At 32.3% G+C, this 116,932-nt stretch overlaps 8 protein-coding genes across 11 annotated transcripts; all 8 read right to left on the reverse strand.

The window, feature by feature from the left end:
• Positions 1–4,374: 4,374 nt before the first annotated feature.
• On the reverse strand, positions 4,375–9,683 carry LOC148611974 (arginine kinase-like). The gene is made up of 6 exons (XM_088593033.1): positions 9,429–9,683; positions 8,720–8,979; positions 7,984–8,132; positions 7,046–7,211; positions 6,356–6,539; positions 4,375–5,179 (listed from the first exon to the last, which is right to left on the reverse strand). Exons 1-6 carry the CDS (start codon positions 9,574–9,576, stop codon positions 5,034–5,036), a joined length of 1,053 nt encoding a protein of 350 aa, XP_088449159.1. The 5' UTR covers positions 9,577–9,683; the 3' UTR covers positions 4,375–5,033.
• Positions 9,684–12,250: 2,567 nt separating this feature from the next.
• On the reverse strand, positions 12,251–25,684 carry LOC148611975 (von Willebrand factor D and EGF domain-containing protein-like). The gene is made up of 15 exons (XM_088595345.1): positions 25,648–25,684; positions 24,718–24,908; positions 23,975–24,048; positions 22,718–22,988; positions 19,835–20,055; positions 19,336–19,448; positions 19,082–19,134; positions 18,308–18,410; positions 17,831–18,006; positions 17,239–17,507; positions 16,701–16,806; positions 15,981–16,089; positions 15,264–15,391; positions 14,262–14,379; positions 12,251–12,517 (listed from the first exon to the last, which is right to left on the reverse strand). The coding sequence occupies exons 1-15, from the start codon at positions 25,682–25,684 to the stop codon at positions 12,333–12,335; spliced, it is 2,154 nt and encodes a 717-aa protein (XP_088451471.1). The 3' UTR covers positions 12,251–12,332.
• Positions 25,685–28,925: 3,241 nt separating this feature from the next.
• LOC148611976 (arginine kinase-like) lies at positions 28,926–42,027 on the reverse strand. Its single transcript, XM_088593034.1, has 6 exons — positions 41,823–42,027; positions 35,686–35,945; positions 34,918–35,066; positions 33,633–33,798; positions 33,067–33,250; positions 28,926–31,428 (listed from the first exon to the last, which is right to left on the reverse strand). The coding sequence occupies exons 1-6, from the start codon at positions 41,971–41,973 to the stop codon at positions 31,283–31,285; spliced, it is 1,056 nt and encodes a 351-aa protein (XP_088449160.1). The 5' UTR covers positions 41,974–42,027; the 3' UTR covers positions 28,926–31,282.
• Positions 42,028–43,799: 1,772 nt separating this feature from the next.
• On the reverse strand, positions 43,800–74,167 carry LOC148611977 (von Willebrand factor D and EGF domain-containing protein-like). Its single transcript, XM_088595346.1, has 14 exons — positions 74,128–74,167; positions 72,988–73,178; positions 72,075–72,085; positions 70,819–71,242; positions 68,091–68,311; positions 67,563–67,704; positions 53,427–53,529; positions 52,343–52,521; positions 50,927–51,195; positions 49,412–49,517; positions 48,433–48,541; positions 46,210–46,337; positions 44,640–44,757; positions 43,800–44,110 (listed from the first exon to the last, which is right to left on the reverse strand). The coding sequence occupies exons 1-14, from the start codon at positions 74,165–74,167 to the stop codon at positions 43,926–43,928; spliced, it is 2,226 nt and encodes a 741-aa protein (XP_088451472.1). The 3' UTR covers positions 43,800–43,925.
• LOC148611978 (arginine kinase-like) lies at positions 54,565–57,849 on the reverse strand. Its single transcript, XM_088593039.1, has 4 exons — positions 57,595–57,849; positions 56,883–57,142; positions 56,150–56,298; positions 54,565–54,703 (listed from the first exon to the last, which is right to left on the reverse strand). Exons 1-4 carry the CDS (start codon positions 57,740–57,742, stop codon positions 54,697–54,699), a joined length of 564 nt encoding a protein of 187 aa, XP_088449165.1. The 5' UTR covers positions 57,743–57,849; the 3' UTR covers positions 54,565–54,696.
• Positions 60,419–67,802, reverse strand: LOC148611979 (von Willebrand factor D and EGF domain-containing protein-like). 3 transcript variants are annotated; one of them, XR_015924291.1, is made up of 10 exons: positions 67,563–67,802; positions 66,530–66,632; positions 66,053–66,228; positions 65,456–65,737; positions 64,900–65,005; positions 64,180–64,288; positions 63,466–63,593; positions 62,424–62,541; positions 61,051–61,226; positions 60,570–60,685 (listed from the first exon to the last, which is right to left on the reverse strand). XR_015924291.1 is itself a non-coding variant. In XM_088593037.1 (9 exons), the coding sequence occupies exons 3-9, from the start codon at positions 66,148–66,150 to the stop codon at positions 60,501–60,503; spliced, it is 1,026 nt and encodes a 341-aa protein (XP_088449163.1). In that variant the 5' UTR covers positions 66,151–66,228; positions 66,530–66,632; positions 67,563–67,716; the 3' UTR covers positions 60,419–60,500. The 3 variants fall into 3 exon arrangements, 2 of the variants coding, with proteins under 2 accessions (XP_088449163.1, XP_088449164.1); XM_088593037.1 differs by lacking the exon at positions 61,051–61,226 and having other exon boundaries at positions 60,419–60,685; positions 67,563–67,716; XM_088593038.1 differs by lacking the exon at positions 61,051–61,226 and having other exon boundaries at positions 60,419–60,685; positions 65,456–65,724; positions 67,563–67,714.
• A 5,007-nt stretch (positions 74,168–79,174) lies between the features above and the next one.
• LOC148611980 (arginine kinase-like) lies at positions 79,175–90,754 on the reverse strand. The gene is made up of 6 exons (XM_088593036.1): positions 90,659–90,754; positions 84,535–84,794; positions 83,767–83,915; positions 82,490–82,655; positions 81,923–82,106; positions 79,175–80,281 (listed from the first exon to the last, which is right to left on the reverse strand). Exons 1-6 carry the CDS (start codon positions 90,714–90,716, stop codon positions 80,136–80,138), a joined length of 963 nt encoding a protein of 320 aa, XP_088449162.1. The 5' UTR covers positions 90,717–90,754; the 3' UTR covers positions 79,175–80,135.
• Positions 90,755–92,301: 1,547 nt separating this feature from the next.
• LOC148611981 (von Willebrand factor D and EGF domain-containing protein-like) lies at positions 92,302–114,782 on the reverse strand. 2 transcript variants are annotated; one of them, XM_088593040.1, is made up of 19 exons: positions 114,693–114,782; positions 113,405–113,782; positions 113,008–113,064; positions 111,389–111,639; positions 110,581–110,670; positions 109,547–109,691; positions 107,858–108,048; positions 107,033–107,106; positions 105,561–105,831; positions 103,294–103,514; positions 102,619–102,760; positions 101,891–101,993; positions 100,807–100,985; positions 99,391–99,659; positions 97,876–97,981; positions 96,897–97,005; positions 94,673–94,800; positions 93,143–93,260; positions 92,302–92,612 (listed from the first exon to the last, which is right to left on the reverse strand). In XM_088593040.1, exons 1-19 carry the CDS (start codon positions 114,754–114,756, stop codon positions 92,428–92,430), a joined length of 3,081 nt encoding a protein of 1,026 aa, XP_088449166.1. In that variant the 5' UTR covers positions 114,757–114,782; the 3' UTR covers positions 92,302–92,427. The 2 variants fall into 2 exon arrangements, 1 of the variants encoding a protein (XP_088449166.1); XR_015924292.1 differs by lacking the exons at positions 92,302–92,612; positions 93,143–93,260 and adding an exon at positions 95,285–96,139.
• Between the last annotated feature and the right edge of the window lie 2,150 nt (positions 114,783–116,932).

Raw genomic sequence — 116,932 nt, forward strand, 5'->3', positions numbered from 1 at the left:
CGTTTTTTCCGTATTACCATACATCTTAGTTACAGCCCTAGATTAATCCTACGAGAAGGAATGACCCGGCCAAGCGGTACGAGTTCGAGTCCCGCGGAGGGGAGAACCAAAAATTTGCATCGCAAATTTTGACAGTTCTAACAGCGTTGTGAATTTTTCAGCGGACCTATATATATATATATATATATATATATATATACACGCTCTCTTCGCAAAAGTAAATTCAAATGTCATGAAATTATTTTTAAAATTTATTCCAATGCAAGCCGTTTCATTGGTTGTTTTTTTTTAAACAGGCTTTTTTGAATATACCGATTTAGTTCCCTGACGCCTTCAAAGTCGACGTGTCCGTTGTCCGAAATTCATATAATTAAAACACTAAATGTATTTTTGACACATATTCTATTTTTAATTTGGACTGAAAATAATTTGAAATGTTAAGTCAATGATTCACATAATTTCTATTTGTAAGGTAAATCACTCACTTGACAGTAACAGCCTGCAAAACAAAGAATATGTTTGAGAAAGATAAAGTAGCATGAAATCTGTCTGAATTAGACCTCTTTAGTTATAATGGGTGAAGGTGGGTATTCAGTTTACATAGTTGAAAAATGTATATAAAATTGTATACTGAATGAGAACGAGAACTCTGGTATAGATAGTCTGCAGTCAAGACAGGTTTCAAGGTGGCAGATACTCCTTGCATTTTATAAGGTTGAATTTGTTAAGTCAGTTTGATTGATCCTTTTTGATGTCAAAAGTTTAGGCGGAATTTTAACGTATCAGGCAAGCATAATTATGATGATCCTAAATATTTTCTCATTTTTTTTATTCGGCTATCGTCAAAAAATATTTGAGAGTCTTATTGCTTTTATACATTCTCATAGTGGCATATTTTCTGACGAATTATTTTATTCTGCAGCCTCATAGCTTTCATGTTTATATTGTCGTAAAACTCCGCTATCATTGCAGCAGTGCAGCTCGTTGTATAATTAAAAAAAAACCTATTTTACTGAACAAGTCATCCCAAAAACAGAAGAGTAATGCAAATATGACGACACATCTGATTTTCAAGTCTTATAGATAAAGAAAGTTTTTAGAATGCTTTGTCTTGAAATAAAGGCAAACATATTTTATGAATGTCGTGTCTTGAAATATAGGTAAACAGCAAATAACGGCATATAATACCTAAGCGTCAGCAGTGGAATGATTCAAATACATAGAAATAGAACAACATGGCCTGAACATATGAAACAGGGACGATTTACATACAAAATGTAGCAAAACAAATGAAAAAGATTAAACATAAAAAAAAAAAAAAAAAAAAAAAAAAAAAAAAAAAATAATAAAAAAAAAAAAATAAAAATAAAAAACTAAGGGAAACAAGACGTCATACGAAAAAAAAGCACTAGCATTATGAACTCCCAGAAAAGACCGGAAGTAGTCGGGTACTTGGAAGGATAGGTATGCCCTGATCTGCCAGCGGCACCCGCCATAATGCAAGTTAGTATAAACCGGTAATTATCTATCAACAATAGTGAATCTCCTCAACACTTGTCAAACACTATTCACACAAAACCGTCCTTTAGTCCTTAGCACAAAATTTCGGAAAAAAAATTCCAGCATTTAAAACAAAATCCTAAAACTAAAAGACTTACCAGGAGACAAAGTGCTACAGCTGCGGACAAAAGTAATAAGCGTGACATTATTACGAACAATTGAAAGTCAATCTGTTTGGATCTAATTATGTTACAGCTTTTATACTGACCATCCTTTTGCCATGAGCTCCTATTCGTATTATGGCGCCTTCATTACAACATAACAACAGTTAATATTCATTGACTCTATTCACTACTTAAATAGAAGTGCAATGCCCTTTCATATTTTTAAGTGTCAGTCTTTATAAGAATCAGGCTGTAGGTGAATCATGGTATAAAAAACATCATCATTTTGACAGTATAATTTGACTATTTGCACCATTAGAAAACAGACAATATTTTCCATATCATTCTGGAAAATTGAGTTACAATTTCATTGAACTGCACTGAAAATGAACATTTCAAGGGCAGATACCTCGGTCAAAAACCTCATTTTCTAAGATTCTATTGAAAAATTTCTGCTCAAAGCCAGTGATGCAGAGACCAAATAGTGGTCTTTTCAAATAAAGAAAGTATTCTTGAGTGATATTACATTGTTAGATTGCCGGGGTTTTGGCATGCATGTTTCTGATTTTTCCCATGTTGCCAGATTATTACAAACACTAACACTTAGTTAATGTTGGCATGACCTTCCTTAGGGATAAAAACAGATGTCCGACAGATTGAACATATACATGATAAATGTGTCTAAATATAACTTTATTTCCAGAAAAATTTGCAATAAACATGGTTGTTTTGATAACATATGTATCTACAAAGTCTTTCAAGTCTGAAGCTCCAGTATTACTACCTGTCCTTAGATTTTTATCAGTGGTGTTAATGAAGATTTATTCGTCAGGAAATAAAAACAACTTGGTATTTTGCCTCCACTGAAAATTATAAATATGTATAATGTTTTGTCCTGTTTGACCATTTTTCGCAATATTCTTTTTTTATTACAATACTCATTCTCGGTACCTATTTACCATCGTTAATACTATGTCTCTATACAAGAGTCGTCTAGAATGTTGGAAAAAAAAAAAAAACTGACCTTAGAATTCCTGCATTACTCCTTTAAATGACCAGACAGCAGTACGTGCACATATACAATATCCTAATATTGATTTTATCTTGTAATTAAAGAAAACAAATTTACAAAAACAAAAGATTTTTTATTAATTATAAATTATCCTTTTCGTGCCCTACCGAATTGATTTTATATTGTTACATCTAATGCATATGACAAACAAATTACCAGTATCACAAATTCATACAAAACTACACGGCTACTAATGTATCGTGCCTTTAACTGATAGCATGGAGTAGACATTGCCTATAAACGAGTACAGCGTTTCTTTTTAGTATTTCTCTCTCATAATGTAAACATTTTAGGTTCTTCCAATCCTTATTTGCTATTTAAATTTGACATTTAGACGTTCAAAGAGTAATCAAGGAAACCAAAATTCTGGCGGAAAACAAAAGAACGCAATCCAGAGACAAAGGTCAGACAAGGAAACATACACATCCGACAAGGAACATAAAATAACCAAAATAATAAGTACAAAGAAACAAAAGTAAACGAGCAACTTGAACTCCATTCAAATGCATGGATCAGGTGCATCGGTAGGGTAATCATTTTAACCGTTTACATTTTTCAAGTAATTATTTGGGACACTTATTGTTTTTTTTTCATCCTCTCAGCGACCTATCACTTCCGGATGACGAATTTATGTTTAAATCATGCAGCGCCCCGCTAACTTGCACATGTATATTGCCGTATAATCTCCGCTTAGCCGCAGCTTTAGCTATGCTAATTAAAAATGCATCCTTATGACACGCTATTTATTTCGCAAGAATACTTATATGTGTATAAGGAAAACAAAACAAACTGATGTAAACATGCAAATATGTGCTGTATCATCGATGGCGCTTTATAGTTGAAAATCTTCATGCTGTAGATGAGTATCACTCGGTCAATGCAATCAATATCTTTATACTGTATTTGGTCGAATGATATTCAACGTTGAATTTGGTGTAGAATGTGTTGCCATATATGATAAGAGCAGATGATAGTCCTTTAGACTTGATATACACATATGTAAATAGGAGATGTGGTATAATTGCCTATGAGCAACAAACAATTAAACTTTTACAGGTCACCACACGTTCTTCAATGATGGGCAAAACCCATACCATAAAGCAAGCTGTAAAATGCCCCAAAATAAATAATGTAAAACTATTCATAAAAGACAAAATTGATCGACCTAATCTAGAGAGAAAAAAAACGTAAAAAGAATAACAATGCATAGAAACAACGACAACCACTTCGTACAGGCGCGGGGTGATATGTTTGTGAGCGTTCAACCCTCCTCCGGGACAGTGGTGGGAATGCACAAGTTTCTATATCTTATACCTAATTTTTATTCTTAATTTAAACCTTTAATGGAATAAAGAAGCATTCAAAATTTAGCATTGAGTTATCACTCGATTAAATAATGGTAACAACAAAAATACCGAACACTAATCCGATCCATCATCAAATAAAGTCAAAAATTTAATCTGGCAAAATAGATATTATACCACCGGAGCAGCTAACCGATTAAGGCAGTTTTATATCATCCTCGTTGTTGTTCAATTAATTAATTAAGAAAAAGTAAGCAAAATTAAGAAATTATAATACAACATGCTTTACGTTGTAATTAAGTAGCAGTCTTTCTGAAAATCAGACATAAGGTGATTCATGTATGTCAGAAACCCACCGAATTCAGTTTTATTTCTTGCTCAGAAACACTATCTGATCACATAACCAGTCTTAGTTTTTCATTTGGTCGTTGTACTTTTGAGATAAAAATCATATAGATTGTACATGAAATTGGAACTTTGCAAGAGTAATCGTCCTTGAATTGGTTTCATTTGGTTGATTTTAGTGGGAAATGAATGAATGATTTTCTAAAAAGTGCCGATCTGAATGCAGAAATGATTATCATGATGTGAAAATACAGTATTTGTAGACTAAAAAAAAAAGCATCAAAATAAACCGTTTGTTTGAAATATGATTGCGGTGATGTTTTCTCACTGATTTGAAAAACTAATAATCTTAATATACTTAAAAAATAGAACATAACATTAAATTCCGAAATAACAGTATTTTTACCATGTCTTTTTTGTAAGATTAATCGTTTGGGTAAAAACTAAACAAACCCAACTACACACACTTAAAAATGTACAGTATGCCTGTGTTACAAAATTACACAAAATGTTTTTTCTGTGTTATTAAATACAAATTTCGATCGAACAACTTGAGATTGTAAACACAATATATCTGCTTTAAAAAAATGAAAAAGTCTGTAAAATGAACATCGATTCTTCGAATTTTAAAAACAAAAACATATTTAGTTATTTTAAACTTTTCTCTGTTTCTATAATCTTGCGCACACCAAAGCACATTTCCTTGACAGCTTCATATTCCGTCAGGCCCAAACGACGCTTATTGCTGACATCATAGATACCATCAGTGCTCACCGTATGTTCTCCATTCACACCTGCGTAAAACAGATTCATTTGAATGTTAGTTAGGAAAAACGAAGAAAATTTAAATTCATTTGTTCGAAAATAATTTGATTCACTGAAATAAATCATTAATTTAATCGAGTAAGAGAGTAAAATTGTCTTAAAAGTTTTTAAGGAGTATTGAAAGAGAAACATCATGCATAAATTGTGTTATAAAAATATTTATAATTCATTTTTTTCTAAGTTGATATTTTCCCTAATTTTCATAATTTCGACCCTAATCTCTGCATCAACACGAGTCAAGGGAATAACCAAAGTGTGAAATGATAATAAAATCCAACGCAAAAATTGTATTCAGTAAGCAATTCAAGGCAGAGTTTTCTTACCGTTTTCAAAAGATCCAGGAATTTAATCATACTTTTATCGCTTTATCATTAAATTGAAACGTCACTCACTCTTGAACCCTAATTAACATGTTTACATTATCATTGGTGTATTGAACGTTTTTGTATTGACACTCTTGTTATATCAATGCTAAAACGTTTAAAGTTCAATATCAAAAAGTTTATAAATTTCATTTATTAAAAAACTTCAGTTTTAATCCTGTTCATATCTATTTCTGATTATGTTTTGAAAAAAAAATATCAACATTAGCTCTCACAATTACAAGACATGACTTTCTGAATCAGCAGAGAGCGTGGTTACCTAATATAGGTATCCATCAAAGGATTATAAAATAAATATATGGCTCACTTAGATTCAAATGGAATTTAGATAGACCGATGGTTGAAAGATCATAACTATAGATGAATATAATCAATGTGATATGGTAAATAAAAAAATGAGTGTTTATAAAAAGAATGCCGTGGAACCCCCAAATTAACCTTAAGCTGTTCCTATTGCAAATCCTATTAAGACCCTTTTCGTCAACGAGTATACACATTCGTGCCAACTGTGGGATAGTCGATAATCATGCATGGGGCATGCTCATAGACCTTGCACAAAAGGGTATATCAAATTTATTCTATGTTTAATTGTTTAGATGAAAATCTGTCGTAATAAAAGTCACCATATCTTCCGGTAAAGCATTTGTTTTGTGTTATAATTCTGAAAAAAAAAGAATGATAAAACAAAATTGCATAATTATAAAAACTACATTTGTCACCTGCATTAGATATGCACTTCCGTATACTATATACAGTATATACCTCGGAGTTGCAGGTTATATTGATCACATATAGTGTCAAGCATTTCTCTGTTTTTGTCAAGCTTGGGTATTTTGATAAGGACACTTGCTCTAATAGAAGTTCCAATATTTGTTGGACAGTTTCCGAGATAACCGTACTCTTCATCATGGCCAAACTTAATCTTTTGTTCTAACTGCATTATGGCCTACAAAATGAAATGTCTTAACTATAACACTGAGATTAACATGAACATTTTATATTTATATTAAAAAATCTCTATTGAACTGCAAGTAAACGATTTCCGAAAAAGTCTAGAATACTGCACAGGGATTTATCGCCTACAAATAGGAAATTTCTAAAAATACAATAATGCGGATAAAAATGTTTATTTTGGGAGAAAAAGTTCACAGTGTCACGCCAATATATCGCACGACTTAAGAAATGAGCCTTAGCCTTAGCCATTAGGCCTTCTCAAACTTACAAAATTAAACGACAATTAACACAAGAAACATGCAAAATATATACAAAGTCAGTAATACAAGGTCCGAAAACTACATTGTTCTGCAATAATCCTTATATTTGTCTAGGTCTACTCAATCTAACGAAAATCAAACGACAATTAACACAAAAGAAACAAATATAATATATACGAAGTCAGTTATACAGAAGTCCAGAAACTATATTATAAAAGTATAGAAAATAAAAACCTACGATTGCCAGTCTTCGATAAACAGTGTCTACGTCACTTCCTTTTTGCATAGAAATGATACGTAAATGATCACCCTCATTTAACCAAACCAGAAAAGTTCTGGCAGTGTTCATATAAATCCCTCTTCCAACTGGCCAGCCCTCATACGCCCCAGCACCACGTGATATACTAACAAACACGCAAAAATAGACATCAACATATATCAACAGGTAAGTTATCCTGTTGATAAATACTACAAAATATATGTGGTCGTCAAAATGCATCAAATCTTTAAAAGCGAGTAGACAATTTGACGTTGAGAGTATAACAACCAAGCAACCAGAAAAAAAATGTTGAAATGTTTGTCTTGGTATATAATTTAATGTAATTTCATTAATTGTCATTTTATTGTACAGTGCTGCAACGATGAAAGCACCATGTCGAAGGGGTGGGGTGGGGTGGGGAAGATAGAGAAAAAACGGCATCGGAAACTAAAAGCAAAAGTCGAATTAAAATCCAAATATTCATCTTAAAAATATGTACTTTGTCGAACACAACATAAAGTGAAAATACTATTAATCAAACATTTAGATATCTTTTGTACAAAACGCCATTCAAAATACGATGAGCATTTTTACTTTTTTTGAATGCATGAAGGCACCATTTTTTCTACGAGAACGTTTGTGAAACGCAATTGCTATTTGAAACACAGACAAGGTGTTGATTGATACATCATTTCGCCTTGAATGATTATATATTACAACAAGTTAACTGGACAAAGAAACTTACTTTAAATATTTATGAATGGATTGAAACTTTCAATGTGTAATGACAAATTAACTACATTGTGCCTAAGTGTTTTTTTTTATCTGGTAACGGTAATTCAGGCAAGGGAAAACCAAATGTATTCCCTATATATAACTTGCAGTTATAGTGTCATTCTGTCAAGTAAAAAACCTACTGGCTATCACTGCGGAACATCAAATGGTCATCAACCAACTGCTGGTACTGCTCCACCGTTAATGTATCTGCTGGAATATAGCAGCCTTTATAATCATCGCCAAGGGTAGCTAAGGCATCTAAGGTTAGGTCTACAATCTTAGTTCTTTGCTGTTTAAATAATTATAATACAATATTTGAAATTGGAACATTTTGTAACCTCTTGATACCAGTACGATAATGAAATAAGATGAAGCAAGGACAACAACAACAAACATCAGAGAAAAAACCGACAAAGTTAAAGAAAACAAACATCAGAGAGAAAACCGACAAAGTTAAAGAAAACAAACATCAGAGAGAAAACCAACAAAATTGAAAAAAAAACAAAACACAACAGATAAAAACCAACAATGTTAAAAAACAACAAACAAAAGAGAGAAAATGAACAAAGTTAAAACAAAACCCAACAAACAAGAGAGAAAAACAACACAGTACATATACACATCATTGTTAAATTTGTTGTGACATGAAGACAAGCAAGTATAGCGTAACAGTTCAATAATTGGAATCTAATTAAAATTAAAATATTTACTTATCCTGCAATTGATTTTACTTCATATTACTGTTAGAATCACCCCATACCATTCACATACGTGGTGGCATGCTTTCCAACAATGAAAATCAAAATATCTCATTGCAAAAGATTTTAAAAAAATGAATAGGATAAAGATTATAAACAAGTAATAAGGAATAGTTACTAAATTTGTTATCAGTGGAGGGAAGGGAAATCCCGCAAAACTCCTTCCAACACGAATCCTTGTGGAAATAATGAATTCACCACTTTCATCTAGAATAGGAAATTTGTCGTCTTCAGTGTTTCCGAAGTGTTTTGGTGGATGGTGCGCTCTGGTTACGTCGTGGTACTCACAAATAATCGGATGGAGTAGGGGCCTAAATACCTTATATGCTTCAGGGTCACACGAGAAGACACCAATGTTACTGTCAGGATTCAGACAACCTAGATAATAATATATTTAGTATAGTGTACATTATATCAGAAAGAAGAGAATATCAACACTGAAGTCAAAAGACTAGTTAAACAAATACAAAAAAAAAACACAATATCAGATTTTTTTTAATTCTCCTCAGACCAGACACAGTTATACTTGTCTGTATCAGACATTTTTTAATTCTCCTCATACCAAATACAGTAATACCTGTCTATATTAGACATTTTTTATTTCTCCTCACATCATTTTGAATTTGAATCTATTTTGATAAACTAAACCGAACTGTTTACAAGAATCTACAGTCCAAAAGCGTTTACGTATAGACAGTTTTTCAGTGTATAAAATTCTGAATAATTGGATATTTATTAAAATGGTAGTCTTTACAACAAAATAGATCCCTTGATAAAAAAAACTCAAATTCTATTATTCTCGAATCATTGAAATCAAGCAGCCTTACCTGAACGAATTACGTCTGCAAGTGTTGCTCCTAATGTTGTCTTCTTATTTTTCAACGCTAAATATAAGTCAGTTGTCAAATATCTCTTGAGTAACGAATTACTTTCATTCTTTTTCAGTTTCTCCCAAAGAGTTTCCAGTTCAGACATTATTACCTGTATGAAATCTATTCACTTTATTTTTTCCGCCTAGTACTGCCTTATTATAACCACTTGCACTGTGGGATTATATAGTGATTTTTACTGAGTGAGGCTCTTAAATTTTTCTGCTTGATCGCTGTTCTGTGGATGCCTTATTCACTTTATTACCCTCATTATCATATGAGTGACATAAATACTTTAAACATTTGTACACATGTACACAAACAATAAATTTACATAAATATTTTTTTAAATACATTTTCAGTATTATTTCTCTGTGATTCTTCTCAAATTAAAATATGCACGAATCCGAATGATTGTTAAAGATCACAAATAAAATGATCACGTATCATGGACGCGCATGTTAAAGTAGCAAACTTCAGAAAAAATATAACGAAAATAGGTATGATGAATATGTCAAAGAGACAAAAACACCACCTGGATGAAAATGTCAGCCCAAGGCTACCCATTGGACGTCAATGAACACCCTCACACCACTGGACAGGCTGCAGGTGGCCTCAAAACTCTCAAACACAGGTACAGTGAAAGAGTTGCCCTATTAACTCAAGTTACTAAAAATAATTTAAAAGTGAAAACGAAACAAGACATGCAGAGGCCAGAAATTCCTGACTTGGGATAGGCGCAAAAAATGCGGGGGGGGGGAGGTTAAAATACGTTGGCGTGATCACACCCCTTAAAAATCTGGCCAATGTGGAAAAAAATATTATACAATTTAACACACCTAAATCAGTTCCTAAACAGTCCCTTTATACAATGGGAATAAAGAAACTGAATATAAATTATACATATCTACAAACTAAGGACTACTAGCATTTAACTGACATGCCAGTTCCAGACCAGTTTAAACCTACAAAAAGTTATGTCCTTATTGTATCTAAAATCATCCCAATTCTTCCCAAGCGAGGTTGAGAACAATGGTAAATACAATAAAGACACAATCCATGTCATGCAAAAAATATGCTTTTAAATATAATGTTTTAATTTCTATGTAAAGACCCTATGAGAGGATTAATGATAATACAGTCGAACCTCGATGTGTCGAACTCGGATTAGTCGAAATCTCGGATAACTCGAACTAATTACAAAGTCCCAACGAAACTCCCCTTACTCCAATACAATTTTACCTCGGATGACTCGAACTCGGATGAATCGAAACCTCGGATAACTCGAGGTAATCAATCAATCCCCTCGATACGACTTCGAGGTTAATTAACCCTGATGTCTCGAAGTCAACTAATTAGTCAGAAAACTGATTGTTTTATTACAAACCATGATCGAAGTGTGTTTTAACAACAATTAGCGTGGCCATTAGAATTAATTTGTCGACACTCTTTATGGTTTGATTTGTTTATTTAATTAATTTAAAATGGCGCGTGTTGTTAAAAGAAACCAATTTTATTAATAACACGTCGGAATTTTCACTAACAGTGATATCGGATATTTTGATATATTGATTTTTTTAAATACAGATGAATCGTAATGGTATCTGACCATTTAATGAAACATCAAATAGACGATATAAGAGTATTTCAACGACTACATTCGTTTCACTAGTGAATCTGAAATTTTATCGTAATATTGTAGAGCACATGGTTTGACGTTAAAATTATCTAAAAGAACAAATATATTCACATCCAGATTTTTTAAATGCCAATTTGATAAGATATGTGCAAGTGTAATGTATAAAGTTGAAAAATCCAAAATTTGAACAGATTTGTGAGATTGCATATGGGCATGCAATTTATCAAGCACTTCAAGCGAGTTGTTAACACTCTAAAAATAGTTAATGCGACTATTTCATAAGCTTTGTTACACAAATTTATTTTTTATGGTATTGAATGCTCTAGTAGGTAAAAAAGAAAGTCTAGTTGTAGAGCAATGACTTGAAGAGGAGTTTGGGCAGCCGGTAAATAGTAAGAACTTCAATGCTACTAGGCTCAGCTTGTATAGAGGTAGCGACGAGTTTGTGTTTGTTCACAATTTCACTTTCTGAAATTTCAGTCAGTTGGAATATTGGTGAATTCGTAATTTCATTTTGTAGAATTTCAATATAAATTTTACGTCAAATAACGATAATATTATTTGCAGCTTTATCAGCGAGAACAAAAACAAATTCCTTGCTGAGTTCTTTCAATTTGTGTTTTTTTTTCGGGAAATACATTTTGGATGTTGTTATTAGGTAGAAAGTGTTCCTTAAAATGTTTTATTCGGATGTCAACTATTTTAATTTGATTATGTCACATTTAACCATACTGGGAACTTTGTTTTTTAGTCATAATTTATAACGTGCTAATTTCTTTCTGAATTCTTTTTCGCGTAGCCACAGGAAGTTGTTGTATTTATTTCACAGTTTTTTCTAGCAGCAATATTTGAACTGTTGAGGTAAAGGTTTAGTTACAAACAAACAATATCATCTAGTGTTAGAGCATTGATCCTCAGACATATACTGGCCTCCTTGTCATCTGATTTCTAATGAATCTTTACATAATCAATATATTTAAAACTTAAAAGTCTTTCAAATAGCCACGCGTTCAAGAGCACACTGATCGCTTATATATGATTTTTACGCTGTCTTATGTGATTGGCCGTGATTATACTCCAGATTGAAATCTCAGTGTTCCAGTTATTCTCTTGCATGTTTATTAAACACAATAACAAAAAGTGACCAGAACAGAATTTAATGTTACAAATAAAGTCCGGTATTACTTAAGGAAGAATTCCGGATACGGTGATTTGATGACCTATTAAGATGGAGGGGGAAATAACTCTGGAATAGTGCCGCAGGATTCCGGTTCCCGGCAGTGAGTACATTGGTTCGGTTGGAGGGCACCACACTGACATCCACCATTCTGGCAACAGGCACATGTGAAGGAGGAAGGTTTATATCCACATTTACATCCACTGAACGTAGCGGTGTAATAGTCTATCTCTATAAAAATAATGATAAAAATCATGATTATATTTAAATGACTACATACATGAAAAGTAAAAGCGAGAAGATTACGATTACACAAATAACGGTAAATTGATAATCTAGGAAATAAGACTAAACGGGAAGCAGACAAAATCCCATGATAACACAATTAAGCCTAAGGAAAACACATACAAAGTAATCAATGAGCAACCCAAACTATATTATAGAAAACAAAGTTTTTCATCTAAGGATGTTCGCTGCTCATGTTCAGATATTCCTCATTCAGATTTTCGGACTCCTCTGGTTTTACCCATTTCATAGCATTGATAATTTTTGCCCAGTGACCCCCAGTTTTCCTTTCATATTTTCATAAGACATACCTTAGAATTTTATTTGTTGAAATCCATATTATTACTTCCAGGTTTTAATAGGTAACACCTACTATGGAAAATGTAGGGAAATCCCTTTCCCGCCAAAATGTCAAATGTTTATACCTCAAAAACGAGCACACTGACCCATCTGTTTTTTCTTCTTATATTGTTCTAGCATGAAAGATCTGGAAAGATTTCACAACCTTTTGAAAACCTTTTTATTCTTGAATAGAACAGCGAAAATCTTAACCTTGTTTTTCCTAAATATGATCTATATCTGTGTTATCTTATCTAATTATTCACTTTCTTAACATTTGAGTTTTAATCATAGTATTCGCATTTTTCTCTTATTTTATTAGATTACTTAATTAGAACTTACAAATAGAAAAGTCTAATTTTTTTAAACGCTTAAATTAGTTGTTTCGCTAAATGTATTTTCCTCCATCTGTTTTCAAGATTTTCATTAATAAAACTTTGAACTACTAGTGTACCGTATTGAAAGTCTATTCTTTTGTGGTGTTGAAAAGAATACTGCATTTAAATAGGACAGAACGATATAGTAAATATCAAAATTCAAAGGCATGACTAAAACTTGCAAACAGAGAAGAGAGACATACCGCATTAAACTACTGCTAAAAGAATGAAAGAATCATATATCAAAACGGAGATGAAAATTAAACGTCAGCTGACAAAAAAACAAAAGCATCTGCAATATGGACTCCCACAAAAAAGGAAAAAAAAGACGTAAAATTGTTTTTTTAACGTTAGACACAGAGGTTATATGGTGCATTATATAATTTCTATCCACTGATACACGTGGAGTACCCACTGATAACGTAATGACACTTTCGCTGTTATTTTTGTTTTGAAAGAACAAATGATTATTATTATATGTATAAAATTCAAGTGTGAATTAAAGTATAAGTAATTCACATAAATTTATCATAACAATATTTGTGTGTTTATCTGGGAATGGCTTTTTACCTTAAATGTAAAGACTTCCTCCTATTTCCAACGTATTTTGATTTAGTTAGTGTGAACCACGTTATTGAGGTTATATCTTCATTCCTTACAATATATTTTTTTGTATCAAAATTCAATTTGTAAATTGTTCTTAAAGTTTGACGTCACAGTCATATTAACAAATAGTCTATGAGATGATGGACAATTTTTTTAACCAAACAAAAAGTGTGTTACTTCTGAAATTAATTTATTGTCGACCAACGGAACTACTGTTTATATTCTGTACGTCAAAAATTGCTTCAACCCCCGTGTTTACCTTATTTGCTTTACCTGGATAAACACATTAACATCCTGTGGATTCAAAACCCATCATTATTTTTGCTTGTGTTACAAATTTCCCTGACTGTATCTTTGATTTAACATACCTGACACGACAGGAACTTTAGCCCATTCGGTAGTACTTTTAGTTGGTTCACACACTTCATGTGCAGAATTTTGTTCCCCTTTCATAAAACATATACCGTTTATAAGGCAAGTACCGTGCTGAAATGTAACATGCACCATTTATAAAGCAAATTCAAACCTGAAATGTAACACAATCCATTTATAAAGCAAGTTGCGTTCTGAAATGTTTACCATACCAGTTAAGCTGAAATGCAAAATACACCATTTATAAAGCAATTTCAATTCTGAAATGCACAATGCATTATTTGTAAAGCGACTTCCGTTCTGAAATGCAGCATATACTAGTATTTCATTAACAAAGCAAGTTCAACTCTAACAAATACATTATTTAGTAAGAGCAACATGCATATAGTAAGTAAAATAACTGTTTTGAAGAGTCTAAAAATCAAGGAAATCACTAAGGAAAACGTGCTGAAAATTTCATTTTACCAAAAAAAGGAGATAATATCTTCCCTTTCAGTTTTTCCTTGTAAATGTTTTGCTTTAAATCAAAATCAGAAAGACCGTGATAAGACAATGAAACTTCTTGAGAAATAATTTTAGCTTAGGTAATGTGATATTAAGAATGCTGCTTTGAATAAGTTTATGATTATTTTATAGTAACATGGAAATTGATACGGAGTAATAAGGACGTTTTGTAACTCTCCACCTCTAATTTTGCACTTTGACATTAATAAATTTGGGATTTTCACTAGTCTTAAATTGACTTTGACATTTAGTCTGTAAGGAGTTGACTTTCACATCTTAGAAGATATGTGTATTTTTCATAATGCCAGAATATGATTTATAAACCTATGAGGTTTTAATTTAAACACCTTGAATTCTATATAATGTATATTTGAATTGCAGAATAAATATTGAATATAAGATAAAGAATTGTTCGTATTATTACAATGGAAAATTCAAAGAGAACAGATATTACGACGAAAAAACACTAGGTTAACATTTATGTGATGAAGTACCTTTTGCGTACAGACACCGTGGCTATTGCAAGTTTTACACTTTGAATCATATACGGTTAAGTCTTTCTCTGAACTCCATCTCTGACCGTCAGTCGTTACAGAAACTTTGTACATCTTCACTGATGAATCTGTAATTCAGAAACAGACGTACAGACGTCATACATTTACGTATGTCAATGATCCCTGAATACAAAGATATCTCTTATCAATAAGACACATTCTGGTATGCATATGTTTTAAGGAGAAACGTCTTATCAGCAGCATTACAACCTGATACTCAGAAAGTACGATAATAAAAAAAAAATCATATATATATATATGCAACAGGAACTCAAAACCAAACATACCGAAGAAGGACGCAAAAAAAAAAAAAACCAGTACCGAACTATGTTAACTAGATGAAATATATTTTGCTTGAGTTCTTGATCTGGAAAATATACCAACGGAAGTACTTATCTGATTTAAATAGTGTGAATTTTTCTATGAGGTTTCCGCTAATAAAATACCTTATTAGTGCATGTCTTTTGTATTTTTTTATTTTGTATATTGTTATAATGTATCTCTTCAAATATAATCTTTAAATTGTCGAACTTCAGTGACATGCAGTCCTTGGTAGCTATCTTTTCAGGTTTTTAAATTTAAATTAATTATTTCGAGCAAAGAGCAGTGGAATTTGAAGAATATAAAAACTAAAATGGTACTTAAATAGTTACTAACTCAGTCCAATAGTTGACGCTGGGACAGCACGCTCAACCTCCAAGAAAGTCTTAAACACAGCTTGAGTCACAGTGTATTGGCCGGTAGGAACAAGTTTACCATTTTGCTTCTAAAATGGAAATTAATGAAAAAAAAGTTCGAAATATACACAACTTATTCTAATTCCTAATCCACAACACATTTGTTTTTTTTTCATATTTTTCTTTTATCTTATGCAAACATAACAGAAATAAACACTGTAGAAATAATTCTGACAGGGAAGATTAATCATATCCTTACCTGGATTTTATATGCTTAAGTACCGTTAGACACTCTCTTGAACATTAAACAATCCCTTTTAATCGTAAGTAAGGACGTCATAATAATACTAACTTTTTATATCAGTACTTACGATTTTTAGTGAATTCCTCACATGCGTATTTAGAAATTCCTTCTTTATTACAATGAACGAGTGAAAATACAATAAGCAATAAACACCTCTCACGGATGTATCGCCATTTTCAGAATTTCATTAGGTACGAATAAATGTATGACTTTCTTCCGTACAGCAAGGCATGTCATAGTCAAATCTACTAAAAATTTACTATCAATGCTAAAGAGACTACTTCCATCATTTTCCTTTGACGAGGCCAATGCGCCTGTTTTGATAAAATTATTATCTAACTGAAAAACGCTACACTTAGATATTATACATTAAATTTTAATTTCTAAAATACATACATTGACCTTCTGGTAACGACATTTGAGGTTTTGTGACATGTGCAAATTATCGACGATGATGTTAGTTTTCTCACAGCCTCCGGTGTGTATGTCACAAGTGCCTCCTCTAGAAAAGAACGAAACAAATTTAACTATTTAACATCGAAAAGGAATTAAAACAATAGATAAACAAAGTACATAATGTACATAAGGCAAATAAAACAACAACAACCCGCCAAAGAAACAAAAAAACAAAAACAAAACACACAAAAAAAATAAAAACAAAAAAAACAAAACAAAACAAACAAAACAAAAGCAAATAAAATAAAATAAACAGCGTATTTCACAAAACCTCTCGGTTCATGTTATTTCGTTGTTGCCATCAAATATTCAAAATTGTAGAGCGAGATACACATTTTGCTATAGAATAATACATAATTATAAGAATTAAACGCGCAGTTTGGGTAAAAATCGGTTTCCCCTTAGCCTATGTCATTATTAGAGAAAAAAGAAAAGTCTCGTATAACCTCGTCTCTTCCGCATTATATTGTTATCTTACCCCTTTATATAATGTACAGTGGGGGGTACATTGGCCTTGACAGAACAATCCACCGATATAAAACCAGGATTACAGATACACTTCCCTCTGACACATCTACCTTTTCTATCACAGTTGTTGGGACAAGATAATTCATCAACGTTCAAGGCAATAACCAAGTCACCGTAACTGTTTAGGTTATAGTTACTAATGTTTCTATATAATGTGTCTAGACATGCATTGTCATATGAATTCATTTGAGAAATCATAAAGTCATCTCCACCAGAATACTGAAACACAATACTGTTATAGAAGTAATAAGTAAAAGCTCAATATGTAATCATTCTTATTAAAGAAAAGAGACGGTTTAAAAATGATTGTCGTTTTCATTGAAAAAAAAAAAAAAAAAAATACAAGTATTATTGAAACTAAACATACATGCATTATTAATAATATTTTAAAAGATTAGTAGTTTTGACTTGTTTTTACCCAACTCCTTGTGTTCGATTACTTCATTACATGAATCAAACTGGATAGTAAATGATATTGAAGGAAAATGAGTTTCAATAAGTTTTATCTGTACTTAGAAATATTATCTGAATGATTCCCTCACCAATATATCATCCATGCAGTTGGCCAAAAAGGCACTAAATGGGATGTTTTCATGACTTGCACCACAATACGTGTATGTGCTAGACTGCTGAAGCGCATGTTCACACATTGTTCTGGCCTGGGATTGAGTAATTCCAGTCGTTGTTGGCCACGTAGGAGTTGAACTTCTTGCTATCGCTTAAATATCGATAACAACGTTAAGATTACTTTTTAAATCATATCTTTAAACGGAGTACAGCAACATATGTGTGTTTCAATCAGCCCGTCTAATAGAATCAAAGAATTAATGGTTTGAGAATTCAACAACTAAATATGCTCTCTTATGAATAGGATTATTGATAGTAAAGAGTTAATTTAATACGAGTTGGAAAGAATCTCATATCTCAAAGAATAATTGAATTTTTTTGAAGGTCAAAGTATCAGCTCTCATCTTGTCAAGATACGTTGTGGAGTAATTATAACATAAAAGTATTCGTACCGTTCCGAATCTGTTTTTCTCTTACTGCATCTGCTTCTGAATCAATTGACCGACGAGGATGTAGTTTGTTATTGAGGTTAACACAATGACCACCGGGGCATTTCTATGTAAAAACGACAAAAAAAAAAAAAAAAAAACAAAAAAAACAAAACAAAAAAAAAAACAACAAAAAAACAAAACAAAACAAAACAAACAAACAAATAAACAGGTTCAATTCTAAAACCAGGTGTGTTATTAATTGAAGTGGTCTATGTTTTTATTTTTTTCTGTATTTTTTTGTCTTCATTTCTATTTGCACAGTACCTGTCTTTTTAATTATCTGTCTTATCCTTCCCTTTAATCATGGTTAATTGCTTGTACTTTTACTTGTTCGCAAGCAAATGAATAGAAATCGGAGCTGCATATTTGAATTAGACTGTTTCAAATAAAAACGGAAAACAATAAAATAAAAAGTCTTGAGCATCGTATTTTCATCTGTTTATTTATTTGACTTTATTAATTTCGGGTCATTGATGTATTCAAATCAATACTTGTCTTTGAATTGAATAAAAGGTTAGTTTAAATAGTGGAAGTCAAAACTGAAAAACAAGATACCACGGTAGAGCCAATAAACCAAAGTTTTTAAACAGCATACAACACAATGCATTAAAAAACCCAACAAAATATCTACAGTTAGATAGCACAGGTCATAAACTTTCAAATATCGATATAGTGGAAAATAAATATTTGCAATCGGTTATTGTTGATTTAACGTCAATATCGTGTCGATCTTGCAGAAAAAATATCCCGAGAATATCTCATCGTATTAGACATATCATTATATCTACCTAAATGTTAAAGCATATAGTGAATCTATCTATCTATCTATTACATATAGGCATCGTATTTGGTTATTTTCTATATATCTTTGCACTTGTGTCTAATTGCTTTTGTATCATATAAACAAAATATGCTTAAAACGTGTACTGCTCTAAATATAAGTAAATATAAGTTAATTACTCCATTTTGCGGATTGTTAGCTCATTTGCCTTTTGTACAGTCGATGTTTCCATTCCCACCACATTTGCAGTAATGAGGCTGTCGTGATAGCTTAGGGTCATATGGAGGTTGAACAGAGAAAAGACTTTGTTCTATTGGTACTCTAAATTATGATAAAAACCAATTGCACTTGTAACAAAAACGAAAACGATGGAATAAATTGAAAAAATGTAAAAATGTTGTACCTATCGCAGTCACATTCGACTCAAGGTGTCAACCCATGCACGAAATGGGCATGTAGCTTTACAAAAGACAAGCAGAAGAAATTTATATTACATTTTACAATGTAAGTGTTCTGTGTGGATTCGTTGTTGTTGGTTCTCTTATCAGCAGTTTCGAATAATCTTTTAAACGCAAAATAGCAATCATAAAAATGCTTCAAATTTCGGTATGGTGCAACCGTTTTTTAAACAATAAATACTAGAAGTTCCTAACATTAAGCGATATTTTTCAAACTTTCACTTGATCTTTTTTCAATCAAGTATGTACCCCCAGCTGTGCGAGAATTTTTTTTCGTCTGGATATAAGTTTCCATTGGGTCCTTTGAAATCGTCGGTCTTCTTCCCTGTCCATGTTCCACACAGGCCCTCTATACAGCCATTATCGTCACTGGGAGCTTGTATATAAACATCTAACCAACCGACCATTAAGTTATTTTTCTTTCTTACACTGGCATCAACTTTCACTCTTGTCCCAGATGCGAAATTTAGCTGCATGAATAGAAGTGAGAAGAAATAAATAAAGAAGTATAATAAATCTAGGCGATCGGAGAGCAATGCTGACTAATAAAAGGAGGTAGACCTAGGGTAAGGGACATAACTCAGGAAATCAGTGATATGTTTATATTATATTCAATTTCACCAAAGCCTCTCAAGCTTTCGTTTGAAGCAGAAAAAAAAAGAATCCAAGTTAATTAGATGCTTACATAAGATTGATGTAAAATGCTGAATACACACGTTTCAATGATTTTTAAGGGTTCTGTCCCTTACCCTAGCTCTACCTCCTTCATACCAATCTATTATTCGATGGATGGTCCTATTGACCGCTAAAATTGATTTAGATCAAAATTTGAAAGGAATATCCGCAATAGTAAATAAATAATACGTAATACAGATTCTGTGAAAGTTTCATTTTAATCCATTCTGCTGTGACGAATTAATTACGGATAAGAGATTGGCAAACAGAAGCAAGGAAGAACAAACAACCATTTCACTTTATAACCACCACTTGTAAGTGGGATATAATTAACCATAAAATACAACATTGGTGAATTAAAACTTAATGCGACAGCATTAAAAATAATTCAGACAAAAAATAATGTTTCAGATGTTCATCGAATTATTCGTGCTATTTTTTTGTCTATAGTTCTGGCATTTAATATACAGATCTATGCGATCAACTTCCTTGTATCTTTCAGTTTACTGTTTTTTTTTATCAAATATGCACATGTTATTTATGTTTAAATAGTTTAAATATGCAGTTCATACTAATCATCAGCTTTGGAGCTCATCAAAATTGTTGAAGGGCGTACAAACAAAGAAAAGAAAATACGAAGGATATTGGTCACTTTCATTTATAATTATTTTTCCCTAACTATGGGAAACATATGAAGAATTTTATCTAAACAAAGTCCCATGACCGTGTTCCCCAATAGAAAATGTATTGCTGTGTTATCCAAAAGGAAAATTATGAATACATTGTTTTAACACGTTTCATTACTCTTCTTTTTCTGACTAACCTACAATTGCCCGCGAGTTTTCTCATAAATGACAATATCGAATGCAACTTAACTTTTCAATAAAATGCCACAATATGAAGGTATGCATCATTTTCAAAAATTCAAAATGACGCCCGTTCAAAGACTGAAAAATTGTAAAATATAAGAAAACTATCATTGAGAATTGGGTTCAAAACAATTCAATCAGTTATTTAGAAAATTCCAAAGATGGTCACCTTTCGAAAAGTAAAGAAAAGTCATGGATGCACAGAAAATGATTTTATATGCTCTTGTGACAATTGAAGGGGGTGTAGGTAAACACATGTTACGTTGGCGGTTTTTTTTTCTCCTTTTTTTTTGAAACGGTTTTATTAATGCCCTAACGAAGTTTGGTACCATATTGTTTCAACTTCTTTTGTTAGTCCTCTTTTGCCTAAGTCATAAATGTCCGCGTGTTTTATAAAAATGATTAAATGAAATGAAACCATAAATTTGAATAGGTTAGACATCTACCAGCTTTAAGGGGTAGACCTAGGGTAAGGGACATACTTCTTAAAATCAGTGATATGCTGGTATCATATTTATTTTCACCAAAGCCTATCAAGCTTTCATTTGAAAAAGAATGAAATCAGTCCAAGTTACTTTGATGTTCACATGAGATAGGTGTAAAATGCTGAATACAAACGTTTCAATAATTTGTAAGAGTTGTGTGCCTTACCCTAGGTCTACCTCCATAAGATTTGACAGAATTTCGACATTCTTATATCACAGAATGTTATTTTTGTACAAGTATCAGAAGATTAAATTACAAAGAAGAAGAGATTTAAAACAAGGTTCATTGCCAGTTTCTGTAAGCATCAAGCAGTAGGTGAAACATAGAATAAAAAAAACCCATCATTTTGATATTGACTATTTTCTCCACCAGAATCAAGGAAAAAAAACAATATTTGCTCTATCATATTGGTGCATTGCATTATAATTTCTTTGAAATGCACTAAAATGAACATTTCAGGAGCTGATAACTAACTCTGTCTGAAACCTCATTTTTCTAACATTCTATTGAAAAATTCCTGAACAAAGCAAGTGATGCAGAGATCAAATAATGGTCTTTTCAAATATAGAAAGTATCCTTCTGTGATATTACATAGTCAAATCTGTGGGGTGTTTGACATGCATGTTTATGTTTTTTTTTATCCCATTTTGCCTTACAAACACTTTCAATAAAGTCAGTATTTATTCGGATTTTTACTTCTGTACGTATATGTATTTTAAGCACTTCTCTGTCTAAGAATCAGGCAAAATGAAAGTGTTTGTAAAGTTTGCCTTTCATAAGATTTTGAAAGGTGAAATTTAGTTGAAATGCACTATGAAAAATGCTAGTAAATTCTCCTGCATTTGTTCCCAATATTACCAGTAAAAAATGTCTACGTCACAGACCCTTCAGGATTAATTTAAATAGCTTTTCGGTTGTAGTAGATGGATTGAATATATTTGAGACCCCACCCCCCCAACCCCCCAAAAAAGAAAAAAAAAGACCAATTTAAGTCTAATTTGAGCCGCCCATTACCTACACTTGTACTCAAGAATGTTTGTATTAAATATTTGAAATAAATCATTTTCTGATAAGCATGGTAAAACATATGATGAAAACATACGTTAAAATGCTTTCCACTGCTGTCCATATCTACGGTAGTAACTTCCAGAGGATGCAGACCAAGTGATACAACTTCAGGATGTGCCACTGCGTTTTGTTTGCGTTCACACATATCAATTTTAACTTCGTCATTATCTTCTCTGGCAACAACACCACAAATGCAAGGATGATATGCACCACATGCCCAAGTCCTTACCTGAACCTCAAAGTTTCTATCAGGGCATGTGCTTCTATACATAACAAAATCACCTACTTCGTAAGTGTTGTACCGACTGAAACAAAAAAAATGTGATCAGTTCGAATCGATAATTAATTTTGCATCTTTTTTTTTTGGATAATTACCCCGTATAACACCAATTAATAATCTACAAAATATGGATTTCAAAAACATACAAAAATCGAAAATATTTATTCTATGACGTTAACCTTAAAAATGTAATTGTAGGATGATTAAAACGCAAACATGAAAAAAAACAAACAAACAAAAACAAAACAAACAAAACAAAAAAACCCCCAAAAAACAAAAACAAAAACAAACAACCAAACATTGTGTTTTACTTAATTGTAAACAGATTGGCAGTATGGTTTTAATTTTTTTCTGTACATGTTTTGATCTTTTCTTCAAATTTTTTTTTGTTATGTGACGTCTTCTTTGTATGGCGAACTTTACAAAGATTTTACTCCCAGTAGCGGGTCCTGTGGTTCTGGGAGTAAGAACCCTCCATTTGTTGAAAAATTAGGAAGTTCGTAGTAACATTGAACGACTAGTAGTTTGAAACTCCCATCAAATCTCCCTTTTGAAAATCTTTGGATCCGCCTTTATTCCCTCATAGGGTTTCATATGAAAATATGCCAAGGCACCTTTAAAGTTTGCTACAATAGCATGACATCAATCAAAATGTAAGTTAATTTTAAATGTGTTTTCATTAAAGTTCTTAAAGTTTCAAAAATCTGTCAAAATTTGTCAAGTAATGCATCTGTCGTCATATGAAAAATGATTAAACACTTTTTATGCAGACTTTAGGTGGTTAAGATCATAGTAATTTTTTGATACATATGCATTTAAAGTGAAACATTGTACCGATTTGATTTTAACATTTTACAAAGCTCCAATCTTTTAAAATTATGTCAGATTGAGATACAAAAAAGTATTGTACCAGTTTATGAGACAGAGCTATTCAAATTAAGACAATTTATGTTTTAGCCTATGTTAATTAATGTCGGCTTGATACTTATACACTTTATTGTAATTGCTTACTTTTTATCAATTCCAATCCAATGGGGGTCCGAGTTTCCCTGGCATGACCCACTTTTTACATCAATGGTGTGGATCTAAATCCGCGAAAGTAATAATTGATACTGTTAACAACTAAACGAAAATTTGAATTTTGTAATTTTCATTTTAAGTACAAAATATTCGTTCCAGCGAAGTGTCCAGTGCTTTGATCACATAAATGTTCATGCCACGTTGGGATATATCGAAAGAGAAAACTAGAACTTCGAACCATTATTTAAATATCATATTTCATAAGTGGACAAAACGCAGACATGCGCCTGTCCACAGTCAGAATATGTTGGTTATTGATGTGTCTTTCTGTCGTTATTTAACTTTTTAGTTTGTTTTGAAGGAGTGTAAATGTTCTGTTACCGTGTATTTTATTACTTAAAGAGTAATCAAGGGAACCAAGGTTTTAGCGGTAATCAAAAGAATGTTAAAAATTAAAAGTAATTAAAAGTGTGTTTACACTTGTCGAAGACTTGTTTATGAAATCTTAATGTATTACCTATTTCGTATCTAGGTTACACTCTGTTACATTGGTTTCGTTTCTGCATATCCGTTATTTTTTCTGTATTTAAGATCAACGCTTATGTTTGTATCAATGTAACACAATTGGGTAAATCAACACCTAATGTATGTGTACATATACATAAAATCGAATTCGTGAGATTTGTGAAGGAATTATTATGAAGAAAAATGATCATTTTACCATAATGGTTTACCTGCACTGGTGAAATTTTATAATTTCGCCACATCTCATGTTCGATACTAAATATTGGCTTGAACACTAATTCATGGTGTCTATTCTTATCATCAATGAAGTCACGAGTTGCCTTCACTTTAACTGTGCCTCTGTATGTCTTAGTGTTAGGATCATATGCAAGTTCATACCTACATTTACTTGTTAATATGTCTGAAAAAAGAGAACCCTTCAATAATGTAAAGATTTTAGTGGTAATATAAATCAGAAATAAACTATCAAAAATGTTGAAATGTTGCTGTTGGACTTTCAAGATTCTATGAAACAAAATTCATAATAATCGTTGTTGTATATTAAAATACCATTTTAGTCAGTTTGAGTTTTATAAATTTTTCCTTAGAATAGTTTTCAAAAGAATTCATATTCTCTACTGCATTTGGTTTTCTAATGCATGAGAAATATTTTCGGAATTTTATCTCCACAGATTGACAAAAGAAATTCTCATTAGGGAGTTTTAATGTTACATATTTCTACTGAATTTTGTCTGCTTGCGTGTAAGAAAAGCTTTGAATACTTGAATTTAATATTAACAGTAATCCTTTTTGTCAGGCTACATAACAAAACTATATCTTAAAATAATTTGAATATCAATGGATGTCAATACCACCGTGTCTTGCGCCTTATGCAGATCTAGGTTATTTTTTTGAGAACAGGCATGGTGCATTAGGTAAATTACTTTGAAACGAATGAAAATGTTACTAAATCAACATTACAGTGAGATCATTCGTTGCTAAAATGATCAAACTTTCAGCATTTTTAAAGATGTACAATATCAGCAATTTCCTAAACATTCGTGGCAAGCGAATGTGAACAAAGCAAAATTTGTCCTGTTTTTGCTCTGAAGACGGTCGGTCAGAAACCTCTAATGCGTATCAGTCATCCCTTTAGTTACCATTTAGGCTGTAGAGTTCTGATAAATTTGATCTCATTTTTGCAAAATAACTATTCCAACTGACATTGCCAGAAAGTATTATAGTTAAGATTTAATTATCTTGCAATGTCGGATGGAACGGTATCATTTGAAAGAAAATTTTGTGAACTAGATTAATTTGATATGTGAAAAAATTGATTTGCCCATTAATAATGCGTGCTTCGTACAATAGACTTACAAGCAACGCTCTGGACATAAGAGGGTTTGGTCTTCACCATTCAAGATTTTATTTCGTATCTTGTTATTTAAAAGAACAAAATCTCTGTTACGCTTCAATTTTTATTAAAGGATTTCATGTAAAACTTTAAGAGATTTGGGAAACAGTACGTAGAGATAATACAGGGAAAAAATAATATTTTGTATGATTTTATTTTTTGGTAGATTTTGTTAAAATTTCACACGTCTCTTCGATTAGGCGATTTTATTTTCTTAATTTGTTTTAGAAAAAAATCAGATTTAGTGGACTGTCGAAAAATATGAATGGGGATATTTAATTATTTTATTAAGGTGATCTGTTACATGCAGCGGTTGGCGTGTATGATAACAGTCTTCGTCATAACTGCTATGTTAATGTTTTGCCAATGGACTCTTTGTTATTTAGATAGTACCTCACACAATAAATTTTATTGTAAACATCCTTATGTAGTATCACTCAGTTCTTTCTACTGATCGAATGACTCTCTTAAAATGTTTCATTTCGTCTATATATCATATGAAGATGAAGACATCCTACCAAAAAGATATAAAATATGTCTAATACATGTATGCAACAATCCAATAAAGTTTCAATATTGTAAAAGTCTTAATAATTTAGAATATAATTTTATATGTTCATACCAGATAGTTATACGCACCTGTGTGGCACACAGTGTGTCACTGTCGTTTATATGAGGGTTATGGAGGAAGTTCCACTACGTAATTTCTCCCAAGGTTTTGGCTGAGTACACAAATTTACCGTATTCTGTTATTGTAACCCGGAAATATCCCCGCATAAAACATGTCCCTTAGTACCAAAATTTGTGTTGAGGAGAAAATTTGTTAGTGTTTAATCATCAGTTCTCATACAAAACAAATTTTATATCCTTATTAAGTACTATGAGGTTTTAGATAGGTCATCTTCAGGAGAAAGAGTAAGAATAAGACAAATTTTGCTTGGTTAACATTTGTTTTTGCCGAATGATTAAGGTATTTATGGTGCTCAGGAGACAGACAAACGCTGAAGGTTTGATCCTTTTAGTCTTGAATGCTCATACTGTAATATTTACCCGACAGTGAAATAACATGGATACAGGAAATAAATAAATTTAAAATAGAAGGAATTTTGCTTCAACAATCAATGATTTAATAAAATTTCATTCATTTTAAAACAGTTTACTTACTTTGATTAAGTAAAATTTCATTCATTTAGGAAGTTATCTTACTGCATCAATGACTTTTCATTGTCTGGAAAATAACTATGACTGCGGCGTTGAGACTAGCACTTGCGTTAGGGGTAAGACACGATACATACATGATTAGATAACATGATTTGAAATAATTTATTGGTATTTTAGATATTCAAATGACTTTTATGTCACATGACTTAGCTGGGTACTTGAATATTTTAACCCTCTTCAAATAGTCAAGCAGTAAGAAGATATATATAGAAATAAATAAAATTGAAATTACGTTATGACCAGTAATCACCAATTGGCAAATTAGCAATTCACATGTACATATGTAGTCAGAGAAACATACAGTACCTTCCAGAAGAAATGTTACTTCGAAATACATTACCCCTTACAGCACACACTTGTATGCTATGCAATGATTATCATATATAACGTCACACGCTGTGATACAAACGCAAACAACTTCGGAAACTCTAATTACGGAGTAAAATATGATTGTATTTTTATATATAGAACGAAAGCCTTAGGGAGATGAAATAGTTAAACTAAAAATTTGGGTAAAATAATTATATAAGGGTTTAGATCAATGTTATCAAAATTATATTTCTAAAAACATTCAAAGCTTTTCTATGTGTTTAAAAAATAAACCCTAACTTTCTCGAGAATAGCAGAAAATACTTACCCACATGATGAAATGTTAAATGTTAAATGGGTTTAAATATAGATTTATTTACAGAATTAATTTTAATAAACATGACTGTTTTAATAACAAAATTATCTAAAAATTCCCTCGAGTGTAAGGATGCACTCTACAGTTACATTAAGGCGCAGTGTTTCGCACACCAAGTTACCCCCGTCAAGTTTTGTAAAACTTAAAATTCAATAGTTGAAATTTGGTGGATATGAAAACTGATTCAACAGGTCATAATTTTCCTTTCCATGTTTGTCTATCCCGGACTTGACTTTTTATGAGCAACTCGGCGGGTGTTTCTAGAAAAGCAGAGGACGCTTACCCTACCGGTGCACCTGGTCCATGCTCCCAGTTTTTAGAGGAGTCCGAGTTGCTCATTTACTTTTGTTACTTTGTATATATGATTTTAGTTACTTTATGTTCTTTGTTGTGTATGTCTGTTTTCCATGTCTGGTCTTTGTCCCTGGATTACATTTTTTTGATTACCGCTATAACCTTGGTTCCCTTTATTACTCTTTTGAACCTCCACACACCAAGGATTTCAAAAATATGCACTTTTTTATGACAAAACTCTAGAAATTTCTGTGCGGACTGCCTGAAAACAACTTTATTTCAACAAAATAAGACACAATTTCCAGAAATGAACTGTACTACCTCAAGTCTCGGTATTACCACTACATGTAATTCATAAATTTGAAAAATCTTCGTGCTTAAATAAAATTCGTTTTTGAATTACATGATGAAAACAATAATGATATTGTGTATTTATTCGGACTGCAGTCTGGTCAATGAACGGAGAAATACATACGACTCATCTATGGCGATTTAGTATTAACGATGGTAAATAATTACCGGTAATGGGTATTGTACCAAAAAAGAAGATTATAATATCAGGTCCAACAGGATAAAAAAAAACTACATATGTTTTACTGTTAGAGAACGAAAAATATCAAGTTGTTTTTCATTAATCTAAAGCAGCACCACTGATAATAAAATCTAAGGACAATCAATATTGTGCACCACTGTTTGATTTCATATTGTAACATCGAATGCGCGGGCAACCCTGTTTCACAGTAATCTTAAATAATGATGGATGGATGTGACCTTATCATACAGTTAATAATGTACATGTACACAAATACAACAAAGCTGTATTCGACACCTTTAATTTGTATATGATGACAATGATGGCAGCATACTGTCCATTTTTAACTTTTGTTAACAAGTGTACTATTTTATCTGTAATATGTTTGTGATATATCATAATTAAGACCTTTAAAAGCACTGGTTCACTTAAAAAACCAATATACGAGAAAAAAAGAAACAAAGAAAGAAGAAAAGAAACTTTTGGTTGTTCCATTGGAGTACATATTTCAAGAATTGATTTCTATGAATTTCTTTTTGACCTACTTATAATTATTTTAATTTTTTTATTGAGTTTTATCAATGCACCATTCGGTTTTCCAAGTAACGCTATTGAAAAGCCACTTTTGGTTTGGATAGACCGCAGATGTATTAAAAATGTAACCTTCATGATACTTGTTGATAAAATTACAATATCACAGAAAATTTATTTCACCAACCAAATATAGTATTCTTTAATTCTAGAACGTAATATACGTCAACATGGAGGTAGCAAGTTAATATTTCATTAATATATACTGAATATTTCATGTCAAAATCTGTATCACATGTTATATCACAAGTAAGCCAAACACTTACTGAAACGCTCAAAATGATCAGAACATACACAGAATTAAATGAAAAAAATATGTTCAGTGTTATTCATTGCAAATTCAGTGTGTATTTCTCAAGTCGTGTTCAGTGTTTTCGGTGAAGCGTTCAGTAAGTTCAGTAGTCCACTTGAAAGTCAGTTCAGTAACCGATCAGTGAATTTCATTGAATTAAATTATTTGTGTTAAGTTGTAAACAAGAGTTTGTTCAGTATGGTTCAGTATACAGAAATATTAATTATCTCCCTTTAACCTCCAAAATAATTTTACATGCACTATTTCAAAGCAATATCTTTATAGCTTATTTGACCGAATAATCTAGAACGTTGGGCTTAGTGAAGGAGGTGTAGCCATATATGTCAGAGCAGAGGATGGCCCCTTAACTTTAAGTAGATATAGACATGTATATGTATATTTATTCTTGCATCATGTTATGTTGATCCTCCCTGTACATGATAACTATCGTTATGTCCTCTTCTCGTACACGAATGTTTCTTTCGAATAATTACGAATATAAACAAGTACTATCTTTAAAAATAAAATTTGTCAGGGCAGTAAAATTTGTTATGTTTACTTATAATTTTCTACATTTCATGCAGGAAATGACACATGGCACACGATTTTAATTTTCGATACAGTTTTTTTCGAACCGCAACTGAGTTATCAGTAGTTGGCCAATCGGTAAACCAAACTGCGATCAGGTGACTTCCGTTTCCATAGAAGAGCGTCTTTAAGGTCAAAGGGTGAAAAACGAAACTATACCGACTGCATCAGAAATATTCAAAAGATTCGTAAAACTAACACGAATCCTTGCGAAAGCCATTTTACAATGATTTGTGATTTCTTCACGATTGGTTATGAGAATGAACAATACCCATTTACTGTTTATTAAATATGAACGCATTCCGTTTATAATAACAATTCACGGCTGATTCATTGCGGGTATGTACGAGCAATTAACGAATGCATACGATGGATTAACCAATAAACACGAAACCTGATTGATTGCTTTATTTTCTAAAACTTCTTCCAATAAAGTATTGAACGCGTTTTGTAAGGGATGTTGCGCAGAGGTAGTATAATTACCGTTGTAATTTAATTGAGGATTTTTTGTACTGATTGCATGCCACTATTTCAATTACCTTTCGTAATGGTCAATAATGCTTAGGTAATGTGTTGTCGCTGATTTGCAGTAGTAATGATAATAATATACTAAAACATCCTTAATAAAAATAAAAACAAAATTGTACTGCATTGAATTCCATATTAACAGTATTTTAACCACGATTTCTTCGCTAAATTAAAAATTATTAAACGTTTGAGTAAAAACTAAACAAATCAATCTACACAATGATACTTAAAAAACGAATAGTATGCCTTTTTGTTTAAGAAATAAATCACTCCATTTTATCATTGTTTTACCACGGGCTGGCCATTTATGCTGCTTTAAATTACGACATAAATGGCTTGCCCGTAGTAAAACAATGATAAAATGGAGTCTCCGTGATTTATTTGGATTCTTACAGGAATAGTTTCTTCATATATGTGTTGCACGAAATGTTGGTCATGTGTTTATCACTTTTTTACCTAGGCTGTGGTCTAAAAAGCTTTGCAGCATGTCATATTAGAATATAAAATGACACCAAAATGTTTTTTTTTTTTAAATTATTGAATAAAAATTCAAATAGAAAAACCTGGAGATTACAAACAAAATAAAACTGAATTAAAAAATGGAAATGATTGTTATTCCTGGTTTTTCTCGAGTTGTAAAACAAAAAAAGTTATTTCAGACTTTTCTCTATTTCTATAATCTTGCGCACACCAAAAAACATTTCCTTTACGACTTCATACTCCGTCAGGCCTAAACGACGCTTATTGCTGACGTCATAGATACCATCAATGCTCTCCGTGTGTTCTCCATTCACACCTGCGTAAAATAGAATAATTTAAATGTTATTAGGAAAACTTTAGATATTATAGAGTGGGTAAAAAATCTACCAAATTTGTACTCTGGGCCTAAGTACCAAGTTCAACACTTAGCTTCCGCAAAAATTAGAAATACCGAAATATTTCGTATACCTTTTTACCTCAAAGTAACACACAAAAAAAACCGCTGTACGGTATAAATATATACAGTGTATATGTTTAAATATAATTTCGATTCGCTGAGAAACAAAATGTTAATCGAGTAAGATAATAAAACTTTCTATCATTTAAAGGTCACTCGCTCTTGAACCCTGAGTTACATGTCTACATGATCATGGTGTATTTAACGTTGTTGTACGAACTCTCGTCTTATTTGAATGACAAATACATACCAATTATTTCATACTCCTATACTTCACCCATTGCATCCAAAATTTTCAATTATAAAGGCTATTGCAGAACCTCGAGATTGAGGACTTCAAGGCTAAACCACCTGATTTTTCTTGCAAAAACTCTCCATTCAAACATGGTCCTTCTGGTAACTTCGTTTCGGGCAATTTAACCATCATCGAAAACGAATCTCTGCGTAATATCCTTTCTAAAGGTCCCAAGTACCGTGAACCACGTTCCATAAATTGGAATTATAACTTTAATGTTCTTATGGATGCCGTGGAGGACTATGCAAGAAAATGGATAAAACGAGAACAAGAAGACATTGATTCTCTGTCAGAGTGGTTAAATGCCGTGAGGTCTTTAATTTTGAAACGAATGAAAGTTTTAAGTAGGTCAATGAGTGCCAAAGCTACAATTTTCAAAGACCCCGAAGTAGCAAAAACAATGTCTACTATACATTACAAATATGTTGTCGTACCAGCAGACAAAGCCCAAAACAACATTGTTTTTGCCTGCAAAACGTTTTACACCCAATGTTTATTATCAGTGGTAGACGTAGAAAATAATAGCAGTGATAAGATATATACTTCTACCACACTCTCCATAGAAGAGATTGTGGAAAACCGTAAATCTGTGCTATCCTCTTTTGGTCTCTGCCAAGGACGATAATTGTGAACTGGATTCCTAAACTCCACAAGAATCCACACAAACAACGTTTCATAGCTGGATCTGCAAAATGTACCAACAAACCTCTTTCAAAACAGTAATACTCACAACTGTCAAAGAGGGTCTGCAGTCCTACCACAACACTTGTTATTCCCGTAGTGGTATTAATTCAATGTGGATCCTAAAAAATTCCAAAGACCTTTTGGAGACCATCAGTTCAAGACTATTATCTGAATATAATAGCATTAAAACCTATGATTTTTCAACACTGCATACTTCTATTTCCCATATTCAGTTAAAATCCCGACTTAAAATATTATACATCGTTGTTGTCCAAAAAAAGATGGTACACCTAGAAACAAATATATAGTTTTTGGTAGAGATTCCTCATACTTTGTAAGAAATAATTCCAAATCATCTTCCAAATATACAGAGGAAGATGTTTACAAAATGCTGGAATTTTTAATCGACATCATATTTGTCCAGTGTAGTGGACGTGTTTTTTCAATAAACGGTCGGCATTCCAATGGGATCAAATTGTTCTCAAATTTAAGATTTATATACTATATACAGTATATACCTCGAAGTTGTAGGTTATATTGCTGACAGATAGTGTTAAGCATTTCTCTTTTTTTGTCAAGCATGGGTATTTTGATAAGGACACTTGCTCTCATACAAGTTCCAATATTTGTTGGACAGTTTCCGAGATAACCGTAGTCTTCATCATGGCCAAACTTAATCTTTTGTTCCAACTGTATTATGGCCTATAAAATGAAATGTTTTAACTATAACGCTGAGGATTTACATGTACATTTTATATATAGATAACAAAATTCTCTATTGAACTGCAAGTTAGGATTTCCGAAAAAGTTTATAATATTGCACTGGAATTTATCACCTACAAATCAGAATGTTCTGAAAAAAATATAATGCAGGGAATAAATATGTATATTTTGGAAAAAAAACTCCCATTGTCATGCCAATATTTTACACGACTTTAGAAATCATACTTATATATTGTTCAGGTCTACTCAATCTTACGAAAATCAAACGACAATTAACACAAAAGAAATATATAATATATACGAAGTCAGTTATACAAAGTCCGGAAACTGTATTATAAATGTACAGAAAATAAAAACCTACGATTGCCAGTCTTCGATGGACAGCATCTACGTCACTTCCTTTTTGCATAGAAATGATACGTAAATGATCACCTTCATTTAACCAAACTAGAAAAGTTCTGGAAGGGTTCATATAAATCCCTCTTCCAACTGGCCATCCCTCATACGCACCAGCATCACGTGCAGTACTAACAAAGAAGCAAAGATTTTAAAAACGCGAGTAAGACAATTTGACGTCGATTTTCGTTCGAAAGTAGGATTAGAGACTAAAATAAAGTTAGTATTGCAATTATAATACATATATGAAAAACAAAACTTCAATGATATTTCAGACCTTATGTTGCTGAGAAATATTATACATCAACAATAAAAAATTAACAAACACACAAACAAAAACATCACCGCCCCAAAACCTCAAAAACCAATCCAAAATGCACAAAAACACTAAAATAACCCCCCCCCAAAAAAAAAACCAAAAAAAAAAACCGAATCATATGTATTGGAACGGGGCAAAATACAAGGGAACATATAAAATAAGAAAGGAGACTAAAAATTTAAAATGGAACCAAAACAAATTGTCACAATATGCACGGCGCAAAAAAAATCGTCGTATGCCGGAACAATGAAAGTACCATGTCCGGAAAGAAAAATAATGACTGCATCGGAAACTTAAAGCTAACATTCAGCTCATGTATATGTATTTCATCGAACCAAAAAATGGTGAAATACTATCAAGTCAAAATTTTAGTTTAAATATTTAAACATATTTTTACAAAACGCCTTTAAGAACATGCTGAGCATTTTTTTCCGGAATTGTATTTACACATGTAATTGAATTCTATTGAATAGATTTAAGTACAACTAGTGATATAGTTATCTGGAAAATAGAAAAAAAGTTGTTTGAACTCTCTATGAAACTTAGATTAAATACTTATGAAAGGATGGAAACTTTCAATTTTAATTTTTGACCAATTAAATAGCACTCCAGATAAGAATCTTGCAAAAATGTGATTAATGGTTGGAAAGCCAACATAATTTGATGTTCGATATTTTGGCTAAAATGTTATAGTAAACAGAAATTTTGTGGCTTTTCATATAACCCTAGGTCTTAGGAGATATGTATTCTAGAATTCAAAATGAAGGGAAACGACTCTAAAATACAATAGAAACTGTTGGATTTTCAAAGAAGATTATCCCCTAAGAGCAGACAGTTTTGAATGAATAATTATTCTTTTTCATCATATAGACCTATAATGCAAGTCTTTTTTGTGTGCATCACCTATTACAGAATTACAAAATTAACCTACTGATTATCATTGCGGTACATCAAATGGTCATCAACCAACTGTTGGTACTGCTCCGGCGTTAATGAATCTATTGGAATATAGCGGCCTTTATAATCATCGTCAAGGGTAGCTAAGGCGTCTAAGGTAAGGTCTACAATCTTAGTTCTCTGCTGAAATATAAATATATAAAAAAAATGAATTGTTATGTTATTACATCTTAATGTATAGTACCACAGAAAAAATGATAAACTATTATAATTCAATGAAATAAAATTTAGCAAGGTCAAATAATAATATTGAAAAAAAAAAACCGAACAACATACAGAAAACCAAAGGCTAAACAAAAATAAAACAACAAACAACAGAGAGAAAGCAACACAGTACAGATACCAATCACTGTTAAATTAGATGTGACATGCAGACAAACTAGTGCGTATAAAGTAACACTTCAATACAAATTTATTAATCATAAACTTTAGAAAAGGGTTCGGTATATACTGGTTTCACTGTAAAAGTACATGTTGGTTATTAATGATGCATGATGGGAATTCCTCTCGATTTTAGCCAGAACTATATTTAAATATATAATTGGAATGTAAATAAAATTGAAACGATGTCTTATACTGCAATCGATTTTACTTCAAATGTTTGTTCTTTAGAATCACCGATACAATTTACCTTAAAAGCAGTGGCATGTTTTCAAACACTGAAAATCAAATACCTCATTGCCACTGATTCATTTAAAATGAATAAAATAAAGATTATAAACATATAAAAACGTATAGTTACTTCATTCGTTATCAGCGGAGGGAATGGAAATCCCTCAAAACTCCTTGCAACACGAATTCTTGTGGAAATGATGAATTTGCCACTTTCATCTATAATAGGAAAGTTGTTGTTTTTTTCGATTCCAAAGTGTTTTGGTGGATGGTGCGCACTGGTTACATTGTGGTAATCACACACAATTGGATGGAGTAGAGGCCTAAATACCTTATATGCTTCAGGGTCACATGAGTAGACACCAACCTTACTGTCAGGATTCAGACAACCTAGATAATAATATATTTAGTATAGTGTACATGATAGCTGAAAGATAAAAACATCAACACTGAAGTCATAGGATTTGGTAATTAAATACACAAACACCATTCTTATAAATATTGCTAAATTCGATATACTGTATTTATGTTTCAAGGAGTATTTTCTCATCTGATAACAAAATATAACTTGGACAGATTTTCAACTAAACAGTCCAACCAAGTAAGGACAAATTATTCCAGAGTAAAATTTCATGAATTTAATGCATTTTATTTGTGGATATCAATTGAAATTATACAGGAGAAGTACAATTTAGTAGAAATAATTCAAAGTCAAGGCATATTTCAACAGAAACAAAATTTTACGAAGATGACAGCTAATGCAGCTTTACGAATTGTGAAGGGTAATTTCAGTAAATTCAGTTGCTTCATTCAACACTAGTTCAGTAGTGTTAAGAGTGCATTAAGAGTGTTCGGTATTTTCTGACATGGGAAAACAAGTATATGTCTAGTATTGTAAATAGTAGACAAATGTTTAACAGTCTCATATTATATTCATAATAGATATTAAATGAGATTGAGTTACCTCCCTTAAATTAGATTTATTTTAAAGTGCAAATATAAAGTAAAGGTTTTTTTTAATGTCGTTGACTTCCCATTTCTGGTTTCGCAGTTACGGCCCAATATGTTTGGCTTTAAATTATCATTTATATTATTTTTATAATATTTTAAGATAAATGTAAGATATATAAATGAAGAAATGAAAACTTATTATTATTCATGAGTAATAAAATGAAGAAAATTGTAATTAAGATAAAAATACAGAATAATTCTGAAAATAACAATTGAGATAAATGAAAAATAAGAAAATGCCAACTGTTCCGTAAGCTGGTGGAAGCCTATGATAACAAAATCTATATCCTAACAACAGACAATAGTTCAGATGTTGCTTTTTCTTAAGACAGCGATAACCTGAAAAAAAAGACGAGAAATAAAAAAAACATAAAGTCATTTCAAAACATAACACCAGATAATTATTATTTCAAATGAAAGGGGCATATGTCAATATATATGAAATATATTATCATGTAAATTTGCATTTTTATATTTTAATAGAAAATTATAAGAACACTAAGTTTGCATTTAAATTGAAAACGTTTATACACTTGCTCTATTTTTAACTTGTTATCTTGATTTTTAAAGAAAAAAAGATTGGTTCTTATCGACCTTCGTGCCGAAATATAAGTTCAAATTTGTCCATTAGTTCTCTAAAATCTATGTCTTTTGTTACTAAAATAATGCGTAGGGTATTAATTTGATATGTGAGAAACTTTGTCATTCATTACAATGTTAGGGAAAATGTGTTCTCTTTTCAAAACGCGAGGCGCTACATGTAAAATCATTACTGTAGAGCACGTACTGGGGATACACTCGCGTATATTGGGGAAAGGCAATACAATGAATGAACGTGTTAACTTGACTTAAATTAACATCACGAGTCTGTTTATTAGTCTGACAATGACATTAAGTATATTGAAGCACCTTCCTATATCAAAATTAAAAAAAAAACCTGATTAGGTACATGTACAATATAAACTAAGATAAAACGCTGGGTTACTTCATCTACTAAAAAATCGCGTTCAAATGAAGGTGTGAAGGAATCCGTATATTTAACCTAATACTTGTTTTCCTCAGTCAAGGTCAAATTAGAAATGACTGAATTATAAAGATACAAGGATTTCTTTTGTGTTTTGGGAAAAATGAAAGTAATCAAGATCAGCAATTATGGTAATGTTCTTACAGTCAACGTAGGTCTGAATAAGACCGTAACTGTATAATGTAGTTAATTTATCTTACAGTGATAACAAAAGGTGTGACACTTGACATTCAAGTTAAACGATTGTGGAATCTCATTTGTCTGTTCAAATATAGCCGAGGGAGTGAGTAATCAAGGGAACCAAAGTTATAGCGGTAATCAAAAGAATGTAATCCAGGGATAAAGACCAGACATGGAAAACAGACATACACAACAAAGAAAATAAAGTAACTAAAATCATGCATACAAAATAACAAAAGCAAATGAGCAACTCGGACTCCGCTAAAAACTGGGAGCATGGACAAGGCGTACCGGTAGAGTAAGCGTACTCTGCTTTTCTAGAAACACCCGCCGAGTTGTTCATAAAAATTCAAGTCCGGGGTAGACAAACGAGGAAATGAAAACTATGACCCGTTGAATAAATCAGTTTTATGGTGCAGATGGATACACCATAATGATCCACGAGTTCATGATGACGACCAAGATGACTTCAATCTTGTAGCAACATAATCCTGTTCCAGAGGCCTATTTGTTAGGGTTCTAGCGCGAACATATAACTGATTTCAAACAGAAACCCACAATGTTTCCATTCTTAATATACAGAAATTAAAATCGAGACATCTATTGATAGCAGACATAATTGCGGTGAAATCGAATAAACGGCCGAAGGAAGGAAGGACAGAGGGCGTTTTAAGTAAATCTTTCATTTGTCGAGTGGGGTATGATAAAATTTACTATGCTAATAGGTCTTTGCTGCGGCTTTTAATATCCATGGAGCGTTTAACAGCATTAACAATACAGTGTGGTTGTTTTTTGTTTACTAAAAGTGAATTAAATGGTCCGAGTGTGAGTTGTGTTTCGTTTTTCAAACCTAAATGTACTCTCAAATTGTTAATACTTCCATTAAATAGAACGCATCATTAATTCATTATTATTTTCGATTTTTAACTATGCGGTGGGTCGCTGTCCTGGATTTCAAGGTAGCGAATAAGCATTAAGTTCTTGAAAGAGAGAGGTGACTAGTGTATCATTTCTCGCTAGTTTAGTTCTCTCGCATATAATTTGTTTGATACCCTTTTATTGCTTCCTTAGGCAGAGAATCAATGTTTCCTGTGGACCACATTTCCTCAGGGAACGTTTAAGTCAGCTAATTTCGTGTTAACATTTGGACAAAACTGCAGATAATATCTTGAAACCCCTGTCCTGAAATCCTCTGAACCCCCCTTCTTTTAATATCCCGGTTTTAAATTGGTGCGTTTAAACACCGCTCAGGATTCCACAGTGCACACAGGACCAGATGAAAAGATACATGTATATGACGTAACGATTCATCTTTATACTACAAAAAAAAAAAAAAAAAAAAAAAAAACCAAAAAAACAAACGAGTATATATGCTATTTGGACAGTATACAATGTACGGTTCAACCAGCTCGGCATTTGGCTGAGTTAATGATTCGTGAATTCACAGTACACCTATTACTTTACCAGTAAGTGATTAATTGTGATTAATTAACACGGTGACGTAAAATATGATAACTTTGTATCATAGACTTTTATTTTTTGCAAATCAGTGAATATGACATCACTAATGAGATTGGCGAACTCTCCTATTACAGGTTTATGATGATATACTATGTTCCTATGATAGGTTAATTAAAAAAAATAGTTTTCTTCTTTTCACTTTTTAGTGTTGGGTTTTAATGTTGTGTGTTTTTTTTTAATTATAAAATAATAAATAATATAAAAATAGATATATAGTCTGATAAGAGAAGAAAATGGGTTTAAATAATACCTGTCCACTTTATCACTATTTTTAAAGATGTAATTAATATGGCAAGCCAAAGTGGACAAAAATAAGTGTTTTCTAATATTAAAAATGATTTTTTAGATATTACAAATTCATTTTTAATATAACAAATTTGATTTCTAATACTACAAAACCTGTTTTTAATATTAAAAAATATTTTTTTATATTAAAAATTCAATTGAATTTCTAATATTAAAACGTGTTAAAAAATTATTGAATTTACATTTTTTTAATATTATAAAATCATTTAGTAATATTAAAAAATGTGACTGATTTTGCAAAATGTTTTTTTTTAATATTACAAATTCATTTTCTAATATTATAAATTCATTTTCTAATATTACAAATTCAATTGGTAATATTACTTAATCAGGATTTTCTAATATCAAAAAAGTATGTTTTCTTAATATCACAAATTTGTTTTCTAATATTACAAATAGGATTTCTGATATCACAAAACCATTTTTTAATATTTAAAATTCAATTGAATTTCGAATATTAAAAGTGATGATTTAATATTAGAAATCGATTTTCGTACTATTAGACTAAGTAAGTGTTTAGTTTGGGCACATACAGAGTATATACATTTATACACTCAATAAACTTTGAATTGTCTGACTGTGCCATAGACCTGCAAAGTTTCCCATCATTGCGTTGCACCTGTAATACAATTAGCACGTTTTTGAATGTATGTCTTTGTTTGGTACAGAAATTTCCATTTTTGATCATTTAAAGCTAGCTTTCTATATTTTATTTCACTATCATTGTGTTCAGACATGTAGTCTCTTCATCACAAAATAAACATATAAAATCTATGCTATCCTGCAAAATAATGTATGGACATACGTTTAGTACCATATCGACTTAGAGCAAACAATAATATGCACCTATAATTCATCTATGCAAATCATAGTAAAAAAATATTGCCGTTCATGGGTCTTTCTTGTTTTTGACTTTTTACAGCAATTTATGTCGTAAAATGTTAAAATAAACAGCATTTTAGAAAACATTTTTGCTCTCATCTGAAAAAAAAAAACAAAACATCACAGTTTAAGCCAAATTATTTCTTGTGTGACTGAGAAGAATCCAGAATTGAAAGAAGCAATAGCGAAGGTAGCAACGGAGGAAATACAAAAAAACCCAAAAAAAACCCACTGATTTTCATCAAAAATTGTACTCGTGAAAAATATTGCAGAAAGTGACATTAAGGTATATGAAAAGCTATTTTAGATAACGTCAATCGTGAAATTTTGGCGGCAATTTTTTTTTTGCAATTTTCGCGGTAAATACCGATACAGTGATACCTGTCATCCCGGTTCCCGGGTCTACGTTCCAGGTATCAGCTTTTAGCTATACACTCTGACGATGTTCCGGTACATTTATTTATGTGTAACATACTGAATATTGCGACCGAAAACCAGAATAATATGTCTGAACCAAATATTTTTTTAAGTCTCCTTGAACCTGTTTGAATGTATTTCGATAAACTGAACATATGTCTGCAAGGACAGAAACTACAGTCCAAAAGGGTTTCGGTATAGACAGTTTTCAACAAGTGGCAACATCCCATCAGCATATGGAGTGTTCATATCACAACTCATACGTTATGCCAGAGCTTGCCGAAACTACGCAGACATTTTGTATCACGCTAGAACTCTAACAAATAGGCTTCTGGAACAGGGTTATGCAGCTACAAGATTGAAGTCATCACCATAGAAGCTTTATGGTCGTCATCATGAACTCGTGGATCGTTATGGTGTATCCATCTGCACCATGAAAACTGATTTGTTCAATGGGTCATAGTTTTTCATTTCCTCGTTTGTCTACCCCGGGTAGTCCGAGTTGCTCATTTGCTTTTTTTACCTTGTACGTATGATTTTAGTTATTTTATGTTCTTTGTTGTGTATATCTGTTTTCCATGTCTGGTCTTTGTCCCTGGATTGCATTCTTTTGATTACCGCTATAACTTTGGTTCCCTTGATTACTCTGTCACTACATTTGAATGGTAGACGAGGACCCATTCTCATGAAACCACGAAGTCTCGTGAAGAGACTGACATACCCTATTTTGAACCTTGATAAACTTAAAACATGTCTGAAATGAACAGAATCTAAAGTCTAGAAGGGTTTTGGTTTAGACACTGCATAAACTTCTGAATAATTGGATATTCTTAAAATGTACGTCTTTAACACAAAATTCATGTAGATCCACTGAAAAAAAAATCAAATTATATAATGTTCTAATCTTTTAAATCATACAATCTTACCAGAACGAATTACATCTGCGAGTGTTGTTCCTAATTGTGTCGTTTTATTTTTCAGCATTTGATATAAGTCAAATGTCAAATATTTCTTGAGTAACGAATTACTTTCAATCTTTTCAAGTTTCTCCCAGAGATCTTCCAGTTCAGACATCATTACCTGTATGATATCTACTTACTTTACTTTATCCATTTATTTTGGTACTGACTATGGTTCTTTTAAATTGATCTGCTTGGTCGCTGTTCTGTGGCCGACTTATTCATTTTATTATCCTCATTATCATCAACTGTGACAAATAAATATTTTAAACATTTGTACACAAAAAAATATATATTAACAAAATCATTCATTGGAAATATTTTTTACATTGACAGCCTACTTTCATAATTCATTAAAAATTAAAATATGCATGAATCCGAATAATTGCAAAAGATAGAAAATAAAGTGAACCATTGTCAAGGAAGCGCAAGTTTTAGAGTAATCAGGGGAACCGAGATTCTAGCGAAAATAAAAATAATGTAATCCAGGGACAGAGATCGGACTTTGAAAACAGACACACACAACAATGAACATATATAAAACAAAAATAATACGTACAAAGCAACAAAAGTAAATGAGCAATTCGGAATCCTATAAAAACTGGGAGGAAAAGTCAATTACAAAATGACATACTATACTCGACGTCACCTTGATCTCGGAAACAATTTAATCACCAATGTTATCAAAAATTTCATTTTCCAGCAAATACATCCTTCACAATACAATTTCGGACAGAAAATCCCATAGTGATTCTCAATTCGTTTTTTCTTCTCTGTTAATATATTGGTAATTCACGTACGAATTAAATAAGCTATGGGTAGTAAAAATAACCTGAGGAATGGTTACAAACTCGAAGTTGAGTGGTTTTAGTCAGATCACTTATTATCTACTATCTCATGGTTTCCGAATGATGACTGACTGGACAATGTAAACAACATGGCGTTTGAAAATGTGCGATTTATACAGAATATCTAAAACTGTCTGTATTGTTTGTTATTTACAACAATATAATTTTATACAAACTATTTCTTTTAGCCTGGTTATAAAAAAGGAATTATCAGTTGTTCATGACAGTATCTTCTGCTATACTTATTATCATTTATTATAAATATGAGACAGGCTTAAACTGTAAAATGACGAAGTTTCAAGCTAGAGTTGCCGTATTAGTGGGAGGTCTTATGGTAGACCAAGGAAGACTTGTTGTCTGATCAAATAACTTCCGTATAATAATAGTTTAAGCTATTATAGAGGGCTACTTCTATGGAACATCATAAAGAAAAAGATTTCTAAAGTTTGACATAGATATAAGGGTCCATAAAAACAATTTTGGCGAAGAAGATACGAAACTAGTTTTCTCTGCATTCATTTTTTTCTCATTCGGAACTATTCAGTCATTTCGGTTACAAGAAATCAAGATTTTCCGAAGTAATACATCAAATTTGTATTTATTACCGCCATAGATACGTCCTTGTTATCTATTTTCTTTTATATACACTGAAGATTGCACTGACAAATGTATAAACAAAATCATTAAAATGGTAACAAAATATGTTTCTTTAAATATGTATACTAAATGACTGCAATTTTGAATTATGCAATACCATTTTAATTACTCTTTTCATATAGTGAAAATGTGATATTTTTTTCCCCATTTCACAAAATTAAATACCGTGGAACCGAAAAATTCAAGACTCATAAATCGCCGTCATATTCTAACTTAAAGCTTATTTAATTTGATGCATCAGATAAATGAAGGCTGATGAAGAAGATTTATTTCACATTTAAGAATATTGGGAACTTACAGTTACAATTTATAGAGTGATAATTTCTTTCTGATTTTTTTTGGATTGCCCCATATTACCATTTCGTTTTTCCAGCTATTCTCTCTCATGTTTATTAAACACAATAACTTGAAACGAACAATAATCAACATGTTTTTTTATTCTTTATCAACGGTAGATGTCAAGTAATAACAATAACAAAAGAATGACCAGAACAGAATTTTATCTTAAAAATAAAGTCCGGTATGACTAAAAGAAGAATTCCGGATGCGGTGATGTGATAACATGTTAAGCTGGAGGGGGAAATAACTCTGGAATAGTGCCACAGGATTCCGGTTCCCGGCAGTGTGTACATTGGTTCGGTTGCACGGCACCACACTGGCATCCACCGTTCTGACAACAGGCACATGTAAATGAGGAAGGTTTATATCCACATTTACATCCACTGAACGTAGCGGTGTAATAGTCTATCTCTAAAAAAATAATGATAAGAATCATGGGCACATATGGTTATATCTAAACGACTGCACACATAGAAAGTAAAAGCAAGAAGATTACGATTAAACAAATTACAGTATAATGAAAGTCCAGGGATAAAGACTAAACAAGAAGCAGACTAAAAAAAAGAAAAAAAAGACAATAAACTAAAGGAAAACACATAAAAATGAATAACCCAGACTTCATTATAGAAAACAATCACTAATTGTCGCTGTTTTCATGGTGGATAGAACAGCGTGAAAAGTAGTACCCGGGAAATTATTTTTTAAAACCATGTTTCACTTATTAGTTTTTCAAACCGCGAATATGGTTACTTGACAGAATCCGCGAAAATTAATACGTTTACAGTACATGATTTAATTGAGTATTAGGGAGTGATGATGTCACTAATGGCAATGTGTATACTGACCGCGACAAACATACAAACATACTCTATATATTTAATTCCATCATTATTTCTGCTTGTTTGTCAAATTTCACCAACTTTATCTTTAATGAACATACCTGACACGACAGGAAGTTTAGACCATCCAGTAGTATTTTTTGTTGGTTCACAAACCTCATGCGCAGAGTTTTGTTCCCCTTTCATATAACATACGCCATTTATAAGGCAAGTTCCGTGCTGAAATGTAACATACATCATTTCTAAAACAATTTCAATTCTGAAATGTAACATGCACCATATATAAAACAAGTCCAATTCTGAAATGTAACATGCACCATATATAAAACAATTCCAATTCTGAAATGTAACATGCACCATATATAAAACAAGTTCAAAATCGAAATGTAGCATACCTTATTTATAAAGCGAATTACGGTCTGAAAGATGCACCATTTGATATGCGAAACATGCATATACTGAATGAAATAACCGTTTTGTATAACCTTACCAATAATAAAAATACAAAAGATGCTGTCATTTTCATTTACAAAAAAAGGAAAGTTTGAATATTTCCATCTTCATTTTGTCCTTGTAAATGTTTGGCTAAAACCAAAATCAGGAACACTATTATTAGAACAAGTAATATGATACTCATGATACGACGACAAAGACTTAACGACAACAACAGAAAAAGAAACAACAAAAATTTTAAAAAAACTAAAGAATAGATCAGCAACCAGTAATTGTTATGTTTTGTATCAGAATAGCCATTCTATTTGACTATCGACGAATATCGCCCTCTTGATGGCCGTTCTTGCGTTCATCCTTCACACTTTTGCATTAATACTCCCTAAAATGCTTGGTAGATTTTAAAGAAATTGCTCAAAGACAATTATCAGTTTCCATTGTGCATCTATTTTAAAATGTTTTTTTTATCATTAGCATTATATATACTTTGCATTTGGTAGGGAGTTGGGTTGCAACACTTCTTGCAAACGCGCTTGGAGATTTTCATAAACATTTCAGGAAAACCTAGTCAGGTAAAGCGAGTGTGCTATTGGTATTAGCATTTCTGATCTAAATAGTAATTGAGTCATCATTAAAGGGTTGACATAAATTTTGGCATAACTCAGAAATAGGGTAATGTTATGTCCTTGGCTTTTTTTACTCTATTGGTGAATTTAAATATAAATTTCTACAAAATAAATGCCTGTTATATCATTGTGTTATTCAGAATGTTGCTTTGGACATATTTATGATTATTTTATTGTAGCATGGAAATTATTACGGGGTATAAGAAGGTAATGTCATTCCCCGTCTCTTGTGTTGCTTTATGGTCTGAATGGATTTTTAGAGGATTTCCACTAACCTTAAATTCACTCTGCAATTATCCACGTAAAGGGATCACTTTTACCTCTTAGATGATATGTATTTTATTCATAACGCTATTCAGAATTATGAATTATAAACATGAGGTTTTAATTCAAACTTCTTATTATAATTGTCTGCATAGGTGAGTGGGGGATCTCGTTTTGTGAACTATGTTCGTTGCAGTTCTAGAGAAGGGACTATAAATACTTTTATTTAAATTGCAGATTAAAAAATAGGTTAAGAATTGGTTGTTTTGTTACAATGGGAAATGCAAAAGAAATAACAAATATCATGACGTAAATATTATGCAAAAAGTACCTTTTGTGTACAGACACCCTGACTATTGCAAGTTTTACATTTCGAGTCAAATACGATAAAGACTTTCTCTGGACTCCATTTCTGGCCATCAGTTGTTACTGAAACTTTGTACATTTCAACTGACGATTCTGTAATTCAGAAATAGACTTACATACGGCGTTTATATGTGGCATTGATCTCTGAAAAAATACCAACTATAAAAAAGAGCAAATTTTGGTATGCTGTACACGTGATTCAAGTAGAAACATTTCCACAGGTATTCATATTTTGTATATTGTTCGAACGTTCCTCGTAAGGTAACACGGAGGATTCCATTCGTTCCAAGTCAAATTCGTTCAATGCCAATTTGTCCCAGAATTGGTCAATTCGTTCCAACAAATTTTCACCAATTTTCAGGTATTTCATTTCATTTTATTTATATATATTATCATTATATATATTTCAATCCTTTTTATTTGATTCTATGACCCTGGATTTTTTACAATTTTTATTCCATACAGGTTGAACATGAAATTCGTTTCAATATGTTACTGTCATGTATTTTTGTATGTATATTCTCTTTTTAAGTTTGCTATTGATTTTATAATGAGTTTTCTGATATTTTCAACTACCTCTTCTCTGCTAAGGCTGCTGAAATCATGCTTCGAATGGTGCCGGGCCCACTTGCATGAAAATCTCCACATTATGGTGTTTTTGACGTTTGATAATCACCGTTCTAAATACCCCACCTAAGGCCTCGCGCTTGTCCTTTACATCAACCTCGTTTTCGACATCCTCCAGACTCTTCTCCTCCCGCTCGACCAATTGATTATTCCCTAGTCGCAAGTAACTTTTGATGCCCACGTGCCTCGCCATTGCTTTGAGCTGTTTCTTGCTGAGCACCTTCCGGCGAGCAAATCGACGATTGGTTGTCAACTCAATGAGCTCCACCATCCCTTTCTTACTCTTCCTACGGTACCCCTTCAACACCTCCCCTTAGCAATTTTCAACAGGCCCGTAATGGTTTCAACCATCGGAGCTTGCCCCCGATCAATTGGTCCTCATCGTCTTTTCCGGAGTGTTTCCATCAAAGTCTTGCCAGGCTTGGTTTGTACGAAACAGGTCAGCAAGTCTTCGGCTGGTCCTCCCTTAAGCGGTTGGCACCCCTTCTCGCCCCCATCTCCAAGTATCTTGACGTGGTTATACTGCAACTCCCGCAGACTGTTTGCGGATGGTTGATCAACATCGAAGGCATATTGCTTGTACCCTAATCTCACCTTCCCTTTATGGGGATTCCAACCCTCCGAGCTTTAGTCTTCCGTGGTTCCCAGAAATGTCCGACAGTGTGTGTTTCAGAGTTCATGATTTATTCAGGAGGATGAAGGTGAGGCATGGTCCATTTGTATCAAAATTCGGAATCCAAAAGGGCCCCAAGCTAAATTTCTGTTTGATTGAAAGGTTGCGGCATAATTGTCAGTTTTACACTACTTTTAAGATATTGAAAATGAGTAAAATTTAATCATAAAAACTTGAAATTAATAAATACAAAATATGAAATAAGTTAAACATACCTGATGTAAACAGAGAGAAAGTACTATATAATATTGTATAACTTATAACGAATCAATCAACATCGAATCTTTCATTTATAAAACAAAATAAAAAATTGGAACGAATCGACCATATTATCTGGTATGAATATGTTGGTACGAATTGGAGCCATCCAGATACCAAATGAACGGTCTATAATTATTCAAAAAGATATCTTGGTATAAACGTATACATGGTAAAATCACACATATTAATTTTATAAACCCACTTTCAGTGAGAGAATTAGTGGGAAACTGTTCTATAGAATTGTAATGAAAATATATTTTTATATTAGTGTAAAATTACTGTAAAAAGTGGTGACACAAAATTTTCATTTTGAAACATGAAATAATGTAAGATAGGTACAAAACTGTAATTATGATAAATTTTCTAAAGAAACTTTATTTACCAATTTTTAATAGTAAAAGCGAAACTATGAATATGCCCATATTTTGGCTCAATTATCTCGAAATAAAATTCTGTGACCTATTATATTTTATATCGTAAAATATTTTCAGTATCCCAGTCGTCCAAGGTCATCTTTAGGAAAAGATGAAAAATCTATTTACTAAAAGTATGGGGTATGATCTACCTTAAAACTTTATCTAAAATGACGAAACATCGTGACATTCTACAATTTTAATAGTTACTTACCTAGCCCAATAGTTGAAACTGGCGCAACACATTCAACTTCCAAGAAAGTTTTAAACATAGCTGGAGTCACTAAGTATTGACCGGTGGGAACATGTTTACCATTATGCAACTACATGTGAAATAATTGAAAACAAAGCAATTATAACACAACTCATAAACCACAACATATTTGACATGTTTGCTTTTTATTTTAAACAAAACAACAGAAATAATCACTGTAGAAATTATTATGCAAAATACTCGTACCTGGATTTTATATGCACAATTCCGTTATACAGTTCTAAAGTGAATAAAATAACAGTATCTTGTGCGAGTGTTTCGAAATTTCGTCTCCATAACGAGTGCCTGATGCGCAACAGAACGAGTGAAAAGAACATGAATTTCTCTCACGAGTGTAAACAATTTGAGAAGTTTGAATAAAAGTATTTTTTCCGTAATACGCTGTTTTTAAAATTTCATAATCAGATCTATCTTAAGTCTAGAAGAATAACATGGTTTTAGGCTATGCTAATGAGGAACGAAGCAACTTGTACTTAAATGAAATTTAAGTTTGTTGAAAATGCATCGCTATGATGGTATGTCGCTGATGTCTCGACCAAAGGGAATACGTGCAACTTTATATAACACACGCTGTGCGTTTGCGTTCAATCATTTCCTAACTGCCTACACCATTTCCGAAATACATAATTCTGACAGAACAATTTTGATCCATTCCTGTTTCTCTGTTTCAAAGCATATACATATATAGGATGTCGTTGACACTCCGTTCCTCCTATCTTTTCCCTGAATAATTGTCTATTTTACGTTTCGTTGCAATATCACAAATCCCATTTGACGTCGCAAAAAGCGCCTTTAATTTGATTTAACAAGTAAAGAGGAGAGTGTATGATCTCATCTTACACAAGATGCTTTAACTCATAAACTCCCTTTTACAGAAGAATTAAATGTTCAATTAAACTATAACTTCTGACATACATACATTGACCTTCTGGTAACGACATTTGAGATCTTGTGACATGTATAAATTCTCGGCAATGATATTCGTCTTATGACAGCTTCCTTTTCGGATATCACAAGTTCCTTCCCTTGAAAATAACAAAAGTATAAAAAGCAGACTTCAGAGAAGTCAGATAGGAGGGGAAACATGCATGTGAACAGCCCACGATATTCACTTTTACTTCTAATTCTTAAATAGCTACAGATCACATAACCAGTCTTAGGAAGACCTGGGGTACAGGGACATCACTTTGAAATCAGTGATATGTTTGAATCATATTCAATTTCACTAAAGCCCATCAAGCTTTCATTTGAAACAGAATGAAATAAATCCAAGTTACTTTGATGCTTACATGAGATTGATGTAAAATGCTGAATACAAACGTTCCAATGATTTGTGAGAGTTGTGTTCCTTATCCTAAGTCTACTTCCTTAAATCAATCTTTGTTTTCTCAACTATACATATCAAAAACTGTAACGTACAAATATTGCGTATATATAATGAAGTAGCTTTGTTAGTTCAGTGGGTTACCTCCATTGTTGACAGTGTATAAATTTTATATGGAATGATACTCAGATAATTAAAATATATAGTGTTCTCGTAAATCCTCATATTTGATGTCCAGTATGGTCGTTGTCATCGAAAGAGTTATCAAGGGAACCACGATTTTAGTAGAAATCAAAAGAATGTAATCCAAGGACAAAGAGATAGGGTATACATCCTCTGCTTTTCTAGAAACACCCGCCGCGTTGCTTATAAAAAGTCAAGTCCGAGGTAGATGAAAGAGGAAAGGAAAACTATGACACGTTGAACATATCAGTATTCATAGTGGAGATGAATACACCATAACGATCCACGAGTTCATGTTGACGACCATTAACTTTTGTAGTGATGGCCTACATTTTGTTAGATAACCCTGTTCCTGCCTAATTGTAAGAAGTCTAGCGCGATACAAAAAGTCTGCATAGTTACGGCAAGCTCTGGCATAAAAATTTTGTATACATTTGGCAATAGAATACGAAAGATTCGTATTAGATGCGTGTTTTTGTGTTGAAACTTGATCATTTACAATAGCAATCCCAGGTGATTATTTCCATCTTTTGAAATAAGTAATTAGTAGTTACTGCTTTTACTGCGCGTTAATGAATGTCATAAATACATAATCGATATATTATTTATACTTTGAACAAGATTTAGCACCGACCAACTACAATGTAAACAAAACACGTTAAGAAAATATCCTTTAAGCACGGCACGTAATTGTCAGTATAATGACGGAGTGCGGAGATATATAGGTAGAGATAGGCTACACTTGAAGTGTTTTATAATGGGAACATTTTGCTCAAGATCTTAGTCATCATGAGAAAAAAACCCGAGACATTGTGTTAACTCTTTTCTATCACATCCCGCCATACTGTGAATCAAAGTATTTTTGCGATTTTTTTCTTACTCCTGAAATAAGCAAAAACAAATTGGTGATAGTTACAGTAATCTTACCCTTTGATATAATGTACAGTGGGGGCTACATTGGCCTGGACAGAACAATCCACCGATATGAAACCAGGATTACAGATACACTTTCCTCTGACACATCTACCATTTCTATCACAGTTATTAGGACAAGATAATTCATCAACATTCAGGGCAATAACCAAGTCGCCGTTATGGTTCAGGTTATAGTTACTAATGTTTCTATATAATGTGTCTAGACATGCATTGTCATATGAATTCATTTGAGAAATCGTAAAGTCATCTCCACCAGAATACTGCAACATAACGAAGTAAAAGACTTAGTAAGGTACATATAATGATATTTTTTGTGAGCAAAAGTCGATATATATATAGAAGGGTCTGAAAAATTCTGGCCGCTGGCCGAGTGGTCTAGGGCGCTTGATTTAGTGCAGGCGGTGTTGCCATAGATGTCACAGCAGTTCGAGTCCCGCGGAGGGAACGACCAAAAATTTGCATCGCAAATTTGACAGTTCTGACATCGTTGGGAATTTTTCAGACCCTACTATAAGTTTAAGTTATCTTCCCTGTATCAATTTGATCCGATGGAGCAGTGTAGTGAATAGAGTCGTCACATTCTGAGACGTTGTATATATATATACTTTAATCAATACACCAGTTCATATCAGTAGTACTTTGTATCATATTTTATTACAGGAAATGTACTCTGAGCTTTAGTGATTATTTTTTAATGAACTTTAAAATATCAAATATGTTAACTTGTTTTCATGTTTCTTAATCTCTATACAATGAAATGATAAAAATCAGAGACATAACTTTTTCCTTAAAAATATAAGATGTTGCAGGGAACGTTGTGCTAAGTATACCCCAACTCAATAATTTCAATGAAACTTGGGAAAGGGACAGTAAACGTCATCATGTAAAAACAATGTATCAAACATTCACTCCAATAGAAGGTGATAAATCTGTTACAAACATTAACTAAGCCGTTCAGTAAACAGGGAGTAGATGAGCCACGAACCTGATAAGGGGAAATATGGTACAAGTCACCATGAGAAAGCCAATAATATACCAAATATCACGGTAAAGGTGAATGTCATCGCGAGAACAAAATGTACCAAATATCTTAGCATTCCCTCCAATAGAAGAGTAAACAAGGGAACCAAGGTTATAGCGGTAATCAAAAGAATATAATCCAGGGATAGAGACCAGGCATGGAAAACAGACATATACAACAAAGAACACTAAGTAACTAAAATCATACATACAAAGTAACAAAGCTGGGAAATCCGATACAAAAATGTGTTACATACGGACGAACTGACAGACTGGCGGATGGACAGACAAATGATTGCAATAAATTGCCCCACTCTAATTATTTGGGGTATAATTTAATCTTATACATTAGGAAGCTTATAAATGTTCCCTGTATGATACCCTTACCAATATATCATCCATGCAGCTTTGAACAAATGCGCTGAATGGTATGTTTTCATGACTTGCACCACAATGTGTGTAGGTACTGGATTGCTGAAGTGCATGTTCACACATTATCCTGGCTTGAGATTTGGTTATTCCAGTCGATGTTGGCCAGGTGGGTTGTGTTGTTCTTCTAGCAATGGCTTAAACATTCATTACAATATATTTAGAAGAATTATTTCCTTATTTTCAAAACATGATAACGATGTTTGATGACAATGTTAGACAAGACAGGTATACAATGTCACACTCAAAGATACATTAACAATTTCCCCTCCGTTTGAAAGTATGCTAGCATGTAATTTTACATTTTGAAGTGTATTTTCGGGAACTAAAATTAGCATTCCTGGTGGTAAGACGCTGTGCCGAACTGATTTTTTTATGTGAAATAAAAGCATCTCCGATCAATCATTTAGTATTTACATGATAATGCAATGTTCCTGTAAAATTATTCATTTATAAAGGGTACTACCAAATTACATAACTGATAAAAACCTAGACATTAATCAAAAGGAAAAGTCAAAAGAAAAGTTCGTATAACAAATGACAATAGCAGGATAAAACCTGGAAAGTTTGAAATCACCGTAATGGTCCTGACAAAGTATAGGCTTATCCAAATTGAAAACCGGGTAAAACAAGCTTTTATAGCGCACTAAACCTACTGCTACCATTATATTTTTCTAATACGACGTCTTCATATCATCAAACAGTATATGTCGGTACAACCCCACCTTTAGCACATGCGCACTGTCTCTTTTCTTTCGCTGTCGCTTCGAGACAAAACACTTATTTAAAAACGTTTACGCGATGTTTTAACGGCTGAGGGGTTATCTAATTGAAATCAATTATATAAACACACACATTTAACAAATACGATGATGTTTATGTATTATATATTTATGTATATATTATATATTACATAAATTGATAGAGAACACGCCACGCAAACGATTTACTGAATTGATACATGAATAAGACAACTTAACACACCCACAAAGCTGGTTATATACACATTGGTTTAAACAGAACGATATATACTTATTCTTACTATTTCGAATTTGGATTTCTCTTAAAGCATCGGCTACGACGTCAATTGACCGACGTGGGTGAAGTTTGTTGTTTAGATTTACACAAGTACCACCTGTACATTTCTGTAATAGAATTCAATGTAAGTTATAAGCTTTCGCTTTCTGCATTTATTAGAAAATCAGGTCAATTAATTGCTAGAAATATATTGCTATATATAAGTATATCTTTCAATAATGCTGGTCTAATATGTGAGTGAATGGACAGCTCGAGCGATAAAACCAATAAGACTAAAGCACAAAATAAGACGCATGCAGAAGACAGCGATACACTACCAAGTAATAGTAATAAGATAATTAATTGGAAAGAGTGAATAACCAAAATATTATCACGATTGCCGAAGAGTGATCATATTCTGGTTATTCAAGATAACCAATTGATCATCCTATTTATTATATAGATTTTCGTCATTATTTATCGATATTTTCATCATGCATTTTTAATATTCTGTGATTGAGATAAAAGTTGTGAAGTTTTGGCGCGAGAGGTCCGAGAGTAAAATTACCGAATTCATTTAACAGTGTGAATAAACAAAATGTAATACACTGGGAACATTCGGTAAATCTCTGCTGTCTATATAATAAATAGTATAGATCAATAAGCAATATGACGGAAAATTGGATTCACAAACAAGAACAGGTCAATACGATAGTAAGAAGTCTGATATGTGATATGGTAAATAAAAAAAATGTGTGTTTATAAAAAGAATGCCGTGGAACCCCCAAATTAACCTTAAGCTGTTCCTATTGCAAATCCTATTAAGACCCTTTTCGTCAACGAGTATACACATTCGTGCTAACTGTGGGATAGTCGATAATCATGCATGGGGCATGCTCATAGACCTTGCACAAAAGGGTATATCAAATTTATTCTATGTTTAATTGTTTAGATGAAAATCTGTCGTAATAAAAGTCACCATATCTTCCGGTCAAGCATTTGTTTTGTGTTATAATTCGGAAAAAAAAAGAATGATAAAACAAAATTGCATAATTATAAAAACTACATTTGTCACCTGCATTAGATATGCACTTCCGTATACTATATACAGTATATACCTCGGAGTTGCAGGTTATATTGATCACATATAGTGTCAAGCATTTCTCTGTTTTTGTCAAGCTTGGGTATTTTGATAAGGACACTTGCTCTAATAGAAGTTCCAATATTTGTTGGACAGTTTCCGAGATAACCGTACTCTTCATCATGGCCAAACTTAATCTTTTGTTCTAACTGCATTATGGCCTACAAAATGAAATGTCTTAACTATAACACTGAGATTAACATGAACATTTTATATTTATATTAAAAAATCTCTATTGAACTGCAAGTAAACGATTTCCGAAAAAGCCTAGAATACTGCACAGGGATTTATCGCCTACAAATAGGAAATTTCTAAAAATACAATAATGCGGATAAAAATGTTTATTTTGGGAGAAAAAGTTCACAGTGTCACGCCAATATATCGCACGACTTAAGAAATGAGCCTTAGCCTTAGCCATTAGGCCTTCTCAAACTTACAAAATTAAACGACAATTAACACAAGAAACATGCAAAATATATACAAAGTCAGTAATACAAGGTCCGAAAACTACATTGTTCTGCAATAATCCTTATATTTGTCTAGGTCTACTCAATCTAACGAAAATCAAACGACAATTAACACAAAAGAAACAAATATAATATATACGAAGTCAGTTATACAGAAGTCCAGAAACTATATTATAAAAGTATAGAAAATAAAAACCTACGATTGCCAGTCTTCGATAAACAGTGTCTACGTCACTTCCTTTTTGCATAGAAATGATACGTAAATGATCACCCTCATTTAACCAAACCAGAAAAGTTCTGGCAGTGTTCATATAAATCCCTCTTCCAACTGGCCAGCCCTCATACGCCCCAGCACCACGTGATATACTAACAAACACGCAAAAATAGACATCAACATATATCAACAGGTAAGTTATCCTGTTGATAAATACTACAAAATATATGTGGTCGTCAAAATGCATCAAATCTTTAAAAGCGAGTAGACAATTTGACGTTGAGAGTATAACAACCAAGCAACCAGAAAAAAAAATGTTGAAATGTTTGTCTTGGTATATAATTTAATGTAATTTCATTAATTGTCATTTTATTGTACAGTGCTGCAACGATGAAAGCACCATGTCGAAGGGGTGGGGTGGGGTGGGGAAGATAGAGAAAAAACGGCATCGGAAACTAAAAGCAAAAGTCGAATTAAAATCCAAATATTCATCTTAAAAATATGTACTTTGTCGAACACAACATAAAGTGAAAATACTATTAATCAAACATTTAGATATCTTTTGTACAAAACGCCATTCAAAATACGATGAGCATTTTTACTTTTTTTGAATGCATGAAGGCACCATTTTTTCTACGAGAACGTTTGTGAAACGCAATTGCTATTTGAAACACAGACAAGGTGTTGATTGATACATCATTTCGCCTTGAATGATTATATATTACAACAAGTTAACTGGACAAAGAAACTTACTTTAAATATTTATGAATGGATTGAAACTTTCAATGTGTAATGACAAATTAACTACATTGTGCCTAAGTGTTTTTTTTTATCTGGTAACGGTAATTCAGGCAAGGGAAAACCAAATGTATTCCCTATATATAACTTGCAGTTATAGTGTCATTCTGTCAAGTAAAAAAACCTACTGGCTATCACTGCGGAACATCAAATGGTCATCAACCAACTGCTGGTACTGCTCCACCGTTAATGTATCTGCTGGAATATAGCAGCCTTTATAATCATCGCCAAGGGTAGCTAAGGCATCTAAGGTTAGGTCTACAATCTTAGTTCTTTGCTGTTTAAATAATTATAATACAATATTTGAAATTGGAACATTTTGTAACCTCTTGATACCAGTACGATAAAGAAATAAGATGAAGCAAGGACAACAACAAACATCAGAGAAAAAACCGACAAAGTTAAAGAAAACAAACATCAGAGAGAAAACCGACAAAGTTAAAGAAAACAAACATCAGAGAGAAAACCAACAAAATTGAAAAAAAAACAAAACACAACAGATAAAAACCAACAATGTTAAAAAACAACAAACAAAAGAGAGAAAATGAACAAAGTTAAAACAAAACCCAACAAACAAGAGAGAAAAACAACACAGTACATATACACATCATTGTTAAATTTGTTGTGACATGAAGACAAACAAGTATAGCGTAACAGTTCAATAATTGGAATCTAATTAAAATTAAAATATTTACTTACCCTGCAATTGATTTTACTTCATATTACTGTTAGAATCACCCCATACCATTCACATACGTGGTGGCATGCTTTCCAACAATGAAAATCAAAATATCTCATTGCAAAAGATTTTAAAAAAATGAATAGGATAAAGATTATAAACAAGTAATAAGGAATAGTTACTAAATTTGTTATCAGTGGAGGGAAGGGAAATCCCGCAAAACTCCTTCCAACACGAATCCTTGTGGAAATAATGAATTCACCACTTTCATCTAGAATAGGAAATTTGTCGTCTTCAGTGTTTCCGAAGTGTTTTGGTGGATGGTGCGCTCTGGTTACTTCGTGGTACTCACAAATAATCGGATGGAGTAGGGGCCTAAATACCTTATATGCTTCAGGGTCACACGAGAAGACACCAATGTTACTGTCAGGATTCAGACAACCTAGATAATAATATATTTAGTATAGTGTACATTATATCAGAAAGAAGAGAATATCAACACTGAAGTCAAAAGACTAGTTAAACAAATACAAAAAAAAAAACACAATATCAGATTTTTTTTAATTCTCCTCAGACCAGACACAGTTATACTTGTCTGTATCAGACATTTTTTAATTCTCCTCATACCAAATACAGTAATACCTGTCTATATTAGACATTTTTTATTTCTCCTCACATCATTTTGAATTTGAATCTATTTTGATAAACTAAACCGAACTGTTTACAAGAATCTACAGTCCAAAAGCGTTTACGTATAGACAGTTTTTCAGTGTATAAAATTCTGAATAATTGGATATTTATTAAAATGGTAGTCTTTACAACAAAATAGATCCCTTGATAAAAAAAAAACTCAAATTCTATTATTCTCGAATCATTGAAATCAAGCAGCCTTACCTGAACGAATTACGTCTGCAAGTGTTGCTCCTAATGTTGTCTTCTTATTTTTCAACGCTAAATATAAGTCAGTTGTCAAATATCTCTTGAGTAACGAATTACTTTCATTCTTTTTCAGTTTCTCCCAAAGAGTTTCCAGTTCAGACATTATTACCTGTATGAAATCTATTCACTTTATTTTTTCCGCCTAGTACTGCCTTATTATAACCACTTGCACTGTGGGATTATATAGTGATTTTTACTGAGTGAGGCTCTTAAATTTTTCTGCCTGATCGCTGTTCTGTGGATGCCTTATTCACTTTATTACCCTCATTATCATATGAGTGACATAAATACTTTAAACATTTGTACACATGTACAAAAACAATAAATTTACATAAATATTTTTTTAAATACATTTTCAGTATTATTTCTCTGTGATTCTTCTCAAATTAAAATATGCACGAATCCGAATGATTGTTAAAGATCACAAATAAAGTGATCACGTATCATGGACGCGCATGTTAAAGTAGCAAACTTCAGAAAAAATATAACGAAAATAGGTATGATGAATATGTCAAAGAGACAAAAACACCACCTGGATGAACATGTCAGCCCAAGGCTACCCATCGGACGTCAATGAACACCCTCACACCACTGGACAGGCTGCAGGTGGCCTCAAAACTCTCAAACACAGGTACAGTGAAAGAGTTGCCCTATTAACTCAAGTTACTAAAAATAATTTAAAAGTGAAAACGAAACAAGACATGCAGAGGCCAGAAATTTCTGACTTGGGATAGGCGCAAAAAATGCGGGGGGGGGGGGAGGTTAAAATACGTTGGCGTGATCACACCCCTTAAAAATCTGGCCAATGTGGAAAAAAATATTATACAATTTAACACACCTAAATCAGTTCCTAAACAGTCCCTTTATACAATGGGAATAAAGAAACTAAATATAAATTATACATATCTACAAACTAAGGACTACTAGCATTTAACTGACATGCCAGTTCCAGACCAGTTTAAACCTACAAAAAGTTATGTCCTTATTGTATCTAAAATCATCCCAATTCTTCCCAAGCGAGGTTGAGAACAATGGTAAATACAATAAAGACACAATCCATGTCATGCAAAAAATATGCTTTTAAATATAATGTTTTAATTTCTATGTAAAGACCCTATGAGAGGATTAATGATAATACAGTCGAACCTCGATGTGTCGAACTCGGATTAGTCGAAATCTCGGATAACTCGAACTAATTACAAAGTCCCAACGAAACTCCCCTTACTCCAATACAATTTTACCTCGGATGACTCGAACTCGGATGAATCGAAACCTCGGATAACTCGAGGTAATCAATCAATCCCCTCGATACGACTTCGAGGTTAATTAACCCTGATGTCTCGAAGTCAACTAATTAGTCAGAAAACTGATTGTTTTATTACAAACCATGATCGAAGTGTGTTTTAACAACAATTAGCGTGGCCATTAGAATTAATTTGTCGACACTCTTTATGGTTTGATTTGTTTATTTAATTAATTTAAAATGGCGCGTGTTGTTAAAAGAAACCAATTTTATTAATAACACGTCGGAATTTACACTAACAGTGATATCGGATATTTTGATATATTGATTTTTTTAAATACAGATGAATCGTAATGGTATCTGACCATTTAATGAAACATCAAATAGACGATATAAGAGTATTTCAACGACTACATTCGTTTCACTAGTGAATCTGAAATTTTATCGTAATATTGTAGAGCACATGGTTTGACGTTAAAATTATCTAAAAGAACAAATATATTCACATCCAGATTTTTTAAATGCCAATTTGATAAGATATGTGCAAGTGTAATGTATAAAGTTGAAAAATCCAAAATTTGAACAGATTTGTGATATTGCATATGGGCATGCAATTTATCAAGCACTTCAAGCGAGTTGTTAACACTCTAAAAATAGTTAATGCGACTATTTCATAAGCTTTGTTACACAAATTTATTTTTTATGGTATTGAATGCTCTAGTAGGTAAAATAGAAAGTCTAGTTGTAGAGCAGTGACTTGAAGAGGAGTTTGGGCAGCCGGTAAATAGTAAGAACTTCAATGCTACTAGGCTCAGCTTGTATAGAGGTAGCGACGAGTTTGTGTTTGTTCACAATTTCACTTTCTGAAATTTCAGTCAGTTGGAATATTGGTGAATTCGTAATTTCATATTGTAGAATTTCAATATAAATTTTACGTCAAATAACGATAATATTATTTGCAGCTTTATCAGCGAGAACAAAAACAAATTCCTTGCTGAGTTCTTTCAATTTGTGTTTTTTTTCGGGAAATACATTTTGGATGTTGTTATTAGGTAGAAAGTGTTCCTTAAAAGGTTTTATTCGGATGTCAACTATTTTAATTTGATTATGTCACATTTAACCATACTGGGAACTTTGTTTTTTAGTCATAATTTATAACGTGCTAATTTCTTTCTGAATTCTTTTTCGCGTAGCCACGGGAAGTTGTTGTATTTATTTCACAGTTTTTTCTAGCAGCAATATTTGAACTGTTGAGGTAAAGGTTTAGTTACAAACAAACAATATCATCTAGTGTTAGAGCATTGATCCTCAGACATATACTGGCCTCCTTGTCATCTGATTTCTAATGAATCTTTACATAATCAATACATTTAAAACTTAAAAGTCTTTCAAATAGCCACGCGTTCATGAGCACACTGATTGCTTATATATGATTTTTACGCTGTCTTATGTGATTGGCCGTGATTATACTCCAGATTGAAATCTCAGTGTTCCAGTTATTCTCTTGCATGTTTATTAAACACAATAACAAAAGAGTGACCAGAACAGAATTTAATGTTACAAATAAAGTCCGGTATTACTTAAGGAAGAATTCCGGATACGGTGATTTGATGACCTATTAAGATGGAGGGGGAAATAACTCTGGAATAGTGCCGCAGGATTCCGGTTCCCGGCAGTGAGTACATTGGTTCGGTTGGAGGGCACCACACTGACATCCACCATTCTGGCAACAGGCACATGTGAAGGAGGAAGGTTTATATCCACATTTACATCCACTGAACGTAGCGGTGTAATAGTCTATCTCTATAAAAATAATGATAAAAATCATGATTATATTTAAATGACTACATACATGAAAAGTAAAAGCGAGAAGATTACGATTACACAAATAACGGTAAATTGATAATCTAGGAAATAAGACTAAACGGGAAGCAGACAAAATCCCATAATAACACAATTAAGCCTAAGGAAAACACATACAAAGTAATCAATGAGCAACCCAAACTATATTATAGAAAACAAAGTTTTTCATCTAAGGATGTTCGCTGCTCATGTTCAGATATTCCTCATTCAGATTTTCGGACTCCTCTGGTTTTACCCATTTCATAGCATTGATAATTTTTGCCCAGTGACCCCCAGTTTTCCTTTCATATTTTCATAAGACATACCTTAGAATTTTATTTGTTGAAATCCATATTATTACTTCCAGGTTTTAATAGGTAACACCTACTATGGAAAATGTAGGGAAATCCCTTTCCCGCCAAAATGTCAAATGTTTATACCTCAAAAACGAGCACACTGACCCATCTGTTTTTTCTTCTTATATTGTTCTAGCATGAAAGATCTGGAAAGATTTCACAACCTTTTGAAAACCTTTTTATTCTTGAATAGAACAGCGAAAATCTTAACCTTGTTTTTCCTAAATATGATCTATATCTGTGTTATCTTATCTAATTATTCACTTTCTTAACATTTGAGTTTTAATCATAGTATTCGCATTTTTCTCTTATTTTATTAGATTACTTAATTAGAACTTACAAATAGAAAAGTCTAATTTTTAAATGCTTAAATTAGTTGTTTCGCTAAATGTATTTTCCTCCATCTGTTTTCAAGATTTTCATTAATAAAACTTTGAACTAATAGTGTACCGTATTGAAAGTCTATTCTTTTGTGGTGTTGAAAAGAATACTGCATTTAAATAGGACAGAACGATATAGTAAATATCAAAATTCAAAGGCATGACTAAAACTTGCAAACAGAGAAGAGAGACATACCGCATTAAACTACTGCTAAAAGAATGAAAGAATCATATATCAAAACGGAGATGAAAATTAAACGTCAGCTGACAAAAAAAACAAAAGCATCTGCAATATGGACTCCCACCAAAAAAGGAAAAAAAAGACGTAAAATTGTTTTTTTAACGTTAGACACAGAGGTTATATGGTGCATTATATAATTTCTATCCACCGATACACGTGGAGTACCCACTGATAACGTAATGACACTTTCGCTGTTATTTTTGTTTTGAAAGAACAAATGATTATTATTATATGTATAAAATTCAAGTGTGAATTAAAGTATAAGTAATTCACATAAATTTATCATAACAATATTTGTGTGTTTATCTGGGAATGGCTTTTTACCTTAAATGTAAAGACTTCCTCCTATTTCCAACGTATTTTGATTTAGTTAGTGTGAACCACGTTATTGAGGTTATATCTTCATTCCTTACAATATATTTTTTTGTATCAAAATTCAATTTGTAAATTGTTCTTAAAGTTTGACGTCACAGTCATATTAAAAAATAGTCTATGAGATGATGGACAATTTTTTTAACCAAACAAAAAGTGTGTTACTTCTGAAATTAATTTATTGTCGACCAACGGAACTACTGTTTATATTCTGTACGTCAAAAATTGCTTCAACCCCCGTGTTTACCTTATTTGCTTTTCCTGGATAAACACATTAACATCCTGTGGATTCAAAACCCATCATTATTTTTGCTTGTGTTACAAATGACTGTATCTTTGATTTAACATACCTGACACGACAGGAACTTTAGCCCATTCGGTAGTACTTTTAGTTGGTTCACACACTTCATGTGCAGAATTTTGTTCCCCTTTCATAAAACATATACCGTTTATAAGGCAAGTACCGTGCTGAAATGTAACATGCACCATTTATAAAGCAAGTTCAAATCTGAAATGTAACATAAACCATTTAGAAAGCCAATTCAAACCTGAAATGTAACACAATCCATTTATAAAGCAAGTTGCGTTCTGAAATGTTTACCATACCAGTTAAGCTGAAATGCAAAATACACCATTTATAAAGCAATTTCAATTCTGAAATGCACAATGCATTATTTGTAAAGCGACTTCCGTTCTGAAATGTAGCATATACTAGTATTTCATTAACAAAGCAAGTTCAACTCTAACAAATACACTATTTAGTAAGAGCAACATGCATATAGTAAGTAAAATAACTGTTTTGAAGAGTCTAAAAATCAAGGAAATCACTAAGGAAAACATGCTGAAAATTTCATTTTACCAAAAAAAGGAGATAATATCTTCCCTTTCAGTTTTTCCTTGTAAATGTTTTGCTTTAAATCAAAATCAGAAAGACCGTGATAAGACAATGAAACTTCTTGAGAAATAATTTTAGCTTAGGTAATGTGATATTAAGAATGCTGCTTTGAATAAGTTTATGATTATTTTATAGTAATATGGAAATTGATACGGAGTAATAAGGACGTTTTGTAACTCTCCACCTCTAATTTTGCACTTTGACATTAATAAATTTGGGATTTTCACTAGTCTTAAATTGACTTTGACATTTAGTCTGTAAGGAGTTGACTTTCACATCTTAGAAGATATGTGTATTTTTCATAATGCCAGAATATGATTTATAAACCTATGAGGTTTTAATTTAAACACCTTGAATTCTATATAATGTATATTTGAATTGCAGAATAAATATTGAATATAAGATAAAGAATTGTTCGTATTATTACAATGGAAAATTCAAAGAGAACAGATATTACGACGAAAAAACAATAGGTTAACATTTATGTGATGAAGTACCTTTTGCGTACAGACACCGTGGCTATTGCAAGTTTTACACTTTGAATCATATACGGTTAAGTCTTTCTCTGAACTCCATCTCTGACCGTCAGTCGTTACAGAAACTTTGTACATCTTCACTGATGAATCTGTAATTCAGAAACAGACGTACAGACGTCATACATTTACGTATGTCAATGATCCCTGAATACAAAGATATCTCTTATCAATAAGACACATTCTGGTATGCATATGTTTTAAGGAGAAACGTCTTATCAGCAGCATTACAACCTGATACTCAGAAAGTACGATAATAAAAAAAATCATATATATATATATGCAACAGGAACTCAAAACCAAACATACCGAAGAAGGGCGCAAAAAAAAAAAAACCAGTACCGAACTATGTTAACTAGATGAAATATATTTTGCTTGAGTTCTTGATCTGGAAAATATACCAACGGAAGTACTTATCTGATTTAAATAGTGTGAATTTTTCTATGAGGTTTCCGCTAATAAAATACCTTATTAGTGCATGTCTTTTGTATTTTTTTATTTTGTATATTGTTATAATGTATCTCTTCAAATATAATCTTTAAATTGTCGAACTTCAGTGACATGCAGTCCTTGGTAGCTATCTTTTCAGGTTTTTAAATTTAAATTAATTATTTCGAGCAAAGAGCAGTGGAATTTGAAGAATATAAAAACTAAAATGGTACTTAAATAGTTACTAACTCAGTCCAATAGTTGACGCTGGGACAGCACGCTCAACCTCCAAGAAAGTCTTAAACACAGCTTGAGTCACAGTGTATTGGCCGGTAGGAACAAGTTTACCATTTTGCATCTAAAATGGAAATTAATGAAAAAAAAGTTCGAAATATACACAACTTATTCTAATTCCTAATCCACAACACATTTGTTTTTTTTTCATATTTTTCTTTTATCTTATGCAAACATAACAGAAATAAACACTGTAGAAATAATTCTGACAGGGAAGATTAATCATATCCTTACCTGGATTTTATCTGCTTAAGTACCGTTAGACACTCTCTTGAACATTAAACAATCCCTTTTAATCGTAAGTAAGGACGTCATAATAATACTAACTTTTTATATCATTACTTACGATTTTTAGTGAATTCCTCACATGCGTATTTAGAAATTCCTTCTTTATTACAATGAACGAGTGAAAATACAATAAGCAATAAACACCTCTCACGGATGTATCGCCATTTTCAGAATTTCATTAGGTACGAATAAATGTATGACTTTCTTCCGTACAGCAAGGCATGTCATAGTCAAATCTACTAAAAATTTACTATCAATGCTAAAGAGACTACTTCCATCATTTTCCTTTGACGAGGCCAATGCGCCTGTTTTGATAAAATTATTATCTAACTGAAAAACGCTACACTTAGATATTATACATTAAATTTTAATTTCTAAAATACATACATTGACCTTCTGGTAACGACATTTGAGGTTTTGTGACATGTGCAAATTATCGACGATGATGTTAGTTTTCTCACAGCCTCCGGTGTGTATGTCACAAGTGCCTCCTCTAGAAAAGAACGAAACAAATTTAACTATTTAACATCGAAAAGGAATTAAAACAATAGATAAACAAAGTACATAATGTACATAAGGCAAATAAAACAACAACAACCCGCCAAAGAAACAAAAAACAAAAACAAAACACACACAAAAAAATAAAAACAAAAAAAAAAACAAAACAAAACAAACAAAACAAAATCCATAACAAAACAAAAGCAAATAAAATAAGATAAACAGCGTATTTCACAAAACCTCTCGGTTCATTATTTCGTTGTTGCCATCAAATATTCAAAATTGTAGAGCGAGATACAAATTTTGCTATAGAATAATACATAATTATAAGAATTAAACGCGCAGTTTGGGTAAAAATCGGTTTCCCCTTAGCCTATGTCATTATTAGAGAAAAAAGAAAAGTCTCGTATAACCTCGTCTCTTCCGCATTATATTGTTATCTTACCCCTTTATATAATGTACAGTGGGGGGTACATTGGCCTTGACAGAACAATCCACCGATATAAAACCAGGATTACAGATACACTTCCCTCTGACACATCTACCTTTTCTATCACAGTTGTTAGGACAAGATAATTCATCAACGTTCAAGGCAATAACCAAGTCACCGTTACTGTTTAGGTTATAGTTACTAATGTTTCTATATAATGTGTCTAGACATGCATTGTCATATGAATTCATTTGAGAAATCATACAGTCATCTCCACCAGAATACTGAAACACAATACTGTTATAGAAGTAATAAGTAAAAGCTCAATATGTAATCATTCTTATTAAAGAAAAGAGACGGTTTAAAAATGATTGTCGTTTTCATTGAAAAAAAAAAAAAAAAAAAAAAACTACAAGTATTATTGAAACTAAACATACATGCATTATTAATAATATTTTAAAAGATTAGTAGTTTTGACTTGTTTTTACCCAACTCCTTGTGTTCGATTACTTCATTACATGAATCAAACTGGATAGTAAATGATATTGAAGGAAAATGAGTTTCAATAAGTTTTATCTGTACTTAGAAATATTATCTGAATGATTCCCTCACCAATATATCATCCATGCAGTTGGCCACAAAGGCACTAAATGGGATGTTTTCATGACTTGCACCACAATACGTGTATGTGCTAGACTGCTGAAGCGCATGTTCACACATTGTTCTGGCCTGGGATTGAGTAATTCCAGTCGTTGTTGGCCACGTAGGAGTTGAACTTCTTGCTATCGCTTAAATATCGATAACAACGTTAAGATTACTTTTTAAATCATATCTTTAAACGGAGTACAGCAACATACGTGTGTTTCAATCAGCCCGTCTAATAGAATCAAAGAATTAATGGTTTGAGAATTCAACAACTAAATATGCTCTCTTATGAATAGGATTATTGATAGTAAAGAGTTAATTTAATACGAGTTGGAAAGAATCTCATATCTCAAAGAATAATTGAATTTTTTTGAAGGTCAAAGTATCAGCTCTCATTTTGTCAAGATACGTTGTGGAGTAATTATAACATAAAAGTATTCGTACCGTTCCGAATCTGTTTTTCTCTTACTGCATCTGCTTCTGAATCAATTGACCGACGAGGATGTAGTTTGTTATTGAGGTTAACACAAGGACCACCGGGGCATTTCTATGTAAAAACGACAAAAAAAAACAAAAAAAAAACAAAAAAACAAAAAAAAAAAAAAAAAAAAAAACAAACAAACAAACAAAAAAAAAAACAACAAAAAAACAAAACAAAACAAACAAACAAACAAACACATAAACAGGTTCAATTCTAAAACCAGGTGTGTTATTAATTGAAGTGGTCTATGTTTTTATTTTTTTCTGTATTTTTTTGTCTTCATTTCTATTTGCACAGTACCTGTCTTTTTAATTATCTGTCTTATCCTTCCCTTTAATCATGGTTAATTGCTTGTACTTTTACTTGTTCGCAAGCAAATGAATAGAAATCGGAGCTGCATATTTGAATTAGACTGTTTCAAATAAAAACGGAAAACAATAAAATAAAAAGTCTTGAGCATCGTATTTTCATCTGTTTATTTATTTGACTTTATTAATTTCGGGTCATTGATGTATTCAAATCAATACTTGTCTTTGAATTGAATAAAAGGTTAGTTTAAATAGTGGAAGTCAAAACTGAAAAACAAGATACCACGGTAGAGCCAATAAACCAAAGTTTTTAAACAGCATACAACACAATGCAATAAAAAACCCAACAAAATATCTACAGTTAGATAGCACAGGTCATAAACTTTCAAATATCGATATAGTGGAAAATAAATATTTGTAATCGGTTATTGTTGATTTAACGTCAATATCGTGTCGATCTTGCAGAAAAAATATCCCGAGAATATCTCATCGTATTAGACATATCATTATATCTACCTAAATGTTAAAGCATATAGTGAATCTATCTATCTATCTATTACATATAGGCATCGTATTTGGTTATTTTCTATATATCTTTGCACTTGTGTCTAATTGCTTTTGTATCATATAAACAAAATATGCTTAAAACGTGTACTGCTCTAAATATAAGTAAATATAAGTTAATTACTCCATTTTGCGGATTGTTAGCTCCTTTGCCTTTTGTACAGTCGATGTTTCCATTCCCACCACATTTGCAGTAATGAGGCTGTCGTGATAGCTTAGGGTCATATGGAGGTTGAACAGAGAAAAGACTTTGTTCTATTGGTACTCTAAATTATGATAAAAACCAATTGCACTTGTAACAAAAACGAAAACGATGGAATAAATTGAAAAAATGTAAAAATGTTGTACCTATCGCAGTCACATTCGACTCAAGGTGTCAACCCATGCACGAAATGGGCATGTAGCTTTACAAAAGACAAGCAGAAGAAATTTATATTACATTTTACATTGTAAGTGTTCTGTGTGGATTCGTTGTTGTTGGTTCTCTTATCAGCAGTTTCGAATAATCTTTTAAACGCAAAATAGCAATCATAAAAATGCTTCAAATTTCGGTATGGTGCAACCGTTTTTTAAACAATAAATACTAGAAGTTCCTAACATTAAGCGATATTTTTCAAACTTTCACTTGATCTTTTTTCAATCAAGTATGTACCTCCAGCTGTGCGAGAATTTTTTTTCGTCTGGATATAAGTTTCCATTGGGTCCTTTGAAATCGTCGGTCTTCTTCCCTGTCCATGTTCCACACAGGCCCTCTATACAGCCATTATCGTCACTGGGAGCTTGTATATAAACATCTAACCAACCGACCATTAAGTTATTTTTCTTTCTTACACTGGCATCAACTTTCACTCTTGTCCCAGATGCGAAATTTAGCTGCATGAATAGAAGTGAGAAGAAATAAATAAAGAAGTATAATAAATCTAGGCGATCGGAGAGCAATGCTGACTAATAAAAGGAGGTAGACCTAGGGTAAGGGACATGACTCAGGAAATCAGTGATATGTTTATATTATATTCAATTTCACCAAAGCCTCTCAAGCTTTCGTTTGAAGCAGAAAAAAAAGAATCCAAGTTAATTAGATGCTTACATAAGATTGATGTAAAATGCTGAATACACACGTTTCAATGATTTTTAAGGGTTCTGTCCCTTACCCTAGCTCTACCTCCTTCATACCAATCTATTATTCGATGGATGGTCCTATTGACCGCCAAAATTGATTTAGATCAAAATTTGAAAGGAATATCCGCAATAGTAAATAAATAATACGTAATACAGATTCTGTGAAAGTTTCATTTTAATCCATTCTGCTGTGACGAATTAATTACGGATAAGAGATTGGCAAACAGAAGCAAGGAAGAACAAACAACCATTTCACTTTATAACCACCACTTGTAAGTGGGATATAATTAACCATAAAATACAACATTGGTGAATTAAAACTTAATGCGACAGCATTAAAAATAATTCAGACAAAAAATAATGTTTCAGATGTTCATCGAATTATTCGTGCTATTTTTTTGTCTATAGTTCTGGCATTTAACATACAGATCTATGCGATCAACTTCCTTGTATCTTTCAGTTTACTGTTTTTTTTAATCAAATATGCACATGTTATTTATGTTTAAATAGTTTAAATATGCAGTTCATACTAATCATCAGCTTTGGAGCTCATCAAAATTGTTGAAGGGCGTACAAACAAAGAAAAAAAATACGAAGGATATTGGTCACTTTCATTTATAATTATTTTTCCCTAACTATGGGAAACATATGAAGAATTTTATCTAAACAAAGTCCCATGACCGTGTTCCCCAATAGAAAATGTATTGCTGTGTTATCCAAAAGGAAAATTATGAATATATTGTTTTAACACGTTTCATTACTCTTCTTTTTCTGACTAACCTACAATTGCCCGCGAGTTTTCTCATAAATGACAATATCGAATGCAACTTAACTTTTCAATAAAATGCCACAATATGAAGGTATGCATCATTTTCAAAAATTCAAAATGACGCCCGTTCAAAGACTGAAAAATTGTAAAATATAAGAAAACTATCATTGAGAATTGGGTTCAAAACAATTCAATCAGTTATTTAGAAAATTCCAAAGATGGTCACCTTTCGAAAAGTAAAGAAAAGTCATGGATGCACAGAAAATGATTTTATATGCTCTTGTGACAATTGAAGGGGGTGTAGGTAAACACATGTTACGTTGGCGGTTTGTTTTCTCCTTTTTTTTGAAACGGTTTTATTAATGCCCTAACGAAGTTTGGTACCATACTGTTTCAACTTCTTTTGTTAGTCCTCTTTTGCCTAGGTCATAAATGTCCGCGTGTTTTATAAAAATGATTAAATGAAATGAAACCATAAATTTGAATAGGTTAGACATCTACCAGCTTTAAGGGGTAGACCTAGGGTAAGGGACATACTTCTTAAAATCAGTGATATGCTGGTATCATATTTATTTTCACCAAAGCCTATCAAGCTTTCATTTGAAAAAGAATGAAATCAGTCCAAGTTACTTTGATGTTCACATGAGATAGGTGTAAAATGCTGAATACAAACGTTTCAATAATTTGTAAGAGTTGTGTGCCTTACCCTAGGTCTACCTCCATAAGATTTGACAGAATTTCGACATTCTTATATCACAGAATGTTATTTTTTTACAAGTATCAGAAGATTAAATTACAAAGAAGAAGAGATTTAAAACAAGGTTCATTGCCAGTTTCTGTAAGCATCAAGCAGTAGGTGAAACATAGAATAAAAAAAACCCATCATTTTGATATTGACTATTTTCTCCACCAGAATCAAGGAAAAAAAACAATATTTTCTCTATCATATTGGTGCATTGCATTATAATTTCTTTGAAATGCACTAAAATGAACATTTCAGGAGCTGATAACTAACTCTGTCTGAAACCTCATTTTTCTAACATTCTATTGAAAAATTCCTGAACAAAGCAAGTGATGCAGAGATCAAATAATGGTCTTTTCAAATATAGAAAGTATCCTTCTGTGATATTACATAGTCAAATCAGTGGGGTGTTTGACATGCATGTTTATGTTTTTTTTTTTATCCCATTTTGCCTTACAAACACTTTCAATAAAGTCAGTATTTATTCGGATTTTTACTTCTGTACGTATATGTATTTTAAGCACTTCTCTGTCTAAGAATCAGGCAAAATGAAAGTGTTTGCAAAGTTTGCCTTTCTAAGATTTTGAAAGGTGAAATTTAGTTGAAATGCACTATGAAAAATGCTAGTAAATTCTCCTGCATTTGTTCCCAATATTACCAGTAAAAAATGTCTACGTCACAAACCCTTCAGGATTAATTTAAATAGCTTTTCGGTTGTAGTAGATGGATTGAATATATTTGAGACCCCACCCCCCCCAACCCCCCAAAAAAGAAAAAAAAAGACCAATTTAAGTCTAATTTGAGCCGCCCATTACCTACACTTGTACTCAAGAATGTTTGTATTAAATATTTGAAATAAATCATTTTCTGATAAGCATGGTAAAACATATGATGAAAACATACGTTAAAATGCTTTCCACTGCTGTCCATATCTACGGTAGTAACTTCCAGAGGATGCAAACCAAGTGATACAACTTCAGGATGTGCCACTGCGTTTTGTTTGCGTTCACACATATCAATTTTAACTTCGTCATTATCTTCTCTGGCAACAACACCACAAATGCAAGGATGATATGCACCACATGCCCAAGTCCTTACCTGAACCTCAAAGTTTCTATCAGGGCATGTGCTTCTATACATAACAAAATCACCTACTTCGTAAGTGTTGTACCGACTGAAACAAAAAAAAATGTGATCAGTTCGAATCGATAATTAATTTTGCATCTTTTTTTTTGGATAATTACCCCGTATAACACCAATTAATAATCTACAAAATATGGATTTCAAAAACATACAAAAATCGAAAATATTTATTCTATGACGTTAACCTTAAAAATGTAATTGTAGGATGATTAAAACGCAAACATGAAAAAAAAAACAAACAAACAAAAACAAAACAAACAAAACAAAAAAACCCCCAAAAAACAAAAACAAAAACAAACAACCAAACATTGTGTTTTACTTAATTGTAAACAGATTGGCAGTATGGTTTTAATTTTTTTCTGTACATGTTTTGATCTTTTCTTCAAATTTTTTTTGTTATGTGACGTCTTCTTTGTATGGCGAACTTTACAAAGATTTTACTCCCAGTAGCGGGTCCTGTGGTTCTGGGAGTAAGAACCCTCCATTTGTTGAAAAATTAGGAAGTTCGTAGTAACATTGAACGACTAGTAGTTTGAAACTCCCATCAAATCTCCCTTTTGAAAATCTTTGGATCCGCCTTTATTCCCTCATAGGGTTTCATATGAAAATATGCCAAGGCACCTTTAAAGTTTGCTACAATAGCATGACATCAATCAAAATGTAAGTTCATTTTAAATGTGTTTTCATTAAAGTTCTTAAAGTTTCAAAAATCTGTCAAAATTTGTCGAGTAAAGCATCTGTCGTCATATGAAAAATGATTAAACACTTTTTATGCAGACTTCAGGTGGTTAAGATCATAGTAATTTTTTGATACATATGCATTTAAAGTGAAACATTGTACCGATTTGATTTTAACATTTTACAAAGCTCCAATCTTTTAAAATTACGTAAGATTGAGATACAAAAAAGTATTGTACCAGTTTATGAGACAGAGCTATTCAAATTAAGACAATTTATGTTTTAGCCTATGTTAATTAATGTCGGCTTGATACTTATACACTTTATTGTAATTGCTTACTTTTTATCAATTCCAATCCAATGGGGGTCCGAGTTTCCCTGGCATGACCCACTTTTTACATCAATAGTGTGGATCTAAATCCGCGAAAGTAATAATTGATACTGTTAACAACTAAACGAAAATTTGAAATTTGTAATTTTCATTTTAAGTACAAAATATTCGTTCCAGCGAAGTGTCCAGTGCTTTGATCACATAAATGTTCATGCCACGTTGGGATATATCGAAAGAGAAAACTAGAACTTCGAACCATTATTTAAATAACATATTTCATAAGTGGACAAAACGCAGACATGCGCCTGTCCACAGTCAGAATATGTTGGTCATTAATGTGTCTTTGTGTCGTTATTTAACTTTTTAGTTTGTTTTGAAGGAGTGTAAATGTTCTGTTACCGTGTATTTTATTACTTTTTAAGATCTTACTTAAAGAGTAATCAAGGGAACCAAGGTTTTAGCGGTAATCAAAAAATGTTAAAAATTAAAAGTAATTAAAAGTGTGTTTACACTTGTCGAAGACTTGTTTAGGAAATCTTAATGTATTACCTATTTCGTATCTAGGTTACACTCTATTACATTGGTTTCGTTTCTGCATATCCGTTATTTTTTTCTGTATTTAAGATCAACGCTTATGTTTGTATCAATGTAACACAATTGGGTAAATCAACACCTAATGTATGTGTACATATACATAAAATCGATATCGTGAGATTTATGAAGGAATTATTATGAAGAAAAATGATCATTTTACCATAATGTTTTACCTGCACTGGTGAAATTTGATAATTTCGCCACATCTCATGTTCGATACTAAATATTGGCTTGAACACTAATTCATGGTTTCTATTCTTATCATCAATGAAGTCACGAGTTGCCTTCACTTTAACTGTGCCTCTGTATGTCTTAGTGTTAGGATCATATGCAAGTTCATACCTACATTTACTTGTTAATATGTCTGAAAAAAGAGAACCCTTCAATAATGTAAAGATTTTAGTGGTAATATAAATCAGAAATAAACTATCAAAAATGTTGAAATGTTGATGTTGGACTTTCAAGATTCTATGAAATAATATTCATAATAATTGTCGTTGTATATTAAAATACCATTTTAGTCAGTTTGAGTTTTATAAATTTTTCCTTAGAATAGTTTTCAAAAGAATTCATATTCTCTACTGCATTTGGTTTTCTAGTGCATGAGAAATATTTTCGGAATTTTATCTCCACATATTGACAAAAGAAATTCTCATTAGGGAGTTTTAATGTTACATATTTCTACTGAATTTTGTCTGCTTGCGTGTAAGAAAAGCTTTGAATACTTGAATTTAATATTAACAGTAATCCTTTTTGTCAGGCTACATAACAAAACTATATCTTAAAATAATTTGAATATCAATGGATGTCAATACCATCGTGTCTTGCGCCTTATGCAGATCTAGGTTATTTTTGTGAGAACAGGCATGGTGCATTAGGTAAATTACTTTGAAACGAATGAAAATGTTACTAAATCAACATTACAGTGAGATCATTCGTTGCTAAAATGATCAAACTTTCAGCATTTTTAAAGATGTACAATATCAGCAATTTCCTAATCATTCGTGGCAAGCGAATGTGAACAAAGCAAAATTTGTCCTGTTTTTGCTCTGAAGACGGTCGGTCAGAAACCTCTAATGCGTATCAGTCATCCCTTTAGTTACCATTTAGACTGTAGAGTTCTGATAAATTTGATCTCATTTTTTGCAAAATAACTATTCCAACTGACATTGCCAGAAAGTATTATAGTGAAGATTTAATTATCTTGCAATGTCGGATGGAATGGTATCATTTGAAAGAAGACTAGATTAATTTGATATGTGCAAAAATTAATTTTGCCCATTAATAATGCGTGTTTCGTACAATAGACTTACAAGCAACGTTCTGGATATAAGAGGGTTTGGTCTTCACCATTCAAGATTTTATTTCGTATCTTGTTATTTAAAAGAACAAGATCTCTGTTACGCTTCCATTTTTATTAAAGGATTTCATGTAAAACTTTAAGAGATTTGGGAAACAGTACGTAGAGAGAATACAGGGAAAAAATAATATTTTGTATGATTTTATTTTTTGGTAGATTTTGTTCAAATTTCACACGTCTCTTTGATTGGCGATTTTATTTTCTTAATTTGTTTTAGAAAAAAATCAGATTTAGTGGACTGTCGAAAAATATGAATGGGGATATTTAATTATTTTATTAAGGTGATCTGTTACATGCAGCGGTTGGCGTGTATGATAACAGTCTTCGTCATAACTGCTATGTTAATGTTTTGCTAATGGACTCTTTGTCATTTAGATAGTACCTCACACAATAAATTTTATTGTAAACATCCTTATGTAGTATCACTCAGTTCTTTCTACTGATCGAATGACTCTCTTAAAATGTTTCATTTCGTCTATATGTCATATGAAGATGAAGAATCCTACCAAAAAGATATATAAAATATGCCTAATACATGTATGCAACAATCCAATAAAGTTTCAATATTGTAAAAGTTTTAATAATTTAGAATATAATTTTATATGTTCATACCAGATAGTTATACGCACCTGTGTGGCACACAGTTTGTCACTGTCGTTTATATGAGGGTTATGGAGGAAGTTCCACTACGTAATTTCTCCCAAGGTTTTGGCTGAGTACACAAATTTACCGTATTCTGTTATTGTAACCCGGAAATTTCCCCGCATAAAACATGTCCCTTAGTACCAAAATTTGTGTTGAGGGGAAAATTTGTTAGTGTTTAATCATCAGTTCTCATACAAAAGAAATTTTATATCCTTATTAAGTACTATGAGGTTTTAGATAGGTCATCTTCAGGAGAAAGAGTAAGAATAAGACAAATTTTGCTTGGTTAACATTCGTTTTTGCCGAATGATTAAGGTATTTATGGTGCTCAGGAGACAGACAAACGCTGAAGGTTTGATCCTTTTAGTCTTGAATGCTCATACTGCTATATTTACCCGACAGTGAAATAACATGGATACAGGAAATAAATAAATTTAAAATAGAAGGAAGTTTGCTTCAACAATCAATGATTTAATAAAATTTCATTCATTTTAAAACAGTTTACTTACTTTGATTAAGTAAAATTTCATTCATTTAGGAAGTTATCTTACTGCATCAATGACTTTTCATTGTCTGGAAAATAACTATGACTGCGGCGTTGAGACTAGCACTTGCTTTAGGGGTAAGACACGATACATACATGATTAGATAACATAATTTGAAATAATTTATTGGTATTTTAGATATTCAAATGACTTTTATGTCACATGACTTACCTGGGTACTTGAATATTTTAACACTCTTCAAATAGTCAAGCAGTAAGAAGATATATATAGAAATAAATAAAATTGAAATTACGTTATGACCAGTAATCACCAATTGGCAAATTAGCAATTCACATGTGTATATGTAGTCAGAGAAACATACAGTACCTTCCAGCAGAAATGTTACTTCGAAATACATTACCCCTTACAGCACACACTTGTATGCTATGCAATGATTATCATATATAACGTCACACGCTGTGATACAAACGCAAACAACTTCGGAAACTCTAATTACGGATTAAAATATGATTGTATTTTTATATATAAAACGAAAGCCTTAGGGAGATGAAATAGTTAAACTAAAAATTTGGGTAAAATAATTATATAAGGGTTTAGATCAATGTTATCAAAATTATATTTCTAAAAACTTTCAAAGCTTTTCTATGTGTTTAAAAAATAAACCCTAACTTTCTCGAGAATAGCAGAAAATACTTACCCACATGATTAAAGTTTCATTTTCTATGTTGCTTTTCTAATTGTGAAATTATGCGTATGAATAATATTATTTTTGCTATGTGACATATTATTTTTGTAGTAGTTGTGCTTAATTATGTTTATTTGCCACATCATACACTAGTATTGTACATTTTTAATGTTTATGTCTCTTGTAGTACCGACATGTCCCTGCAATTTGCAATGAAATGTTCAGTTCTATTTCTTGTTCTCTTTTGTTTTCTCAGCTTCGGGTTCATGACCTTCGAACTTTTATCTGATAATTATGATTTTTAAACTTGTCCGAGGAATGATGGCAGTAAAATGAAATTTGTTTTTTACTAACTGTAGTCGACTAAATCATGCCATGACCAGTAAAATACGGATTATTTAGAGGATTGAAACATATGTGATTTTGTATTGATGGCTAAACTGGTTAAACCAAAGACATTATGACGCCTTTATTTCCAATTGTTAACGTTTATTACATTTTACATTAATGACTCCTAATGTTTAGTATTTACTTTGAATTGCAAAGCCTTTTGTTTATTTAATTAACACTGGCATGACCTTCCGTTGGGGTAAAAACAGATGTCCGTCAGATTGAATGTTAAATGGGTTTAAATATAGATTTATTTACAGAATTAATTTTAATAAATATGACTGTTTTAATGACAAAATTATCTAAAAATTCCCTCGAGTGTAAGGATTCACTCTACAGTTACATTAAGGCGCACTGTATTGCACACCAAGTTACCCCCGTCAAGTTTTGTAAAACTTAAAATTCAAAAGTTGAAATTTGGTGGATAGGAAAACTGATTCAACAGGTCATAATTTTCCTTTCCATGTTTGTCTATCCCGGACTTGACTTTTTATGAGCAATTCGGCGGGTGTTTCTAGAAAAGCAGAGGACGCTTACCCTACCGGTGCACCTGGTCCATGCTCCCAGTTTTTAGTGGAGTTGGAGTTGCTCATTTACTTTTGTTACTTTGTATATATGATTTTAGTTACTTTATGTTCTTTGTTGTGTATGTCTGTTTTCCATGTCTGGTCTTTGTCCCTGGATTACATTCTTTTGATTACCGCTATAACCTTGGTTCCCTTTATTACTCTTTTGAACCTCCACACACCAAGGATTTCAAAAATATGCACTTTTTTTTTATGACAAAACACTAGAAATTTCTGTGCGGACTGCCTGAAAACAACTTTATTTCAACAAAATGAGACACAATTTCCAGAAATGAACTGTACTACCTCAAGTCTCGGTATTACCACTACATGTAATTCATAAATTTTAAAAATCTTCGTGTTTAAATAAAATTCGTTTTTGAATTACATGATGAAAACAATAATGATATTGTGTATGTATTCGGACTGCAGTCTGGTCAATGAACGGAGAAATACATACGACTCATCTATGGCGATTTAGTATTAACGATGGTAAATGGTTACCGGTAATGGGTATTGTAACAAAAAAGAAGATTATAATATCAGGTCCAACAGGATAAAAAAACTACATATGTTTTACTGTTAGAGAACGAAAAATATCAAGTTGTTTTTCATTAATCTAAAGCAGCACCACTGATAATAAAATCTAAGGACAATCAATATTGTGCACCACTGTTTGATTTCATATTGTAACATCGAATGCGCGGGCAACCCTGTTTCACAGTAATCTTAAATAATGATGGATGTGACCTTATCATACAGTTAATAATGTACATGTACACAAATACAACAAAGCTGTATTCGACACCTTTAATTTGTATATGATGCCAATGGTGGCAGCATACTGTCCATTTTTAACTTTTGTTAACAAGTGTACTATTTTATCTGTAATATGTTTGTGATATATCATAATTAAGACCTTTAAAAGCACTGGTTCACTTAAAAAACCAATATACGAGAAAAAAAGAAACAAAGAAAGAAGAAAAGTAACTTTTGGTTGTTCCATTGGAGTACATATTTCAAGAATTGATTTCTATGAATTTCTTTTTGACCTATTTATAATTATTTTAATTTTTTTTATTGAGTTTTATCAATGCATCATTCGGTTTTCCAAGTAACGCTATTGAAAAGCCACTTTTGGTTTGGATAGACCGCAGACGTATTAAAAATGTAACCTTCATGATACTTTTTGATAAAATTACAATATCACAGAAAATTGACTTTATTTCACCAACCAAATATAGTATTCTTTAATTCTAGAACGTAATATACGTCAACATGGAGGTAGCAAGTTAATATTTCATTAATATATACTGAATATTTCATGTCAAAATCTGTATCACATGTTATATCACAAGTAAGCCAAACACTTACTGAAACGCTCAAAATGATCAGAACATACACAGAATTAAATGAAAAAAATATGTTCAGTGTTATTCATTGCAAATTCAGTGTGTATTTCTCAAGTCGTGTTCAGTGTTTTCGGTGAAGCGTTCAGTAAGTTCAGTAGTCCACTTGAAAGTCAGTTCAGTAACCGATCAGTGAATTTCATTGAATTAAATTATTTGTGTTAAGTTGTAAACAAGAGTTTGTTCAGTATGGTTCAGTATACAGAAATATTAATTATCTCCCTTTAACCTCCAAAATAATTTACATGCACTATTTCAAAGCAATATCTTTATAGCTTATTTGACCGAATAATCTAGAACGTTGGGCTTAGTGAAGGAGGTGTAGCCATATATGTCAGAGCAGAGGATGGCCCCTTAACTTTAAGTAGATATAGACATGTATATGTATATTTATTCTTGCATCATGTTATGTTGATCCTCCCTGTACATGATAACTATCGTTATGTCCTCTTCTCGTACACGAATGTTTCTTTCGAATAATTACGAATATAAACAAGTACTATCTTTAAAAATAAAATTTGTCAGGGCAGTAAAATTTGTTATGTTTACTTATAATTTTCTACATTTCATGCAGGAAATGACACATGGCACACGATTTTAATTTTCGATACAGTTTTTTTCGAACCGCAACTGAGTTATCAGTAGTTGGCCAATCGGTAAACCAAACTGTGATCAGGTGACTTGCGTTTCCATAGAAGAGCGTCTTTAAGGTCAAAGGGTGAAAAACGAAACTATACCGACTGCATCAGAAATATTCAAAAGATTCGTAAAACTAACACGAATCCTTGTGAAAGCCATTTTACAATGATTTGTGATTTCTTCACGATTGGTTATGAGAATGAACAATACCCATTTACTGTTTATTAAATATGAACGCATTCCGTTTATAATAACAATTCACGGCTGATTCATTGCGGGTATGTACGAGCAATTAACGAATGCATACGATGGATTAACCAATAAACACGAAACCTGATTGATTGCTTTATTTTCTAAAACTTCTTCCAATAAAGTATTGAACGCGTTTTGTAAGGGATGTTGCGCAGAGGTAGTATAATTACCGTTGTAATTTAATTGAGGATTTTTTGTACTGATTGCATGCCACTATTTCAATTACCTTTCGTAATGGTCAATAATGCTTAGGTAATGTGTTGTCGCTGATTTGCAGTAGTAATGATAATAATATACTAAAACATCCTTAATAAAAATAAAAACAAAATTGTACTGCATTGAATTCCATATTAACAGTATTTTAACCACGATTTCTTCGCTAAATTAAAAATTATTAAACGTTTGAGTAAAAACTAAACAAATCAATCTACACAATGATACTTAAAAAACGAATAGTATGCCTTTTTGTTTAAGAAATAAATCACTCCATTTTATCATTGTTTTACCACGGGCTGGCCATTTATGCTGCTTTAAATTACGACATAAATGGCTTGCCCGTAGTAAAACAATGATAAAATGGAGTCTCCGTGATTTATTTGGATTCTTACAGGAATAGTTTCTTCATATATGTGTTGCACGAAATGTTGGTCATGTGTTTATCACTTTTTTACCTAGGCTGTGGTCTAAAAAGCTTTGCAGCATGTCATATTAGAATATAAAATGACACCAAAATGTTTTTTTTTTTTTTTTAAATTATTGAATAAAAATTCAAATAGAAAAACCTGGAGATTACAAACAAAATAAAACTGAATTAAAAAATGGAAATGATTGTTATTCCTGGTTTTTCTCGAGTTGTAAAACAAAAAAAGTTATTTCAGACTTTTCTCTATTTCTATAATCTTGCGCACACCAAAAAACATTTCCTTTACGACTTCATACTCCGTCAGGCCTAAACGACGCTTATTGCTGACGTCATAGATACCATCAATGCTCTCCGTGTGTTCTCCATTCACACCTGCGTAAAATAGAATAATTTAAATGTTATTAGGAAAACTTTAGATATTATAGAGTGGGTAAAAAATCTACCAAATTTGTACTCTGGGCCTAAGTACCAAGTTTAACACTTAGCTTCCGCAAAAATTAGAAATACCGAAATATTTCGTTTACCTTTTTACCTCAAAGTAACACACAAAAAAAAAAACCGCTGTACGGTATAAATATATACAGTGTATATGTTTAAATATAATTTCGATTCGCTGAGAAACAAAATGTTAATCGAGTAAGATAATAAAACTTTCTATCATTTAAAGGTCACTCGCTCTTGAACCCTGAGTTACATGTCTACATGATCATGGTGTATTTAACGTTGTTGTACGAACTCTCGTCTTATTTGAATGACAAATACATACCAATTATTTCATACTCCTATACTTCACCCATTGCATCCAAAATTTTCAATTATAAAGGCTATTGCAGAACCTCGAGATTGAGGACTTCAAGGCTAAACCACCTGATTTTTCTTGCAAAAACTCTCCATTCAAACATGGTCCTTCTGGTAACTTCGTTTCGGGCAATTTAACCATCATCGAAAACGAATCTCTGCGTAATATTCTTTCTAAAGGTCCCAAGTACCGTGAACCACGCTCCATAAATTGGAATTATAACTTTAATGTTCTTATGGATGCCGTGGAGGACTATGCAAGAAAATGGATAAAACGAGAACAAGAAGACATTGATTCTCTGTCAGAGTGGTTAAATGCCGTGAGGTCTTTAATTTTGAAACGAATGAAAGTTTTAAGTAGGTCAATGAGTGCCAAAGCTACAATTTTCAAAGACCCCGAAGTAGCAAAAACAATGTCTACTATACATTACAAATATGTTGTCGTACCAGCAGACAAAGCCCAAAACAACATTGTTTTTGCCTGCAAAACGTTTTACACCCAATGTTTATTATCAGTGGTAGACGTAGAAAATAATAGCAGTGATAAGATATATACTTCTACCACACTCTCCATAGAAGAGATTGTGGAAAACCGTAAATCTGTGCTATCCTCTTTTGGTCTCTGCCAAGGACGATAATTGTGAACTGGATTCCTAAACTCCACAAGAATCCACACAAACAACGTTTCATAGCTGGATCTGCAAAATGTACCAACAAACCTCTTTCAAAACAGTAATACTCACAACTGTCAAAGAGGGTCTGCAGTCCTACCACAACACTTGTTATTCCCGTAGTGGTATTAATTCAATGTGGATCCTAAAAAATTCCAAAGACCTTTTGGAGACCATCAGTTCAAGACTATTATCTGAATATAATAGCATTAAAACCTATGATTTTTCAACACTGCATACTTCTATTTCCCATATTCAGTTAAAATCCCGACTTAAAATATTATACATCGTTGTTGTCCAAAAAAAGATGGTACACCTAGAAACAAATATATAGTTTTTGGTAGAGATTCCTCATACTTTGTAAGAAATAATTCCAAATCATCTTCCAAATATACAGAGGAAGATGTTTACAAAATGCTGGAATTTTTAATCGACATCATATTTGTCCAGTGTAGTGGACGTGTTTTTTCAATAAACGGTCGGCATTCCAGTGGGATCAAATTGTGCTCAAATTTAAGATTTATATACTATATACAGTATATACCTCGAAGTTGTAGGTTATATTGCTGACAGATAGTGTTAAGCATTTCTCTTTTTTTGTCAAGCATGGGTATTTTGATAAGGACACTTGCTCTCATACAAGTTCCAATATTTGTTGGACAGTTTCCGAGATAACCGTAGTCTTCATCATGGCCAAACTTAATCTTTTGTTCCAACTGTATTATGGCCTATAAAATGAAATGTTTTAACTATAACGCTGAGGATTTACATGTACATTTTATATATAGATAACAAAATTCTCTATTGAACTGCAAGTTAGGATTTCCGAAAAAGTTTATAATATTGCACTGGTATTTATCACCTACAAATCAGAATGTTCTGAAAAAAATATAATGCAGGGAATAAATATGTTTATTTTGGAAAAAAAAACTCCCATTGTCATGCCAATATTTTACACGACTTTAGAAATCATACTTATATATTGTTCAGGTCTACTCAATCTTACGAAAATCAAACGACAATTAACACAAAAGAAATATATAATATATACGAAGCCAGTTATACAAAGTCCGGAAACTGTATTATAAATGTACAGAAAATAAAAACCTACGATTGCCAGTGTTCGATGGACAGCATCTACGTCACTTCCTTTTTGCATAGAAATGATACGTAAATGATCACCTTCATTTAACCAAACTAGAAAAGTTCTGGAAGGGTTCATATAAATCCCTCTTCCAACTGGCCATCCCTCATACGCACCAGCATCACGTGCAGTACTAACAAAGAAGCAAAGATTTTAAAAACGCGAGTAAGACAATTTGACGTCGATTTTCGTTCGAAAGTAGGATTAGAGACTAAAATAAAGTTAGTATTGCAATTATAATACATATATGAAAAACAAAACTTCAATGATATTTCAGTCCTTATGTTGCTGAGAAATATTATACATCAACAATAAAAAATTAACAAACACACAAACAAAAACATCACCGCCCCAAAACCTCAAAAACCAATCCAAAATGCACAAAAACACTAAAATAACCCCCCCCTCCAAAAAAAAAAAAACCGAATCATATGTATTGGAACGGGGCAAAATACAAGGGAACATATAAAATAAGAAAGGAGACTAAAAATTTAAAATGGAACCAAAACAAATTGTCACAATATGCACGGCGCAAAAAAAATCGTCGTATGCCGGAACAATGAAAGTACCATATCCGGAAAGAAAAATAATGACTGCATCGGAAACTTAAAGCTAACATTCAGCTCATGTATATGTATTTCATCGAACCCAAAAAATGGTGAAATACTATCAAGTCAAAATTTTAGTTTAAACATTTAAACATCTTTTTACAAAACGCCTTTAAGAACATGCTGAGCATTTTTTTCCGGAATTGTATTTACACATGTAATTGAATTCTATTGAATAGATTTAAGTACAACTAGTGATATAGTTATCTGGAAAATAGAAAAAAGGTGTTTGAACTCTCTATGAAACTTAGATTAAATACTTATGAAAGGATGGAAACTTTCAATTTTAATTTTTGACCAATTAAAAAGCACTCCAGATAAGAATCTTGCAAAAATGTGATTAATGGTTGGAAAGCCAACATAATTTGATGTTCGATATTTTGGCTAAAATGTTATAGTAAACAGAAATTTTGTGGCTTTTCATATAACCCTAGGTCTTAGGAGATATGTATTCTAGAATTCAAAATGAAGGGAGACGACTCTAAAATACAATAGAAACTGTTGGATTTTCAAAGAAGATTATCCCCTAAGAGCAGACAGTTTTGAATGAATAATTATTCTTTTTCATCATATAGACCTATAATGCAAGTCTTTTTTGTGTGCATCACCTATTACAGAATTACAAAATTAACCTACTGATTATCATTGCGGTACATCAAATGGTCATCAACCAACTGTTGGTACTGCTCCGGCGTTAATGAATCTACTGGAATATAGCGGCCTTTATAATCATCGTCAAGGGTAGCTAAGGCGTCTAAGGTAAGGTCTACAATCTTAGTTCTCTGCTGAAATATAAATATATATAAAAAAATGAATTGTTATGTTATTACATCTTAATGTATAGTACCACAGAAAAAATGATAAACTATTATAATTCAATGAAATAAAATTTAGCAAGGTCAAATAATAATATTGAAAAAAAAAACCGAACAACATACAGAAAACCAAAGGCTAAACAAAAATAAAACAACAAACAACAGAGAGAAAGCAACACAGTACAGATACCAATCACTGTTAAATTAGATGTGACATGCAGACAAACTAGTGCGTATAAAGTAACACTTCAATACAAATTTATTAATCATATACTTTAGAAAAGGGTTCGGTATATACTGGTTTCACTGTAAAAGTACATGTTGGTTATTAATGATGCATGATGGGAATTCCTCTCGATTTTAGCCAGAACTATATTTAAATATATAATTGGAATGTAAATAAAATTGAAACGATGTCTTATACTGCAATCGATTTTACTTCAAATGTTTGTTCTTTAGAATCACCGATACAATTTACCTTAAAAGCAGTGGCATGTTTTCAAACACTGAAAATCAAATACCTCATTGCCACTGATTCATTAAAAATGAATAAAATAAAGATTATAAACATATAAAAACGTATAGTTACTTCATTCGTTATCAGCGGAGGGAATGGAAATCCCTCAAAACTCCTTGCAACACGAATTCTTGTGGAAATGATGAATTTGCCACTTTCATCTATAATAGGAAAGTTGTTGTTTTTTTCGATTCCAAAGTGTTTTGGTGGATGGTGCGCACTGGTTACATTGTGGTAATCACACACAATTGGATGGAGTAGAGGCCTAAATACCTTATATGCTTCAGGGTCACATGAGTAGACACCAACCTTACTGTCAGGATTCAGACAACCTAGATAATAATATATTTAGTATAGTGTACATGATAGCTGAAAGATAAAAACATCAACACCGAAGTCATAGGATTTGGTAATTAAATACACAAACACCATTCTTATAAATATTGCTAAATTCGATATACTGTATTTATGTTTCAAGGAGTATTTTCTCATCTGATAACAAAATATAACTTGGACAGATTTTCAACTAAACAGTCCAACCAAGTAAGGACAAATTATTCCAGAGTAAAATTTCATGAATTTAATGCATTTTATTTGTGGATATCAATTGAAATTATACAGGAGAAGTACAATTTAGTAGAAATAATTCAAAGTCAAGGCATATTTCAACAGAAACAAAATTTTACGAAGATCGAGCTAATGCAGCTTTACGAATTGTGAAGGGTAATTTCAGTAAATTCAGTTGCTTCATTCAACACTAGTTCAGTAGTGTTAAGAGTGCATTAAGAGTGTTCGGTATTTTCTGACATGGGAAAACAAGTATATGTCTAGTATTGTAAATAGTAGACAAATGTTTAACAGTCTCATATTATATTCATAATAGATATTAAATGAGATTGAGTTACCTCCCTTAAATTAGATTTATTTTAAAGTGCAAATATAAAGTAAAGGTTTTTTTTAATGTCGTTGACTTCCCATTTCTGGTTTCGCAGTTACGGCCCAATATGTTTGGCTTTAAATTATCATTTATATTATTTTTATAATATTTTAAGATAAATGTAAGATATATAAATGAAGAAATGAAAACTTATTATTATTCATGAGTAATAAAATGAAGAAAATTGTAATTAAGATAAAAATACAGAATAATTCTGAAAATAACAATTGAGATAAATGAAAAATAAGAAAATGCCAACTGTTCCGTAAGCTGGTGGAAGCCTATGATAACAAAATCTATATCCTAACAACAGACAATAGTTCAGATGTTGCTTTTTCTTAAGACAGCGATAACCTGAAAAAAAAAGACGAGAAATAAAAAAAACATAAAGTCATTTCAAAACATAACACCAGATAATTATTATTTCAAATGAAAGGGGCATATGTCAATATATATGAAATATATTATCATGTAAATTTGCATTTTTATATTTTAATAGAAAATTATAAGAACACTAAGTTTGCATTTAAATTGGAAACGTTTATACACTTGCTCTATTTTTAACTTGTTATCTTGATTTTTAAAGAAAAAAAGATTGGTTCTTATCGACCTTCGTGCCGAAATATAAGTTCAAATTTGTCCATTAGTTCTCTAAAATCTATGTCTTTTGTTACTAAAATAATGCGTAGGGTATTAATTTGATATGTGAGAAACTTTGTCATTCATTACAATGTTAGGGAAAATGTGTTCTCTTTTCAAAACGCGAGGCGCTACATGTAAAATCATTACTGTGGAGCACGTACTGGGGATACACTCGCGTATATTGGGGAAAGGCAATACAATGAATGAACGTGTTAACTTGACTTAAATTAACATCACGAGTCTGTTTATTAGTCCGACAATGACATTAAGTATATTGAAGCACCTTCCTATATCAAAATTAAAAAAAAACTGATTAGGTACATGTACAATATAAACTAAGATAAAACGCTGGGTTACTTCATCTACTAAAAAATCGCGTTCAAATGAAGGTGTGAAGGAATCCGTGTATTTAACCTAATACTTGTTTTCCTCAGTCAAGGTCAAATTAGAAATGACTGAATTATAAAGATACAAGGATTTCTTTTGTGTTTTGGGAAAAATGAAAGTAATCAAGATCAGCAATTATGGTAATGTTCTTACAGTCAACGTAGGTCTGAATAAGACCGTAACTGTATAATGTAGTTAATTTATCTTACAGTGATAACAAAAGGTGTGACACTTGACATTCAAGTTAAACGATTGTGGAATCTCATTTGTCTGTTCAAATATAGCCGAGGGAGTGAGTAATCAAGGGAACCAAAGTTATAGCGGTAATCAAAAGAATGTAATCCAGGGATAAAGACCAGACATGGAAAACAGACAATCACAACAAAGAACATAAAGTAACTAAAATCATGCATACAAAATAACAAAAGCAAATGAGCAACTCGGACTCCGCTAAAAACTGGGAGCGTACTCTGCTTTTCTAGAAACACCCGCCGAGTTGTTCATAAAAATTCAAGTCCGGGGTAGACAAACGAGGAAATGAAAACTATGACCCGTTGAATAAATCAGTTTTATGGTGCAGATGGATACACCATAATGATCCACGAGTTCATGATGACGACCAAGATGACTTCAATCTTGTAGCAACATAATCCTGTTCCAGAGGCCTATTTGTTAGGGTTCTAGCGCGAACATATAACTGCTTTCAAACAGAAACCCACAATGTTTCCATTCTTAATATACAGAAATTAAAATCGAGACATCTATTGATAGCAGACATAATTGCGGTGAAATCGAATAAACGGCCGAAGGAACAGACGAACGGAAGGACAGAGGGCGTTTTAAGTAAATCTTTCATTTGTCGAGTGGGGTATGATAAAATTTACTATGCTAATAGGTCTTTGCTGCGGCTTTTAATATCCATGGAGCGTTTAACAGCATTAACAATACAGTGTGGTTGTTTTTTGTTTACTAAAAGTGAATTAAATGGTCCGAGTGTGAGTTGTGTTTCGTTTTTCAAACCAAAATGTACTCTCAAATTGTTAATACTTCCATTAAATAGAACGCATCATTAATTCATTATTATTTTCGATTTTTAACTATGCGGTGGGTCGCTGTCCTGGATTTCAAGGTAGCGAGTAAGCATTAAGTTCTTAAAAAGAGAGAGGTGACTAGTGTATCATTTCTCGCTAGTTTAGTTCTCTCGCATATAATCTGTTTTATACCCTTTTATTGCTTCCTTAGGCAGAGAATCAATGTTTCCTGTGGACCACATTTCCTCAGGGAACGTTTAAGTCAGCTAATTTCGTGTTAACATTTGGACAAAACTGCAGATAATATTTTGAAACCCCTGTCCTGAAATCCTCTGAACCCCCCTTCTTTTAATATCCCGGTTTTAAATTGGTGCGTTTAAACACCGCTCAGGATTCCACAGTGCACACAGGACCAGATGAAAAGATACATGTATATGACGTAACGATTCATCTTTATACTACAAAAAAAAAAAAAAAAAAAAAAAAAAAAAAAAAAACGAGTATATATGCTATTTGGACAATATACAATGTACGGTTCAACCAGCTCGGCATTTGGCTGAGTTAATGATTCGTGAATTCACAGTACACCTATTACTTTACCAATAAGTGATTAATTGTGATTAATTAACACGGTGACGTAAAATATGATAACTTTGTATCATAGACTTTTATTTTTTGCAAATTAGTGAATATGACATCACTAATGAGATTGGCGAACTCTCCTATTACAGGTTTATGATGATATACTATGTTCCTATGATAGGTTAATTAAAAAAAATAGTTTTCTTCTTTTCACTTTTTAGTGTTGGGTTTTAATGTTGTGGTTTTTTTTTAATTATAAAATAATAATTAATATAAAAATAGATATATAGTCTGATAAGAGAAGAAAATGGGTTTAAATAATACCTGTCCACTTTATCACTATTTTTAAAGATGTAATTAATATGGCAAGCCAAAGTGGACAAAAATAAGTGTTTTCTAATATTAAAAATGATTTTTTAGATATTACAAATTCATTTTTAATATAACAAATTTGATTTCTAATACTACAAAACCTGTTTTTAATATTAAAAAATATTTTTTTATATTAAAAATTCAATTGAATTTCTAATATTAAAACGTGTTAAAAAATTATTGAATTTACATTTTTTTAATATTATAAAATCATTTAGTAATATTAAAAAATGTGACTGATTTTGCAAAATGTTTTTTTTAATATTACAAATTCATTTTCTAATATTATAAATTCATTTTCTAATATTACAAATTCAATTGGTAATATTACTTAATCAGGATTTTCTAATATCAAAAAAGTATGTTTTCTTAATATCACAAATTTGTTTTCTAATATTACAAATAGGATTTCTGATATCACAAAACCATTTTTTAATATTTAAAATTCAATTGAATTTCGAATATTAAAATTGATGATTTAATATTAGAAATCGATTTTCGTACTATTAGACTAAGTAAGTGTTTAGTTTGGGCACATACAGAGTATATACATTTATACACTCAATAAACTTTGAATTTTCTGACTGTGCCATAGACCTGCAAAGTTTCCCATCATTGCGTTGCACCTGTAATACAATTAGCACGTTTTTGAATGTATGTCTTTGTTTGGTACAGAAATTTCCATTTTTGATCATTTAAAGCTAGCTTTCTATATTTTATTTCACTATCATTGTGTTCAGACATGTAGTCTCTTCATCACAAAATAAACATATAAAATCTATGTCTATCCTGCAAAATAATGTATGGACATACGTTTAGTACCATATCGACTTAGAGCAAACAATAATATGCACCTATAATTCATCTATGCAAATCATAGTAAAAAAATATTGCCGTTCATGGGTCTTTCTTGTTTTTGACTTTTTACAGCAATTTATGTCGTAAAATGATAAAATAAACAGCATTTTAGAAAACATTTTTGCTCTCATCTGAAAAAAAAAAAAAAAACAAAACATCACAGTTTAAGCCAAATTATTTCTTGTGTGACTGAGAAGAATCCAGAATTGAAAGAAGCAATAGCGAAGGTAGCAACGGAGGAAATGCAAAAAAAAAACCAAAAAAAAAAAAAACCACTGATTTTCATCAAAAATTGTACTCGTGAAAAATATTGCAGAAAGTGACATTAAGGTATCTGAAAAGCTATTTTAGATAACGTCAATCGTGAAATTTTGGCGGCAATTTTTTTTTGCAATTTTCGCGGTAAATACCGATACAGTGATACCTGTCATCCCGGTTCTCGGGTCTACGTTCCAGGTATCAGCTTTTAGCTATACACTCTGACGATGTTCCGGTACATTTATTTATGTGTAACATACTGAATATTGCGACCGAAAACCAGAATAATATGTCTGAACCAAATATTCTTTTAAGTCTCCTTGAACCTGTTTGAATGTATTTCGATAAACTGAACATATGTCTGCAAGGACAGAAACTACAGTCCAAAAGGGTTTCGGTATAGACAGTTTTCAACAAGTGGCAACATCCCATCAGCATATGGAGTGTTCATATCACAACTCATACGTTATGCCAGAGCTTGCCGAAACTACGCAGACATTTTGTATCACGCTAGAACTCTAACAAATAGGCTTCTGGAACAGGGTTATGCAGCTACAAGATTGAAGTCATCACCATAGAAGCTTTATGGTCGTCATCATGAACTCGTGGATCGTTATGGTGTATCCATCTGCACCATGAAAACTGATTTGTTCAATGGGTCATAGTTTTTCATTTCCTCGTTTGTCTACCCCGGGTAGTCCGAGTTGCTCATTTGCTTTTTTTACCTTGTACGTATGATTTTAGTTATTTTATGTTCTTTGTTGTGTATATCTGTTTTCCATGTCTGGTCTTTGTCCCTGGATTGCATTCTTTTGATTACCGCTATAACTTTGGTTCCCTTGATTACTCTGTCACTACATTTGAATGGTAGACGAGGACCCATTCTCATGAAACCACGAAGTCACGTGAAGAGACTGACATACCCTATTTTGAACCTTGATAAACTTAAAACATGTCTGAAATGAACAGAATCTAAAGTCCAGAAGGGTTTTGGTTTAGACACTGCATAAACTTCTGAATAATTGGATATTCTTAAAATGTACGTCTTTAACACAAAATTCATGTAGATCCACTGAAAAAAAAAATCAAATTATATAATGTTCTAATCTTTTAAATCATACAATCTTACCAGAACGAATTACATCTGCGAGTGTTGTTCCTAATTGTGTCGTTTTATTTTTCAGCATTTGATATAAGTCAAATGTCAAATATTTCTTGAGTAACGAATTAAAAAGATAGAAAATAAAGTGAACCATTGTCAAGGAAGCGCAAGTTTTAGAGTAATCAGGGGAACCGAGATTCTAGCGAAAATAAAAATAATGTAATCCAGGGACAGAGATCGGACTTTGAAAACAGACACACACAACAATGAACATATATAAAACAAAAATAATACGTACAAAGCAACAAAAGTAAATGAGCAATTCGGAATCTTATAAAAACTGGGAGGAAAAATGACATACTATACTCGACGTCACCTTGATCTCGGAAACAATTTAATCACCAATGTTATCAAAAATTTCATTTTCCAGCAAATTCATCCTTCACAATACAATTTCGGACAGAAAATCCCATAGTGATTCTCAATTCGTTTTTTCTTCTCTGTTAATATATTGGTAATTCACGTACGAATTAAATAAGCTATGGGTAGTAAAAATAACCTGAGGAATGGTTACAAACTCGAAGTTGAGTGGTTTTAGTCAGATCACTTATTATCTACTATCTCATGGTTTCCGAATGATGACTGACTGGACAATGTAAACAACATGGCGTTTGAAAATGTGCGATTTATACAGAATATCTAAAACTGTCTGTATTGTTTGTTATTTACAACAATATGATTTTATACAAACTATTTCTTTTAGCCTGGTTATAAAAAAGGAATTATCAGTTGTTCATGACAGTATCTTCTGCTATATTTATTATCATTTATTATAAATATGAGACAGGCTTAAACTGTAAAATGACGAAGTTTCAAGCTAGAGTTGCCGTATTAGTGGGAGGTCTTATGGTAGACCAAGGAAGACTTGTTGTCTGACCAAATAACTTCCGTATAATAATAGTTTAAGCTATTATAGAGGGCTACTTCTATGGAACATCATAAAGAAAAAGATTTCTAAAGTTTGACATAGATATTAGGGTCCATAAAAACAATTTTGGCGAAGAAGATACGAAACTAGTTTTCTCTGCATTCATTTTTTTCTCATTCGGAACTATTCAGTCATTTCGGTTACAAGAAATCAAGATTTTCCGAAGTAATACATCAAATTTGTATTTATTACCGCCATAGATACGTCCTTGTTATCTATTTTCTTTTATATACACTGAAGATTGCACTGACAAATGTATAAACAAAATCATTAAAATGGTAACAAAATATGTTTCTTTAAATATGTATACTAAATGACTGCAATTTTGAATTATGCAATACCATTTTAATTACTCTTTTCATATAGTGAAAATGTGATATTTTTTTCCCCATTTCACAAAATTAAATACCGTGGGACCGAAAAATTCAAGACTCATAAATCGCCGTCATATTCTAACTTAAAGCTTATTTAATTTGATGCATCAGATAAATGAAGGCTGATGAAGAAGATTTATTTCATATTTAAGAATTTTGGGAACTTACAGTTACAATTTATAGAGTGATAATTTCTTTCTGATTTTTTTTGGATTGCCCCATATTACCATTTCGTTTTTCCAGCTATTCTCTCTCATGTTTATTAAACACAATAACTTGAAACGAACAATAATCAGCATGTTTTTTATTCTTTATCAACGGTAGATGTCAAGTAAAAACAATAACAAAAGAATGACCAGAACAGAATTTTATCTTAAAAATAAAGTCCGGTATGACTAAAAGAAGAATTCCGGATGTGGTGATGTGATAACATGTTAAGCTGGAGGGGGAAATAACTCTGGAATAGTGCCACAGGATTCCGGTTCCCGGCAGTGTGTACATTGGTTCGGTTGCACGGCACCACATTGGCATCCACCGTTCTGACAACAGGCACATGTAAATGAGGAAGGTTTATATCCACATTTACATCCACTGAACGTAGCGGTGTAATAGTCTATCTCTAAAAAAATAATGATAAGAATCATGGGCACATATGGTTATATCTAAACGACTGCACACATAGAAAGTAAAAGCAAGAAGATTACGATTAAACAAATTACAGTATAATGAAAGTCCAGGGATAAAGACTAAACAAGAAGCAGACTAAAAAAAAGAAAAAAAAAAGACAATAAACTAAAGGAAAACACATAAAAATGAATAACCCAGACTTCATTATAGAAAACAATCACTAATTGTCGCTGTTTTCATGGTGGATAGAACAGCGTGAAAAGTAGTACCCGGGAAATTATTTTTTAAAACCATGTTTCACTTATTAGTTTTTCAAACCTCGAATATGGTTACTTGACAGAATCCGCGAAAATTAATACGTTTACAGTACATGATTTAATTGAGTATTAGGGAGTGATGATGTCACTAATGGCAATGTGTATACTGACCGCGACAAACATACAAACATACTCTATATATTTAATTCCATCATTATTTCTGCTTTTTGTCAAATTTCACCAACTTTATCTTTAATGAACATACCTGACACGACAGGAAGTTTAGACCATCCAGTAGTATTTTTTGTTGGTTCACAAACCTCATGCGCAGAGTTTTGTTCCCCTTTCATATAACATACGCCATTTATAAGGCAAGTTCCGTGCTGAAATGTAACATACATCATTTCTAAAACAATTTCAATTCTGAAATGTAACATGCACCATATATAAAACAAGTCCAATTCTGAAATGTAACATGCACCATATATAAAACAAGTTCAAAATCGAAATGTAGCATACCTTATTTATAAAGCGAATTACGGTCTGAAAGATGCACCATTTGATATGCGAAACATGCATATACTGAATGAAATAACCGTTTTGTATAACCTTACCAATAATAAAAATACAAAAGATGCTGTCATTTTCATTTACAAAAAAAGGAAAGTTTGAATATTTCCATCTTCATTTTGTCCTTGTAAATGTTTGGCTAAACCCAAAATCAGGAACACTATTATTAGAACAAGTAATATGATACTCATGATACGACGACAAAGACTTAACGACAACAACAGAAAAAGAAACAACAAAAATTTAAAAAAAACTAAAGAATAGATCAGCAACCAGTAATTGTTATGTTTTGTATCAGAATAGTCATTCTATTTGACTATCGACGAATATCGCCCTCTTGATGGCCGTTCTTGCGTTCATCCTTCACACTTTTGCATTAATACTCCCTAAAATGCTTGGTAGATTTTAAAGAAATTGCTCAAAGACAATTATCAGTTTCCATTGTGCATCTATTTTAAAATGTTTTTTTTATCATTAGCATTATATATACTTTGCATTTGGTAGGGAGTTGGGTTGCAACACTTCTTGCAAACGCGCTTGGAGATTTTCATAAACATTTCAGGAAAACCTAGTCAGGTAAAGCGAGTGTGCTATTGGTATTAGCATTTCTGATCTAAATAGTAATTGAGTCATCATTAAAGGGTTGACATAAATTTTGGCATAACTCAGAAATAGTGTAATGTTATGTCCTTGGCTTTTTTTACTCTATTGATGAATTTAAATATAAATTTCTACAAAATAAATGCCTGTTATATCATTGTGTTATTCAGAATGTTGCTTTGGACATATTTATGATTATTTTATTGTAGCATGGAAATTATTACGGGGTATAAGAAGGTAATGTCATTCTCCGTCTCTTGTGTTGCTTTATGGTCTGAATGGATTTTTAGAGGATTTCCACTAACCTTAAATTCACTCTGCAATTATCCACGTAAAGGGATCACTTTTACCTCTTAGATGATATGTATTTTATTCATAACGCTATTCAGAATTATGAATTATAAACATGAGGTTTTAATTCAAACTTCTTATTATTATTGTCTGCATAGGTGAGTGGGGGATCTCGTTTTGTGAACTATGTTCGTTGCAGTTCTAGAGAAGGGACTATAAATACTTTTATTTAAATTGCAGATTAAAAAATAGGTTAAGAATTGGTTGTTTTGTTACAATGGGAAATGCAAAAGAAATAACAAATATCATGACGTAAATATTATGCAAAAAGTACCTTTTGTGTACAGACACCCTGACTATTGCAAGTTTTACATTTCGAGTCAAATACGATAAAGTCTTTCTCTGGACTCCATTTCTGGCCATCAGTTGTTACTGAAACTTTGTACATTTCAACTGACGATTCTGTAATTCAGAAATAGACTTACATACGGCGTTTATATGTGGCATTGATCTCTGAAAAAATACCAACTATAAAAAAGAGCAAATTTTGGTATGCTGTACACGTGATTCAAGTAGAAACATTTCCACAGGTATTCATATTTTGTATATTGTTCAAACGTTCCTCGAAAGGTAACACGGAGCATTCCATTCGTTCCAAGTCAAATTCGTTCAATGCCAATTTGTCCCAGAATTGGTCAATTCGTTCCAACAAATTTTCACCAATTTTCAGGTATTTCATTTCATTTTATTTATATATATTATCATTATATATATTTCAATCCTTTTTATTTGATTCTATGACCCTGGATTTTTTTACAATTTTTATTCCATACAGGTTGAACATGAAATTCGTTTCAATATGTTACTGTCATGTATTTTTGTATGTATATTCTCTTTTTAAGTTTGCTATTGATTTTATAATGAGTTTTCTGATATTTTCAACTACCTCTTCTCTGCTAAGGCTGCTGAAATCATGCTTCGAATGGTGCCGGGCCCACTTGCATGAAAATCTCCACATTATGGTGTTTTTGACGTTTGATAATCACCGTTCTAAATACCCCACCTAAGGCCTCGCGCTTGTCCTTTACATCAACCTCGTTTTCGACATCCTCCAGACTCTTCTCCTCCCGCTCGACCAATTGATTATTCCCTAGTCGCAAGTAACTTTTGATGCCCACGTGCCTCGCCATTGCTTTGAGCGGTTTCTTGTTGAGCACCTTCCGGCGAGCAAATCGACGATTGGTTGTCAACTCAATGAGCTCCACCATCCCTTTCTTACTCTTCCTACGGTACCCCTTCAACACCTCCCCTTAGCAATTTTCAACAGGTCCGTAATGGTTTCAACCATCGGAGCTTGCCCCCGATCAATTGGTCCTCATCGTCTTTTCCGGAGTGTTTCCATCAAAGTCTTGCCAGGCTTGGTTTGTACGAGACAGGTCAGCAAGTCTTCGGCTGGTCCTCCCTTAAGCGGTTGGCACCCCTTCTCGCCCCCATCTCCAAGTATCTTGACGTGGTTATACTGCAACTCCTGCAGACTGTTTGCGGATGGTTGATCACCATCGAAGGCATATTGCTTGTACCCTAATCTCACCTTCCCTTTATGGGTATTCCAACCCTCCGAGCTTTAGTCTTCCGTGGTTCCCAGAAATGTCCGACAGTGTGTGTTTCAGAGTTCATGATTTATTCAGGAGGATGAAGGTGAGGCATGGTCCATTTGTATCAAAATTCGGAATCCAAAAGGGCCCCAAGCTAAATTTCTGTTTGATTGGAAGGTTGCGGCATAATTGTCAGTTTTACACTACTTTTAAGATATTGAAAATGAGTAAAATTTAATCATAAAAACTTGAAATTAATAAATACAAAATATGAAATAAGTTAAACATACCTGATGTAAACAGAGAGAAAGTACTATATAATATTGTATAACTTATAACGAATCAATCAACATCGAATCTTTCATTTATAAAATAAAATAAAAAATTGGAACGAATCGACCATATTATCTGGTATGAATATGTTGGTACGAATTGGAGCCATCCAGATACCAAATGAACGGTCTATAATTATTCAAAAAGATATCTTGGTATAAACGTATACATGGTAAAATCACACATATTAATTTTATAAACCCACTTTCAGTGAGAGAATTAGTGGGAAACTGTTCTATAGAATTGTAATGAAAATATATTTTTATATTAGTGTAAAATTACTGTAAAAAGTGGTGACACAAAATTTTCATTTTGAAACATGAAATAATGTAAGACAGGTACAAAACTGTAATTATGATAAATTTTCTAAAGAAATTTTATTTACCAATTTTTAATAGTAAAAGCGAAACTATGAATATGCCCATATTTTGGCTCAATTATCTCGAAATAAAATTCTGTGACCTATTATATTTTATATCGTAAAATATTTTCAGTATCCCAGTCGTTCAAGGTCATCTTTAGGAAAAGATGAAAAATCTATTTACTAAAAGTATGGGGTATGATCTACCTTAAAACTTTATCTAAAATGACGAAACATCGTGACATTCTACAATTTTAATAGTTACTTACTTAGCCCAATAGTTGAAACTGGCGCAACACATTCAACTTCCAAGAAAGTTTTAAACATAGCTGGAGTCACTAAGTATTGACCGGTGGGAATATGTTTACCATTATGCAACTACATGTGAAATAATTGAAAACAAAGCAATTATAACACAACTCATAAACCACAACATATTTGACATGTTTGCTTTTTATTTTAAACAAAACAACAGAAATAATCACTGTAGAAATTATTATGCAAAATACTCGTACCTGGATTTTATATGCACAATTCCGTTATACAGTTCTAAAGTGAATAAAATAACAGTATCTTGTGCGAGTGTTTCGAAATTTCGTCTCCATAACGAGTGCCTGATGCGCAACAGAACGAGTGAAAAGAACATGAATTTCTCTCACGAGTGTAAACAATTTGAGAAGTTTGAATAAAAGTATTTTTTCCGTAATACGCTGTTTTTAAAATTTCATAATCAGATCTATCTTAAGTCTAGAAGAATAACATGGTTTTAGGCTATGCTAATGAGGAACGAAGCAACTTGTACTTAAATGAAATTTAAGTTTGTTGAAAATGCATCGCTATGATGGTATGTCACTGATGTCTCGACCAAAGGGAATACGTGCAACTTTATATAACACACGCTGTGCGTCTGCGTTCAATCATTTCCTAACTGCCTACACCATTTCCGAAATACATAATTCTGACAGAACAATTTTGATCCATTCCTGTTTCTCTGTTTCAAAGCATATACATATATAGGATGTCGTTGACACTCCGTTCCTCCTATCTTTTCCCTGAATAATTGTCTATTTTACGTTTCGTTGCAATATCACAAATCCCATTTGACGTCGCAAAAAGCGCCTTTAATTTGATTTAACAAGTAAAGAGGAGAGTGTATGATCTCATCTTACACAAGATGCTTTAACTCATAAACTCCCTTTTACAGAAGAATTAAATGTTCAATTAAACTATAACTTCTGACATACATACATTGACCTTCTGGTAACGACATTTGAGATCTTGTGACATGTATAAATTCTCGGCAATGATATTCGTCTTATGACAGCTTCCTTTTCGAATATCACAAGTTCCTTCCCTTGAAAATAACAAAAGTATAAAAAGCAGACTTCAGAGAAGTCAGATAGGAGGGGAAACATGCATGTGAACAGCCCACGATATTCACTTTTACTTCTAATTCTTAAACAGCTACAGATCACATAACCAGTCTTAGGAAGACCTGGGGTACAGGGACATCACTTTGAAATCAGTGATATGTTTGAATCATATTCAATTTCACTAAAGCCCATCAAGCTTTCATTTGAAACAGAATGAAATAAATCCAAGTTACTTTGATGCTTACATGAGATTGATGTAAAATGCTGAATACAAACGTTCCAATGATTTGTGAGAGTTGTGTTCCTTATCCTAAGTCTACTTCCTTAAATCAATCTTTGTTTTCTCAACTATACATATCAAAAACTGTAACGTACAAATATTGCGTATATATAATGAAGTAGCTTTGTTAGTTCAGTGGGTTACCTCCATTGTTGACAGTGTATAAATTTTATATGGAATGATACACAGATAATTAAAATATATAGTGTTCTCGTAAATCCTCATATTTGATGTCAAGTATGGTCGTTGTCATCGAAAGAGTTATCAAGGGAACCACGATTTTAGTAGAAATCAAAAGAATGTAATCCAAGGACAAAGAGATAGGGTATACATCCTCTGCTTTTCTAGAAACACCCGCCGCGTTGCTTATAAAAAGTCAAGTCAGAGGTAGATGAAAGAGGAAAGGAAAACTATGACACGTTGAACATATCAGTATTCATAGTGGAGATGAATACACCATAACGATCCACGAGTTCATGTTGACGACCATTAACTTTTGTAGTGATGGCCTACATTTTGTTAGATAACCCTGTTCCTGCCTAATTGTAAGAAGTCTAGCGCGATACAAAAAGTCTGCATAGTTACGGCAAGCTCTGGCATAAAAATTTTGTATACATTTGGCAACAGAATACGAAAGATTCGTATTAGATGCGTGTTTTTGTGTTGAAACTTGATCATTTACAATAGCAATCCCAGGTGATTATTTCCATCTTTTGAAATAAGTAATTAGTAGTTACTGCTTTTACTGCGCGTTAATGAATGTCATAAATACATAATCGATATATTATTTATACTTTGAACAAGATTTAGCACCGACCAACTACAATGTAAACAAAACACGTTAAGAAAATATCCTTTAAGCACGGCACGTAATTGTCAGTATAATGACGGAGTGCGGAGATATATAGGTAGAGATAGGCTACACTTGAAGTGTTTTATAATGGGAACATTTTGCTCAAGATCTTAGTCATCATGAGAAAAAAACCCGAGACATTGTGTTAACTCTTTTCTATCACATCCCGCCATACTGTGAATCAAAGTATTTTTGCGATTTTTTTCTTACTCCTGAAATAAGCAAAAACAAATTGGTGATAGTTACAGTAATCTTACCCTTTGATATAATGTACAGTGGGGGCTACATTGGCCTGGACAGAACAATCCACCGATATGAAACCAGGATTACAGATACACTTTCCTCTGACACATCTACCATTTCTATCACAGTTATTAGGACAAGATAATTCATCAACATTCAGGGCAATAACCAAGTCGCCGTTATGGTTCAGGTTATAGTTACTAATGTTTCTATATAATGTGTCTAGACATGCATTGTCATATGAATTCATTTGAGAAATCGTAAAGTCATCTCCACCAGAATACTGCAACATAACGAAGTAAAAGACTTAGTAAGGTACATATAATGATATTTTTTGTGAGCAAAAGTCGATATATATATAGAAGGGTCTGAAAAATTCTGGCCGCTGGCCGAGTGGTCTAGGGCGCTTGATTTAGTGCAGGCGGTGTTGCCATAGATGTCACAGCAGTTCGAGTCCCGCGGAGGGAACGACCAAAAATTTGCATCGCAAATTTGACAGTTCTGACATCGTTGGGAATTTTTCATACCCTCCTATAAGTTTAAGTTATCTTCCCTGTATCAATTTGATCCGATGGAGCAGTGTAGTGAATAGAGTCGTCACATTCTGAGACGTTGTATATATATATACTTTAATCAATACACCAGTTCATATCAGTAGTACTTTGTATCATATTTTATTACAGGAAATGTACTCTGAGCTTTAGTGATTATTTTTTAATGAACTTTAAAATATCAAATATGTTAACTTGTTTTCATGTTTCTTAATCTCTATACAATGAAATGATAAAAATCAGAGACATAACTTTTTCCTTAAAAATATAAGATGTTGCAGGGTACGTTGTGCTAAGTATACCCCAACTCAATAATTTCAATGAAACTTGGGAAAGGGACAGTAAACGTCATCATGTAAAAACAATGTATCAAACATTCACTCCAATAGAAGGTGATAAATCTGTTACAAACATTAACTAAGCCGTTCAGTAAACAGGGAGTAGATGAGCCACGAACCTGATAAGGGGAAATATGGTACAAGTCACCATGAGAAAGCCAATAATATACCAAATATCACGGTAAAGGTGAATGTCATCGCGAGAACAAAATGTACCAAATATCTTAGCATTCCCTCCAATAGAAGAGTAAACAAGGGAACCAAGGTTATAGCGGTAATCAAAAGAATATAATCCAGGGATAGAGACCAGACATGGAAAACAGACATATACAACAAAGAACACTAAGTAACTAAAATCATACATACAAAGTAACAAAGCTGGGAAATCCGATACAAAAATGTGTTACATACGGACGAACTGACAGACTGGCGGATGGACAGACAAATGATTGCAATAAATTGCCCCACTCTAATTATTTGGGGTATAATTTAATCTTATACATTAGAAAGCTTATAAATGTTCCCTGTATGATACCCTTACCAATATATCATCCATGCAGCTTTGAACAAATGCGCTGAATGGTATGTTTTCATGACTTGCACCACAATGTGTGTAGGTACTGGATTGCTGAAGTGCATGTTCACACATTATCCTGGCTTGAGATTTGGTTATTCCAGTCGATGTTGGCCAGGTGGGTTGTGTTGTTCTTCTAGCAATGGCTTAAACATTCATTACAATATATTTAGAAGAATTATTTCCTTATTTTCAAAACATGATAACGATGTTTGATGACAATGTTAGACAAGACAGGTATACAATGTCACACTCAAAGATACATTAACAATTTCCCCTCCGTTTGAAAGTATGCTAGCATGTAATTTTACATTTTGAAGTGTATTTTCGGGAACTAAAATTAGCATTCCTGGTGGTAAGACGCTGTGCCGAACTGATTTTTTAATGTGAAATAAAAGCATCTCCGATCAATCATTTAGTATTTACATGATAATGCAATGTTCCTGTAAAATTATTCATTTATAAAGGGTACTACCAAATTACATAACTGATAAAAACCTAGACATTAATCAAAAGGAAAAGTCAAAAGAAAAGTTCGTATAACAAATGACAATAGCAGGATAAAACCTGGAAAGTTTGAAATCACCGTAATGGTCCTGACAAAGTATAGGCTTATCCAAATTGAAAACCGGGTAAAACAAGCTTTTATAGCGCACTAAACCTACTGCTACCATTATATTTTTCTAATACGACGTCTTCATATCATCAAACAGTATATGTCGGTACAACCCCACCTTTAGCACATGCGCACTGTCTCTTTTCTTTCGCTGTCGCTTCGAGACAAAACACTTATTTAAAAACGTTTACGCGATGTTTTAACGGCTGAGGGGTTATCTAATTGAAATCAATTATATAAACACACACATTTAACAAATACGATGATGTTTATGTATTATATATTTATGTATATATTATATATTACATAAATTGATAGAGAACACGCCACGCAAACGATTTACTGAATTGATACATGAATAAGACAACTTAACACACCCACAAAGCTGGTTATATACACATTGGTTTAAACAGAACGATATATACTTATTCTTACTATTTCGAATTTGGATTTCTCTTAAAGCATCGGCTACGACGTCAATTGACCGACGTGGGTGAAGTTTGTTGTTTAGATTTACACAAGTACCACCTGTACATTTCTGTAATAGAATTCAATGTAAGTTATAAGCTTTCGCTTTCTGCATTTATTAGAAAATCAGGTCAATTAATTGCTAGAAATATATTGCTATATATAAGTATATCTTTCAATAATGCTGGTCTAATATGTGAGTGAATGGACAGCTCGAGCGATAAAACCAATAAGACTAAAGCACAAAATAAGACGCATGCAGAAGACAGCGATACACTACCAAGTAATAGTAATAAGATAATTAATTGGAAAGAGTGAATAACCAAAATATTATCACGATTGCCGAAGAGTGATCATATTCTGGTTATTCAAGATAACCAATTGATCATCCTATTTATTATATAGATTTTCGTCATTATTTATCGATATTTTCATCATGCATTTTTAATATTCTGTGATTGAGATAAAAGTTGTGAAGTTTTGGCGCGAGAGGTCCGAGAGTAAAATTACCGAATTCATTTAACAGTGTGAATAAACAAAATGTAATACACTGGGAACATTCGGTAAATCTCTGCTGTCTATATAATAAATAGTATAGATCAATAAGCAATATGACGGAAAATTGGATTCACAAACAAGAACAGGTCAATACGATAGTAAGAAGTCTGCATTTGGAAAAAAATGTTAATTTTTACATTTTTTTGCGGATTATTAGCTCCTTTGCCTATTGTGCAATCGACGTCGCCATTCCCTCCACATTTGCAGTAATGAGGCTGTCGCGCCAGCTTCGGGTCATAAGGAGGTTGAACAGAGAAAAGACTTTGTTCTATTGGTACTCTAAAAGAGTCAATTTATTATTTACTGCAACAAAAAAAGCAAAAAAAAAAATACGTTTAGCTATTGAAAAGAAAAACAACAAACACACAATGAAAAATACTATGTATAAAATGGGAACAAGTATTTCAAGGGGTTGTGAAATCTTTTAAGGTCTTTCTTGCTAACATAAGATAAGAACATAATAGATGGGTCAGCGTGTTTGTTTTTCAGATAATATCATTTACAATTTTGGCGGAAAAAAGATTTCTCTAGATTTTTCATAATTTTGTTTTATTAGATTTTGTATATTAAAACACTGAGGAAACAACAATGATTTCATAAAAGTGACCACAAAAAAAATATTTATGTTACGAAATGGGTAAAACCAAAGGAGTCCTAAAATTTGACAAACATATCTGATCATGACCATCGAACATCTTCTCACAAAAGCTATTCTCCTGTATCAAGGTTACTTGAAACATTCCCCCTCCTTTTATCTTTATTTTCGTCATCATTTTTTCTTTCTTAAAAAGATACCAAAATAACTAATGTACCTCCAGCTGTGCGAGAAAGTCTTTTCATCAGGATACATATGTCCGTTAGGACCTTTGAAATCGTCGGTCTTTTTTCCCGTCCATGTGCCACACAGACCTTCTATACATCCATTATCATCACTGGGAGCTTGTATAAAAACGTTCATATATCCAATCAATTCTTTATTTTTCTTAACAACATTGGCGTCTACTTTCACCCTGGTTCCAGATGCAAAATTAAGCTGCAAGTTGCGTCAAAAGTTAATTATAATGATTTTTAAATAATATTTAACTAAATTGAGCATGGCTCTCCTGAATGATTTTAAGCATAATTTATATCTTCATAGAAAATATTTTTCAATAATAGTTATGACAGACATTTTCATGAACAAATCATTTCGAGCGTGGTTCGTCAAAAGTTCGTATGAAAAAAACCAACAAAATAACAACATAAAAAAAAGCCCAAAAACAAAAACATAAAAACAAAAAAAAAAAAAAAACAAAAAAAAAAAAAACAAAACAAAACAAAACAAACAAAAACAAACACTCAACTAACAAAAAACAAACAAACATAACCAAAAAAAAAAAAAAAACAACCGCTATGACTAATGTGTACAAGCTTATGATTAAAAAAAATGTGAGCAATGTCCCCTTAATTGACACTTTCTGTTTTTCGTCCGCATTTGATAACATGTTCTTTTTTTACCATATAACCTTGAAAACCTATATTGCTCAAGATATTCATAGAACTACCTTTATCCAAATTTGAAAAGTGTTGATTCAACGGAGTATATGGAGTCTAATTGATCATTTCATCAATTTACACAATGAAAATATGTGTTCAGATTTTGTAAAAAGTTACAATTTCATTCAGTGGTGTAACAGGGTTTGCATATATGAGACGGGCAATCTTTATTCGGCAAGTTTTAAAATAGAAAAACAACTAAATGTCAGAACAAAATCTGAAGTAACATGTCAGTATTTATATAAACATGATTGCTGATAGTTTCTTTAATTTCCAGTCAGTGATATGTCACGTACCGGGGGTATGGGATCAAAGCGCTCTTGGGTTCGTACTAGAGTTATGTCTCTGGATACAGCGACGGCGTTATTATGTAGCGTGTGATAAAATTGAAATTACCGTTGCATAATAACAGTCCTTAGTTTAATGCCTTAGACCAGTGCACAGGATTTTATGAAATGGGCCACGGACACAATAGATGCCTGATCTGGTCATATACTGTGCAGTTATCATATGTATTTCCTTGACTAGCACAGTTCGCAAAACAAATACGTGATTTTTCAGCTAAACAGAGGTAGCTGACTTGAAAAGCAACGTTTTAATGTCAATTACTGGTGTGTAGTCGATTCTATAGCCACTGCAAACAGAGATCACTCTTAATTACAGCTGCACTGATAAAGGTACATTTTATGCCACGGCTTAGACGTGCCCAAAGGTATAAAGAGTTGTCTAATTTATTGTTCCTTACACAGAAACACTTCAATAATTCTTATTCAGAATTATATACTGTAATTCTTTTTCAGAATTACCCTGCAACTCTAAGCTTAATTACGTGCCTCAAATATCTGGCTTCTTTATCATCCGAATACAGACTGACTAACTGATAATCTAAAATTCACTGCTTATATACCCAAAATAATCTCAAACCAAAAGCAATTTTAATCTCTAAACCAATACTATAATTTGTCCCGATTTATGTCGGAACCTACTAACTGCCGTACAAGGAGAATAATGTACAGGAAGTGCATACTTTACGGAATGTAACATTTAATAGGTTTGATTTCCGGAATTGCCTAGCAACAGATAAACAGGTGTATTTGAAAAGGTAATGAGTTGAAAGTTTGCTGAATTTATAATTTTTAAGGCAAATGCATCATAGAAGCAGGAGGAGTTATAGATAACGGAAGGGAGGACCTTATTTTTGGAAGTCAACGCGTTGCTATTGACGATCCACCAAATACATTGAGACCAAAAGAATAAGAAGAACACCTTCCTTATTAAATAAATAATCTATGAAAGTATATCTCATTCCATCAAGTGTTGAATTTCAGCAGGATCAACGGATTTTATAAAGAAAACCCTCTTCGGAACGGAAGTACAGACAGAAGAATGGACAGACATACGGACGGAAGAACAGTCACCATTACCACCACACAACTTTGCATGCGGTGAGTATGAAAACCAAATATAAAAATCTAGCATATAAAAACTAAGCAGAAAAGAATAACAATATAAAGAAATGTAAACTGGAAAAATAACAACATACAAAAAAATGTTTTCCACTTTTGCCCATATCAACGGTGGTTTCTTCTAGTGCGTGTGATCCAAGAGAAACCACTTCAGGATTCGCCACTACGTTTCTCTTCCTTTCACACATATCAAGCTTTACTATATCATTGCCTTCTCTTACAACTATACCACAAATACACGGATGATATGCACCGCATGCCCAAGTTCTTACTTGGACCTCAAAGCTTCTATCAGGACATGTGCTTTTATACATAACGAAATCTCCAACCTCATAAGTGTTGTATTTACTGAAATGAGGGAAACATTAATTATTTGTGTAGTATCCGTTAATTATGTTTTATCATTATATTTTAAAGTAAAAATCAAGGAACCTTTTAGAACGTTAATAAAAAAAGGACATTAACCAAAGAAAACTACTAAACAAGAAAAATAGGAACACACAATAAAGAACATTAAATATACCAGAAAACACATACAAAGAAGCAAAAAATAGGTAAATACGCAACCATGAAATTACTGAAGACTGGGAACATGGACCAGGTGCCCCGGTTGGTAAGGTATCTAAGGGAGATCCTACATAGCGTTTTGGGCTATAGAATTTCTAATTACTTTGTAAAAGAAATTATAATCAGTTGATTTAATTGATTCTTAATTATGAACCTAAAATTATACAGGGATTTACCAAATTTTTTTATACAATTTTAAGCAAGTTTTTAAAGGCCTTATTCTTATAGTTCAAGAAATCTGAAATTGCGAAGTGCAATAAACAAAATATGCACATGGAAAATTTGTTATTTTTCAATAGACAAAATTTTTCTCATTGCCAATTCTTATAAATTAATTTAAAAATATATTTTTATCTTTAAACATGAGAAAAGTAGCTCTGAATTTAACTGAATAGAGGCGTGTCAATATTTTTTTATCCATTGAGATATAACAATATTACTTTAACCAATCAGATTACAGTATTTATCTCAAATTAATTTATTGGTCGATGGTTATTTTTTTTAAATATTAAGGTAATCATCTTGATAAAATAAGATACACATTAAATGGTACACTGTTAGGCATGATTGAACTGAAAGTATAATCTTCGGTCATCGCACTTTTTGAGTTGTAAAAAACGTTCCATCGGTATGGAAAGTTTTCATGCCAATCCTTGAAAAGGGTTTTAAGGATTTTGAAAATTGGTTGTGTAGATTTTCCAATTGTGCATTTTGTCAAATATTCTATAAAATAATTCAAAGCCATTTTTCTATGATTTCAAACACTATTTTCTGGTTGAATATTTCTACTTTTGTATAACGTGATACAAGAAAAAAATTATCCACAGAAAAAAAAAGGTTACTATAAATTATATCAAAGTTACTTTATTTATACTTTTTCATGCGTTTGTATCAGAGTTTAAGACCTCTAAGTTTTAATCGATGTTGAGTAAAATATACCAACATATCATAAAGACTGTAAATTTTTTTTACGATATCTTACTTCTTATCAATGCCAATCCAGTGAGGGTCTCCTGTTCCCTGGCATGTCCCACTTTTCACGTCAATGGTGTGGACCTTCACAATTAAAGAAACCATTCAACTATAATCACCTTTTTGGAAGATCGTTAAACTTTTTCTTACATTGTAATTTTTTTTGTAGATTACACAGACTTATATCGAACCATGTACTAACTATTTACATGTAAAAATGCAATAAATTTCTGAAGAGTTACATTATAAAATAATCGTAAGAAATTTTTAATATTTTGTAGTGTATTTCTGAATTAAGCGTTGGTAATTTAATCCAGAGAACCACGTCAAATGATACTTTTGTGTATATTTTTCATTTATTAATACTATATGTTTTTTTTTTATCTTCACAGCGGATAACTCTTGTCAAGATAAAAAATCAAATTGCAGTCTCACTAATAACTTTATGGTGGTCATTATGAACTCGGGATCGTTACGGTGTATCCATCTGCACCATGAAAACTGATTGGTTCAACGTGTCATAGTTTTCCTTTCCTCTTTCGTCTACCTTGGTCTTTTTATGAGCGACTCGGTGGTTGTATCTTGAAAAGCAGAGGACGCTTACCCTCCGGTGCACCTGGTCCATGCTCCCAGTTTTTAGTGGAGTCCGAGTTGATCATTTACTTTCGTTACTGTGTATGTATTATTTTGGTTATTTCATGTTCTTTGTTTTGTGTGTCTGTTTTGTGTGTCTGGTCTTTGTCCCTGGATTACATTCTTTTTATTTTTTGCTAGTAACCTGGTTCCCTTGATTACTTTATGCATACTTCAGTCCTGAGAATATTGTTACATATACCTGAACTGGAGAAATTTGATATCCACGCCACATCGGATGATCTATACTAAATATAGGCTTGAACGCTAATTCATGGTTTCTATTTTTATCATCAATGAAGTCGCGGGTTGCTTTCACTTTGACGGTTCCTCTATAGGTCTTGGTGTTGGGGTCATACACAAGTTCATACACACATTTATTAGTGGACACATCTGAAATTAAAGGATCAGACTATACTGTACCAGTCGAAAGAGGGAAAGTAGGAGAGATTGGACAATCGATGAAAACAAAACACAAAAAAAAAAACGCAAAAAAAACCAAAAAAAAACAAAAAAACAAAACAAAAAAAAAACCAAACAAACAAACAAACAAAATAAAACTCAGAAAGAAAGACCAATTCACTAAGCAGAGTATGAATATGAAGCCAATCTGAAGTTTTGTACTAAATTTGAAATCATTCTAATGAAGGGGTTTTAAATAAGGTTAACAGATCTAGAAGGGATAGGATGTACAGCCAATCTGAAAGTACAACAATTAAAGAAATTGTGCACTTCATTATAAATCGTTTAAGTTTAGGGGGTTTAGAATAAGGTTACGGTAAACACATTTCGTACAAAGTTATGGTCCATCAAATATCTGCTCTGGAATAAATATTAGCCTGTAATTTCCACACAAGTCAACAAGGAGCTTGTTTTAACACTTTCGATTGTAAGTTAACCTAAGAATCATACAGAAAGAGAGAAAAAAAGATGGGAGTCAAAACAATTTTAACTTTCTCAACTGCCCAAAAACTTGAAATAAGCCACATTTATATGGACGGAGCGTCAGTAACGTCCTATTCATGGAGAATGTAAGACCAAAACTTTGAAGTGGTATAAACATTCTGACGAACGTGAAGGAATTCGTCGACACGGAGGTACACAATTGCGTAAGTCTAAAATACGCCATTGAGCTCCGTTTATCAAAGGCATGGCCTAAAATCATAGTTATACAAATACCGTTTTTAGCTAAGGTAGGGAAAGGAATAAATTTTGTAGAAAAAGTTGAATACTATGAAAAAAATCATTCAAATACTTGCATTATTGATCAGTATACAACTAGTCAATTCTACTTTTGAAGTTAATATGAGTGATTTAGTAATCATTAATGGGACGATTTGAGTGGTTTCGTAATCAAATATGGGACGTATGGGATGTTTTCGCTTTGATATGATTTAAGACTCAGGGGCTATTGCTACAAACGACGGTTTTATAATGGGTAATGTCTCGAACAACGGGAATATTTGGAACTTTCTTTGACACATGCTGTTCGTTTGTGCTAAAGATTCAAGCGATCACCTAATTACATGCGACATTTCCGGATTACGTCACTTCCGACAAAACGATTTTGATCTACTCGTATTTCAATGCATCTACATATCTAGGACGTTACTCACGTTCCGCCCAAAGAACAAGGCTGACAAAATACTGACCTTCTGTATGATTCTAATTTGTACAATCAATACATCATTGTTACTTTGCTTTGCTGTCAATTCAGTGTGTACTCAATCGCTAACGAAGAAAGTTAAGGGGGAAAATTTTACTTTGCAAGAAATATGTATTTGCCATGCTTGTGCAAAAAAAAAAAAAAAATCAAATCATCTTAATGTTCTTACCGACTTGCGTCTTGGTAAAATGACTATAGCTTTAGTCAAAATTATGTAAGACTTACCGAAAGGATTGTTGCTTGCTTTCAGTTCGACTTTAATGCTACAATCCTGTGGCAGAGCACTAGTACATGGAACTGGTAATGTGGATTCTATTGTAAGTTCTTGTTCCGTTTGTTTTTCAGTAGCAGTCAAGGAGGTTTTAGAAACCTAATCAAATAAATTAATAATTAAGAATCTATGTCAACAAATTTAATAAGTAAACTGAACAGGCGTACATTATCAAGAGCTCGGAATTACAGATCCTATACTAGGGGCAAAGAGCAGAGTCTTTGAAACATGTATTTGTGAGTATTTGGCGGATTTTCCACAAAGAATGGAATTTAAAAGCCTTAATACCTTCTTTGTCGTATATGGGTCATCTCATATTAATCCAAAGGATCTCTAAATTGGACAACCCCACAAAACATACCAAAAAGAGGCTACAAATTTGGTCGCTCGCTCAGCGGGATAAGAACCCCTTCTCTGCTCTGACATCTATGGTAAACACCGCCTACACGTAGTCTAACGCTCTGCCATCTAGGCTATACACAAATATAGCTTTCATTAACCGAGTGATACTTCCTGGTAAGTAAACTACACAACTATTACTGCTGACATTTGTATCATACGTCACTTTAATTGAAGTATGCTTATTTCATGTTTGTCTACTTCAATAATAGTTTTCACATTGGTGTTATTAAGGATTGTTTTTTTTATCCAGTTATGCATATGCATGCAAGAAATTTAAGGACAGTTGACGCTTCATGAACAACGAATACTGTCTCTAAGTTGGTTATGCACACACAATTTGGTCAAAAATTTCTAAAAAAAAGTCTTTTAATTTCATTTTTGATTCCAGCCATAATGATTTGATCCTAAACAATAAGGTCATTTAGTTTGGGATTATTTCAATTGCACATTTCGGACTATTCGATGTTAATGAAGTCACGGTACACATGCATATAGTAAGTTGATACAAAATAACCCATGATCCCCAAAAAGAACCTACCGATCAAGAGGCTAATCATAAATCAAAATAATCATAGCAAAAACGTACCTTTATACCAATCCAATAAGAATTACTACCGAGCTGCTCACTTTTCAACATAGGAGACTTTTGAAAGTGTGACGTCACATTGCAGTGTAACTATAAAAAAGACGAACATTAAAAACTACTGGGTCGATGCCACTGCTGGTGGACCAAAGGTCACTGAAAGTATTCACCAACCTTCTGTGATCAGACTAGTCTGACCCCTAATTATATCACATTTGCAGTAGTAGCAGTTTTTGTATAAATCAGACAGGAGATGATTCATGTATGTCAAAACCCACTTAATTCACTTTTATTTCTTGTTCAGAAACAGCTATAAACCACATAACCAGTCTTAGTTTTTTTTCATTTGGGTGCTGCGCTTTTGAGATAAAATAGATTGTACACTTTGCAAGAGTTAGTGTTCCTGATTTGGTATGATTTGGTTGATTTTAGTGGGAGATTAAAGTGTATTTTTTTTCAAAAGAACAGATCTAAATACAGAGGACTATTGTCACTGAAAAAAATACAGCATCAGTAGAACGAAAAAAACATCGTGTGTGTGTGTGTTTTTTTTCTACAGCATGAATCACCTTACCATACGCAGTGTCTGAATTTCATTTGGATGTAATTAATATTTTAATTAGGATACATGTAATTGTGTTTAATTGAGTTGATTAATCATGAGTGTTTAGTCGGTTAATATGCCATACCGTTTTGTTGGTTCCTTTTAAACACACTATACGGATCAAGAACCATGACATTTAATATTAAGTTATGCTAAGGTTGTAGAAAAAATAGTGACTACACGATTTAATATTTACAAAAAGCTCACATTTTTACCGAGGTGGCCTTTCAGATATATGGTATCTAAGAACGCAAGTCGTTGATCCCCTGTAAGTGTTGTTACGACCGGTCTGTTCGTTTTTGTATCTTTTATGACTTCCCCATCCACATTCCAGTTTACTGTAAAGGCCACACCGGGTTCTCCTGTAGGGTAATTAACCTTACATGGAAATCGTATATTGTTTCCTGTCACTACTGGAGGTTGAAGTTCCGGTAACTGTTTCATTTTCGGATACGTAACTGGAACACAAAATTTTAATACGTCATTGGATAAATATACATGTATATTTCTACCTGTTTATTGATTAAATAAACAATATGTAATACAATAAAAACGATCAAATTTCCGCAGTCTACATGGATAAAAAATATGATATTGTTGAACACGATTGTTGTAGAATAAATGATGGATTGATTGGTTATAACTTAACATCCTATGTCAGATATTCCATGCGTTGCAGAACGAGAACGATTGGCCAGTCGATCAGACCATATTTTGTACTTATCTATCACGCTGACACGGATCTTCACTGTGCTAGCTCACACAATCAAGAATTACGACACCAAATTTTATCGACGTTACGCGCAATTTTTGTACTCCATTTATTAATTTAGCGTATATGGCTAGAATAATGTCCAACAGTCACAATTTGCGAAAGAACCGTTTTCTTCTGTATTTATTTGGGTATATTAGATTTTCAAGAAAAATAACAAAATATTAGGCATACATTTCATGTTTAAGCCACGCACTTAACGGTTAGAACTTTTTCAATTTGACTTATTTCAGCTTGTCCCAGATAACATTTTTCATTAACCATGTACAAAATATATACTTAACTACTATTTTCAAGTAAATACCAAATGATTGTGAAACTTATCATTGCCTTATCATACAAGGAGGTTCTGGTAGTCATTTTGGTAATATTCTGAGATGGTATTGTGAAGTCATGAAAAAACTATTCATCCCATGTGGAAAGAGGAAATGTGTCCCGTATGAAAAAAAAAACTGATTGCAGAAGCAAAGAACGAAGATTTAATATAAAGAGAGAGTAATCGTTTTATTACTATGAAATAAATGTTATTCTGCAAAAATTAATAATTGTTAAGTAAAATTACTTCCAAGACGTAAGGTTTTGAAATATGAGCATTTTTACTGACTCAGCGGCTTACAGGATTGTCGCACTTCCAGTTTTGGTCCGAAATTCGAGACCGAATACGAGACTGACTGAAGTTAGCAGCTTCTTGGTTGGTTTAGAAATACTCTTATTAATTTCATGACTTTCAAGAATATTGTTTTCCTTATTAAAAAAATAATCCATATTTTATGCTTTTCCGTTGTTTAAGATTATAGCATCGTCACATTTTCGAAGACTTACAAGATTGTCTCACTAGCTATAAACGACGTTTTTCCTAATAATTTGCTTATAATCCCGACGTTCTATTGGGCTTTCTTGTACGACCATCGCGCGTAGCGTAATTCCATTTAGTTAATGTGTCATTTTAAACGCGATTAATGGGGCATACTCGAATATGCCTTCCTTCACCAAATAACCAACGGAAATATATTATTTTCTATTATGTTACTGCAATTTCATATCTTATACCTACCAGTACAAGTATTTGAGGTTGTGTTGTATGATCCTATATCACACACTGGTTTAGTGCCTACAAAATGTTTAAAAAAACAAAAACCCATGAAAAAAAATGCTTCAATTATTCAGTGGTTAATCCAAACTACTGAATATAGGCTGATCATATCGGTATCAGAGAACTTGTACACTTAAATAAATTCATTAATACCGACAAACTAATTAAAAAAGTAAAGTATTGCCAAAAGGACAAACAAGTTCAGAAAAAAAAAATCGAAATTCTACTTCTTGCTATAAAAGTAAAAGAAAACAAAACAAAATCTAAACATGATTCACTTACACCTGAACCATCAAATTTATAGGCACCAGGAACCAATTATATTCGGTCAAATCTAATGCTTATTTATTATGATTACCCGCACAATATGCAATAGAACATCCCGGCACGCGCATCAAATAGTAAACATTGAATGTTCCACAGTTCTTGACTTTAATGTTCAGTTTCAGATCACAACATTGAGAATTTGGGTCTCCAAAATTGACGCAAGCAATTCTGGAAACTTCTCCGTCGGCAACTGTAGGAAGGGTGCCCATTAACCATGCCGGTGCATTTGTACCACATCGATATTTGGGTACGCATGACGTCGGCATCTCTTGATTTTTGCCAAATCTGTACCAGCCTGCATGCAAACCGGAATCACAAATGAGATGATCGGTGTTGCTCGGTTCAAATGCAGCACTCCTGTGTGGTTCGGCTAAAACTCCGTGATTTGTACATGGGTCCTGACAAGATCCTTTAAAATATAGGTTCATAATGCAGAATTTACAGATTTGTCAGCTTTTTGTCTTTTGTTCATGCACACATTTGATTACACATACATTTCATGGAAATGGCAATAACCAGTTTTCAAGAATGGAAATTTTGTGGTAGATAATTGTTGTTTGGTAATCAGGATATTGTTTCATTAATACGAAAATATCGAATCGACAAACAAAAAACAAAAATATAAAACAAAACTAAAGTATTCTTAAATGTGTTTCAAGGAATATCCTTTCATCCGCATCATAAACTAAATACCTAGGAAGTTCAAGATTAACAAAAACAAATTGTATGTATACAAGAAGCACTCATAACCACAAAATACCAAAATACCAGTTCTACCAGAGTGTCGAATGAGCTTTACTATTGTAGCTCCATATCTAATACAAGGAATGAAGCATGAGGAGTTTAGGGGTTTCGAATTTTGTGCTTTGAAAAATACATTGTAGTTCCCTGTCAAAATATGAATTCTGTCGGAAGTGCCGTACACAGTTAGGATGTGATTTATTGAACTTAAAACGCAGACGCACATCATGAATGTGTTATAGAACGTATCGCATATTCCCGTTGGGCGGCGAGACATTGACGATCTAACAATATAACGATGCATTTTTAATAAAGTTAAATGCAATTTGATTATAAAAACAGCACCGTCCGTAATAGGTAAAGCCTACAATCTCATTACAAGATATATAGTTCGTTGTCAGACTAGTCTGGCAACTGAGTTGCGCAATACTCTCGGGGACCTTTGGTCAACAGCAGATGTTGCAAATAGCGGTATATGATGTAACTGTAGAATGTTATATATATAGGATGACTGAGTATCATCATGCCACCCGCATATACATTTTGAAATAAATTGCTCAAGATATATCGTTACATACCATGGCCAATAAAAAGCAGGATAAAAACAGCAAACAGTACGTCCATGTCAAGCACCTGTTTCATACTGTCATCGTAAAGGTCATAAAGGAAGTAGATAAGACATTCAAATGGGTTGATAATCTATATCAATTGGACCTGACCAATCAGCAATGGTACTACACAGGTTTAGAAAGTGCTTACAATGTCAATGTATCTACGGACTATCTCTGAAAATTCGCCTGATCCGGTGCCGAGTTCTTTCGGCAAGAGCACAACAGACTTTTAATCTAACTTCTTCTATTTTGGCGTCTACAATAGTTTTACTACTAATAAGCAATGCATATTTACAGTGTAACTGCAGTTAATCCAAAGTGGTCTGAGTCATTTTGGTAATATTCTATGATGCTATTGTGATGTCACGGACAAATAATTCGTCCCATATGGAAAGAGGCAACGAGTCCCGTATGAAAAAGGAAAACGTCAAACTGATTGTAGAAGCGAAGAACGAAGATTTCAAATAAAACCAGGGTGAAAATTTTATTACTAAGTGAATGTTAATATGCTTAAATCTATGATTATTCAGCAAAGCTACCCTCAAGACGTAATGTTTTGAAATATGAGTTATTTCATTGAGGCTTACGTATAATATTGTCACAATTCCAATTTTGGTCTGAGACTGACTGAAGTTAGCAGCTATAGTTTGTTTAATTGTGCTCTTTTATGGGTTTAATTTAAAGAATTTTTAGAATGTTATTTTTCTCAATTTTATTAAAATCAATATTTTATCCTTTTCGGTTGTATAGATTAAAGCAGTCCACTAGCAAAAAGGAGGTTTTTTTCCCAAGATTTTTCCTAATACTATGGGTAGCTAATAATCCTCTGTTACGCTTTTATGCACGAACCTCGCGCGTAACGTCTTATCAATTTTTTTACCAGTAGCGTCAAAAGTAGCAGCGCTCGACTCTGTTCGTCTGCCCATCTGTCACGCTAAAGGGATACCTACTATGTGTATTCTGTAACATAAAACGAGTAGGACAAATATTATAAATTTAAAGCTTCGAAAAGTGTTCTTTTGTGCACATCCTATTATGGAAAAAAATGATTCTTTTTCAATCTTACAGCTTTTTGAACTTGGCCATGTTTGCCCCATTATGTTATTTGTTGTTGAAATCATAGTGTAATCTTAAACTCAAAAAGTTTAGAACCAATATTATCAAAATTTTGTACAGTAATAAAATACATATTGAAAATCTCTACTGTTTGTCATGAGAAAAATTAGTCAATTTCCCCCAACATTTTTTAGCATGTAAAACATTAAACTTTGCCATTTTTATCATTTTGTGTTATAAATGGTATCTTCTTAGTGTAATCCGTAACTAAAAAAGTTTTGTGACATTGCATAGTGTTCATATACATACAAGTTTAACAAAAATTTAATATGAATTTTACGCATGGAACTTACAGCAGTATATAGTATCATCAGTACATACATTTAAATTCAACTTTGCTTAGTGTTTAATATGTGCTTAAAAACACACGATGCTTCAACGTAGAACCTGACATGTAATGTTTTTATTTTATTTTAATTTACAGTGCATACCATTAATGTGACGAATCGCCTTTCGAACTTCCATCGCCAGTCTCCATGAGACTAAAACCCTTATATCAGTGACAGACGACAGTATTGATAGATTGAATAAAAGGGTGGTGAGTCTCGAATTAGTATTAAATGCAAGTAAGTATTCAATACCATTAGAAGCGGATTTTCAATGCTGGGAAAAGGGGATAACTTTTGTGCGAAATCAACTGCAAAGGCTGGTACAACGTACTAAGTTGATTTATAGCCAGATGTAGATTCTTCATTGGTGCAAAATGGCGTATTTTTAACAAGTTTGTAAAGGAATTAATAAATTCAAATCACCACATGCCTTTTAATAATTATTTAAAAAATCCACCTTCATTTTATTTTTTATGTACATGTAAATGTTTTTAATTTGACTACATTATTACATTATTTTTACCGCTATGGTAATATTACTTTTTATACGCGTATCAATAATAGGAGAATTTAGTAAAACTCTTTACTGATTAATTCACCAAATTGAGAACAAATTTATAAATTAGTATCTATTGTGACCGTGGTGTTTTTGCTTATTTTTGTTTACTGTTTGTGTTTTCAAGATGAACATAGGTGTGCTTTTTTAGCTGGACTGAGGACAAACAAATACAACCTTCCGAACATCGCAATATTCGTCTTTGA

This window comes from Perna viridis, chromosome 7 (assembly GCF_037379345.1).
Source record: "Perna viridis isolate PV_CMFRI_1.1 ecotype Kerala chromosome 7, ASM3737934v1, whole genome shotgun sequence".
NCBI classification, from domain to species: Eukaryota; Metazoa; Mollusca; class Bivalvia; order Mytilida; family Mytilidae; genus Perna; species Perna viridis.

Excerpts from the sequence above, each read along its gene's own strand:
- LOC148611974 (XM_088593033.1), bottom strand. The coding sequence starts at position 9,576 with ATGTCTGAACTGGAAACTCTTTGGGAGAAACTGAAAAAGAATGAAAGT. Across the intron at positions 7,212-7,983 it reads ATGTTCCGCAGTGATAGCCA|TATATCACGTGGTGCTGGGG; the intron begins GTAGGTTTTTTA and ends CGTGTTTGTTAG. Across the intron at positions 6,540-7,045 it reads TTTATCGAAGACTGGCAATC|GCCATAATGCAGTTAGAACA; the intron begins GTAGGTTTTTAT and ends TTCATTTTGTAG.
- LOC148611975 (XM_088595345.1), bottom strand. The coding sequence starts at position 25,684 with ATGAGATCAAATTTATCAGAACTCTACAGCCTAAATG. Across the intron at positions 22,989-23,974 it reads TGGATTGGAATTGATAAAAA|TCGGTACAACACTTACGAAG; the intron begins GTAAGCAATTAC and ends TTTTTGTTTCAG. Across the intron at positions 14,380-15,263 it reads ACGGTGTCTGTACGCAAAAG|CACGGTACTTGCCTTATAAA; the intron begins GTACTTCATCAC and ends GTTACATTTCAG.
- LOC148611976 (XM_088593034.1), bottom strand. The coding sequence starts at position 41,973 with ATGATGTCTGAACTGGAAGATCTCTGGGAGAAACTTGAAAAGATTGAA. Across the intron at positions 33,251-33,632 it reads TCCATCGAAGACTGGCAATC|GCCATAATACAGTTGGAACA; the intron begins GTAGGTTTTTAT and ends TTCATTTTATAG. Across the intron at positions 31,429-33,066 it reads ATATAACCTACAACTTCGAG|GTGTGAATGGAGAACACACG; the intron begins GTATATACTGTA and ends TATTTTACGCAG.
- LOC148611978 (XM_088593039.1), bottom strand. The coding sequence starts at position 57,742 with ATGTCTGAACTGGAAACTCTTTGGGAGAAACTGAAAAAGAATGAAAGT. Across the intron at positions 57,143-57,594 it reads TGCAGACGTAATTCGTTCAG|GTTGTCTGAATCCTGACAGT; the intron begins GTAAGGCTGCTT and ends ATTATTATCTAG. Across the intron at positions 56,299-56,882 it reads CTCCACTGATAACAAATTTA|CAAAGAACTAAGATTGTAGA; the intron begins GTAACTATTCCT and ends TTATTTAAACAG.
- LOC148611979 (XM_088593037.1), bottom strand. The coding sequence starts at position 66,150 with ATGCGCTTCAGCAGTCTAGCACATACACGTATTGTGGTGCAAGTCATG. Across the intron at positions 65,738-66,052 it reads ACTGCATGGATGATATATTG|TATTGTGTTTCAGTATTCTG; the intron begins GTGAGGGAATCA and ends CTTCTATAACAG. Across the intron at positions 60,686-62,423 it reads TAAAGTTCCTGTCGTGTCAG|AGATAGACTATTACACCGCT; the intron begins GTATGTTAAATC and ends TTATTTTTATAG.
- LOC148611977 (XM_088595346.1), bottom strand. The coding sequence starts at position 74,167 with ATGGTGAAGACCAAACCCTCTTATATCCAGAACGTTGCTT. Across the intron at positions 51,196-52,342 it reads GCTGCATGGATGATATATTG|TATTCTGGTGGAGATGACTT; the intron begins GTAAGGGTATCA and ends GTTATGTTGCAG. Across the intron at positions 44,758-46,209 it reads AGGGTGTCTGTACACAAAAG|CACGGAACTTGCCTTATAAA; the intron begins GTACTTTTTGCA and ends GTTACATTTCAG.
- LOC148611980 (XM_088593036.1), bottom strand. The coding sequence starts at position 90,716 with ATGCTGAAAAATAAAACGACACAATTAGGAACAACACTCGCAGATGTA. Across the intron at positions 83,916-84,534 it reads CTCCGCTGATAACGAATGAA|CAGAGAACTAAGATTGTAGA; the intron begins GTAACTATACGT and ends TTTATATTTCAG. Across the intron at positions 82,107-82,489 it reads TCCATCGAACACTGGCAATC|GCCATAATACAGTTGGAACA; the intron begins GTAGGTTTTTAT and ends TTCATTTTATAG.
- LOC148611981 (XM_088593040.1), bottom strand. The coding sequence starts at position 114,756 with ATGAAACAGGTGCTTGACATGGACGTACTGTTTGCTGTTTTTATCCTG. Across the intron at positions 109,692-110,580 it reads CTTATTGGATTGGTATAAAG|GTTTCTAAAACCTCCTTGAC; the intron begins GTACGTTTTTGC and ends TTATTTGATTAG. Across the intron at positions 99,660-100,806 it reads GCTGCATGGATGATATATTG|TATTCTGGTGGAGATGACTT; the intron begins GTAAGGGTATCA and ends GTTATGTTGCAG.